Source organism: Anastrepha ludens, chromosome 3 (genome assembly GCF_028408465.1).
Source record: "Anastrepha ludens isolate Willacy chromosome 3, idAnaLude1.1, whole genome shotgun sequence".
NCBI classification, from domain to species: Eukaryota; Metazoa; Arthropoda; class Insecta; order Diptera; family Tephritidae; genus Anastrepha; species Anastrepha ludens.
The window spans coordinates 117,151,301-117,273,196 of record NC_071499.1 but is presented as its reverse complement, the minus strand read 5'-3'; the positions used below and the strand labels follow the sequence as shown (position 1 = coordinate 117,273,196).

Sequence of the window (121,896 nt, the reverse complement as noted above, 5' to 3'; positions counted from 1 at the left end):
AGCTGGTTCGATTCCTTAGTATACTAAATAATTATAATTAAGTAATTACGGGCGCACAATAGATCAATCTGGTCGCAGTGCATAAAGGCCTTAGCCTAACTCGTACAACCATTACCATTACCATTAGGTATCAGAATTTTGAAAAAAAGTCTTTAAATTATTCCACCTTCGATTTCCTTTCTCTCGACGAACAAATTTAACACTCTACAAGGCTCTCATCAAGCCCATCCTAACGTATGGCTCAGAAACTTGGACGAAGAAGATTTGGGCCTTTGCACGTTGGCGGCGGTGAATATCGTAGGCGATTGGAACAATGAGCTGTATGAGCTCTAGGACGACAAAGACATAGTGCAGCAAATAAAGATCCAGCAGCTACGGATACAAGCGCCGCGGTTCTGAAAATATTCCATGCGGTACCAGCTGGTGCTAGCAGAGGAAGAGGGAGGCCTACTCTACTTTAGAAAGACCGGATGTAGAAGGACTTGGTTTCACTTGATGTTTACAGCTGGCACCGGTTAGCACGAGAAAGAAACTCAGCTCAAATCGCTTAAGTGGCTATCGCGCCAATCAACAATGTGCAGTGCATCTAACGGTTTTCGAACTTTCTTATTCTATTTAATTGGTCTGGGATTCAATCTTGGTTTTTTTTCGAATACTTTAGTTAAAAGTCGGACATAGAGAGCCAAGATCTTTGATTATTATTTGCTACCAAAGTTTTCCACATTTTAATTAGAATAGAGCTGTATTTCCCTCTCCTTAAAGCCGATCCCAAAGAAAGTGTAATTCAATGACCCTATCGCATAGGGTATCTGGCTGAATTAGAGTAATGACCTGGTGGGAATGGGTTGATTGCGGCTTACTGGCATAGATTTGCGTCTTCATAAAATCCAACAAGGTCGCGTATACCCGGAAGGCCTGTAGTAGCAGGTTAGTTTTGAATAAGTCTTGACAAATAACCAAACCACGACAAGCAGCGGCAGAGGAGGAGGAAGCGGCATATATTCCAGCAGTAAATCTTTGTAATCTGAGTAAGTTGCTGCTGTTTCTCCAGCCTATTAAAAGCTGACGGGTCTCACAACGCGCTCTGTCTTTGGTGATTATGTAGGCTGGGTTAAGATAACTCCCCATTAGTTCCGGTTTGAAGTCTGGTTCTAAACACAGGCACCCATAAGGATCACTGTTAACTCTAGTATGGTCAACCTGTTTCACAGATAATCTTAGGACCTACCGAAATTTGAAGAAAGTGTGAAGACAGCGGTTGTGAGTTTGGGCCCATACAGAATGGACAAAACTGCAATGTTAATTTGAAAAAGCTCTGAAAAAGCTTTGGAAAATGTGGCAATCTCAGACCCACAACATCACAATCTAGTGCAGAGGACTTATTCCGGATCTGAGCACGGATGAGAAAACTCTCAGCTCGAAAGGCAGAGCAGGTACAAGTGAAAAGCGTTGATCAAAGCTTAATAAAATGCAGGCGCAACACACACGGAGGCACAGAGTCTGTGTACATTTCGCTGCACGCGGAAGATTCCAAAAAGGTAGACACATTAAGGTTGGATGGATTAGATGCCGCGTGTCGGAAGTAATCTCCCCTAAGAGATGCTTTAAATGCTGGCACGTCTCGAATGAAAAATAGAAGATAATAGAAACGAGAATAGAAAAACAAGTTGTTATAAAAAAATATGAAAAAATTAAAAAAAAAGATCTACAGTTACGTCAGCTCAACGCCTGAATCTGTCCAATTCACTGAGAGTCTCGTAGCGGTACCGCGATATGCACAGCCCTTGTGTTCTCTGAACCGCGCCTGTTTACGGTGAGTTACTGAGAGCTTAAAATTTCTCAAGTAGCAGCGCCACATTTCACCAAACTCCAATGGGCTCCATCGTGGTGAATAGCGGCATCATGTACACACAAAAATTAAATAGTAGACTCAAGTAAAAAAAGCGGTTACCGCACTTACATTTTATCCACCTACTTTATCATCCATTTTTGCTTTGCGTTACATTTCGAGCACCGAACCACTGGCCAACCCAATGGCAACCCAATAGATGGTAGCTAACAAACAAATACATATCCACACAATCCACTGCCACTGCTATTGCCTGCTTGGCACTCAGCAGCAATTGTGTGTTTTTGTTTGTTTGTTTTGTATTTTGTGGTAACTTCTCCGGCGCAACGGTTGTCATACACTTTGCATTTACTCAGAGTTTCAGTGCGGAATTGATGTTGGTGAGCGACGCGTGTGTTAATAATTTAGTGCGTCTGCTTTAACGGATTACAAATATACGCGTATCCATTCCTTCGGCAAAGTTTCTTTAGTACATATTTTGCGGAATCTGACAGTGAACGGAAGTCGGTCGAAATGCGTTATTGTGTGTGAGCGCGGATGCGGATGTGAAGAAAGAAGGTTGTATAGTAAGCAGTAGCAACAACAATATCAAAACAGCGGCACAACAAATAAAGTCGTAAAGTTAAAGGAAATGAAAGGAAGCTGCTGAGAAAACGACGGTACGGTACGTGTGCTATTTACTCGCCGCTATCTACATATGTTCGTTCGGTTGGCCGGTCGGTTCGCGTTTCCTCGAAATTTCTTTTGCTTTTTCGAATTTGCATAAATCATTGTTTTTGGCTAGCAAATTGAAATTGAATGCCGAAAAAGTGTTAAACATATGGGTAAGAAATATATTTGTAAATACATACATGCTCGTATGTAGGTGTAAAGATGTGTGTGAAGATGAAGTAAAGTAGCAAAAGCAAAGCTGTATAGAAAAAGGGCGAATTGTTGAAAGGAACCGAGCCGCAGTCGAGTAGCAGCAGCCCGGCTTCTTAGCTCAGCAAAAATAAAAAGGAAGCGATAAAGCAAAAAACAATACAGCATCACAGGACGCACAGGTATATTAATATGAAATAGTGCAATATCAATGCAACGATATTAATAAATGCTAGTGAAAATTAATCTTCGGCTTCAAATGACAAAAATAACAACACTCTTCAGTTGGATGTGCCTTTACGACAGCGGTGCACAGGTATCAGAACAACAGCAAAATTGCACATGCACATACATGTCCGCGCATGATTGGCAGGTGTAAAAATATTCTGCAACAGCTATTTGTTTATTTCATTCCACCGTCTCTCTCGATACACATCAAAATTTACTAGCTAAAAATGTATTTATGATAATAATAATGAAAAAGGTACGATGACTGCCGTGGTACCATTAAAAATGACAAACGGACATGTTTGCATGGAAGTTCGTGGTGTGTTTGCTATTGTTTTTTTAATCTAAGGTTGTAGTTTCTTAGTGATGGTGTGCTTAGCCGAACCGAAGTGAGCGACTGGTGTTTACTGGAGTTTAACCTGTGGGAATTGGCTTTTTGTGTGAGTGAGTGTATGTGCATAAATAACTGCAAATACCTTTTTCTTTCCTGTTCTACAAATGTTGGCTGCCCTTTTTTCTATCTACTTATAGGTGAATTTGTGTAAATAGTGTACAAAGAACATTAACGTTATCTGTAGTGTATGTGTATGTGCGGTTTGACAAGTGTTCGCGATGCCAGTTCGCAAAGTAACGAGTCCTTCTCATGCGGGTGGTTGATAAAATGCGTTGACAACAACAATAGCAAAATGTAGTAACAAAACATAGACAAGTGATGCAACAAATGCCTACAACAATAAGAAAAACAATAAATACAGTAAAATCAATAGTTATTGCTGATAATTATAAAACAGCATACGCAATGTGCGAGTGCGTGCGTAGTGTGTGTGTGTTTATTTGTGCGAAATTCGCCGACTGTATACAGCTGCTGCCGAACTGATAATGTGCGAAAAATTTTATTTGCTGGACTACGTGTTTAGATGCGAATGAAATGCAAATACAAGTATTTAAATGAACAAATCTGCATACAGCCTAAAATATATTAATTTTTATGAATGCATGAACATATGGAGGGGATGCATGCATGTGGCTGCAAGCAATATTTGAATAGAAAATTTTTAGTTTACAAATGCAAGCAAAGTCATGGTACTTATGCACATACATACATACAGACATACCACCAAAAGGAACATACTATATGTATGTGTATAAAAATACGATTTTGTTAATCAAATTTGCAACAAAAAAAAAATATCGCTGCTACCAAAACATGCGCTTACATACATACATACAGACATGTGTTTGCGTACGATGGTGCCTATTGGATTTTGATTTTATATACAGTGGTGAGAACTAATTATTCCTTCTATTCCTTCCTTTTACTATAACTCTTGCATTAAACGCGTTTTTTGCCACGTTTTTTGTTTTCATTTTTTTATTTATACAAAATAAAATGAAATAAACAAATTAAAAATAATTAAAGTAAATAAAATTAAATTAAAGAAATTGATATAAAGTGTTGTAAAATTAAGTGAAATGACAAGGAAATCAAATAAAATAAAATAAATTAAATGAAAAAAATTATTAATTAAAAAAAAATTAAGTAAGTTAATGAAATAAAATAAAAAAATGAAAACAAGTAATAAAAAAAATTAATAAAAATTTAAGTAAATTATATAAAATTAAATTAAATGAAAAAATAAAATAAAAAAAAGAAAGACATAAACCTAAATTAAAATAAAATAAAAATCAAACAAAATAAAATTAAGTGAAATGTAATGAAAAAAATTAAGAAAATTTAAATTTAATTTAAAGAAGTAAGTTAAATAAAATTAGTTTCATTAAAGTGAAATTAAAAAAAAACCAAATGAAGTAAACTTAAATTAATTTAAAATAACGTAAAATTTAAATAAAATAATAAAATGAGAAGAAGCAAAGTAAATAAAATAAAATTAAAGAAATTATGAAAAAAGATGTAACCTTCCGTTGGACACTAACAGAAATATGTTAAATTAACGTCCAAAATCGAAAAGTTAGTCTGACCAGACCCGGGTGCCCAACGGAAGGTTAAATAAAATAAACTTAAATTAATATAATTAATTAAATTAATCGAAAATAAAATAAAATTTAAAAATAAATAAATAAAAAATAATAAAAAAAAATTAAAATGAAAAACATATGTGTATAATAAAATGAAGAAAAAAAATTAAAAAAAAATTAGATAAGTTACATAAAATTAAATTCAGTGAAAGAAACTAAAAAATTAAGTAAAATGAACTTACCGCTGTAGACTCACACCACAAATAGGAGGAGGAGCTCGGCCAAACACCCAAAAAGGATGTACGCGCCAAATATATATATACAGTGCACTCGCGATAACTCGAACTAATTAAAACAGGCGCTGTTCGATTTATCGAATTTGTTCGACTTATCAATTGAGTGTGCTATGTTAAAAAAACAGTCATCGATATCGATTTTTCGATCGATTGTTGAAAATGGAAGCCAGTAGAAAATTTCTGTAGTATAGTTTCGTTATACGAATTACATTTTGGTCCATTGGCTGGATCAATGGTGTCACATTCGGCGGCATAAACATAGTTAAAATTAAACCATCCTCGGACTTTAATTCGATTTCGTTGGGATGTGATGGGGCATTATCAATTAGAAGAAGAGCCTTCTCAGGTAGTCCCCATCTTTCAAATTTTTTCTTACCTAAATATTAAAGTCATTTAACTTGGTTAAAAAAATTGTTTTAATGAATCTGGATTTTACCTGCGGCACGAACGAATTATGAAACCAGTTTTTGAAAATCGCCGAAGTCATCCAGGCTGATTTGGAATTTTTGTACTCCACCGGACAGTTAAAATTTTTGAAAACACGAGGATTTCTTGCTTTGTCAATAACGAGAAGTTTAAGCTTATGGTTGCCGGTAGCGTTAGTGCAAGCCATAAATTGCCTTAACTTTCTTTTTTATAAGACTTATGGTGGACTTGGCTACCCCATATTCCTTCGCTAGAGAAGTAACACTACGTCCACGTTTAATTTTGTTAAGGACTTCAGCCCTCTCTTTTAATGTTAAACACTTCAACCTTTTACGATCCATTACTCACGTGCACTGATATACTACAAATGACAAATTTAAAGCAATTTGGTCAATGCAAGATGTTGTTCCCAGAAAACTAACGGAATATTAACGTCGAAATATTCATATGGACAATACACTAGTATACATATAATTTATATACATATACTATTACATATGTATCTATGTACAAAATGTACATGTTTGAAAAGAATGTGTGTACAAATAAATTTGTTTTTTTGTTCGAGTTATAGCGCTTTTTTGTTGTTCGAGTTACAAAGAAGTCAATAGGGGAAAAAATGTGTTCGAGTTAGCACGTCGTTCGACTTAGCGGCTATTCGAGTTACCGCGAGTGCACTGTATATGTATATATAGTATAAAATAAAGTAAAATCAAAGAAAATTAAATCAAAAACCAAATGAAATGTTATGAAAAAATTAAAGCAAATTAAATAAAGTAAAAACAGTTACTAAAACAAAATAAATTTAAAGAAATTAAAAAAGAAACGAAAATAAAATATTTAATTTAATAAAAAAAAATTTTAAATTAAATTAATTTAACATAAAATAAAATCAAATAAAATGAAATGAAAAAAATTATATAAAATATTATGAAAAAAATTAAGTGAATAAAATAATTTTTATTGTAATAAATTATATTAAATGAAAGAAATTAAAAAATAAAATAAAATGCATCTAAATTGTTATAAAATAAAGTAGAAGAAAATTAACATAAATTAAATGAAAATATAATAAATTAAAATAAAAATTTCATTAAATGAAAACAACTAAATTAAATGTATGTAAAAAATTACGTCAATTAAAAAAATAAATTTTAAGAAATTAAAAGAAACGAAAATAATAAATTTAATTTACTATAAAAAAATGTATAATTAATTTAATTTTAAATGAATAGTGCAATATGAATGAATTATTATGAAAAAAATGAAGTGAATAAAAAAATTTTATTAAATTAAATTAAATGGATGAAATGAAAATATAAAATGAATTACATCTAAATTGATATAAAATAATGAAGAATCAAATTAACATAAATTAAATGAAAATATAATAAAATAAAATAAAAATTGTATGAAATAAAAACACCTAAATTAAATGTATGCAAAAAATTACGTAATTTAAAAAAAATTTAAGTAAATAAAAAAATATAAAATAAAGAATTTAAAAGGAATTACATAAAAAAATGAAAAAGAAATTAAAAAAAGTAAGATACAAATTTAAATTAATATAAAATTTTACAAAAATTATAATTTTTTATTAATTTATAATGCTGAAATTAAATGTAAATAAAAGAAATGAAAAGAAAAATTTAAATAAAAATAGAAGAAATGAATAAAATAAAGTAAAATTAAATAAAAATTAAATAAAGTATTAAGAAAAATATTGAGGACATTAAAAAATGTAACCAAATTAAAAAATTGAAAGAAAAAATGGAATAAAATTAAATATAACAAAAACAACAAATAATAATAATATAAATTAAATTGGAAAGGAATAAAATAAAACAAAAATAAATTATTGAAATTGTTCTATCTGATTTGATAAGGAAATTCAAATTTTACTGGTCGTTGCTATACGACAAACAATGGCAGTATACCATAGCTTTTCTGCTATGAAAATCTTCTCAAAAAACCATCAGCTGTTCTAAGCCCATCATCACTTAGGTAATAGGTGATATCATTTATAAATTCTAGCCAATAATTTGCCTTCGAACTACCTTTTGTTCTATTTAGAATAATCCGCCATCCTATAAAGTATGTACGCTATCAGTATACCAACATTTTCCCCATTTCGCGGAACAGTTCCTAAACTCGATTGCAGAAACGGTTTCAAATTCACGCAACGAATTAAGGTTGAGTGGATGTAAAGACCGAGCGCCACTTTTACCTACCTACGTTGAATGAATCTCTTCGATTAACTTAGTACTGGCTCTCAGGAGAGATTTTTTAAATTTATTAAATAGTTAAGGATACGTTAATTATGGAACTATGCATTACCTATGGATCGAGTTTTTGGCAAGTGGTTGCCAATAATTAAAACATTTTAAGACATCGTAAAAGTCAAGTGGAGTTTCACCACAATGCCTTCTCCGCAGCAACAGTTCTTTCACCCATTTCCTAACACTCCACGACTTGCACAAAATAGAAAGTGATGAGTTACTTTTATTTGCATTTCTATGTTCTTCAAGGATGATAGATTACATGGTTTGACCCATAACAATGCTGAAAAACAAAATTGTTAGGGAAACTTCGGCTGGCACGTCACAAAAGGTATTCGCCAGCCGAATTCTGCACGATCATTTCACACACATTCACACACTCGGCAAATCAATCATCGTTCAGATGGCAAAGAAGTGACATTGTGTTAATTTCTTTCGTATATCACTAACACATTCTTAGTTTTTTCGACAACAGACCGATTCATTAGTCCGATCTTGGTCATCCCATTACAAATATTTTCACCATGTACGAGTATGTTTTTGCTCTCTTTACTCATTGCTGTGAAAATATAAGAAAATATTTTGTTATTATTTTACATGAATTTGCATTTATGTGTGTGTATGGATTTGAAAATTGTGCGCCATTTTTGCCTCTTCGACAATTATTTGCATGATTGCTGCTATAATTTTATATTATATTTCTTCGTAAAATGGTAGTTAAAAAAACAATGCCATACCTACTTTACTTAAAATACTGCGTACTGACCCATAAGCATCTTAGGGTATTTTTATGTTTCCAACGAATTTAGCACTGGATATGTGAAATATGGTATGTGAAACATTTCAGATAAAATAAAGCTGTATTTTTTTTTGTTTTTGTTTTTATATGTTTTTTTTGTTAAGTGTATACCCGAGAGCAACAAACGAGAAGCTAAGTAAGTTGGCGATATGTTTATTTACATAGTATTATTATTTATGCATAAAAATATGTAAGTGCAAAAAATAAAAAAAAACATGAAAAATAAAATAAAATAAAAACAGCTGCACTTAGTCAGTTTGTGGTACGCGATAAATTTTTTGCTTGAATACACACTCACACACACGCATATTTTAATGGAATTGTAGGTAAATAGTAAACAACGACAGCTGGATGCTAGCTATAGCATTTTTCAATACTCCTAAGTACTTTGTTCAAAGGTACATTTTTTTATGAATAAGAAAAAATGTTTAATTTTTATTTTTTTTCGACCCTGTGTAATCAAACTACCTACTGGCGAAGAAGAAGGCTTGTTGCGGAAAGTAAACAGCAAATAGTTTGGAATGCAGAATGTGTAAATATGTATGTATGTACATATGTGTGTATGTATGTGCAATTAGTCTTCAGCTTTGAAAGCTGGCAATGGTTGCAATAAACTGGAAATTTATTCAAAATAAGTTTTGTGATAAACTCAAAGAGTTGCTATAAAAATATGTAAATCAATTATAAAACATGTTTAAAAGGCTATAAAAATGTGGAGAGCAGAGGCAGTACGTAAAACGGGAATGTGCAAGTGTGATTGCGACGTTTCTGAGAAATATTTTTTTTAAACGTTTCGCTAATAAAATTTTTTTATTTGCAAAAATTAAAATTGAAAACGCTGCTGTGGTAATATTATATCTAACAGTTGCTGTGTTGTTATTGTTGTTGCTTTTAATTAACACATTTGCTGAAAGCTAATAATTTTTGTGCTAATGAAATTTTTTTTTGCATTTTGCAGGTATTAAAAAAAAAAATTTTATTAAACAAATTGGTGAGCAGCAAGCAATAAAAAAGATTGACAGAAGAGTGAAATAGTTTTTCATCAATGAAAATGGATTATGAACAGTGGGCCCAGAGCTAATGTTTCCTTGCGTGTATGGAAAAATACGTAAACAAAAATAGTGAGCAGTCGAGCATTGAGAAGCAGATAAGCTTAAAAAAGTGTAAATAAAAAGCAATGAAAATACGCAAAAATAGTTGAACGAAGTTGAAAATTGTTTTGTTTTTGCGGAAGTGAGCAGGGTTTATTGGTATTTCAGCTAAAATTCTGCTCTTAAAAAAGCAAATATAATTAAAAGAGTGATTGATAAATGATAAGATAATAAAATATTAGTGACAATACCAGAATTTTTTAGCGAATTTAGATTTGTGCGTGGCAAAAAAATGAGGAAAAGAATGTTATAAAAAATAAATAAAATAAAAAAAAACTGAAAAATTAAAGCATAAAATATTTTAATAGTAAAATTTATAAAAATATGCTTTCTGAGTAATAACACAAATAAAAAAAAAATGAAAAGAAAATTATGAAAAACTGCAATAAAATCGTGCTCCAAATCTTCACTTAAAGCGCATAACATCCATTAAAAAAGTGCAATAATTGCTCTGTTAAAAATCAGCAGCAGTTTACATAACAAATCGTTACAGCATTCAACAATTTAAATACCCACTTGAGCAGTGCTCATAAAATCAATTAAATCTGTGCTTAAAATGCTTGAAGTGAAGTGATTGAACTCGGCTCTCTGGCGTCTATTTTTATAAACAAACAAATATCAATGAAAATTTGCGTAAAGTTTTGCTCAGCAAAAGCATCTCCTATTCACACATACGCACATTCATCATCATCATCAACAACGACGACGACGGCGGCTACATCATTTTTCCGCCAAAGAATTGGAAAATCCATAAAAGCGATACAAACGCACTCATCAGCGTAAAATCACCCAACAACTCATTACAAAATAGCCACCAACAAAATCCACCACTCAACTCTTGCATGGAGAAAAGAACAACAACGTGTAACCACTTTGTCGAAATCTGAAATCCAATAGAAAACAAACTCAATTCAAAAACCACCAAATACTCTCCACACAGCATCCTCAATTTTCAATTCTCAAACTTGCTGTACCCTTTGTAGCCCCTCAATCTACTTTGAAATGCAATACAATACCCTTAATATCGTAGCATCCACACGGCACTCACACTAAAATCTGCAAGTGAACGTTCGAAGTGAGCATTGAGAGTGATTACGCGCTTGTTTCATGAGTATTAGTATGTATCCTTGCCAATCCAATAAGCTTGCATAAGCCAGTTATATTCAATAGCAAGTGCGCAACGTAAATAAAGGCGTTAAGGGTTAGCGGTGAACGCGAAGGAGTACGAACAGGTGGCAAGGCAGGCAGGAAGAGCGTGTATAAGTGGTGTGTGGGGAAGCAAAGATTGAACAAGTGGATTGTGGACGGTGAGAGTGAGAGTGAGAGCAATAAAGAGGTAGAGAGCAAGTGGAGAGTGGCAGGACAAAAAGCAGAGAAGCTGTGAAAGCAATAACAACAAAAATAATAGCTACAAAATGGGACGTCGTTCTTTTAATCGCGTTTGCGCCATAAGTTATCCAAGTCGCGTCGAGGGTTGGTTGGATGTTTGTGGTGAGTAGAAGCAAATTTTTTTCATACTACCTAAAATAAAGTTTTATTTCTTAAAACACTTATGATTTTAGGCTAGATTTTAAGTGACTATGCTTTATAAATAGGCGCGAATATACTTAAAAGGCGCTTTAAAAAACTAAATAATGTTTAAGATTTTAAACTAAAAAGTAACTAGCAAGCTGAAGAGGAGGATGTAGGGGAAGAAGCTGGAGAGACTTTGGAGTCTGCCTTCATTGGAATCAGTGAGCCGCTTTTAACCACTACTTGTCTAGTATTAAGCTAAATGCAGTAACTGTGAACATCGTAGGTAGAACTGTCGCTGCACTACAATAAACGGCAAACATTCAAGTATTCTTAGAAACTTTGAGTTCATTCCTCTGTTGACTGATCAATGTACATCTTCGCTTGGTCCGAGCGCGATTTTCTCGACTCACATTCCATCAAGGGAAGAGTGGGCGAGGTATAGCATTTAGGGCCAAGGCCTGCTGGAGCTGTTCACGCATGACTCGAAGTTGAATGGGAGAGTTGGCGCAGCAGAATTCAGTGAGATGCGAACCATCAAACTCAAGTTCAGGCTACCGGACCACTGTAGTGTATTCCAAGAGGGTGTATGTAGGCGAAGAAGGTGGAGAGAGTCCAAAGGTCTGCGTTCATGGGAATCAGTGAGCCGCTTCGAACCACTCATCGTAGGTAAAGCAGTCGCTGTGCGTGTCGAAAACATTCAAGTATCCTCAGAAACCTGGTAACTGAGCAATGTACACTTTCGCTTAGTTCGCGCGAGATTTTCTCCACTCATATTCCATCAAGGGAAGAGTGGGTGAGGTATAGCATTTAGAGTCAAGGCCAGGTGAAGCAGTTCACGCATGGTTTGAAGTTGAATGGGCAAGCAGGAGTATTCAGCGAGTTACTCCCCACCAAACTCAAGTTCAGGCTATCAAACGAAGTTAGCCGCAATCAAAGAAGCTACAGATTAGCTGCTTACCCGTGTAATAACTTTCAGGGAACTTTGCAGAAAATAAAAATTAAGGCAATATAATAACCCAAGGTAGGTAGGTAGGTGAAATGGTTGAAGTGCACCTTGCACTCCTCAAGTAGCACTAAAGCGCCGTTTTGATACCATTATGAGGCCTCCAACAGGCATATATCTACAGCCAGCCAGAGCTGTTGATACAATGGAGAAGATTGATTGGATTTAGGTTGGCGCACTGCCCCAGGCTGTCGAAGAAAGGAGCTCCCAGTGACCTTAGTCGTCTAGCTGCCAAACCCGGATATTTACAGAGAAAGTGTTGTATAGTTTCTTTCTCTAAAAGGTCCACACAGCTTCTGCAATAGGGGTTAAATGGTAGCCCTAGCTTTTCCGCGTGTATGCCGATCGTCCAGTGACCGGTAAACACAGCTACGAATTTGGAAATTGAATGGCGAGGAGTCCAAAGATCTTTCTGAGTCCTTCCTATATCGTATTGGGGCCAAAGGGTTTTCGAAATAGCACATGAAGAAATTAAGCTCCATCTTTTCTGCACTTTCCTGATAAATAATTTGTGCAGTTCCCCTTTAACAACTGTCAAGAGTATGCCGATGACCGGGTAGGAGGTCTCTGAGGCCAATTCCGTTCCCTTCCTGGCAAGCTCATCAGCAATTTCATTTCCCTCTATGATCCTATGTCCTGGAACCCAGATCAGAGAAATCTGCACACCCAATAGATTTGATCTCTTCTTTACAGGAGTTTACTAATTTCGTTCTGCATCATGGCGTCGTCAGAGCCTTAATCGGGGCTTGACTATTGGAGAAAATGTTAATATCTCCCTCGCTCCCGCGTTTCCTAAGCATTTTGCATGCCTGCAAGATCGCAAGGACTTCTGCTTGAAAAACACTAGCAGTGTTCGGCAGTTTAAAGGAGATAAATAAATTGGCTGATTTAGAGATTTTCTCCTCGATCCAATCCTTCCTATTTGGAAAGACTGCTCTAGCACGATCCTCGCACTCTAGTTTGCGGATAGAAAGATCTGTTCGAAGTTCGGAGAAATACGGTGTTAACTGTCCGAAAATGCTACCATCTCCCTTGAGAGATTGTCTTCAGAGGCGAATCTTCTTTAACCTGATTGCTCTTTGAGCTGCGATGGAAATTACAGAAAAGTCGATGGGAAGTAAGTGCAAAAGGACATTCAGGGCAGCACTGTGGCAAGTTTTGCATGCTCCGGTGATGCCAATGCATGCAGTCCTTTGCACCCTCCCCAGTTTAGTGATATTATAGCCCTTCCAAAGAGCTTCCCACCAAACCCGGCATAATAACCCAAAAACAAGTCTAAAATAATTTTTCCTTTCAAGAAATCGTATCAATTGTACGCTCTAACCTCTATAACATTTCTTATAAACCGTGAGAAACACTTCACTAATAAATATACTTCAACTCGAATACCATTTAAAACTAAACACACAATCGGTAGAGCAAGAATACCATTATTGGAAATAATCAATAGCCTTCAAATCCCCCTCATATGGAAACGTTATTTGGATTGATCCCAATCTCAAACAAACATGAATTAAAATTCAGCCCTTGTGGCGCAGAAACGACACAACACTTGAATACGTAAAATATTTACAAATATTTCGTTCTTAATCTCAGCCCAAAAAGGGATGAAATCTGCAATACACGTTCACCGGGCACAAAAAGTCGACCTTCTGCGAAAAACCATATATGGGTGAATGTGGCCAGAAATGGTGGGATGCGGCGATAGCGTCATTTGCACTAAATTATATGTGTGTATATATATCAGAAATGTCAAAAGAAGCAGCAGCTGAATTGGTTTCAATACGTAATATTGCATTAATATCATACGTGCAAATGAAGTGCGCAGGAAAACAAAAACAAAAAAAAAAAACAAAAGCTTACATTTAAGAATTGGCAAACAGCAGTTAACAATGCTAGGACATACATGTACATATGTATGTATATGTAGCCTCTGTATGGGTGAGAAGTCCTTAAAAGGATTAAGTGAATAGCAGAGCTAGAAGCAAAAGTAATAGAAAGAAAAAAAATATGTGTAGAAGCTGGCTCTGTAGGCCATTTTTTGCACTCTTTTGGCGGATTCTAATGTACCTACATTTTTTGTGAGCTTGGAAGGTCCTTATATTGTTTTAAGCTACTTTGTAAAAAAATAAATACTTACATACAGACACGTAGCTACTGAAATCCAAACTAACTACAATTGCCAAACGGAATGGTAAGGAAAAAAATAATGATAAGGACACCGTTCAATTGGAATTTTAATTATTCTGATTTATTTTTTACTCAAACTAGTACTAAGTTCGACACTCAGAGGGAGGTTGATGTGGAGAAATATTCAGAAATGAGTCATACGTTCAATTGAGAATACATCAAGTAAGTTTAAAGTCCCTTTTAAGGACTTGCCGAAAAACAGGGTGAAAAATAAAACAAATAAAAGGAAAAAAAGCTGACTATTTCGAAGAATATATCCTCAGATCGAAATTCTTCTGTGTACTGAACACGTTTGAATGAGTAACATAAATCAAAATATAGAGATACAGTGAATTTGATGCTCTTCAAAGGATTTGCGGAAAGACAAAAATAAAAGTAATAAAAAGAAAAAAAACTGTTTTTTTTTCGAAAAGAAGTGGTTTGTGGAAGAACAAAGGAAAGTAAAATAAAAGAAATAAAAAGCTGACTATTTCGAAGTATATATCGTAAGAAGGTAATTTTTCAGTATACAAAAACGCTCATAAAAGTAACATAAATCAAAATATGTAGATAGAGTGAATTTGATGTTTTTAAAAGGATTTGTGGAAGAACAAAGGAAAGTAAAATAAAAGAAATAAAAACAAAAACAGCAGACTTTTTCAACCATAAGCCTCTTCGGATCGAATTTTTTCTGTGAACTGAAAGTCTTTAAAATCGTGCCATAGATTCAAGTGCAAATACAGCAGAGGTGATATGCATAGTTTAATTAAATTACAAATTCAATCGATTTAATAATTTTCAAAGGAAATGTGGAAAAACAAAAAAAATCTTACTATTTCCAATATATCTTTTGCTAGCAAATGCTGCTTTGGACTAAGTAGACAACTGAGTAGTAAAATCCTCTGTTGACGAACAAAACTAACACTTTGTAAGTGCCTTATCATGCCCGAGAAGCTTGGACGATGACAATGGAGGATTTTGGGAACTTTGCCCTTAAGCGACGGCTAATATCACAGACAATGGAACAATGAGCTGTATAAGCTTTACGGCGAATAAAAATCCAGCGGGTCCAGCTCTAGAAAGTGAGATAATTGATATTCTTCAGTGTACTAAAAATGTTCGAAAACGTGTCATAAATCCAAACACTAATACAGCAGATCCAATACTATACTCAGGATTAGCTGAACGATGAAGCGAGGCAAAATAAAAGAAATAAGCAGAAAAAAAGCTGACTATTTGGAGGAATACGAATCCAACTCTTTATATTCTACGATCAAAATTCTTCTAAGATTTTAGCCCATACAAAAATATTGGGAAGTCTAGGAAAACTAGTCGCCATGTTATGTCTATTAAGTTAAAATTCTGTCTCTGTCTGAAATGGTGCTGATGCCTTTGGGTACATTCCAATTGAAATTTTAGATGAGTAAGATTATTGAGGCATAAATTATCCTTGAAAGTTGTGGTTTCGATCTCAGCATGGCTAAACATATCGCACCCTAAATACAAAAGGGTCACAACTCAAAATACTAAGATTTTCAGGAGAGACGAAAAACGTTTTATGTAAAAATTATTGAAATATTTAAAGAAGATATTGTTCCATCATGAAAATATACAACATTGAAGAAGGTTCTACTATATTTTTTTCAATTTTATATTATGTTAGCGAAAATAAAACAAAATTTTGATTTATGACTCTTTCACTGAAATTTTTTCGATTAACTAGTGATATCTTAAGTTGTGCCTTTTTAACTGATAAAATGTTTTAATTTTATAAGTTTCCTAACCTAATTGAACTCACTTTTCACAACTAAAGAGGAACAATGCAAAATAATATACCACGAAATTTATCACTTTTTACAGTTATAAAGGCAGAACTCAAAATAAAACTCTTTATGTGTAATAAAAGTAATCAGCTGTTCTTGAGCCCATTAACGCAACTAAAAATAATTCTCTTTAGTTGATCGTGCAAAAGCAACACACTTGACATAAAAATATACATAACTGTATTTTTCCAGTTAAAGAAGATAGTTATGTGAACGAAATATTTGCAGCAGTTAGAAATGTGTACTCTGAATTAATTTATGCAAAAAACTCAATTTGGAAAATTTTGAGTTGTGACCCTTTTGTATTTAGGGTGCGATATGTGTCTGGAGAATTAAAATAAAAAAAAATAAATGAAAAATTAATAGCGGACGCCCGCAAGTACCGAGAAAAGTTCGAGTGTATTTTTGCACTGAAAAAGTTTATTTCAAAATTTTTAGGACTTTGTTCTTGTTCTTTTTGTTTAAGTAGTGATTCTCCAAGAATCCAATTAGCGCTACCGCACAATTTTTTTGTCACATCCTCGCTTTCACCAGGTAGGTGAAATGGTTGAAGTGTCGGTCTGGCATTCCTCATGTAGTTCTGAAGCGCCATTTTGATGCCATTATGAGACCGCCAAAAGGTAGATATCTAGAGCCAGCCAGAGCTGTTGATATAATGGAGGGGATTGATTGGATTAAGGTTGGCGCACTGCTCCAGAAGAAGCGCCCAGTGACCTTAGTCGTCTAGCTGCCAAACCCGGATATTCACAGAGAAAGTGCTCTACATTCTCCATGTCTGAAAGGTCTACACAGCTTCTGCAATGGGGGTTAAATGGTAACCCTAGCTTTTCCGCGTGTTGGAAATTGAATGGCGAGGAGTTCAAAGAACTTTCTGAGACCTTCGTATATCGCATTAGGGCTAAAGGGTTTTCGAAATAGCACATGAAGAAATGGAACTCTATCTTTTCTACGCTTTTCTGAGAAATAATTTGTGCAGTTCAACTCTATCAACTGTCAGGGGGATGCCGATGACCGGGTAGGAGGTCTTTGAGGCCAATTCAGTCCCCTTCCTGGCAAGATCATCAGCAATTTCATTTCCCTCTATGATCCTATGTCCTGGAACCCAGATCATAGAAATGTTACCTGCACACCCAAGAGACTTGATCGCGTTCTTACAGAAGTTTACTAATTTAGATCTGTACCATGGCGATGTCAGCGCCTTAATCGCGGCTTGACTATCGCTTTCACCAAGTTATACAAGTTTCCTTCCCAACTATATTCAGTCTTAGAGAAACCTTCTGAGGTTGCTTATGTCTGTATATGTCAGCTCTTCAAAAAGTGGTTTACCATTATTTAACATCCTCGCTTTCCATAGGGAAGGGAATTCTTTTCCCCGTACCCATTTTGACTACTTGCTCTCCTATGGGCAAGAAGATAGTTAGCACTGCCGCGAATCTGCAGGCGTCTCGTCGTTGTCGTCATATTCATCAATGTTGACGACTGCTTGTGTTGGAAGGTGGGCCATAACGTTGTGCTCTTGCCAAACGTTTAGCAGCCCAGTTCGTCTGCTCTTTCGTTTTCTTGAATATTTAATAGGTTCCGTCATTTTTAAAAAGATATTAAAGTGCTCCTTATTTTCCTTTTACTCGTATCAAAAGGCGTAGTCCTTCATATTTTGCTTCTCCCTTTGTTGTTTTTGAAAATCGTTCTTGGTGTTTCTAGTGCAGCTTAAATTTTAATTTGTTTGTAGTACCATTTCTTCAATGCTCCTGGTGTTCTTCACTCATACATAGGTGTTAATATCCACGTTACACATTCGCATATCAGATTTAAAAACGTACAAACTCCTAATCAAATTTTTAATTCAATTTGTATCTCAACACAACTTTCAAACAATACGCAACAAGAAATGTCTGTAGAGTCTTTTAGATATATAAAGCGTTTCTGGATTAGGCTCAGTATATCTTCCTCTTGAGGATCATGCTATTCATCAACACCCACTTCTCTTTCTCACAGATATTTTCTGCCCATAAACTTAAATTCATTCTTAGCTTTTTCTCGAAATTACGCCGTGTTCACTTGTTGTTGTGCAGACGCTATAAATCCAGTCTCTAGGCGTCTCCTCAATCAAATTAGTTTACTCGGAATGCTTATGGGGAAAAACATGAATGAATAAATTTATATATTATGTAGAAAATAGGCTTCAAATGAATGAATAACAGAAATTTTATGACAGAAAAAGCATACAAAATAGAGTTGCGCTGTGTGCTGACTGCAATGTTTGTTGCTCCTCTTTTATGCCGTTCACTTCTACCTTATTACTCATTCACTACTAGCAATTTTTTTGCAAATGCATATAGCGTCGATTTATGTAGATAAAAATATATTTAAATTCGCAACACGATTTTTAGTTTTGGTAAAGAGCGCAAACGACTTTTTCCACAAGGAATAAAATTTCGCGCGTTAATCTGGACGTACAAAAAACACCGTAACCGGCAACGAAATCAGTGAATATAACTTGCTAAAATACAAAGCGAAACAAAAAGAAATAAAAAGAAAAAATATCAGCTGAAAATAATTTATTCCAAAAAACAAAAAAAAGAAAAGAAAAAGTGGTAAACAGATTGCCTCTAGTTCGCCGCGAGCGCAAACTCTTCAAAAAAAGTCGGATAAATGAAACAAGCGAAAACCTGTCGTTTAAACTGGTTTTTTAAATTGTCTATAGATTTATAAATAAAGGTTGTTTGTTATTTAAAAAAGGTTAATTAGCGTATGAGTGCTTCTTGTATGGAATTTAATTGATGCGGTAGGACACAGGTTAACTTGGTTTTTTCTAAATTTCATTTCTTATTGTAAAATAACAAGAAAATAAACAAAATTTGTAGACTGAGGATATGTCTCATTGCTGTAGCACAAGCGCATTTAGAGTTCCTAGTTTTATGACACCTCCCATTTTTTTGTTTTTAATTTTTGGTAGCTAATATATAGCCGAACAAACCTGTTGCTTTTCCATGCACTCACTTAATCTTCTCATCCTTTTTCTTCCTTTTCCACTTACTATATTTTACCTACTTTCGCTGAGCCTTGTATGTATGCACCTCAACAAATTTAACGTTCAGCTCAAATGCTTTTTGTTATTGTGCCGCGTAAACCTAACCTTCTAAAACAAAGCCGTGTGTAATCAGCTGTGCTATCGTTTAAGAGGTACAGGTAGACGATGCATTGAGACAGAGAACACAAGCAGGAAGTCAAAAGACCCGCCAGCTATGACATTAGATATGTTAGTTATTAGTGTCAGGTTGACAAGATGGTTTTGAGTGTAAAGGCAGCACAAACCCTAAACAATTAATGACTAAGATAAAGGTCTACATATACATATGTATGAATAACAAGAGTAAGTGAGCGAAATAGTACAAGAGCGGCATGATGACGGGACAAGGCGGAAATGACGGTTATAATACAATATTAATGTTAGCCTGACAAATGGTAGGTCAATGATACAAGAATAAAAAAACATCAAATAAAAAAAGGAAATATACAATATTTGGAATGTCATAAGTCATATTAAATTGAAGTTCCAACCATGACAGATTACAAGACTGTAGCAACCGTGAGAGTATTAATGGCTGTGACGTAACAAGTAGCAAACAATTAATAAAGTTGATTAATATATGGTTAGCAATAAAAATGAAAAACAATACAAAACATTAAGGCAAATCCCTACTTATTATGTCTGCTCAACAGCTGATTTTGTCAAATTGACTGAGAGCGGATAGCGATTCGCGGTCTCCGGTGGCCACCTTCTGGGAATAATCTGAACTTTGCCGATGAAAAACCAGATAAGTGGCAGAGGTATGATCGCGTCTTTGCGAACTGGATAATAAGACGACGAAAAATAAGCTTTGCGAATGTGTTGCTCCTGCTGGAGAAACACACACCCCAAATTCAGTAAAAATGTGGAAGAAAAAGTGCTGAAATACAGCAGAAGCTTGCGACTTTTACGTAAATAGGTATTCATTTAACGTGAATGATCGCAGTATATCATGTTTAGATCAGTCCAGAGGTGCTAATAGGTTGGTTTATCCACATCCTGACGCTGTGCGATATATATTTTTTCAATTAAACAAAATTATGCTCAGAACTTGTTGCCTTTGGGGTTCCTTCTGGCCCTTTATGTGAAACACTTTTGAGGTATAGAGTCCTCTCATTCGCCTCTAACATTTCACGTATTTTAGAGCTTGATTAAAACATTGAACCTTTGCAAAAACTTCAAATCAGTGAAAAACTTGTACGATCTTTACCTCCCTCGTACTTTAAAATCATACTATTAAAAGAATGAGCTCCGCCAGGATCGGAAAGTGCTTCTCCGAGCCATTCGATACGAAGCGAGGTTTAAGATAAGACGATTCCCTTGCTTGCGATTTCTTTAATCTCCTACTGGAAAAAATTATTCGTGCTGCTGAGTTAAACCGCTTTGGAACTACACTACCGGTCAAAAGTTTGGGTTCAATTGAAAAATTGTAAAAAATTTTCAAATAATCATGATTTTCTTCGTCAAACATTTTTTAATATTGTTATTTTACAGAAAGTAATTGTGTTTAATACAAAATATGTTAACTTTTAAAGAAACCCGCAAGTATTTGTTCATATTTTCGATTCCTCGAAATATCCGCCTTTTGCTCGTATTACAGCATCGCATATTCTGGGCATCCTATCAATTAATTTACGCAAAGATTCTGCTGTTATTTGATTCCAGCAATTTTGCAGAAATGTCCAAAGTTGTTTTGTATTAGTAGGTTGCAATTTTCGTACTTCTCTGTCCAACTCGCCCCACAGCAACTCGATCGGGTTACAACCCGGCGACTGAGGAGGCCATTCCATATATTTGAGTTGTTTTTGATTTTCTTTGGCTGCAATGTAATCCTGGCAAAATTATGAAGTGTGCTTAGGATCGTTATCCTGCTGGAAAACGAATCCGCTGCCCACAAGTCTTTTCCCACACGGAAAAGCGTGCCGTTGAAGTATGTTGCGGTAGACTTTTTTGTCCATGATACCCTCAATTTGCACAATGTCTCCAACTTTGTCTCCAGCAAAACATCCCCAGACTAACACTAACCCTCCATCATGATTAAATGTGGGAATAACCCATTGGTTCATCATGCGTTCACCGACAAAACGACGAACATATTGGCGGCGTCGTTTGTTGAAAATTTCAAATTTGGACTCGTCCGTGAACAAGACTTTAGACCATTGTTCAGTTGTCCACTCATTATGTTTTTTAGCCCAATTAAGTCTCTTTACTTTATTTTGCTTTCGAAGTAAAAGTTTTTTGGCGGTGACGCACCCTTTTAGGCCGTAGTTTCATTAGTCGTCGCTATACCGTCGAAACAGATACTGGAGCCTCGCGCGAGGAATTGAGTTGTTCGCGAATTTCAGGGGCTGTTAGAAAACAACATATATGAAACTTTGACGTAGTTTTAGGCCTCCCAGAACGATGACGACTCTGATTGCACCCAGTATCGCTCTTTCTTTGTAACGTTCTCATGAAGTTCTCGTTCATTCTCGTTCATTTCTCGTACATTTCGAAGCAAATTTTTCGCGTTGAATAGCCTTCTCCACGTAGTGCTACAATGACTGCTCGTGTTTTTACACTAAACTCTGCTTTCCGACCCATTTTAAATAATAAAACAGGAAATATGTAGTTTTATTTAAATTTTAATAATTAGAAGATACTTTTTGTATAACGTCGACTTGTATGTAAGTTTTTGTGAAACAATTATTTTTTGGAATACAAAAAATTGTTTTACTTACCTGTTTGATAACAAAGATTACATCAACAATTAGAAATATAACTCTTGAAGCGAGTTTTGCAGCAATAAGATGTTACGCATAATAGGCATTAGACGCACTGACAGAATGCAGCAAGTCATAACACGTTTATGCTTGATTTACGCGCCTCCCACAGTCACTTTGTAAACAATAACAATCTCCTAAACTCAAACTAGTAGCAGAACGCACGTTTAAAAAACAAAACCACTAATAAGCCGACTTGATTGTGTAAAATTCCAAAATAATGTAAGTGAACCCAAACTTTTGACCGGTAGTGTATCTACTACAAAAGTGTAATGCTGTTGGCGTATGCTGACGATATTGATATTGTCGGCCTAAACAAACGCGCCGTATGTTCAGCGTACTCCAGTCTAGAGAAGGAAGCAGAAAAAAATGGTCTTGCTGTGAACGAGAGTAAAACAAAGTACGTGTTGTCAACATACAGGGAGTCTTCGTGTTTTGGACAACACGTTACTGTTGACAACCGCGAATTTGAAGTGGGGAAGGACTTTGTTTATCTAAGAACCAGTGATAAGATCCAGAACCATGTCAGCCCAGAGATTAAATGAAAGATGACACTTGCCAACAGGTGCCACTTTGGACTCATTAGGCAATTGAGAATAAGAGTCCTCTCTCGAAAAACGAAAACAACGCTGTTCAAAAGCCTAATCAACGATGACGACAATTGATGAGAGAGCATGGGAGCGTTCGAGTGAAAAATTCTCTGAAAAATCGTTAGTCCTCTTCTCGTGTAGGCGAGAATGAGTTCCGTATCCAATGGAACAGCGAGTTGTATGAACTATACCGAGATGTGGATATAGTGAAGCGTATTACAGAGCTTGGCCATGTCTTGAGGATGAACGAAAGTGTTTCGTCACGACAGTCCTTCGAGAGAGACTCCACTGGTAAACAACGAGCAAGAGATCAAGTGAGACATAACCCGGCGGCACTCGGTGTCACAAACTGGCGTCATCAAGCAGCGAACCGAGCTACATAGATATACGGTTGTAGTACCATATAAGTAAGCATTGAAAGAGTTGTTTAGAGAACAAAAATGGACTTCCTAAAGTAAAATCTCAAATTCTCATCCTGTCGAAGAAAAGAGTAAAATGCGGCGAAAATGTGTAGTCTGGTCTTCTTTTTAATATTTTAAATAGTATTTTTAAGTAGCCGCCGTAGCTGAGCGAGCTTGTGAGTAACTGGCCCGGGTTCGAAAATTACTGTGGGCCTGAAAAATCTAATGATAGAAAAAGGTTATTCTAAAACCGGGAGCTCTTCAACAGGTAATGACAAATCCTCGAGTGCATTTTTGACATGAAAAAGTTTCTCATCATAAAACCATCTGCCATTCGGAGGCGACATAAAAGCGTAAGTCCCTGTAACATTCAGACGCACACCACACATTGGCCAATTATTATTATTATTATCTTAAAATTTACTCCGTAGCTGAATAAGTTTGTATGTAACGAAATTTCGGTTGACCCGAGTTCGAAAAATACTGTGTGCCTGTAAAATCAAATGATAGAAAAAATATTATTCTAAAAGCGGAAGCCCTCTAGGAAGGAATCGCAAACCTCTGTGTGAATTTCTGTCATGAAAAGTCTTCTCATAAAACCATCTGCCGTTCGGAGTTGATTTAGAAACGTAGGCTCCGCATTTTGAGGTCTACATTACAAATTTCAGGAGGAGTTCCGCCAAAAATATCTAACGAAGGATGTATGCACCGATTATATGCTTATATGGGTTGCTTGTAGATTGATTTCGTGTAAGAATCTATCTAGAACCTCGCTATCGATTCCCTTCCTTTGCTGAATACTAATATCGTGATAATAATCTGCTGTTACCTTCACACCATCTGGAGTTATCAACGAATCTGATTATGCTAGTTATTGGTCACTTCGCGATGGTAATACTTTGCGATGAGACGCAGCACAATGTCTGTAGATCTTGGGCTGTAAGATCTCCACCATTGGCAACAAATTTAACAAAGTTCTTTCAAAAAGCGGTCACCTCTTGGTGGACAGGAGGAAACCTTCGAGTGTGTTTAAAATAAGCTGAAATAAGAAGCAGCTTTTGTGACTTCGATAAGATCCGCTGACGACAAATATAACAAAGTTAGCAATGTCTTCTAGGACTCAGTTATTCATTCGCTTGCTTTGTTAAATACTGTTTTCAGGATCTGCTGTTATTTTCACACGATCTGCAGTTCTCAACGAATCTGATTATGCTAGTCAGGGAACACTTCTCGGTAAGACTTCGCGATGAGACGAAACCCAGTGATCCACACCGCTGACGTCAAATATAACAAAGTTCCTTCGAAAAGCGGTCACCACTTGGCAGAGAATAGGATCCCTTTCAGTATATTTGAGTTAAGGTGAGATAAGAAGCAGCCCAGTGACTTGGGTAAGATCTCCACCACTGACGACAAATATAACAAAGTTGTTTCAAAAAGCGGTAGCTTTTTAGAGAGTGGGACACTTTTGAGTATATTTTTTTACGATAAATTTATAATATATAAATATAAATATATATAAATTTTACGATAAATCTACCGTTAGAAGAGAACTTAAAACTATGGTGCTTTCCATTTGTGGCAGGAGAGCATTTTTTCCTTTTAGGGATCTATGTACCAGTCTATTATGCGCAGTCAATAAATTAACACAGCACTACTCATTCCCGTAATATTCTCCATTCGAAGATACAGGAATTTACTTCTCCAGCTCTGGCAATTCTATCATGACCTCAACCCACAACACAAGTTCATTGATATTATGCAAACATAATAAATAATAAACGGTCAAGTGTTGGTTGCTCATAAATCTTTGGGTAAAACCTTCAATCAACAATTGACATAAAAGATGAAAAAACGCACTGTACACGCAGAAGGGCAGCAAAGCTAGATAGGAAACTAATCAAGTGGCGTATCTCTACGCTGGCTTAAACAAAAGTACTATGCCGTATGTATGAATGTACGCATGTAGGTGGGTTGGCTGGCACATTGTCATTGAAATCAGATAAGGCAATATTTACACCTAAAGCAATCAGAAAAATATACTTCTTACTTTGCTATAAATATAATATACGCAGGGACGTACCTACATACACAAATAAATGTGGATGAATAACCAACTTTGCCAATGCTAATAAACAAATAATTGTTTAAAAGTCATAAAAATCTGGTAGAACTACTCATGCACACATACACACACATACTCGCCAGCTATGCATATAGTCTTTCGCTCGAGAGATCTTATCAAAAGGGGGAAAAGTGAAAAAAAAAAAAATTGGAATAAGAAAAATTAGCACACTGCAACGGAGAAATGTTTAATACATTTATATTTTATGACTTTTAAACAATTATATGTTTATTTATTTTCATGTTGTTGCTTTATTTGCCAGCCCGTCCGCGCACTTTTGTTGATAATATTATTGTTGATTTTTGAGCCGCCGGCTCGTGTTTGCTTTGTTATTTCTGTCACATTGTTGCTCACGCATATTGTTGTTATTTTACGTAGGTACTGCTGCTTAGGCCGGGCTTCAAGCACCAAATTTGCTGCACTGCAGTTGGCTTCATTTCCTTTCAATTGAAGGCTGCCGAATGGCAGATGGTTCATATGGCACACTTTTTCATTGCAGAAATAATCTTTAAGATTTCTTATTGCTCTTTGGCGGGCGATCGTTGGGGAAGAAAAACGATTCTAACAATTTGGATTTACAAATTTAAAAATTAGGAATTGAACGCTCGATCTTCGTATGAATAACCGACCTGCTGCGCCCAATCACACATTTCTTCGTTTTATTGCATTTAATTTTTTGCACCCCGCAAATATTTGCTCAAGTTTTTATTAAATTCTTTACGCTCTTTAAATTTAAAAAATTTAATTTGTTCTTGTTTCGCATGGGAATGATGAAAAACGAGTTACGAAAGTACAAAAAAAAATTCGATTGTGTTCATGTGAACATTTGTGAGTGTGTAAGAGCACAGGGTGGTCATTGGAGCTTAACACAGTTGGAAAGACACTTTGTTTTCATTAGACATTTTAGCACGCGGAGTCAATATCCACTCCTGATATATGCAGAGTAGTAGTCATGGTGAAAAGATTTCAGAGGTGTGGCCAAGATCAGACCGCTGGTCGGCTCTTAGAAAAATTGAAAGAACCAGGTGATTGGCTGATGTAACAGGAGCCAGGACAGCGGTTTGTCTATATTTGTTGGTGATATACGGAAAAAATCAACGCAGCCCCCCTTTCATATTACTTTGTTGCCGTCTGAACAATGACTAATTGGGCCAGTGTATGAGAGAATTCTGCTCCCGACTCCCCGGTGACGTGGCAGCCGAATTTACTCGCTCAATTTCCTTCCTCATCATATCTAAAGGCAAACCTGGTAATACCCTATGAACAGAAAGTACCGGGAATGTTTAAATAAAACAAAACAGAATTAAATTTCAAGCAAATTTACTTTATCTCTTCAAGGTCCGTTCAATGATCCGTCTGAAGCAACAAGCGAAGGGATGGCCTTCAGCTCTTTTTCTTCGCATTCTCTTTGATCTCTTATATCGACTGAAATCTCCTTGCACGAAGTGGTTACTTCAACTTGGGAAACAAAAAAAGTCGCATGGGTCCGTATCAGGTGAATACGGTGCTTGGGCGATGGTATTTACTTGGTGTTTGGTCAAATAATCCAGCACATTTTGGGCTCTGTGCGATGGCGCGTTATCATCATGCAAAATCTAAGAATTGTTTGCCCACATTTTCGGGCGTTTGCGACGTACATCATCTCTCAAACGCTTCAAAACGGATAAATAATATTCTTTATTGACTGCCTGTCCTGATGGAAGGTACTCATGGTGTACTACGATTTGGCAATCGAAGAAAACATCCAACTTTTTGGTCATAGGGTATATCCTTCTTGATAGTGTAGCTAAAATGACAACCAATATCGTTGAGTCTTAGTCTGGCAAATAACCACATTGTAGATTTGCTAAAATTTTGAGCTTCACGGATTAAAATCCCGTCCGAATGCTCATGGTTATGGCATCGTTCCGTTGTTCAAACAATTAACTATGGAATTGTTCACGGACTTGTCGTCAGTGTATCCCTCTGCTGGAGATAAAAATTATTGCCTGCTTTGTGATATGTGAACTGGTTCCCATGTGTTCATTTCGCTAAGCTTCTCCTTCATTTTGAGGCGTGCGTCTTCATGCTGTCCTACAAATGGAGAGACACACAGTTTTCTGTCGCCTCTGAAAGCCAGATGGTTTCCATGAGAAGATTTTTCAAAGCAGAAATGCTCTTGGATCTTCCGAAAGGGTGGACATTACATGCTTGGGCCGATCAGAAGTAGAAAAAACTTTTCCCATCATTTGATATTTCATGCAGAGATCAAATCTCTTGGGTGTGCAGGTAACATTTCTCTGATCTGGGTTCCGGGACATAGAAACATAGAGGGAAATGAAATTGCTGATGAGTTTGTCAGGAAGACGTCAACTGATGGGGTCTCCTATTCAATCATCGGCATCCCCTTACTGTTGTTAAAGGTGAATTGCTCAACTTATTTATCAGGAAAGAGCAGTAAAGATGGAGCTCCATTCCTTCATGTGCTATTCCAAAAATTCTTTAGCCCCAATACAATATACGGAGGACTCAGAAAGTTCTTTAGACTCCTCCCCATTCAATTTCCAAACTCGTAGCTGTGTTTACCGGTCACTGGACGATCGGCAGACACGCGGAAAAGCTAGGGTTACCACTTACCCCCATTGCAGAAGCTGTGGGAAGCTTTCAGAGAAGGAGACTGTTGATCATTTTCTCTGTAAATGCCCGGGTTTGCCAGCTAGACGACGAAGGTCACTGGGCGCTCCTTTCTTCGACAGCCTGGAGCAGTGCGCCAACCTAAATCCAATCAATCTCCTCCATTATACCAACAGCTCTGGCTGGCTGTAGATATCTACCTGTTGGAGGTCTCATAATGGTATCAAAATGGCGCGTTAGTGCTACTTAAGGAGTACCAGACCGGCAATTCAACCATTTCACCGACCTACCTGATATTTCATGTAGGCATCGATACTGAAGCCAACCGGAAGATGGTGGTCACAAAAACAAAAAACTCTTTTACATTTTTTAAGTAAACCCTTCACTTCGCCACTGCTTCATATTCGCCGTAAAATCACCTGTTCTGTACTTTAAATGTGTTTTACTTGTTCAGTTTTTCAATACATGGCACTTCTACCAAACCCCTTTGAACACATGTGTGTGTGTGTGCGCTTTTATTTTATGCGCTTCCCGCTTTGTCATGACGAATGATGATGCGAACGCGTGTTCTTATTGTTGTTTTGCTCGATTATTTGCGAACTCTGGCAGACAATGTGGGAACAGTTCATCATCGCATTCGAGTTGCAGTGCAGTGCAAAAGAATAGAATTGATAAGGCAAGGCAAAAATAAAATAAATATTAGATGAAATAATAGTAAACAAGTGAAGTTGGAAAAATTGCATTTAATTACTTTTCGTATGCACTTCATAAATTATTTGCAGCTGTAACAAATGATCTCGTTCGTTTGGCTTTCACACAACTCGAAACCTTTGTAGTCCCTCTACCAGCGACTATTTGTTGCTCTAATTGTCAGTCTTCGGCGCAAATTATCTTCAATTAAATGTCATGCTGCCAACTGCGGGCATTGCGCTCATTTTTGTTCACACACACAACTCCGTCATTGTCTTTGCCTGCGTACAATTGATGACATTCGCCGCATTTGCTTTTGAAAAATAATGGTGGCCGTAAGAAAAGGGATACATTACAGGGTATGCATTAATGTGTTCTTACTTTCATGAATATGTACGAGTATGTAGGAATATTTGAGAAAATTTGCCGGAACTTTTTCCCTTATCGCTTGGGATAATCGACTGTCCATGCGATTTATTAGCTTGTCTATAAATATTAATCATAGGTATTTGATATTTAAATTTTGATGTTCTCGTTGTGCATTACAGCTTATTGTTTGGTGTTATTTTCTAGGTAAAAGCTAATTGGGGTATTGAAATGTTAATAGAATAATTTTCTAAGAATTTGATGTTAAGAGAAGAAGGTCGTTTGGAATTAGAGTTTTTGTTTTATGTTACGTGGCAAATGTACATACATATAAAATTCGTTGATCATACGACAAAACAATTTATTTTCTGGATATCGGATTAAACCAGTCTTCGAAATATTAAAAACCGGATAATTCAAAAATTTCTGAATCTCAACTTTGACTTCTTTTAATACCTGTAAAATATGAGTGGCTTTTGAAAAGTCCGTGCAAAAATAAAAACTACGAGAGGGGTTCAATAAGTACCCGTTTTAGAAATGAAGACACCAATATGATATATGAAGGACTCAGAAAGTCCTTTGGACTCCTCGCCATTCAATTTCCAAACTCGTAGCTGTGTTTACCGGGCACTGGACGATCGACACACACGCGGAAAAGCTAGGGTTACCATTTAACCCCCATTGCAGAAGCTGTGGGGACCTTTCAGAGAAGGAGACTGTAGAGCACTTTCTCTGTACATGTCCGGGTTGGGTAGCTAGACGACTAAGGTTACTGAGCACTCCTTTCTTCGACAGCCTGGAGCAATGCGCCAACCTAAATCCAATCAATCTCCCCCGTTATATCAACAGCTCTGGTTGGCTGTAGATATCTGCCTGGTGGAGGTCTCATAATGATATCAAAACGGCGCTTTAGTGCTACTTGAGGAGTGCCAGGTGCACTTCAACCGTTTCACCGACCTACCTAAGACACCACTTTTTCAAAGATACACTTCGCCCAACGCTCCGGCCTGTTTTCAACCCCTCCAAAAGGTAGGATTTGTCGAACTCTCCACAATACGCCTCTATCTCGGCGATGACTTCCTCATTTGAACTAAATATTTTTCCTAGATCGGGTGAATACGGAGGTGCGGCAGCAATTCATAACTCGATTCATGCAGTTTGGCAGCGCCATCTCCGGAAGAACGTACAGGTGCGTTATCGTGGTAAAACAGCATCTTGTTTTTCGCCAAATGCGGTCGTATAAGCTTCAATTTTTTGTGAAAGCAGTCCAATAACCCACTTTAGTATTGCCCAGCGATCGTTCTTGCTTTTCCTAAAAGATCCATGAGGATGACGCCGTTCGCATGCCAAAAAATCGTTGCCATGAACTTTCTGGCCGATGGGACTGTCTTCATCTTTTTTGGAGCAGACTCACCGGGAGAAATCTATTGTTTTGATTGTTTTTTAGTTTTTTGTTTGTGTTGATGAATCTAGGTTCCATCAGCGGTGACAAGGCGACGCAAAAATCCCTTCGTATCTCGCTTAAATTGCTCCAAATACTGCTTCGAAGTTAACAGCCGCATCCGCTTGGTGTCCACCCGTGAGCAATCGCGGCACCCAAGGGGCCGACAATTTTTTCATCGCCAACTTATCATGTAAAATATTAATTGTCGTTCCGGTCAGGTGGCCTCTGTTACCTCGCGCACTTTCGTTTGTCGATCAGCGAGAATAATGTCGTGGACTTTTTTAATGATTTCTGCGGTAAACACTTCTTCATCATAAACGGATGTCCGTGCATGTTTAGATTCGTTGAGCCAATATCTAACTGTGGTCATGGATGGCGAAGCGTTCCCGTAGACAGCATCCAACTTTGCTTTTATCTCCTCGCTTTTTTTTCCATCCAAAAACATAAAGCGAATTACCGAACGCTACTGCTCTTTTTCCATCTTAGCGAAAATCTCGAAACACGTCTCACTCGAATAGCTGTCAAATCCAAACTAATCTATCAATCAGTCTGAAATTTGTTTTGCTGTGGTTTGATAGATGACTGCACACGATGCTAATACCAATTTCCCTAAGGACCGCCCTCTGTCATCAAACACGGGTACTTATTGTACCGCCCACGTACTTAATTGATTGGGGTAAGCTTTTCATTTTTCTATGTAATATCATTTTGGGCTTATACACTTCGTCCAACGCTGTTCTAGTTTTCTGATCCTTTCTGAATAATATAATTTGTCCGTGTCTGAAAAGTACCTATTCGTTGCTGAAATTACATCTTCATTTGAATAAACACTTTTTCCCCGCCAGCCATTTTTATTTAATTTGGAGAACAAATAAATAGCAGTCCGCGGGAGGTGAAAGAAGTTGGAACCCTCTTTTCTTTAATTTTGCGACCACAATTGCTTAGGCGTGAGCTGATGCGTTGTCGTTATGGAAAAGGAAAATCACTCGATTTCCGATCTGACTGAAACTTGGTGTGTGTTCTTCCAAGAGAAGCGAGTTACTAAACATAAGCTCGTTATGCGCCAGCACTGACATCTCTCTGAATATACATGGACTTTTCAAACGATCCTCGTAAGTTAGCACTAAAGGTAGACGAGTGAAACATTTAAGTAAGAGAAAAAGGGGAACCGCTCCCTTATTTTTACTCCTTTAGTGCTTGGTTGGTTAAAGCGCTAGCGCTTCTGCACCATTTTGTTGGCACATCCTTTCTACCAACTTCTTTAACGGTTATTTAGAGCATGACTATATCCAGTCAGGAACCTTATTAGGCTATATCGTTTCAGGAACCTTATTAGGCTGTTGACGCCAGACAGTTGTTCGAGACTCTCGAAGGCCCATGTAATCGCCAGTCTGCGTTGGTTTAGGTGTGACAAAATAGTCAGAAAAGATTTTAGAAATACCAATGCAGCCTCTACCATAGTCGACCATGAATAGCATTAGGTTGGGTCCCGATTTGATGCCCTCTGTAAACATAAAGCTTCAACTGATAGAAAATATCAATGCCGAATATTTGAGTGTATTTCGCCATGGAAAAGTTTCTCAGGCGATCTGCCGTTCCGAGGCCGCATAACATTGTAGGTACTCATAAATCGTGCTGTCATTGGTTCTTATATTCTCCAAAATGGTTATGGAAACAACAATACAGTCGGTGGGTCAAGTTATCGAACCATTGTTAAATACTGGGAGTCACTTCAATAAATAACACTTAATAGCCTGGCGAGATATGGAGAAAGTATCCCTGTTGAACCACATTAAAGTCCGGGAATCAAGTTGTCGAACAATTCTCAATATACAGGAGGTCACTTAAATAAATAATATTTGGTAGTCTGAAGAGAGATGCAGGCGATGAACCGTTTGTTGATTCTCTTTAACAGAGAACTACTAACTAAAAACGTTGCTCGTTTCTTACATCTTGTTGGGAAATCTTATTTACTTAAATATTTAAAAGTCACACAGCGTGAAAGCTTAACAACGCCACTTCATTGTTTCACGCATTTTCTCAGATACAGCAGAGTAGCCGGGTATACTAAAAATATTATCAGTACTGTCTGTCATGCTTCTATTTTCAAGACTCTTTAACATTTTTACACATCTGCTGATGATTATAAAAGCAACTATTATTATTTTTTGCGGACATTTTTATGTCTATTCGCTTAACCAAATAGTAATTAATAAGTTGCTATCACTAGATGATAGCAAGAAAAATACTTTAGTATTGTGTTTAAAACATATTAATTTTCATATTATTCTTCAATAGATAACTATTGAACCGCTGAAGACGGCGTTGTGTTAAGTACATAACTATCGCGCAAAAAATCACAGTTATAAAATTATTAATTGTCATGCAGATAATTCACAACAATGACAATGAAAGCAATTATGACGTTACAAAATGGCAAATACAATCTTAAATCAATACTTCACCTTACAAGAAGATCCACTAATGCCGAACTGGCGTATTTGTGGTGAATTTAGTACCATGAGTAGTTCGCATTTCTCCTTTTTTCCATTAATGTATGTACATAAGCAAGTGGTGAATTTTATACAGCGTTATGCTAGGAAGAGTCAAATGTTCACAGCTGCATACCATTTTCGATAGATTGAAACTAGTACCAAATAGGACAGTTGAAAACTAGTACGCTTTGTAGCATCCGAGCTAATGCTAATTTTGACGATATTTGATATGTGAAACAAAATTGTATTTGGACTTTTGCTTTTAGCGTTGACGCAGATATCGATTGGGCAAGGGCATTGAGGCGCCATTCATTCAATACTTGGGTTATTAACTTGTTTAAGTGTGGATTTTCCCTGCAGTGTAAATACGAACCTTCGCATAAATGCATACAAATTTATGTGTGCACAAGACTTTGACCCTTTAGGCACTTGAGTGCAAATTTCTATGCGCGAAGAGTAGATTTTATGTAAAAATTTGCAGTGAACGCAGAAAATTGCAAAATAAATGTCTTCATCGCTTTTTAAGGTTAACAAAAAGTGAAAGTGTTCAAAAAAGTTTGCGTTGACAATGTGCGTAATAACACACCGGTGACAGTTAACGTCCACTGTTAGGCTATGCTAATATTTACAACGAAGATTTAGACTTGAGAGTGACAAAAATTTTTTTGTTTAACTGTTAAACTTGTATTTATTTTCTTAAGAAGAAAAACAAAAGCAATGCAATTTATTTTGCCTATCAATTAACAACTCATTGCGAATAATCAGCGCTTCGCATACTCGTTCATAGCCAAAACTGCTCATAGTGTACAAAAGAACCAATTTAAATAGTCTGGCAACTATGTATTAACTAGTAATTGCAATGCAGGTTATTCAATCTTTAAATTGCGGTGCGTTGCCTTTGAAGTGCACTATACAATATTGGCAAACACGTACTAGAGTGACATACGAACGTACAGTAGTGGCCAGTTAAAAGTTATCATCCACATTTTTTAAAGCTTGGGCAAAAATTCGAATAGGCGGCCGCCGTAGCCGAATGGGTTGGTGCGTGACTATCAATCGGAAGTGCATAGATACGAATCTCCGTGCATGAAACTCCAAAATGAATAAAAAGTTTTTCCTAATAACGTCGCAGGCAATGGCAAACCTTCGAGTATTTTTCTGCCACGAAAAAGCTCCTTTAAACATCATTTGCCGTTCGGAGTTGAATTAAAACTGTAGGTCCCTCCGCTCCCTCCGCTTTTTCTCTAAAATCAACTCTCTATATATCAATCCTCTCTATATTAGCGCAAAATTAATCATTTCCTTTTAAATAAATATTTTTACTAAAGTAAAAGAACAATTTTGAGTGATGGAAATCTTCATTTTGACCTTTACGCGCTTTATTGCTTCTCTATTTTTCTACTGCAACTGTCTATATAGTTCAGAAGCGTCAAAAATAATTGACATACGACGCCATTTGCAAAAATTACAAATCTTCCGATAAGGTAACTAATTTGCGCCACCTTCTATTATTAGTAGGCATGTTGTTGTTGAGCAACATAAACATTTTCCATACATATACGAGAAATGCTGCTGGAGTTACAGTCCTTGGTCGGATATAAATCCGGGTCGTTTCGGTAACGTAGAACCGATTGTCGTAGGAACGACATAGTAGACATAGTTCTAGTAGGTGAAGAGTGATACTTTTCTCTCCATACTCCGCTACTTGGAATTCATCTGGTTAAATTGCCGCCAGGAATCGAAATAAATCACAATAAATCTTCTAGTAGTACTGGAAAGAAACTAAACTCTAGTAAACTCTCCTAGTATTTAATAGGTCCTAAAAGTTTCAGCCCTCCATTTTGATGTCTCTCTCAAAGAAAATACACTAAAAGCTGTAATTTGATATTTTGTAAGATAATATATATGGAAGAGGCAGAAGATTTCAAAATGACATTCAGAACATAATTTATTGTGGTTCTAGTGCTGAGTGCTCTACTTATGCAAATCATGCTAAATCTTTAGACTAAGACATTGTACAACGCAATCATTCCAGCGCCACTCTAACATTTCGATGCCACTTTTCTAGAACGATTTTCTTTTGCCTCAGTTTGTATTTCTCAGTTTCAGCAATAACCACTTCATTCGAGGGAAATTTCGTACTACCCAGTAGTCACTGGAAGACAAATCTAATGAATACGGTGGATGTGGGGGCAGTTTGAAGTTCAATTCATGTGGTTTTTTTCATTGTATTGATTGACTTGTGACACGATGCGTTGTCTTCATGAAACAAAACAGTGACCAAACGCGGGACCCACTTTGAACAGAACTTTCTCATAGTCAAATGCTCTTGTAAAATAAAACCAACACGTTCTTTGATATCTTTATGATGTCAGCTAACTCACGCAACTTCACTTTTCGATCATTCAAAACGATTTTGTGGTTTTTTTTGATTTTTGCTGGTGTTACCGCTTCATTTGGACGTACATGTGCATGACGCGCTGTGCATCATCGGTGTCTCTACGACCACGTTTGAAGTCAGCAAACCACCGTTTTATTGTTGTTTGTGATGCAGCGGAGTCCCCATAACACTTTTCAAGCTCATTGTTTCGCTTGAACGGTATTTTTTCCCATCAAGAAGCAGTGCAAAATTAAAACACGAAATTCTTTTCGATCCATTTTTTGAAAATAACAAAAGTAGCGTCACTTTTACCACAATAACTCACGAACTAATAAATAGAATATCATAAAATCTTAACAGCTGTCATTTTAAGTTTAGTACTAACTGAGAAAAGAGGTGATTGCAATAAAAATAGTGTCATCTATTTGTGAGGCCCGGACTATTCAGCCCATGTGTTATAATAAGAATAACACCCAGAAATTTGGCTTTGTTTCTGAAGAGAGGCTCAATGCTAAATGAGGCTCAATTTAAAAAAAGAAACGTGAGCTTTGCTGCCTTTCAGCGTAGAAATTATTTGGGATTGGTCTGCATGTACCAGAATACCTCAAAAATTAGTTGAACGTCCTTAAGTTACACGATCTCGAAGGCCAGTGAATATAGGTGCCACGCGAGAGAATGAAGCCCTCGAACTTCTCAGGCAATAAATTTAATATTTCCCGCTTTGTATGGCAAGTGGCACCATTCTGTTTTAACCACAAGTTTGTGAGATCCATAACCATCTTAGGTCATAAAAGGATTGTTGTCATATTCCGATATCAGGCGTCCTTAAAAATCCTTTTATTTGTAGCAAATAGGATTACTTACCATTTATGGCCACCATCATCTGGCTATGAAATTTCATTGAGGAGGAGAAATAACACCTAACAAAATTTCTTATCTGTGGTCACTTTTATCTGACCTCAATTGTCGCTACGAGTAATCGTGTGTGTAGTTGTGTGCAGGCGAGTGAGCATTTACGAGTATACGAGTATGACAAACATGTCACCTGTAACTGTAAATGCCAGCTATTGGGCTTGGCGGCAAATTTTGCCAATCTTAACTAGTTTTTTTTTTAATTTTCAACCATTTTAAATTAAATTATGCCTTACTGGAGTAAAATATTTAATGAAGTGGAGGTATTTTTAGTGAAATCGTGGGAGTGGTTTTTTTCTCCATTTCATTTTGCATTTCTGTAATGAGAATTTTTCACAAAGTACTCTTAGAATTCCTGTGAAGCACTCAAAGCTTTTTTTATAGTTCGGCAGCTGAATGTCAATTAAATAAAGACGCTCTATTTTGATAAACCGAGTAATTAAAGAGGTAAAAATATAAAAAATAAATATAAAAAAGTAAAGCATAAAAAAGTGTTGTTATGCGCTGCGATGTACTGCCAAATATTATGCGGGAAAACAGCAGTTACACGCACGCATTCTAATGTCAACTGCTCATTAATGTCAGTCGAGTCTTCGTAAGCCCACGTACAAACCAACATACATAAGCACATGGGTACATATTGTACATATATTTATAATAATAAAATAAAAATATTAAAGCAAAAAAAAAAGTAAAAAGTAAGTAAAAATAACATAAAAAAGAAAATTAAAAGAAAAGAATGAACGCATAACAAAGTTGGTCGCACGAAAAAGCTAACCGCCGTACGATATTCAGCTGCTCTTCTTCTTGGCCTTAGAAGCTGGAAAGTAGTGCAACATGCCGACACTTCGACAATAGGTTAACACTTTTTGCTGCCGGTTTTTATTTTTTATTTTTTATGGTTTCTTTGCTTTTTTGTCCGTTTCGTTGAATTGTTTTCTTAGTGCAGCTGCTACTGCACTGTTGTTGCTTTGTTATTTTAGATTTTTTTTCATCGCGGCTTGGTGTTGCTGTTATTTGCCGCTTCATTACTATTATTATTTGTGCTATTATGGTGTCATGATTTTGTTGGTTTGGACTTGGCAGGGCTCGTATTAGCTACAACCTTCTAACGGTTGAAATGGGGCTTGCATGCATTCTTACACATTCTACTTACTTAACTTACCAACTTGCGTTACACAACTACAAATAAGCACATAGGTACATAAGTTCTTGCCTGCTTGAAGAAGTTGTGACCGAGTAAGCGTAGAAAGTACAAATACAAATACAAATATTTGAGGCGTACAATTTCAAGGGAAATGGGCATGAAAAAAGAATTCAGAAAAAACACACATATGCGCTTATTTATGCTATTATAAGTTCCACAAAGCTCTTTCTGATTAGAACATTTTAAGTGGATTAGGAAAATCTTGTGGGAAAAGCCCTACAAGTATTTGGAGAAAGTCGTGCTTATACCCGAAAGCGCTGGTTAGGGCCTATCATAGTCAATCAGACACACAAATGATAAGGGAGATCGAAATGTAGTAAAAGCTCCCATAGTTCGACACTCATATGTCCAGTGCTTTTCTCCGGCTATAGGTAGGATAGGAAGAGTACCACGGGAACACTATAAATTGCACTATAGTGCTGTTTTGATACCATAATGTAGACCACTTGAAAAATCTCACAACTTAAAGAAGAATAATATATTGTAGTATAGGAGAGAAACAGGATGAAGAACTGCCACAGGCTATCCCCGAAAGGCACACTGAGGAATCTCAAGCGCCTAACTGCCACACCCGGACATTTTCAAAGGAAGTGTTCAACATTCTCTTTCTCCGCCGCATCCCCACAGCTTCTGCAATGGGGGTTGTACGGAAGTCCAACCTCCTCCGATAAGTTTCTATCACCTAGTGACGGGTGACCCAGCTATGACTTTGGAAATTGAATGGCGAGGAATTCCCACCACTTTAAGCGTCCTGCTTCTGTCGCATTGAGGGTAAAGTGTTTTTGAGGTAACACTCAATAATACATAACTCCACATGTCTTGCGCTTTTTTAGGAAAAAAATTGTGCTGTTTCTCTTTAACAACGGTCGAGGGGACACCGATGTCTGAGATGGGGACAACTAAAACCGGTTTTGTCGACCCTTTTCTGACAAGCTCCCTCCCAACAGCAATCTCTAAGCATTTTGCATGCCTGCAGGATCGCAAAGAGCCTTGATTGCAAAACCCTACTAGTTTTCGGCAGTTTAAAAGATACTGAAATATTGGCTAATCTAGGGAAAAAAGATGTGCATGCACTACAAAGCTTTGTACGCAAAATTATGCACGTATTCTGGGCAAATACAATTCAAAACACTGCGATCTGTCAAGCCACAAAGCAAAAACCGTTTGAAATCACTAAACGTAAGTGGAACTGGTTTGCAAACTCTTAATGCAGATCAAACAACGACATCACCAGAAATGCAAATGAGTGGAACCCACAGGGCAGCCGCCGCAGAGGAGGGCCGTCAAACACATTGAGACGGATGATAGAGATGGAGAACACGAATAAAACATGGAACGAAATTAAATTACTGGCCCAAATTTGGGACCAGTGGAAACAATTTGTTGAGGCCCCATATTCGATAAAGGAGTAAAAGGATTAAATATATAGGGGAAACCCTCGAATCCATCTTGGATCCGTCAGTGAAAACAGAGATACCTAAGTCCGTGCAGACTCCGCCCTCCTTTGAATCCAGCCTGCTTGGACAATCCGGCTATAGACCCAGTACAATTTGGCTATAAGAGAAGTGTGCTTCTGGGGCAAGTACTTATATAGTAAATAAAGGTACCCTCTTTCCAAATAAATAATGAAATGTTGCTAGTTCTCGGAATTTAAGTGCTTCAATGCACGAGGAAATAAAGTGGATTCTTTCACATCCATGGGTATTACAATTTTGTCCAATACCCTCACTTATGACATGGAACTATGTAGATCTCGGTTGAAAGAGGTTGCTTTCTTTTCGCATTCGGTGCTCAATCCGAGCTGTTTGAAGATTTAAACTAATAAGCGACCATAAAGCAAATGCTTATTCTCTTCTATAACAAAGTCATTTGGACCTTGGCTGCGAATGGACCTTGTCTGAGATTATCGAGCAAAATTCTTATCAGGCTAGCGCATAAAATGATTAGTTGTTCGGTTATCGGATGGCTCGAAGTTGGACGGAAGAGTTGGTGGGGGAGTATTTTGCGAGGAGCTCACGGTCGCTCTCACATTTTTGCTACACCTGCGGATATTGCCGGTTTAAGTATCACTTACCTGGTAAAGTAGTTAATAGGAACGTAATTAGCCACTCTTGATTATCATCCTCTAATCCAAAGTCCTTTCTTACTTTTTCCACCTATCTGGTCTTTCGGTGAATCCTACAAAAAGTACCTTACTGCTTTCCACTAGGAAACGCAATATGGAAGGCCTATTACTACCCACATTGAAAGGGGTAACACTGCAACTGTCTTCTGAGGTTAAATATTTAAGAGTAATCCTAGATAGTAAGCTTACCTGCAAGAAACACGTCGAGCAGAAGGTCTCTCGAACACCAAAAGTCTTCTGGCAGTGTAAGAGAACTTTTGGCAAGACATGGGGTCTAAGACCGGCGATAGTACACAGGCTGTACATCACCCTGATTAGACCGATTATTACATACGCCTCTGTAGTATGGTGGAAAGCCACAATGGTTAATTCCAGAGTAAAACCCCTAAACAGGCTGCAGAGAAGTGTGTGCTTGGGTATCACAGGTGCCATGAGTACGACATCTGGTGATGACCTTAATGTCATTCTGAACTTGCAACCTCTAGATCTACAAATTGGAAAGGAAACAATGAAGGCGACGTACAGGCTCAACTTAAACGGAGTCTGGGGTAAATGAAGTAAGCACTGGCCACTGTCAGATATACCGCCAGTTGTCGGAGCGGTGCACACTGTTCTCGATGCCGGTGGACAATCGGGTGCCTGTCGTTAGCTTCGGTAGGAAGTATGATGTTTTGATCCCAGATAAAGATCAATGGATAAGTCCAGAGTACCTACTAACGGGATATCAGCACACTTTCTACACCGACGGATCTAAAACCAGTGGATCTGGATGGCATGTACTTAGACGAAGACACTAAGTACTCCTATGCCACACGGTATTTCTTACGGAAGTATATGCCATCTTGAATGTGGCCTACTGGCTAATTGAGAAAAAGTGGCGGAGCAAAAGTATTAGAATTTGTAGTGACATTCAAGCTGCACTGAAAGCCCTTGCTAACCCACGCTGCTCTTCGAAGTTAGTTGGTGAATGTAAGACAAAACTGAACAGTGTTGCAAAACACAACAAAGTTAGTCTTATTTGGGTGCCCGGACATTGTGGTATTACAGGGAACGAGTTAGCTGATAAATTGGCAAATGAAGGCTCTGCAAGTATGCCAGTAGGCCCTGAACCCTTTTTAGGTGTCAATTTCGCATCGATTCAACTATGGATTGACGACTTCACAGAGGTCGTGCAGAGTAGCCAAGTGCTTTGTGAAAGAACCAAACAGGAAAACAGCGACCTTTCTCCTAAAACTTAACAGAAAGAACCTGAGAGTACTGGTGGGTGTAATCACAGGGCACAACGCCTGTGGTCAGCATATGGCTGCTGTGGAGGTCGTAGACAGCCCGAGATGCCTTACCTGTCTTGAGATTGACGACACTGCAGATCATTTTCTCTGTAGCACTCCGGCGTTTTCCAAAATCAGACTTAGGATATTGGGTTGTGATATACTGAGTATGGATAAAGTTCATACTCTTCCTCTTCCGGGTCTCTTAAGATTCATTAATGTATCCGAGAAATTTGTGGAAGAGTCACCTCAAACTAATTTATCCGTCTTACAACCCACTTTTTATCATTCCCATCTCTATTCTTTCTACTGATATCTATCCGGGTGTAGTACAATGGTTTACTGACTGAGTGCTTGGGCTTGTCCAACCCCCCACAAATCTAATCTAATCCACATGTCGGGTTCTTTTCCTTCTACTTGGTCATGGTATTACAATGGACGCATTTTGATTATTTGCCCAAGTACGCCCCTCGCAAGGGAAACTATTTATCCTAACCTCACCTAGGTCATCGGCAAGTCGAAGCTCTTCAACTGAGTAACATATATTCGGCATGCACCACACGATAACAGGGATGACGTCAGGCTTATCTTACCAGCAGCAGGCATGGTGATAGTTTCATTTTGACAAAAACTCCTTTTCATTAAACGCACTGAGCGAGCAATACAAGGAAAGAGCTGTCAGTTGGATTCAGTGAAGCGCTTAATGTTAGAAAAATCTATGCCTTATTGGGTAACATAATAGCAGGGGACCCACGCAGTGAGGGAGAGAGTCTTACCACGAGAACAAAGTATTTCTAGTATAATAATTTACCCCAACAAAAGGAAAGATCCCACATCTACATTTAAACACAAGATACTGCAGATCTTCAGAAAGAGCTGCATACCTAATACTAATATCTACATTATCTACATCTTTTCAGTGGGAGCCCACAAAGAGATCTGCGTTATAGTCAGAAATGAGCTTAAGATTTCCACACTAGCTGACAGTAGCTTTGATAGCCGAACGAGGCAGTCCAATTAAATTTCAGAATTATTTAGTGGATTTCTGATTTGATTTAGGGGATGTCTGATTTACAAATAATATCGTTAATCATAATCATTTATCAGGATAGTTGAGGCATAACTTGACTTGGCGGAGTTTGATGATTGAATAGCTGTTTTAGGACCGCTTGTTGGCTACCGCCGCAGAGAATGAGTGCATGCACCCTCTTCGGAAGATTAAGGTATGCACTTAAAGAAAGAAGTGAAGTTTTACCTCGATTTTGACTAGTCTTTCTTCGGTACCATTGGTTACGAACGGTACCGATACATTAATGTTTTGACGAGTGTTTGTATTGGAGAAGAGATTATATATGGAAAATGCCGGGATATGTGTTACTATTAAGCACACTGTGCTAACTGTAAAGATTCTAGAAACTGAATGACAGTTTAGGTATTGAGCGCAATGTGAACTTGTCTAAGAAGATTTTCAACTATCCGCCGACCTATAAATTCTTTACTTTAAATTAAAATTATTCTCGTTTTATCACCACGTCTGGAAAGAGAGTCTGTGAAGCAAGCGAATCATCAGCACGAAACATGTCACAAAACTTCATTGACCCTCAGATATCTATAAAAAAGTAAAATTTTTTATGCTTACAACAAATTAGAATCCAAAGCTAATTCAACGATTTGTATGCCAAAAAAAATAGAGAAAAACACCATAAAAAAAACACACACACACATACAAACACCGATTGCGCGCATTTGGTGCGAAGACCGGAAATGCATAAACTGAGAAAAAATTTTCAGAACTTTCTGATAAAAATAAAGCAAAGAGAAAGACAATATGTATGTATGTACAAAAATGATGGCCTAAGCAGTGACTGCCACCGGCCGTAGCGCATAGCCTGCCTGTCATCCATAGCGTACTATTATTAGCTCCTGCTGTTTTGTGTCCACGGGACAAAACGGGCCAAGATCGCTTCAATCCAAGTAGTCTTCAAATCTATTCATTCAATAAATTCGAAGCAAAAGTGGCAATAAAATGCGGTGATTGCTCCACTCCAGTGGAGAAGTCTTACAAATACTTGTACGACCAAGCGACTATAGAAATAGGAAGCGCAGTAGAACGTAGAGAAACTCGCCGGTGGTATACGCTTGAATTGTTTTGATTTGTGTGCACTCCTACACTCATTACCAAGTCAAATAAGATGAGTTGAATGCTTTTGAAGTTTATGAAAGAAATTGTCATTGTTACCTGTACGTTGCAGGAGAGGTAAGTAGTTCTGTTCTTTCATCTTTAAGCTTCTTTCATTTTTACTGCCACGCTAAACGCTTCGCTTTGTTTTTGTACTTGCTTACCAACCATGCAACTGTGGTGCCTACTATAAATCCATAAATAAAATTGTCACAATATAGCGGACAAAATAAGTGTGTCAAACTTAGTGACGTCATGGTTGCGTTAAGCGCTTGTTTGTGCTCGCTTCGGTTTGCGTTCGACACGCAAATATGCAGAAGCACATAATTCTCTGGTGACTGCTATTCTATGCTATGGCTGCTTGTGTTGGTTCCCCCAACTAGCTGGAGGAATGTTTATTGTTTATGTGGATTATTTTTTCTTTTTATTTCTCTTATTCCTAAGTTCCAGTGAAGTTGTTATCCATCCGGTGGCGGCATGACAAAGCCTGAAAATAGAGAAAAAAATATGCTATATATTATTGAAATGTTCACTTAAGCTCAATGTGGTGATTGGAAAATTAGTTTTGATTTGTTACGGAAATGGTTGGGATGCAATTAGGAAGAATTCCTTAATAGTAGAGGGCGGAAGGCAAAGTGCGTTAAACACAATAGTTGTCGTTTGATGCTTAGAAAATTGGCTTGACATATATAAGTAGATACTTTTAAACATGATTTAGAATGGCTTTTGGGTTCAACAAGTTTTAGATTAACTTTTCCTGTAGTTGAGGTTACGCGACGAGTTTCTCAACATTGGTATTCTACCAGGTGCAGTAGCGTAACGGCTTCAAGCCATCGGCTTTATCAAGTGTGTCTGTGTACGAGAAATCAGCTGTGAGCCAGAAGATTGTAGCTTCGATTTCAAGTTCTGGAATATAAAACATAGGCAGTGACTTTCAACCAGCTTACACTCGGCAGACAATAGAAAACTGCGAACTTTATTTTTGCGTTCAAAAGCAGCTTGAAAATATGGGGAGGGTTCTCTCCATTGCGTTGCCACGACGGTTGAGAGTATGTGAGTGATCAGCCACGGCCCTACAGCTTAATGCTGTCTCCGAATGGGAGATAGATTTTAATAAGAAGCTTTTTCGATGGAGAAAAATGCTCGGAGGTTTGCCATTGTCTGCCAAAGGGCAATCGCTGTTAGAAAGAACTTTCTTCACCAACTCAAACGAAATTCTTTCGATGTACTATTTTTGATCTGATCTTTTCAACGCAGAGGAGGCATTCCTCTTCCTCCTCCGACGAACGAAACCGCTGTACCTTTATTCGCTACGCTATGTCTGTGTCGTCGTAAAGCTCTTACAGTTCATTGTTTCTTCGCCTGCGATACTCGCCGTCACCAACCTTTCCAAAGATTCGAAAATCTTCCACAGAATCCTTCTCTCAAATACTCCAAGGGACGCCTCATCAGATTTTTTACAACTAAGGAGCGTACAAATCGGTGAGTAACAAATAAAGAGTTCAACTGTTTCTTCGTTGTTCTCAAAATATGAAGTGCGTAAGGTTTTTAGTCGCATTGAGGCTGCTAAAACTAGCAAAAACAAAGAAAAACACACAGTTACACATTACATCAGTAGCGCCAACAGGAGGAAGCGGGCAATCGCAGTAATAGCGCAAACACACCACAAATTCAGCCAAGTCCTCAACCATCTGTGTGATCCTTCTGGCCGAAAAATGTGAAATACAGATGGCGCTCCAAGCAGTAAGAAGGCGTTGTTCCTAAGCAACGATAGGTGGGCATTCCCACTACTTAGGCCTGTTAGCGGCAGGCTAAGCACCTACCCTGTGAGAAATCAAAATAGATTAACAAAACCGACGTAAGTCTGAGTCTTGTCAAGGTTCTCTCCTCCCGAAAAGAGTAAACAAGGAAAAAAAGAAGATTTTTTGCACTTTTAATAATATTTGCTTCTTAGGATCTTTTTATAATAATTATGGTCACGAAGAAGATGCCTATTCCATATGTATTTACTTGTACTGTATTTCTCTCATTTTTTGAGAGGTTAGCACTGTAAATTTATTGGAAATCGAGTCTCTTCTTAAGTGCTCTTTCACGCTCTAAAAGGTAATACGTTTGTTCTTATAAATGGGAACATAAACTAGTGAGACATATTTTCATATTGCATTGATGCTCGAGCTTAGTTTTTTTTAAGAGCCGATGGTATTTATGCAATGCTTGCATTTCTGGGGCTTAAATCCCGGACTACGATATGACGAGCTCTATTAGTTCTCTTTTCTATGGCTCTTTACCTATTCAGTACTGTCTTGTACAAGACCTCTAATTCCGTCCCAATAACTCCTGCTACTCAGTGATTTCTTGTAAGCTACCTTTAATTCTACCTCAAAAACTCTTGCTGTACTGAGTTTTCTTAAAAAACGCCACAATTTCACCCCGAGAAATTCCTGATGCTACGCGTTGCCTTGGTAATTACCTCTAATCTCACCCCAATAGCAGGTTCTCCTCAGTGTTGGTTTGTAAGTGACCTCTAATTCCACCCAAGTCGTTCCCACTGTTCTGTGTTCGCTTGGAAACGAGCTCTAATTTCACCCAAATACCTCCTGCTACAAAGTGTTGATTTTGAAATCATCTCTAATTCCGCCTCAAGATGTCGTACTTCTTATTTTTGGCTTGAAAACGATCTCTAATTCCATTCCAAATGATCCCACTGCTCAGTGTTGGCTTGTCAACGAACTGTAATTTTACCTAAATATATCCTACCACTCAGTATTAACTTGAAATTGAACTTTAATTCTCCCCCGAGAAGTCGTACTGCTGAATGTTGGCTTGGGAAGACCTCTAATTTCACCCTGGTCGTTCTCACTGCTCGACGTTGGCCTCGAACCGACTTATAACGTCACCTCATGTAAATTTTGTAGCCTGACAAGTTGCTAGATTACGACGCTAAATAGTCTACTTTCGCACCATCTCGCGCCGATTATAGATACCCCTTTGCCAGATCATTAATAGCAAAACCTCCTTCCGGCACTGAAGAGGTTCTTTGCAATCCATCACTTTTTGTACAAAATGACTCGAATGTAATTGGCTGATATTTAAAACAGATGTAGGTTAGAGCCGCAAAGCCTTTTGGACTATGTGCTAGGTAGGTGAAATGGTTGAAGTGCCAGTTTGGCACTTCTCAAGTAGCACTAAATCGCCGTTTTGATACTATTATGAGACCTCCAACAAGCAAATACATATCTATAACCAGCCAGAGCTGTTGATATAATGGAGAAGATTGATGGGATTTAGGTTGGCGCAATACCTCAGGCTGTCGAAGAAAAGAGCACCGAGGATCTTAATCGTCTAGCTGCCAAGCCCGGACATTTACAGAGAAAATGCTCAACATTCTCCATGTCTGGAAGGTCTCCACAGCTTCGGCAATGGGGATAAATGATAACCCTAGCTTTTCCGCGTGTATGCCGATCGCCCAGTGACCGGTAAACAAAGCTACGAGTTTGAAAATTGAATGGCGAGGAGTCCAAAGGACTTTCTAAGTCCTTCGTATATCATATTGGGGCCAAAGAGTTTTCGAAATAGCACATGAAGAAATGGAGCTCCATCTTTTCTGCGCTTTCCTGAGAAATAATTTGTGCACTATGTGCTAATTTGGAGTAGAGCTTAGGCCTTCTTAATTAGGCCAACTAATTTGTTTAATTTTGATTTTTTATTTTTAGTTTCGCATAGCACGTAGTTTCGCTTCAAATTGCAAAGTTTCTGTTATCGAATTCAAGGTTACACCACGCCCAACACGATTTGCGATTATATTGTATTAGTGGTAGATTATTCAGACCAACGTAATTTTTTTTAACACTTTATCTTTACTACACATCGCTACATGTCAGTCCATCTTCTTTACTCTTACCGCATACAATTTTCAAAATAGCTCGTTACGCTATTAATTGCTTGCCCACTCCTTTAAAATAAAGCCATTCAAAATGCTCACATAACCTCAATTCCATTGTAAACATAACCCGATTTCTTGCGCTGTCACTTTCAATTTGTCAAAAGCACGACACTAAAACATAACCTAAGTCATAATATGAAAATAATTTTTAAGCAAAGCAAAGAAAGCAAAAGAAGAGAAAAAAACTGCCAGCCACGCCCAACAAAGTGACAACAAAACACTGAAAGTATACCGCACAAACGAACGGCAAATATAATATTAAATGCACGTGTAAAAACAAAAGCGCCCATAAAGTTAAACGTAAATCACAAACACATACCCGTACATACATATGCAAATAAGGCGGTGTTTCCACATAAAAGACACGCGACACATATGACTGTAATAACTTTGCTGTTGTTTTGTCGTGCCATTTAATTTGTGCCACCGCACTCCATTTCTTCTCTCTCTCTCTTTCACTCCATTTCACATTTAAAGCCACCACAGCCGCTTTTTGTCTTGACAAAATTTCAAAGTCGCGTGTATACTTAATTTTGCAGAATGCCAAATGTCAAAAACCATATGACTGCAATGAGTGCCACCACGGCGCTTATCAACAAATGTCCGGCCGAATGGTTTATGACCTTGACACGGTCATTCAAAGCAGTAGCCTATTGTTGTAGCTCAGCCTTCTATATTGATGACATACCATATTATGCTTTCTGCTTTTCCCAATGGCTTTATACCATTTTTCTTGTTTTTCAACAATTGCTTGGCTTTACAGGTAGCATTGAGCGCTTTGTGGCTAAACGAATTGGTAATTGTAATTTTGCATGCCAACTTTCGATAATAGTTTTAAATGGTTTCGCTGGTGTCATATTGCCCGGGGCAATGTTTTTTTCCTGTGCTACGCTCGAAGCTGTAGACTCACATCATTAACGTAGCGAAAATTTAGAAAAAATATTTAACATTTAAATTTAATGAATTTCGGAAAGAAAAGTAAATCTATGAAGAGTTTAAGAATTGGTAGAGCTTAAGAGGAAAAGTGTTGCTCAATACCCAAAAAAAGTGCGGATTACCCACACAGGGATATCTGAAAACTTAGCAACGGGTCAGAGAACGAACAGTGAAGAGAACAGTCGGTTCTACGTTACTGAAACGACCCGGACTTAAATCCGGCCAAGGGCTGTCACTTCAGCAATTGGTTGGTGAAAGTTGAGATTCTTCCAGAATACAACTAGCGCTTCCGCACCATTTTGTTGCCACATCCTCGTTACCAACTTGTTTAACGGTTATTTACAGCATGACTATATCCAGTATGTGCGGAACCTTAGTGGTTGTTGACGTCTAAGCCAGACAGTTGTTCGAGACTCTCGAACAGCGGTTGGCCCAGGGTTAACATTCTGTCCTTCCATTGGGCAGGGCATTCACAGAGGAAATAGGAGATTGTTTCCTTTTTCTCCTGTTGTTTACAACTGTGACAGCCAGTTTGGCTGCTTGTTCTCCGATAGACCAAAAGCCAGTTATGACTGCTGTTAGTCTCCAGGCGTCCCGTCATTTCATGTTTATTAATGTGGACAATTGCTTGAGGTTGTAGGTGGTTCATAACGTTCTGCTAATTTTGCTTTCGTCTGGTCTTTTCATCTACAATCCGCGATTCGGAGGTATTTTAGGGAAATTATATTCTTGACTGCATCTAATGGTGTGAATACCGATTCTGCAAGAGGGTTATTCGTGGCAGATTCCCCTCTTGCCAGTTCATCTGCTTTTTCATTACCTTCAATGTTCCGATGTCTCGGGACTCTGATTAAGGTAATTTTATGGTTTTCACTCAAGGAGGTAAGGCTATTCCTACTGTGTTCTACCACTTTAGAGGTTGTTGTAGCCGAACACAGTGCCTGGATTGCAGCTTGGCTATCCGAAAGAATAGCGATATTGCCCTTAAAAGAGAAATCTGCGATTAGTAGTCTACCGGCTTCCCCAATTGCCAGTACTTCCGCCTGGAAGACACTGCTGGTATTAGGGAGACGCACAGATTTCTCAATTTTAAGTCTGTGAGAATATATACCAGCTCCAACACCGCAGTCCATTTTACTGTCATCTGCATAGAGCGTAGTATCGAAGTTGTTTAGAGAGAATCCCTTATTCCATTCTTCCTTAGATGGAAAGAGAGAGGCAAAATTCCTATTAATTGTTGCCGTCGAGATGATGTAGTCAGTCCTCACAGGGATTGTTGAACATTATCTCTACCACTATCTAGCTCGAGAACCAGAAATCGAAGAAAATGTAGAAAGGAGCCCAATGATATTTAACGCAATTGCTAAAGCTCCAGGCTTAATGTCCGGCTTCCTTCGCAAGGCGTCGCACTCTAAAAGTGTATGCACGGAATAATCAGCGGCCATGTCACAAGGTGAAAAGAGTCATTCAAGTATATGCCACGTCTATGTAGATGACTTCTGAGGCGCAGAATGCTTAAACTATTTTTAGGGAGACTAGACAATTTCTTGGAATCTTTTTCTCTTGTAACTTCTCGGTATATGCTCTATTTGATCCGTTGCTTTGTTCCATAAATAAAGGGAGAGCGAAGTCATATCTCTCTGAAGTGGTATTACAAATTTCATATTAGTCTGAGTGTGCGATAGCCACCTAAAGTTCCTATACCGAGCCACTACCTTTAGTTCCTAACATAATTGAGAAAGGTATAAGGGATGTGTGTGAGAATGCCTACGAATGCTTTTATTCCATATTTACAGCTATGTAATATTGCTTTTGGACGTGCAGTAAAATCGCACACATGCAGTTTTGAAAAGCTGAAGTGTATTCTGGGATCTCTGCTATAATAAACATTGCTGTAAGGGACTACTTCGCCTCATTTAGCTCCTTGAAGGTTAGTACATCTATAGTATTTATCAGAAGCTGTGCACAACAGTAAATACTATATAGGGAGAATTTAAGACAAGACCTGGTGAGGAGAGGAAAGCATTCCTTACTTTACAAATCCTCACTAAAAACTGTTTCAGGAGGCTCGAGAAAGGAGGCGGGTGTATGTATGAAGAAGAAGAAGGCACGGAAATAAGTGGAGTAGACTTTTGGGAGTCCAAAACTTGTAGTCATACAAGTAAACTGCATTTGTCTTTTGGGATATCTGCTGATATCTGCAGTCGTCAAGCTTTAAGTTTCAAATTCGACGACTCATTACTGTGAAAAGTGTTCTAGATAAACGAACTCCCGAGTGTGGTGTGGAGCGCTGGATTTCAAGACAAATGATTTCAATAAAAAAGTGATGAAAGTCTTCGATGAAACCTCATTTTAGTGATGATCTCACAAAACAAAGGAGTAGGATTTTAGAGTTAATGCATGAAGAGATCCCAATAAACATACTTCTGCTCGATCGCCTTTGCCTGCGAAGATGCTAAGGAAAGGCTTTAGCGAGTATAGCAGGGATAACCCAAATCAATGTCAAACTTTTAGTGTAGGGGTTGAGAGAAATTTTTAATAAAAATAATAATTCAGTCCTGCTCCACTCGGGTGATAACTAAGCTCATTAAGTTTGGGATTGCCGGACATGTGCTGCAGATATTTCTAGGTTTGACGCATGACATTTCCTTAGTTTGTGACTTGATCGGCGACCATCAAAAAAAATGAAATAAAACAAGTTTTAAGCTCATATTAATCACTATCCACTAAACCAAGGAACTGTAGACGAGAATCGGATCAAAAATACGCTTTCTCCACTCTTTCTCCGCTAGGCCGGCCGATTTAATAGAAAGAGTCGATAACGACTTCATCAGGTTTCGCGAAAGATTTCCAGATGTTTGTAAAATTTCTTAATTGAGTTATGGAGTTCTGAAATTGTACATTTTTTGTAGATTTGATTATAAATTTGATTTTTGAGTGCTTAAGCCAACTGTAATCACTATTTTCTCCACCAGGGTACTGCGTGGAGTAAAAAGTAATATTTTCTGAAAAATTTGCACTCACTTTCCTGGAAAAGAGATTTCGCAATGCTGTTTGCCCATTTATTTATTATTGAAAAGTAAAAAAAAACCACACACCCAAAAGTCGCACACCACATATTGTGACCTATTAAAAGGTTAAAGAGAAATGAGAATAATGTCAATGTGGTTGCATGTCAAAGGATCATTAAAAGTCAACACTGGTTTTTCCAAAGGCATACAAATTATATGTACATATGTACTGCTCTGAGCTATGTGCTTACACATAAATACTTGTTTATAAATTTCTTGAAAGTGCCCCTAATAACCTTACAAATTCCACTACATACTCTTTTATATATAAAGGGTTTTCCAATAAGAGGTGTTATTTTGGTATTCAAAGAAAAATGCTATTTTTTAAAATAAATGATCGGATGTTAATTTCATTATAAAGAGGAAGGTATGCCGTTAATAGTGGAAAATAACATCAGGCAAATGACCACCACGACCATGCTTGCAGGACAATATGAAATTTTCCATAACTGAATTGCAAACTGGCTGCGCTATGCCCTCGATAGCCTCATGAATTCCATCTTTAAGGTATTGAATCGACCCTGGGCTGTTGGCGTAGACTTTCTCTTTCACGTGGTCCCAAAGAAAAAAGTCACAAGGTGTTAAATCACAAGATCTCGGTGGCCAATTGTGATCACCTCTTCGAGAGATAACACGGCCCGGAAACTTTTCCCGTAAAAGATCAATGGTTTCGTTGCTTGTGTGGCACGTAGCGCTGTCTTGTTGAAAATAAACGTTGTCCAGATCAATACCATCCAATTCCGGCCATAAAAAATCGTTAATCATCACTCGATAGCGATAGATAACACCTGTTATTGGAAAACCCTTTATATCCTTAGAGAGCTTCGTGCTTGGCGCCGAAAAGTATTTACTAGGTTAAATTGTACCTACCCCGAACTTATAAGAATTAATTAGCTGACACACGAATGCTAAACTAATGTGCAGGTGCATTAGAATAAGGTTGTATTTATGTATTGGAGATATATTTTGTGTTCATGTTTATACAGCTTTTTTGGCTCATTACCAACTATAACCACAGAATAAATTGTTTATTCTGTGTTACAACTGATTGATTTTGCGTTGGGACTCGGTAAATAAGAAAATTTCGCAAATAAGCCGGGTTGAACTATGGCGTTCAGCTAATTATTATTGGGAATCCAATTCACATACAATTTAAACTTCATTTCACGAACATAGGACCTCGATAAGCCTCTTCCATCGTACACTGTTCTGGGCTGTTGTTTTTGTGCCGTTCCATGTGATGTCGGCATCTGCTAGCTCCCGCGACATCAACCTTCGCCAAGTGATCTTTGGCCGACCGCGACCTCTGATTTCTTGCGGGTTCCAGTCCAGTGCCATTCTCTTGATGCTATCAAAGCGTGTGACCTATCCATCGCCACTTTCTCCATTTCTCATTCGTTGATCTCCACAGCGCGTCCCTGCTGATGGTGTTCGGCCAAAATATTCTACAAATGATGCGCTGGCATTTGTTGACGAAAGATTGTAGCCTCTATGTGATGGTGTTGGAGACTAACCTTGTTTCACTTTCCTAGAACATTACTGACTTCCCACATGAGCTGAACTCGCCCATACTGTATGCATTCGCCCGAACGCCGCTCTTGCTTTCTTTAGCCTATAGTTGACACTTCATCTGCTCCGCCGTCTGTCGTGAGAGTGCAGCCGAAGTAACGGAGAGGCAGACAAGGTCACATACATACTGAAAGTTATATGTGATATTTTTTTCCAAACCGGGCATAAGTTTCCTTCATTAACCAAATAAAATCGTTCGAACAGTCTAACTGCCAGCATCTTAAAAACTATGGAAAGATCATTGAGCCCGCATACCAAGTACAAACCGAGTTCCTTTTTACCTTTACCTTTTACTCAGTTTGATTGTATTAACCGGAAATCAACCAATTTGCCTTCATGTTATTTGGTTAGTTAAATCAAAGCTACTGGTCTAAGGATATTACATTTGCGCCTTCCTAGATAACGGGGCAGCTTTCGAATATTTGTATCTTCTATTCCAAGCCGTTGACCCTTAGAGATATATACCATTCCACTGTTGACCATTCCAGATTAAAGTAATGCTAAATGTGCGTGAATCATTTCCTTCCTGGGAAGCTTTTCCATAAGCGGTAAAACCATAAAATATTCATATCAAATGACCCCTTGAACATACCATTTGTGTGGTATTACGAACTCAAAGGCTACCCGAACGTCTTGGAAATCATTGTTACAGGAAAAAAAAATTCGAATGCACTGCCTCTGAAGTTCATTTGGCGACTTTACAATATGATTATGTGTTCGATTCTGACTCATGCTTTCTTAGTGCGGAAGCCAAAAACCTTGCAGACTATCACCATCCTTTGACTTAGTAAATTATAGAGACTACCGTGCATTTCGATTGCAGAATCGATGATGGAGTGACTGTGCTGCATTGGGGGACCGTGCTTGAAGTGACTGCGCTGCATTGGGAGCTCTCTGGTATATAAAGCTTTTTCTAGAATACGTTTGAAAGGGCCGGCTTAAGGTTGCTCGCAGGTTGCCTCACCGGTCGTAGTTCCACTGGATGGATCCATCCCCTGCGGCATACTGCCGACTATATGATAATGAGATATTCGGCCTAAGGAAAGTAACACTGTGCCTGTTAGGAATGTGGCTACCGAGGATCTCTTAGCCTTTATCAGGGAGTCCGAAGGTCTAAGAGAAAGGCAATAGAATAGTGGCTATTGTAGGCTCTTAAAGATATGTTACTATTTGTGAATAATTGTATAAAGACATATTTTTTAGAATAATTTCCGCGATTTCTCATGGATTTCGAGTATTTCTCTGAGCCCAACGACCTCAATAAGTTTTACTATATGCCCTATTTTATTGAGTTTTATTTCCTCCTCCGGTAAAATATGTTTACCTAGGCCTTTGTCCCGCTTATGAATCAGTGCTGGGCACAGTGCCAGCCCCTCTGCCTACAGAAGCTCCAAGTTCCTTTGGAGTATATTCTTAGTTTAGTAAGATGATGATTCAATCTACACCGCAAGAGGTTAACCCAAAATAAATTTCCTGAGGTTTCTAACATACTACCTTAATTGCCGATCATTGCCACACACTTTTCAATCGCTCCACAATGGACGAATTCGGGGACTCACGTAAAAATGAGCACTCTTATTCTTGGCGGCAAGTAAATACTACTCGACGTGTTTCTCGTAATGGGAAAACGGCTCTGCTCGCAACCTTTTTGAAGTGTCACATATATGAATTTATATTCAAAATATTCTAACCCAAGCTACTAAGTATGATTTATGCATATTTTTCTCTGTAAAAAATCAATTAGTTTTAGTCCAAAATGTCTCCACTTCAAGCTCGTTTATCTCCCGATTGTGCCAAAAAAGTATTTAATTGAAAATACACGCCTGCGAAGTCTCAAATCAATTCTGAACAATCAAGTCATAAATTAAAGCCAATTGAGCAATTGATTAGTAAAGGAAAAGCACACCAAATATGTTTGTACGTATGCGTATTCACAGATTAAATTTCTGCGAAAGCAAATTGTGATCAACAAATTGTCACAGAAAATAAAACGCACCAAAAGTAAACCGATGATGTATAGAAAGTAAATAAAACTAGGCGTTCAATTTACGGCTTTCTGTGCCGCTAATAAAACTCGATTGGGAGTGCACGTCTGTCGTTGGTCGAACTCGCTAGAAATGGGTGTTTGACGAAGAAAAAAAGAAGTGCAGGGAAATTACAAATTTTCACTTTGCACAAGCTAAAAAAAATCGCTTGTTTACCCTAGGACAAACATGGCGAGCAAAGTATCCAAAGACACTTGTGCAAAGATGGCAAACAGTTCATCAGCATATGCAGTGAGGCAATTTCTACAATGCAGTCAATACATTAGAAGCACACTAAAGATGCCATTAAAAGCGAGCCGAGAGAAAATGCAGCACAGCGCAACGAACAACTCTGAAAGTGAAGTTGTGCAACTTAACTCAAAATGGGTAGCATCAGCTCGAGACTTGAATGTGCGGGTAGTAGACAAACAGACTGGAGGCGTTATCAATATAAACAAACAGTTGACCGCAACGAATGATGACCAGCTTGGCAGCTTGACTGACGGGCTAGCTGGCTAGTTGGCTGGGACTAACGCATAAACGCGGAAGACCCACTAGTAGCAGATGAGCGATCATGAATGGCAGCCGTATTGAATTCATGAATGACTGATGGCATCAATGGTGATGATTACGATACGTTCGGATAGAATGACGCATGAGAGAGGTGCAAAGAAGCTCCGATCCGCATAGCAGTCAACGAATATTGACAGGCGCATCAGATGTTTGGCTACGGATTGATAATTTGTCGTCCCAGTGGGGAGAAACACTTACGGCTATGTATGAATTTTACTAAAGCCACAGTAGCAAGGCTAGCATGCTGAAATCAGTGAGCTTGCAAACAACAACAACAATAAAGAGAAATAAAAAGAAAAAAAACAATGGCGATATTTTTTCGTGTTATTTGTAAAGCAAAACACGTTCATGCCCGAAGGAAAAAAAAAACGAAATGAAAAGAAAAAAGGAGTGTAAAACGAAATAGAATGTGTCTTAGAAAATCGAAGCTATGCCAGATACTAACGTGTATTTTACGAGTAGTCATCAAGAAATTTACACCGTATATCAGTCAGCAGGTTGCGCCAGAAACTGGGTTGATGATCTGCTTGCCACTGTGCGTTGTTGTTTTGCTTTGCGTGGCTTCTATACGGAAAGTAGTAAAGCATCTTCAAGCGAGCGAAATATGTGAAAAATGAAGTCGTTCAGTGAATTCTGCACACAGCTATTGAGTCGATGGTGGCTTTTTGACGCAGCCATTCAACAACACTTTAAGGTGTTTATGATCCATAACTTAGCTGACTTGTGTTTCGTGTGCCATCTTTTCTTTCTAATTCCATGTATTAGCTCACGCTCGCCATCTTGCCATTGCTCACATATTTAATTTAGCCATTTTTTGACGGGTTTATAACTTTTAAGCGATTCTACCTTTTCGCACTGCTATGTAATTTGAGCTTTTCAAAACAAAAAAAAAATAAATAAAAAAAATGCTCAAAGCGTGGTGCCTGCTGTATCACATCGTACAGTGAACAAGTGAAACGGATGCTGCAGCATCCATAGTTGCGGTGAAAATTGTGAATGTTTTGCATTTTCGCTAAGCAAAAGTTCAGGTTTCCTACCTTTCTTTTTTGCAAATATAGATGCGTACACTTCTTTTTCCTTATTTTTTATTTTGCTAATCATTTCACTGACGTTGAATTGCAAATTTCACGCTTCGGCTACTTTGCGCTAATAGTGACATAAGTCAACAATTACAAAGTATAAAATACGCGTATTTTTTCCATTGAAAATAAAAATAAAAAAAAATGAAAAACAAAAAAAATGCATTACAGCCAATTAATTTCCTAATTTGGTTAAAATTAATGAGTGTACGCGTTGCTGACATTTTCTGCTATTAGCACTTTGCCGCGACAGAGTGCGTCTGTAAGGCATTGTAGATACATACATAACTACAAGTATAACCGGTGACGCGTAACAGCTGTTCAAAATAACTACACTGGGAGTTTGTATTCACCATTTGCTAATGTTTATTTGAAAGCGACCATATTGATAGAAAAAACAAAATTCAGTTGTAAATTCGTTTCGATTTTTGCGATATAATTAAAATAACTACCAGTAGAGTGATTGGAAATGAATTCAATGAACGAAAAATAACAAAAAATAAACAGTTGTATAACAATTAAACGGCTTTGCCAAAAACTCGTCATGCAATTAATTGTCAAATAAAAGAGAGACAAAAATGAAGCAGTAATTTGTCTGGTTTAGTTTTATTGATTGTGTGATGTAATGGAAAAGTTGTATTGGCGGTGACGCAATCCATCTTGGTGTGGACTTTAACTGGCAACAAGGTTAAAATAAAATATAAGTAGAAGATGTAGAAGAATCAAAAATTTTGATAATTCAAAAATTTTTGAATTTTCACTGAAGTTCTGTTAAAATGAAGTTTTCTAACATCCAAGAGGCGAAGCATATCCAAATAAGAAGTAAGTACTGCAAGCATTTATTCCCATTTAAAGCTGGATAATTGGCATACAATTGGAAAAATAAAAGAAATAAAAAGAAAAAATCTAACTAAAGTTGAAGGTAAGTGCTAAGGATTCTTGTATTCCATAAGACCTGTAAAATCGGAAACGAGTAGATCAAAATGATGAGGATAGACTGCCATCATCCGCATTCAAACAAGCAAAATAACTGAAAAAAAAAGAAAAATAATATTGGAAAATTATACTTGAAGATAAAAATTCAAACAAGCAAAATAACTGAAATAAAAAGAAAAGCAATATTGGAAAATTATACTTGAAGATAAAAATTGAAACAAGTAAAATAACTGAAATAAAAAGAAAAGCAATATTGGAAAATTATACTTGAAGATAAAAATTGAAACAAGTAAAATAACCGAAATAATAAGAAAAAAATATTGGAAATTTGTACTTGAAGGTATAAATTCAAACAAGCAGAATAAAAAAATATATATATATATTTTCCCATAGTTCCTAGCGGAAACATAGGGCCTCGTTAGCTTCTGTAATCCGTTATTTTAAGATGAGTAGGGAATTGGTCTTCTGGATCCGGGGCTGCCTGACGGCCTCCAGGCTGGTATGGCGTAGGGATTTCCCCTCATCTTGATATTGGATGATGAGCTCTTTGAAGATATATCCACCCACCTAAGCAATTACAATCAATTAAATAGTCAGTATATACATACATATCACGTGCAGCATTAAGGATGATAGCTGATTACATGCTTGGCCAACCGAAGCAAAACTGAGAGAGAGAGAGGCGAATAAAATGAAAATGGTTTGGCCATCCGAAAGAAAACTGTGAGAGTAACTTTGACTGTTATCCCATACGCAATTTCCAGAGAGAGGGAGAGGCAAATTAAATTGAAACAAAATGCGTAAGGTGAGGTTAGTTGAATATAATCAGTCTCCCTATTACCCGTTGTGCAGCTGGCAATGAAGTAGCATGGACAGTAAGATCAGGATTTAGTCTTCGGACTTTTGTCATTTCTGCGACCAATTTCAGGAGGTTCCATTTAGAGTTTAAATAAGGGAACTGGGTCTTGAAGAGGTACTGTGATGAGTAGAGGGCACAAAAGACGACGAGGTCGAAGTGCAAACTTTATAAAGAATCGAACCTAATCTAACATGGACAGTAGTTGCGTTGATTTTTCTTGTACATCACCAACACAATCTGAGTTTTAGTGATCTCTCTTGTAAACAAACCACTAAAGGTTTGATGTTAGTTCCATTCAAGAATGATAGAAATTAGATTGTCTATCATAGACTGCGTGTCACACATTGGTGCAGTTGCCTGAGAGAGATGTTGAAATGGGAACAAGAATGCAAGGAGAAGAAGAAAAACTGAAGCCTTAGAAAGATATCGCTAATCAACCAACTTGAGTTGAAGGTAAATAGAAAAAATGTTTCTATCTCACAAGCTGTGATCACTAAAAAAGGATGGATGCATGGTCTTACTGGAGGGAAAATAAACAGAAAAAAAAATCATTGAACAATTACAGTCGAAGGTAAGAATTGGAAATATTCTGGTAAATGATAAAGTGCACGGTTTGAAACGGCATCCAGAAACAGAGTTGAAACATAGAGATTAGAAACAAATTATGCTAAGACGCTATAAACTTAGATAACCTACAAATAAACGCCTTAACTTTTTATTCAACTGCAAAAGACTGCCATGCAAACAACTGGGAAAAAATAAGAATCAAAAAGAAAAAAATAGGGAATTGTATGGGATGGCTAACTTAGATGTAAATATCTGCTTTCCTCAGGCGATCTTAGCTTTACATGTAAAACGGTGAGTATTTGTAGATGTCTACTATATTTCTGGAGCGGTTTATGTCAGAGTCAGTCGACTAGTTTTATCGTTATCTAAACTGTAGCTGACGCAGTACTTCCCGAAATTATTATTTTTCGTTTTGAACTTTTCCAGATATGACATGGGGGACTACAATTTAACTCAAGAAATAAAGACACATGCAGAAATTTAGAAATCTCTTTTAAGTGCTCCTGTTCTTTCGTTTATAAGGTTCGCTGTGAATTGAAAGCATCAGGCGATGCAGAATCTTTTGCAAAACGCAAAAAACACTACGAACGTTCTGACTGTCCGATCTGCAGACTGTATTCGAAAACTGAAAGCGATCGTTGACAAGGACCATACAAAATATATGAGAAGCCTTGCGAGGGAGCTTAATGTTTCTAAGGGTCTTATCCGTCGAGTTGTCCACGAAGATCTCCAGTATAAGTTCTACGGAGATATGTCGGAGCAAATACAGCGAGTTATCCGATCAAAGCGTCTTCTAAGCAAAATGAAACAACCTGAACTGTATGATATGTTCTGATTTTTTTCACACGATGGCCATGTTTCAATCCTGTAGAGGTTTCTGTTGTCGTGCACACGAAGTTATAACCACTGTTATGGATTAAGGTTTTGTGAACTAAAAATGGATATGCAATGCCACCACACTTCTTTAGTCATTGATTTGGAGTGAATTCTGCTGCATCCATCGGGGTTCTAGAGACAGTAGTGAAATCCTGGATTATTGGTGTACGAGCTGGCATCCCGTACATCTTTCAGCAAGACTTTGCTCCTTTACACAAAGCGATGGCTACACAAGATTTGATGGCTGAAAATTTCCATGGCCACATAACACCGAACTTACGGTCGCCTAACTTCCCAGACCTTAACCTCTGAATTACTACGTTAGGGGCGTAGTTGAGCGTGAAATCAATAAGCATCTTCTTGACACCATTTCTTCTCTAAAGGCTGCAATTAATATCGTTATGGAAAATATGAAAAAAGGAGCATTTAATTCGGGGATGCAATCTCTCCGAACCCAGATCGAGGAAGTTATTGCAGCTAATGGAAATTTTATTGTGCGAAATACTAGTAGCTCTAAAAGAGATTGGAAAAACGTTGAAACAACAACAAGAACCCGAATTGAGTACTAGTTTTGAATGAAGTCCCTATTAGTTTATTATCTCCGAAATTCTCCAAGCAGTGGTACCAGAACACCCAAGTGAACCTCCGTACACTCTGCAGGCACCCCAGCCCATCTTAACCTTACCGAGCTCTGGTGATTCTCAGTTATTAGATTACACAGATATTAAAACGAATTTCATCAAGAGTGCATCATTTTTTGCGGTCCATTAGCGATTAATTTACTTTAAAAGTGAGTACAGTCATCACACATCCATTGCCATTGAACTTCCAGCGCTATTGAATCTAGAAAAAGTTAGCAGTTAATGAAAAAAAATGCCTCATTAATGCTGAACCGGCAGACATTGACCCCATTGAATGGCGCGTAATGTTGAGCATGCCGCTGAATAAAGTGGCATGTAGGCCTCATTTTTACAAATACTCGTACATACAAACAAATAATTGGCAAAAATTGGCTGTACAGTGTTGAGTGTAGGTGTTCTTTGCTTAGAACTCAAATTGAGCGCGCTTAAATCGCGTTCTAGATATGCTGTACACCATTAATTGAACTCGTTGAATTAGTGAATAACAAATTAAATGAAAATTGACAACAAGTAGCGCTGAGGAAAATTAATAAGTCATAGACGTGTTAAAAATAACATTCACACGAAATAAAAATCGCCTAATTTGGACTAAACTCGAGTAGGCTGAAGTTGTCAACGGGCCGGTCATTCGGACACCGCAGCTTAGTCAACTGTTGATGTTTTTATTTACGGAGAAAACGCGTCGTAGATGAAATTTCCATAAATAAATCTATAATTAAATACCTCTACACATATTTACATATAACCCATACCGCCTTTCGGCAGCTTATCGGCGACATTTCGTATGCATTTCATTTGGCATTTTTTCGGCCTTTTAGGTTAATGACATCAATTTGTTTAAGGCTGTACGTTGATAGTAAAAATATTTCAGCTTTTACTTACAACTTCCAAATTTTTATATGCACGTTTGTATTTAGTTTTGTGTAGCTGTCGGTCTCCCAGATACATTGCTTTATATGTAGGCAATGAAGTGTGCATGAAATTTCGCTTTTCTCCTAACCCAATCTTCACTGCTGCCTGCACTCGGTGTCTGCACGCCTTTCTTCTTTCTACTCTGCCTACACTGACCACTCTCGTTCTCACAGCATTCGCAATTGGGTTGGGCGCTTCGATTGCCCAAGCAAGCTTACATTCTCCGCTATCGACTTGCAGCCGCGGTTCATTTGCTTTACATGACACCTTTTGGAATACTTCGTTTTATTATTGTTTTTCTTTTCCTTTTTCTACTTTCGTTTGCATTGGAACAGCAGTGTTTTGCTGGCGTTGAACTTCAGTTGCCGAATTTGCAATGACTCAAGCCTTAAATTTTTTATTGTGATTCCCTCTCAGCTGCAGTGTTTTATTTGCCACTTAAGTATTGTTTTCGTATGTAGCTTTTTCGGTTCATTTTTATTGATTTTTTTCTTTTGTGAAAAGGTGTGTGTTTTAACCTAGATTTTTCGGCATGCTGCTATTTTTATCTTCCTACATTACCATACCAATATTTAGTGTTTATATTTTTTACTTCATCTTCTTTACTGGCCACTCTGTGGTGCCGTACTTGACACCGGTTATTTGTGTATACGAGGTGTGGCTATTAAACAACGAGATTGAGGCCGCTATGGTTTACCTCTAGCCTCTTCTTTCTCGTGCTAACCGGCGCCAGCGTAAAATAACTTTGGATGCGCCAGGAGATGTCGAAGGTATCTTACAAATGAGGAAAGAAGGCTCTTTGACTGGATTGTACTAAAGAAAGATGTAATAGGCAAGTAGCTGTTAAAACTTTTAAGCTATTTCGTTGTGTGTTAGTCCATTCCGAGAGTTGTGAGTGGCATTCTAACTTCTCGAACATGAAATATTAAAATTTAAGGAAAACTTGTTTCCGTTGAAAGATGAAACCATAGGTCTTCCGACAGGAGCCGAAAGTTGAATTGCACTACTAAGAACCTACTTTTCAGTGTGGGATCTTCGAACCGTATCCGAAAATTGAGCTGGGTTAATGAAGGTAGCAAGCCAAGGAGATCACTGTCTGGGTGAGTAGTCAATATTATAGCAGTGGGATGTGAAACCCGCCGAGGTGTTTGGTTGGATTGAGCGTATGTGCCTTTCTTCTGGTTGCTGTTGGTCGATATGTCTCAACCTTCTTCGCACCATAGCCTTACATTGAAGAAGAGGTGCATTGGAGTCTCCTACGATTAGTCACAGAAATGACAGGAGTAAGAGGATTATATCGATCATGTGCAGATGACTACGCAGTCGGCAGTGGCCTATGAGAAAGCCCGTGAGGACTCTCAGTTTATACTTGGGAACGGTTATGACTATTTTAAACCTCTTTTGGTTGTACCCTCGCAATAAAGATTCCATCTTACGTAGTTCCATGATTTGGTGCCAGCAAACCGGCCTTAGTATCAGCTCTTCACTTCTATTCTTCTCCTTGATGGTGTGTTGTCGCTTAACAAGGAAGTTCTCGGGTCCTATTGGTAGCGAGACCGCAGCCTCTCTCGCCAATGCGTCCGCTATTTCGTTCCCAGTTATACCCCTGAATCCTGGGATCGATGTGCGCCGGATACGATTGTACGTTCCTAGTAGATTCAGTTTCTCGCTATACTCAAGGACCATTGAGGATTTAATCTGAAAGCCTTGAGTGCCGCCTGACTGTCGCTCTGAATGAAATTCGCTCAGAATGGCAATTCGCTCATTCCGGAAATTTTTGTCTAAGTTTATCTCTGCACATAGACAGATGGCATATATCTCCGCTTGGAAGATGCTTAATGATAGTTATTGACCGGATTTAAATTGGGGTCAATTCGATAAGGGAACTTTAATTTTATGTTGAGACTTGAACAACTCTTTGTTCAAAGATTCTGTACCCACATCTAAATATTTAGTCTAGTATATCTTTTGAGCCTGCTTTTCTTCCTATCTTTTTATTTTTTAGTTAAATTTTTTTTACTTCATTTGTTTACTCTTTCTTCGCCTCCTTTTTTCTCTTTCTCTTTATTTTTTATTGCAATTTTCTTCTTTTTATTTCTTTTAATATCTCTATTCACTCATTTTATTGTTTATCTGTTTTCAAGTACCGAAAATTACAATAGCATAAAATTTACTTCACTCCTCTCTTAAGCTTGATTAAGTGAATATTCGCTTTGGCTTAACAAAATATATTTTTATGCATTTCATTAATGACGCTTAGGTGTTTAGGAAGGTCTGCAGGTGTGCGAGAAAGCTGTCTCTTTATTGAACCTCTAATTATATACTACATAAGAATAAAATTGTGAAAAAAATGTGGCCGCTGTGCCGCTTTCTTTCCGACACAATAAAAATTTAAAATTATTTTTAGTAAAATTTAGCACCTGGCATTTTTTCTTCTTGCTTCAAATGCAATTGTCCAATTTTAAAATTTACATTTTCACTTTACGCCAATTTAACACCTATCCAATAAAATTTCAATTCCGAAAGTCAATTAAAATGCCATACAAATGTAATTATCTACTGGCTGTTGGTGATTTCATCAAAGGCGGTGTTCAGTAGGTTGTGAAGAAAAAAATATCAGTATCCATAAAAAAAACGAAGCTTCATAGTCCATGAAATTTGCGCGCCACTTGTGTCACGCGCTTGCGCCGCACACCCACACCATGCAATCTAACTCGCCGCACTTCAACGCCCTTACTCTCACTGGCGCCAAAAGCACTACTCTCACTCGCCGTTGGTTGCCTGAAATAATTGTCAACAAACAGTGACAGCAATGATGGCAACAAAACGTTATGGCTGCCTTTCGTCAACGCTGTCAGCAGCATCATCGGCATTGACAGCATTGTCATCGTTTGTGAATGAGGCGGCGGGTATGGCAAGATGCAATGCACAAACAAAAACTTTATCGCATGACATTTTTTTCTTCTTTATTGCAGTCGAAATTTTTCCACTCAATGCTCTGCTAGCACTTGTAATTGTAACGAACATAATTCGTGCAATTTTTCGCTTTGACAAAAACAATTGCAATGTTGCAGCTGCAGCTGCAGTTGTTGCTGTCGCAGTCACCTTGAATTCATTGATGTTCGTTGATTCGTTCGTTTGCTAGAGCCGCTGTTGCTGTTGTGGCGCATTTTCCGCGTTGGCTATGTCGCAGGCAATTTAGAGTTTAGTCTGTTTCAACAAAAAAAGAAAAAAAAAATTAAAGAAAAAAAAAATTAAAGAAAAAAAAAATTAAAGAAAAAACGAATGGTTAAACATGCAATTTCATGTACTGAACAACTGCTATGAAATCTTGTATGTGCGAATAGAAAAAAGTGTCGCAGCAGTGTTGCCGCTGTTCGACAATTAATGCAGTTGTGTGGGCGTGAAATGTGCACTCGCTCTTACACGAACATGTGACCGTGAAAAGATGGTTTTTAACCACATGTGCATGCTCATGTATGTGTGTAAGTATGTTTGCTTGCGCGAAAATTGGCAACAAAATCGTATGCGGCCTTATGCGGCACATCAAATTGCCAGAACTAATGCTGAAGTTATGATTACTTGCCTTTAAATACATAATAATCGACTATAAAAGTAGTCGTTTTGCCTTTTACACTATGAAACAATTTAGGTTTCATTAAAAAAAAAATATTTTTTCAGCTGACTCATTTCAGTTTTTATGAGGAATAGTTGTTAATTTTGTTGTCTTTCAATTTAATATATAAATTAGTAATTACCATAACTGAACAAAATATGGCCAATTTTCATTTTTGCTCGCGAAATGTGAGTTAATTAAACGAAAAATGCTAAAATTGTGTTTCACTTGACTTGGAGCTGCGACTCATGAAGGAAAGGAAAAGGTTTGATTTCATACAAAGGAATGGCATGAGCTGGCAGTTAGATAGGGCCTTCTGAAAGATTGCCGGTTTTTGAACTCGATTTATTATAATATAAATATGTACATATAGCATCTGAACCGTGAAGTATTGAGTAGTAAAGTCCTCTCTCGACGAACACAGAAACAGAAGATTGGACGATGACAATATCCGATGAGGAGTCACTTGGAGTGTTTGAGAGAAAGATTCTGCGAAAGATTTTTGGACCTTTGCACGTTGGTGATGGCGAATATCGTAGACGATGGAACAATGAGCTGTATGAGCTTTACGACGACATAGACATAGTGCAGCCAATAAAGATCCAGCGGCTACGTTGGCTGGGTCATGTCGTTCGAATGGATACAAACGCTCCGTCTCTGGAAGTATTCGATGCGGTGCCAGCTAGTGGTAGCTGAGGAAGGGGATGACCTTCTTCAATTGATGTACCAAACTGGTACCGATTAGCACGGAGAATAAATTACCCGCACGATTTGTTAAACTCAGCTAAAATCGCGTAAGCGGTTAACGCGCCAATCAAGAAGAATATCTGACCCGTGATTCGTTCACGAACGTTTAAGTTATGTTAGAGGGACTGCCGCGTTACTCCGTTTCATATAGTGTGTGGAGGCCCACTGTGCTATAGCTCAGGGTTCTTCTCTTCCTTCAGTTTGGGGTGTGCGTCTTGGTGTTTTCCACAAATGGAGAGACTTACAGTTTTACTACGCCACTGAACAACAGATGGTTTTTTTGTGAGTGCGTTTTTCATGGCAGAAATACACTCGGAGGTTTTGTCATTGCCTGCCGAGGAGATATTATATTAGAAAAAACTTAGTTGGTGATTCATGCCCGGAGAGTCGAACACGTGATGGGGGTTAGTATCGTGCTGTACATATGTTTGGTACGTCGAGGTCAATCGTGAATAGGTAGGAGTTTAGCTTACTACAGTATACAGAACGTAATTGTGCAAAGGTTCCGCGGGTCTCTCGGGGTAGTTGAAGCTCTTCATCTGTTGTGGATGGTGGTTGGACTTCGGTTACGGCATTCGGGGGTCGGGACTTAAGGAAGGTGGTAAGTGTCTCCCGATGAATGTCGTTAAGTGTATGTCTAAACACTGTCCGGTCCAGTAGTTGTCGGTTAGTTTTGTCCTGAATCTAGTAGGAGTAGTTGAAGAGATGCCTCCTGGTGCTTTGGTTCAAGCAAGTGTTTACATGGGGGAAACCTACGGTAGCACCCGAGTAGAAGCTGTTTGCTGAGCAGTTTGTTGTGCTCCTTGACAGGAAGCATCTGTGCCTCATTATGTAGGCGTTGTAGCGAGGACATAGGAGGCATCCCGTGGCTGTCCTAATAACAGTGTTTTGGCATGTCTAGGGCTTTGTCCACTGCGTTTCACTAATTCATGAGTATGTCTACCCCTTTGCTGTTCAATGAAGTTTAGTCAAGGTTATTCGGCTTCTAGATGTAGTTGCATGCAAACGGAGTTTTCTCCGTCGATAGTCTTCGCAGTTGTCTTCGATATTTCCATGGAAGTTTGCTATGATTTTTTAAGGGGTTTCTTGAGACTTTTGATGGCATCCGCATAGGTTTGCCAAGATCATACTTGTTCAGTAGGTAGAACTAATCTTTCTAGAGGTATACCGCGACCGGCTTTTTATGTGTGCTCTAATCGGTTCAGCTCATATTTCTGCAACATTGAAGGCGAGATTGTCAAAGAATGAATGATATCACTAAAACTTCGTATTGTAAAATTTGTGTAGCTGACCTCCTTCACTAAGTTTTGCGATCGAGTTAAAGGAGAGTCACCGCTCTCGGCTACCATGACTGTTTTGACCTCCTCCGCCATGGTGATGCGGCAAGAAACTCATAACTAAATTATGAAAGTAAAAAGTTAGAAAAGTTATTTCCAATAAAAAATATAAAATCCAAAACTAACTGTGGTAACCAGAATTACTTCACCAATGTTGCTTCCAACGACGCAAGGTTTTTGATAAGTTTCAGCTTCTCAACTCTTACGCTAGGAAGTTTCCATACAGTCCTAATAAATGAATTTCCTTTTGAATTTTTGGTACTCGTAACTGAATATTCTGTAAAAGTTCTCTGCCGATATCTCAAATGAGATTCACTGCTAAAAGTTTATTCTCATCTACTTTTTTGCTAGTTGCTACATGGAGGAGGAGGAGTAGCTGCGTGTTGCGTAGAATTTTATGATTGCTGATTGCTTATCTTACTTATCAGCTTGTCTTCCAAGAATCAGGGAGATCCTTTAACGGGGATGAGCTACGCTAAAGTGTTTTGTGCACCGCGGAAATTGAGTGGTCCAGAGCACGCATAACACCTCGCAGCCAAATGAAGTCCAGTCTGCTGCAAGTAGTTGAAACCCCAACTGAGCTTCCGATATGTGGCGCAGAAATTCAATAAGCAGCAACTCGGCTAATTTTTGTAACTCTATTTGTATTTATAAAGGACATTTAGTCATACTCGAAATTTTAGGATCAATTTAAGCAAATTAATAGCCACACCCAATCACTGCCAATGAATGGTGGGTGAATGGGTTTGTCTATAAAGCTCGCCCGTGGAAGTGAGTCATTTCAAAGTTTACAAATTTTATATCAATGAAAGATGTTCTCCCCACTTTTCTTGCCGGAAATATACTCCAAATCGAAAGAAAATACACGAAAAAATAATGTCGACAAATCACTTTAATATTACTTCCCCAATATACCTTGCATAAATTTGCTCATCATAATCCGCCACAAATTGCTTGTCGCTCTTCCTGTCGTTCAACGTCTTAGCTAAAATGTACATAAATAAATATAACGACAATGTGTCATACATGAAATTTATGCAATTTTCAGCAACAATACAAAATTAATGAATTCAGCAGAAATAAAATAATAAAAAGCGCCTACAACGCATCTGAGAAAAAAGAAGACAACAACATAGCAGCAATCAAAGAGACAAGTCGTGGGCAGCCACGCTGTCAGACACTGTCAACTGCTCGCGTCACATTGTCAGCTGTTTGTCGTTCAATCCGCGTATATGGCGCATAACACTGCCATAGCATACTGCACGCATTGCAACTCTGGTTAGCTAGCGGGCTGGCTGAGTGATGGCTGCTCGCGCATCTGTGCGTGTTCAAAGTTCATTTCAAAGTCTTCAGCCCTTCCGTATTTTATGCGCTGCGAACTGAGGCTTAGAGATGGCTTTCGCTTAAGCTTTGGTGTTTCTTAGTGCCGCTGCTGGTGGGATTGCTTTCAATTCTTTTCAGTTTTCTTCCTATTTCTACCTTTTAGAGTACAGTTATACATCTGCAGCTGCATTTGCAGTTTCCTGTTACTATTTTCTTTCAAATCGACGCATGACTTATTGAATTAAATTAACATAATTGAATCGGAAATCAACTGCGTTGCATTCGTGGCTCCATTCAAGTCTGCCATTGCTGAAGTGATTTGGACTTAGTGAGATATTTTGCTGGCTGCGCTTGCTTTGAAAATTTTTAAAAGATCTCTGTATTATTTATTTGTATTATCTTGCACAAAAAAATTATTATTTATTTTAATGCATTGAGCACTTAAACGCCTTTTTTGGAACTCTTAAATTTATTACCCTCAGGCTGAATTTTAGCCGCTCATATCAATAAATTATGGATTACGTTACTACATAGATTTTAAACTGACTTGATTTTAACTTTTTACTAATACCATAATTTTTTTTTATTTTCAGGTAAGTGTCTTAATTTTAGAAACTTAAAATTCGGCAGAGCGACCAGTTCGTGGTTTGATGAGTTTTATTTTGAGAGGTACATATTTTGATTTTGTTGTATTTTTTACCAATTCAATATTACTAAAGTTCAAAGCCTACTGATCTTAGGTTCCTACTCTGTTCTTTATAGAACACGCACGTAAACCGCAAATCGGTGTGTGATGCAAAAGAGAAAATAAGTTTGGCAAAATTTCTTTTTCTCAAGAATGATAGATTACAAGATAACGCCTAACAATGAGAGTAATTCTGGCTGCGATGTAACAATAGATAAAGAAGAAAGGGAACGGAAGCGGTTCGCGAATGTCATTACTCTGAGCTAAAGGTGCAGGATGATATGACGTCATCGGCATTAACAACCTCGCTATTAGTTCTGCCTTTTCGAAACTAGATAAAGAAGCAAAGCGAATGGCTCTGGTTGTGAGCGAGGACAAAACGAAGTACCTCCTTGTCATCAAACATACAGTCGGCGCACTCGAGTATCTCACCCACGTCCTAAAGTCTTCTCTCGACGAACAAAACTAACACTATACAAAGCTCTCATCAGATGCTTGGACGGTGACAATACCTGATGAGGTGTCACGGGAAGTGTTTGAGAGAAAGATTCGGCGGAAAATTTTTGGACGTTGGCGACGGCGAATATCGCAGGCGATGGAAGAATGAGCTGTATGAGCTTTACGACGACAAAGACATTGCGCAGCGAATAAAGATCCAGGGTATTTCGTTGGTTTGGTCATGTCGTCTGAACTGATACAAATGCTCTGGCTCTCGAAATGTTCGAGGTGGCACCGCATGGTCGAAGCAGAGGAAGAGGAAGGCCTCTCCTGCGTTGGAAAGATCAGGTGGAGAAGTACTTTGTTTCACTTGGTGTTTGGCCAACTGGCACCGGTTTTCACGAGAAGAAAACGACTGGCGCGCTTTGTTAAACTCGGCCAAAATCTCGTTAGCGGTTATAGCGCCAATAAAGAAAAAGAAGAATGGTTCAGATAGTCCAGACTTAATTTATATAAATAAGTGGTCCATTTAGTTTAGATTTCAATTCTATAAATTGACTGAACTTAGTTTTTTTTTCAAATCTCAACTTACCAAAAAAACTTAAGAACCTGTAGATTTTAGTACCAAATAATGTTTTTGCAATCCAAATAAATTTATTCGATGTGACATCCTGATAGTGAACTATCAAACAACTAGAAAGGAAGATGTGAAATCGTTTTCAATTCTACCGAATTTAGTCTTAAACTAACTGAGCTTTAAAGGGCAGATCCTTTGGCAAATTCGTTTTGTTGAAACGGTATCAAGATTAAGCAATTCGGCCAGAAATTTTAATTGCGTTTTCCGAAGTTTGGCTATTCGCTTGCCTATTCTTTATCTCTGCAACTCCTGCAGCAAAAAACCGAGTTCCCATATGAACAATTGGGTAGTGTCTAGTTAGTATTGCTATTGGAGAGACCCTATCTCTCTTTACTCGTTGAGTGCTATTAAAAGTGAATTGTACTGCCTTCAAATATTTCCCTGTTACTCTCAAAGAACTTATGCCGAGTCTACATTTAGATATTCCTCTCACACATCGCTTCGTGCAATTCCATATAATAAATAAAGAGATATAAAAAGGTACAATAACCTCTGAGCTCCAGTACATCAACTGGTATTGCATTAAAAAAACAATGAGAAGACAAGGATATGTCCACGGCAATTGACTATTCTGCAACTGTGAAGGGTCAGAAGTGCTTACTGTTTGGCACTCAACGCATTAAGGTTGTAAAAACAGTCCTTGCACTAGATCTTCATGATTTATTGGTAGAACTGGAAGCATGAACATTTCTGTCAGTTATTTTTGACCTAAACTAGCTTGGGAAGTCAATGTTGAAGATGAAAAGCGTTTAACATACAATACTCGTACAAGAGGAAGTCTGGTAAATACTGGGCGCCACAACTACGACGTTCATTCCTCCAACAGAGATGACTTTGCAGAGATTATAAACTTATAATCTTCGTAGACGGGTAATGGAACACAATTTGGCATCTTCTCCCAGCAAGAAGTAACTTACAGACTTCCAAACCAAAACTTTGTTTTTAAAACCGAGATCTATGCAATTTATATGGCGACAAATCTAGTAAAAAAATAGACCCCGCTCCTTTGAAATTCGCCTAATTTCTAGACAGTGAAGCAGCGATCAATGCCCTTGGGTCGGTAATGACTCACTCGAAATGTGTTCAGGAATGTCGAGAGCTCTATATAATATGGAGGGGAGTGTCAATGTGTGCTGGGTCTAAGATGACTGCTTAAGTAAGAGTGCAAGGCTCAGAGAAACGAATCCAAGCTTGAAAGCCTCTCACGGAAAATTAACTCTGTTACAATGCTACTGGTCATATTCCTGCCATATTCCACGAGCCACGTAAATATTGGGTTGTTCGGAAAGTAATTTCGTTGATTCTCGACAGAGGATTTAATTGTATTTTTTGACTGCTAACTTCACATTTAAGTCGCATTGTCATTGTATGTTTTGACAGCTGATATAGGATGGCTTGTATGTGAATAATTTCAATTGATTTTACGCAGTAGCTTTTGGTCGGTGCCCTTTTAAATATGGCGAGCAATAAGCAGCATTTTTGTCATATTTTACTTTTTTACTATAGAAAAGCTAAAAATGCTGTTCAAGCCAGAACAAAATTAACCGATGTGTATGGCGAAGATGTGTTAACAGTACGCCAGTGCTAGAACTGGTTTGCAAAATTTCGATCCGGCAATTTTGATGTCGAAGATGCACCAGCTTCTGGAAGGCCAGTTGAAGCTGATAAAGACGCGATAAAGGCATTAGTTGATGCAAACCGGCGAATAACAATACGTGAGATCGGTGAGAGGTTAAATTTATCGAATTCAACTGTTTATGACCACCTGAAAGGCCTGGGTTTAACCTCGAAGCTCGATATATCCACAAAAAAACGAAACAACCATCCGAACAACCCAATATATCCGTCACAACTTTAGATATGAGAATGAGGAATGGGTAATTTAGGCACAGTCTTGCTGCGGAGGCTTATTAGATTCGTTGAAAGATCAGGCTGGCATAACTAGGCGTAGGAATAGGACTGCTGAAATCTTTCTTGGATAGAAAAAGTAGCCTGCCTAGTCTAACCCTAGAGAAGCGAGAAATAATTAGGGAACACGAATGTGATTACGAAGAAGAGTAGGTAGATAGGAGGACCAGGTAATAAATTAGGTATGAGAAAATGAATTTAAATCTAAGGAAAGCAATAAATTAGAGTTACCGGATGGGAAAAAATTAATTGTAAATGAGATTGTTAAAAAATTTCGATGAATATTTTTTTATAATATAGTAATAAATTAGAGTTGCCATATGGAGAAAAAGTGAATTGTAAAGTGACCGGTCATAAATTTAGGCTGATATTTTTTTATAGCTATACAAATAAGAGTAGGAAATAAATTAAGGATGAGAAAATTAAACTAAGTATAAATAAGACAATAAATTAGAGTTGCCTGATGGGAAAAAATTATTAAATGAGACGCGTAACATTTTAGAGTTGCCAAATGTGAAAAAAAATTGTAAATGAGATTCGAGTTGCCAGATGAGGGAAAGTGAATTGTAATTGAGTCCGGTAAAAAATTAAAACTGACATTTTTTTATAGCATTAAATTAGAGTTGCCAGATGTGAAAAAATTATTTGTAAGTGAGACTGGTAAAAAATTGGGACAAACATTTTTAAGAGCGAGTTTTACAATATTTTGAATACAAGTTTTCATTGAATAGAATCCCTGTTAATATAAGAAATACCTTTAGACTTACGTAAGATCAAATCAAAAAGAGCTGCCACATAGTCACAGCCAGATTGAGGTTAAGATTATAATTTTTTTAACATTCATTGCACTAAGCTTAGATTTTACGTCTTAAAGGTACGAATTTTTTCTACTCTCATATATGTAAATAAAATGTATGGTAAAGGTAATAGTTGTACGGGTTAGGCTAAGGCCTTTATGCACTGCGACCAGATTGATCCATTGTGCGCCCCTAATTACTTAATTATAATTATTAAGTATCCCAAGGAATCGAGCCATCTCCTTAGGAGGGGGAGAATTGTAGGTCTTCCTCATCTAGTAGGCTCGGATTCTGTATCTCCTGTGCCCTAATACCTCACAGTTGGTGATTAAGTGTACCATAGACTCCTCTTCATCACAGCAGAACCTGCATGATCTTGTACTACATAACCTGTAAGTGCTCCACAGAGTAATCTGAGGCTCTTTTTATCTAGAGTTAAAGCAAATTTTGCTCTGTTGGCATTGAAGTTCAAAAACTTTTTGGAGCGCTTAAAGTCGCTTGTACCGTCCCAGTGCTCCCTGATTTTAGTTTGGATCCATTTTTTGGTTTCCTGTTTAATATTATTTTTGTTAATGCCGAAAAATGGGGCTGGTCGAATAAATATTCCTTTTGCCCTTTTTTAGCATACAAATCTGCCTTCTCGTTTACTTCGTGTCCCTCATGTCCTGGTACCCAAATCAGTGAGACTTGATTATGAGTGACCAGTTTGCTTAGTGCATTGCTACAATCTATTAGAACTTTGACTTGAATGTGAAGCTATTCAATGCTTTGAGAACCGATTGGCTGTCCGAAAGTATTTTAATTTTTACTTTCTCGAACCTTCGTTTGGATATGATTTCCACTGCCTCCATTATGGCGGAGAGTTCCGCATGGAAAATTGTGGTATCTGTACTTAGTGTTAGGGATTTGTGAGCTCTAGGCCCCACTATTCCTGCTCCTACTCCTTGCAACCATCTGTGTACCATTTTGTGAGTCATCATTTATCCATGTTGGGTTAGTGTTCCACTCTTCCCTAGACGGAAAGATAGCTTTGCATCCCTTTATATATAAATTAAATGTAAAAAACAGAATACTAATGAGGCAAAGTGGCCAAACTTATTTGAGCACAAGTTCAAATTTTTCTATGATTCAGTTAAAAGAATTCCGATTGCTACCAAAATGTTTATTTTACATACCACAGTCGAATTTCGACCAAAGCACATTTTCCACTTCCTTCCACAAAAGTTTCCCAGCATTTTATAGCTAATAATTGACATCAATTTAGGTTTATTTGCTACCGCTGAATAAAACGTTACTTGAGAGCTAATGGTAAAACCGACAATCAATTAACGGTTACTTCATTTTTATAGCCAACAACAGTCGATTACCTGCCATGCACGCAACACTCCCATTCTTCACGTGTACATACAGAGATTTTAATGGCATCATTTGATAAATTTACAAATTTACTAATTTCCTTAACATCAATGCGGCAGACATTTTTGTTGTTGTATTTTTTTAACATTTGTTTGCTATTAAAATAAATTTAATGTTTAACCTGCGATTAGTAAGCTCCGGCTTCGACTGGATTTATTGTCACACATTTCCCTGTGGTCGATAATGCTGGGAATGTTTAAAATGCCAGTAGTTGTTGCAGCTGTTGTTGTTTGTTTGTTTTGTAGCAAACTTTTTTGGTTTTAACTTCAAGTAGACACTGGACAATTTTTTTGGCACTAACTAAAAGTTTTACGCGCTTCTTCTCAACTTTTCTCGTGAAAATTTTTCAACTACCGTTATTTCGAGGTGGAACAGATTTTGGAAGAAACTCGTGATTGCCTTGGAAGTTAAAAAAAATGCATATTAATTTATTGTAGCAAAAGAAATCGATTTTTGATAGGTGACGATAATCGACTTGGTAATTTCTATATTTCATTTGACAGTCACGAATCCGAAGTTTCTTAATAAAATAGGGGCGCGCCGAAATGTTTATCCCTCGTATAGCTGCAAAGCTAAAATGGGCGCTTAATAACAATTATTTGAGTCACGCTGACTGTTGCCTTGGACGTTTCCAAACTTTTACTCACAGTGAAAAACAAATATAAGTTTTTCTACAGTGTGAAGCATTTCATGCCGCTGATGATCATTCGTGCTTTGATGGTATATTAGTTGCAGTGTCCAGTAAGAGACTAAAAAAAAAACACTATTGGTCGGACCTTCAAAGAACAGAACGACATTTGGCGACGACCTCTAAATACTCGGAAATTGACGAGCACATAAAGCGACGCGTAAAATCAAGATGGAACGGCTAAGCCACCTGCAAAATTGTGAAAGTCAAGTGGTAGCGCTGCAACGAATAATCGCCTCTTGCTAACACTCTCGGCGAAAGAATTTAGGTACAGGTTGCAGAATTATCCCCGGTATTCTAGCGGGTCACATCTTGTACCTTGTTAAGTCTCCCATTGAAAGATGTCAGGGTGGGAGCAGCACATACAAGCCCTATCTTGGGAATCATCAGTAAGGGCAAGCATAGCAGTTGACCATCTCTAGATTTTAAAACAATTCTGAATTTCGCGAAAAAGATATGATAGTGATCCATCAAGAATCGGACTTCAAGTGGTGCCACTAACTTTAACTGGTGGCTATGTTAGGTTAGGATGCTAAGTTTCTTTTGAGATGCTATTTTTCTCATAAATACCAACCGTCATTTCAATAAAGACTCTAATTCTTCTTCTAACCGGTTAAATGTTTTGGCCGAGTTTAACAAAGCCCGCCAATCGTTACTTTCTCGAGCTAATCGGCGCCACTTGGACACATCAAGTGAAGCCTATTCCTTCTCCATCTGATATTTCCAATGCAGGATACTACTGACACTACTCCCTGCTAGTTAAGTGTAAAGGAATTCTTCTGTGGCAATCCCAGACCAAATCAAATTAGTTCCCGTCTGCAGAGATTCCGAGTAATGGAAACAAACGCCCCTGTCATATCCAACTTCCACTCCTCTCTGTGCAGTTAGGGCATAGAAATCTCTCTTCGGAATCCCAAATTAAACTAGCAGGGATAGATTTTTCGAAACGCCTTCATTGCGCATTAGGAGCCTCACAGAACAATATAAAGTAATCCATGCCAATATATAATCTACAAATTACTATCATTGCACATTCTGGAGTCCACATGCCACACATCTTCGGTCAGTTAATGTCTTCGGTCTATCCCCCTGCCGCTTCCAGGTGTTGTCTGGTCTCCGCGTCTGCGGCTCTCTTGTGGATTCCAGTCCAACGCAGGTTTTGTGGAGTCTTCCAGGGGTTTAGGCAATGTATAGCCGATCCACTTCCATTTGCGACGTCATACTTCGAGGAGGATGGCTATTTGTTTAGTACTAGCCCATAGGTCAGTGTTACTTATCGTTTTAGGCCAGAATATCCGCATGATTTTGCTAGTATAGGCTCCCCAAATTTTAAATCCCCACCGTTACCCATTGTCAGGCTCGACCAGAGCCTTTGCCAGACCTTTTTTATCTTTTCCTACACTGAAACTTGAAATAGTCTTTTTTGTGGAGATTACAGATATAGTTTTTGCTGCCATTTAGTCCTCATACATAGTCTTCCGACACTTGCCATTACAACGTTCACGACCGTCGAGGAAAGAGTGGGAACAGGCCGAGGTAAGAGAGGGCGAGTCCATTCATATATACACAGATGGCTCAAAGCTCGAAGGCAGAGTGGGCGGTGGTGTATATTCTGAACATCTGGGGATCTCCTTCAGTTTTCGCCTTTCCGACTACTATAGTGCCTTTCAGGCTGAACTGATGGCAATAATGAAAGCCGCGACATTGGTACAGTCTGAAGCGATACCTGGATATGATATCTACATTCTCACAAAGCAGTCGACAACCTCCAAGGTAGCCATGGAATGCTTCACATCTCTTAACAAGATGACTGAGTCATTTCACCTAAAGATAATATGGGTTCCTGGCCATCGCGCCATTGAGGGTAACTCCAGAGCCGATGAACTAGCGAAACTTGGCACCAAATAGACCGATAACTACGCAGACAATGATATAGGCATACCCTTGCAAACACGTAAGCTGCATATCTTTGAGGAAATTCTAAGAGCAGCGAGTGAAAGATGGCGCAATTAATCGCCCACATGCAGAATCAGCCGCCAATTGTGGACGACTCTCAATGCTAAACGCACTGAATCAGAATTTAGGTCGACAATCCTTTAGTGAATTGGAAGATCTTAGTTCTGTAGAAATCAAGGATCTTCTAAAATAGTTGAAAAGTACGCATTGGGTTTAGGAGAGATAAGAACAAGCTTCCCACGCCTGAGTGCATCCACCATTGGGGACAACCATATCAACCTAATCTAACCTAACCTAGTCCTCATAACTGACTTTTCTCCTTTTTTAGAGGAGATACTTATCAGTTGCTTTACCGGATCGTTTGTAAGGAGGTTCCACATCTCCGCAGTTTATTCAGCTTTGACTATCAAGTATTCGCTATCCCCCTTGGAATTCATCCTCAATCGCAGTGGCTACAGTTGACAGTGGGGATTAGATTAGATTAGATTAGATTTGTGGTGGGTTGGACAAGTCCAAGCACTCAGTCAGGAGACCAGTATACTACACCCAGACAGTTTTCAGTGGAAAGAATAGAGATAGGAATGATAAAAAGTGGGTGGTAAGACGGATAAATTAGTTTTAGGTGACTCTTCCACAAATTTCTTGGATACATTGATGAATCTTAAGAGATCCGGAAGAGGAAGAGTATGAACTTTATCCATACTCAGAATATCACAACCCAATATCCTAAGTCTGATTTTGGAAAACGCCGGACAGCTACAGAGAAAATGCTTTGCAGTGTCGTCATTCTCTAGACAGGTAAGGAATATCGGGTTGTCTACGACCTCCATGACAGCAGACCACAATTATTCTGACCACAGACGTTGTGCCCTGTGATTACACCCACCAGTACTCTCAGGTCCTTTCTGCTGAGTTTTCGGAGAAAGGTTTGAGAAAGGTTAAGTTTTCCTGTTTGGTTCTTTCACAAAGCACGAGTTCAACCCAGACCAACAACCTCTATGGGTAGACCTCATGAAGTCGTCAATCCATAGTTGAATCGATGCGGAATTGACACCTAGAAAGCATTCAGGGCCTAGTGGCTTACTTGCAGAGCCTTCATTGACCAATTTATCAGCTGAACGAGTGAGCTGCAATACCACAATGTCCAGGCACTCAAATAAGGCTAACTAAGTGCGGATACTAATCAAATACTGTATAGGTATCCTCTTATGGAGACCAGAGATCTGCTTAATGAAGCCCTTGTTCGTTTTCTGTTCAGATTTATTCCACTGAGTTCTTCCCTCTCAATCGTAGCTTCCATTGTAGTGGCTGGCCTTAGTTTGGCAGAGTACGTTGCTGACAGTTCGCCTTAAAGAAATTTGTGCTACCTTTGCACTCAGCTTTGCTCATATACTTTCACATGAACCCACCCCCCTTCGAAGCCTCAAACGTCGTGTGGCTATAGTGGGCTGGTCTTCACATGTTGGATCCCTTTAAGTTTAAGAGGTCTGCAGTAAATGCAATGCACTCTTCAGAAATGTGTTTTTGGCTGCAAATAGCAAATCCGTATATGCTTAATTATTTCATAGCTTAACGTAAATTTTTTCGAAGCCACACATAACGTGGTTGCTGCTAGCAACTGCCAGGTGTTAAATTCACCACTCAATTATTCGCTGTTAGCTGACAGGCTTATGTCACACATGTCTCTCCAAATAAAGGCTGCTTACACATTTTCACACTCAAATAATGTTGTTGTTTGCAAATGAAAGTAAATTTAAGGCCAACAAATTCAGTTATAAATTGACGAACATACCGAACATTTCACTTGTGATGCGGTAAAGCGGCACAAATTGTTGCATTTTTAGCGCGTTTATGTAAAAGTAGTTGCAAATATTAGTTGTTATCTATGTAAGTATTTGTTGTTTGTGGGTATTTGTTTTTCCTGCATGTTGAGTTGCCACTTTTTGCCACTTGGAGCCTCACTGGCCGACCTGTCGTTGCTTGCGATAAACCGGCTGGCTTATACTCGTAAGCTCCGCATGTACCTAATCAATTTATTTGAATTTATTTGCCGTTTTACGCAGCAAACGGCTGTTTTCTTGTTTTTGTTTTTTTGTTATTTTTTTTTGTTATTTTGTTGTTGTTGTCTTTTATTTTTGTTGCACGCCCCTACTTGTGTGTCGCTCTTTTTTGCCTTAGCTCAGTAAGCCGGTTAGTTTGGATATTTGCTTGTTGTCAGCTTAGTTTGAGCCGCCTTTCAATTACTGTTGGCTGCAGGAAAAAGTAAAATTTTCTATAGAAAGTTGTTTAACCGCTTTTCCTACTTTGGGATATATTTATTTTTAGGTAAAATTTTCGCCGCTTCATACAATTTTGGCCTATGTTTTGTGCATGTGGCTGTGTAGTGAATTTTGTTGGCGCCAAATGGTATTTTTCTACGCTGTCTCTACGCTGTCGTAAGTTGTTGCTATGAAACTTAAATACAAACAAATACACGCGGACATATGTTGGCTTTGCTGGCTGATAAATTACTAAAACAAAAAAAAAGTTTAATACTTGTCATTATTGCAAAATCAACTGAACATTCCCCAAAGTTTTTTCCGCTGAAAAGGATTAACACTCACCGCATCACTCAATAATTTGGGATATGCATTTGCATACATACATATATACAAACATATTAACTCCATTCTTCACCATTGCTTTGCTCGGTTACTTTTCCATTGAGATACCAGCCTCCGTATTTGCACTTTCCCTTTCACGCTGGCGCTTGTGCAAAAAAGTTGTGCAAAAACGGGCATAGCCGTTGTCACGCTGCGCATTAGCATTCATTCGAGCTGTCATCTGCATTTGACATATCATGCAAATGATTATAATAATGCGTTTTTTTTGGTTTCCTTAAAACAAAAGGTTTTTCTGTTTTTGCAGTCCTCGTGGGGTGCAGTAAACTTTCGGCTTTAGGAAAAAATATGCATGCATGGGTTTTTTGGTGATTAATTGTCAACGAACATTCCTCATTTATTGTGTTGACAGGGAAAACTTTGGAAAATAATAAATATAGATAATTGCGTTGCAGACATAAACGTTTTTTGTGGGATTATTAAAAAAATGCAATAAATGAAAATTTAACTTGAAAAATTTTATGTAAAAAAAATTGTATTTTTATTTATTCAAAGCGAGTTTGTCATTGAACTTTTTCAGCGGTATTTTTCCTACCAATACTGTGCATCTTAAGCTTACAATAATTTGATAAACAACACTGCACAACACAACCACCTAAAATATTAGCTTGGGGGGAAAAAGAGATCCATTATTTTCTCGGCAGATGGCTGTAGTGATCGATTTCACTTAAAGTATCGATCAAACAATTTAAAGTTTATGCTCGTTGTCAAGCTGACATTTTACACTAAAAAAATTCTTTTGCTGTTTTTTGTTTGCTCCATTCAGTTGTGTGTTACAGGGTGTTAACAATGGAAGTCTGCAAAGAGAAATTTTGGTACATTTTAGAGTTTTTCTTTGATAAAGGCGAAAATGCAAGCCAAGCCGCTGAAAATGTAAATGGTGTTTATGGTGCCGTTACTGTAATGGCTAATAACGTGCAATGTTGGTTTCATCGATTCCGTTCTGGACCTTTTGATGTTAAAGATGCACCTCGCACAGACAGGCCCGTCGTCGAAAATGTCGATAAAATCACAGAAATAATCGAAGTTGATCGACATATTAGTAGTCGTAACATCGCCCAGGGGTTAAAAATTACCCGTCAAACAGTTTTAATTGAGGTGCAGAATTGTTGCTTTCTGTAGAAGTTGTGGCTATACTATTCTACAACTGTTTATTGAGAAGTAGAATTGGTGTTTTCTATATAACGGGTGATTTTTTAGCTATTATCTTTTTAAACTGTTGGTTTAAACAGCTGAGACACGTTTCGTGTTTTGTTTCACTGTCAAACATCTTCAGTTTGGTCTATAATTTAACCATGAATCGTCTTACAAACGAACAACGCTTGCAAATCATTGAATTTTATTATAAAAATGCGTGTTCTGTTAAGAAAGTTTATCGCGCGCTTCTTCCATTTTATGGTCACTTTAATCGACCCACTGAAGCGGCTATTCGAGCTATTGTGACTAAATTTAGAACCAAATTTACATTATTGGATATCAAACCACCAACAGCTTACTTAGAGTGCGAACTGAAGAAAATATCGCAACTGGTTCGGCCAGTGTTAATGATGACCATCAATTATCGATTCGTCGCCGTTCGCAGCAATTGGGCCTCTGTTGCTCAACAACGTGGAACTGTTTGCGAAAGGATTTAGGTGTGAAGCCTTTCAAAACACAGCTGGTGCAAGAATTGAAGCCGAACGACCTACCGCAACGCAGAATTTTTGGTGAATGGGCTCTTGGAAAGTTGGCCGAAGATCCACTTTTTTATCGAAAAATTGTGTTGAGCGACGAAGCTCATTTTTGGATCAATGGTTACGTAAATAAGCAGAATTGTCGATTCAGAAGAATTGCAAGAGCTACCAATGTATCCAGAAAAGGTCACGATTTGGTGCGGTTTTTGGGCTGGAAGTATCATTGGACCGTACTTCTTCAAAGATGCTGCGATAAAGCATTTATATGTGAGATACCGGCCGAAGCATTGGAAAGAGTATGCCAAAATTGGGCTAAGCGGATGGACCATTTGAAGCGCAGTCGCGGTCAACATTTGCATGAAATAATCTTCAAACATTAAATTATATGGACTGTACTATCGATTTAAATAAACATTTCATGCATTTTTCTGAATTTTACGTGTGTTTTTTTTGAAAAACTTTCCTATAGCTCTTAAAAAACACCCTTTATAAGTAGTGGCGTACTATATAACGAGTATTTATTGAGAGGCAAACTCGTTGGTTTCTGTAGAAGTAGAGGCTCTTCTATATGTCGACTGTTAAACCAAACCAAAAATTTTACGCTAAAATAAATTTTACTTTTTTTTCAAGAAATGGAGCCCATAAAAGTAAAAATAAAATTTAAAAAAGTAAAAATATTTACAACAATAAAATAAAAATTCGTTGAATACTACTTACAACAACAAAACTAACTTACATATATTGAAAACAATTTTTTCAATACACACTAACGAAATTAAGCCTTATACAAAGTGGCGCAAAATTAATCACCCTATCGAAAAATTTATAATTTTTACAAATGGCGTTGTTAACAGCTGCAATATACGAACTTACAGGAAATGGAGCGCAGAAAGGTCAAAAAAAAAATAAAAAAAACAAATTGAAAAGTAAAAATATTTACAGCAACAAAACGCACTTACATATCGATGGTTTTCGAGAAAAGCGACACAACTCAAAATTAACTCAAATTCGGAGTTCTGCCGTTAAAAGAAAAAATCAACTACAGAGTTTATATATAATGTTTTTATCTTTATTTTGTATTTTTGAATTATGTCACTTTTCTCGAAAACCATCGATATATTGAAAACTATTTTTTCGCTACACAGTAACGAAATTAAGCCTTGTATAAAGGATGTAGACAGATGTAGCTCGTAAAAGCCCAAGTAAAGATTTCCATCACCCAAACTATTTTTTTTTATAATTAGTAAAAAAGTTAGCTAAAACAGAATTGGAGTATTAATTTTGCGCCACGTTGTACATTTACTCTTTTGACTTAAAAGATATGTGTATATTTGGAATGAATTTTTTCTTTAAGTGGAGGGAATAAATCTTGTCATTAAACATGGCCGCCGTAGCCGAATGGTTTGGTGCGTGACTAACTTTCGGGATTGCGTAGGTTCGAGTCTCCGTGCATGAAGATTAAATAATAGCGGTCGCCTTTCGGCATGCAATGGCAAACCTCCGAGTGCATTTCCGCCATGTCTCATAAAAACAATTTGACGTTCGAAGTCAGCTTGAAATTGTAGGTCCGTCCATTTGTGGAACGACATCAAAAAGCAGACCATAAATAGGCGGAGGAGCTCGGCCAAACACCTAATATTTAGAAGCGTATGCGCCGATAATTTATTTAGTTTTTAAATTCTCATTCAAGTAACTTGCACGGCTGTCTTTAAAGCTGCCCACTGACAATCCAAACTTTCAGTACATTTTCGCGAACTTTGGCACTTATCTCAGCGAGAGCAATTTCGCTTCATATTTCAATGCTTGCATCGTCTCTGTGGATGGTTAGCGTAACATTTATCCTCAGCAGCGCCCCACAAAAAATAGTCTATCGGAGTTAAATCGCAGTTTTAGGTAGTCAGTTGATTATTGGTTTTTTGAAAAGTTTTGAATGTTTTTTTTTAATATTTTGCAATATTTTTGAAGTGAAAAGCGCCACACTTTGTGAATATCTAGCTGTCAAAGCCAAAAAATAGATAGTTTAAATTCTAAACGCTAATTGGAGCACCCTGTTTAATCTTTATGTGTTTCAAATAGCACCTTTGGACCACCACCTTTTTATGTGCAGGTCAATAACAATAGCGCGATTTACCTTCACTCCCACACCAAACCAAGATCCACCTCAATTCTACTTCTATAAATTTTTTTTTATTTGAATGTAACTCATTTTCATATTTTTGACATTTTCAATGGAAAATTTTCGCTTCCCTTTTTCACTATTTAATTTATTAGCTTTTTTCAGTTGGTGTACAATACATTTTTCCACGCTATTTATCACTTGCGCTTGTGTGCTTGCCTCCTGGATAGGTTGCATGTGGGCGCCAAAGTATAAATAGAAACAACAACCATGAAGTCATAGAGCACACAAACATTCGAGTTGGTTGGTTGGTAGTCAAATGCATACGAATATCAAGTTGGTGTTGTTGCTTTCACTATACAAAAAAAAAAAATAACTACACTTACAATAGAAGCGGAGCAAGATAATTAGAAGAAGAAAAAAATATAGAGCGAAGCAAACACTGTTGCAATTCACTGTTGTTGTTGTTTAGCTTTATTGTGCATCGTTGTTGGTGTTTTTTAAATTTTTTGTATGAATTTTATGATTTTTGATAAATATACATATGCACGCAATTTTACGAAGAAAACTTTGTGGGTAAGAAATGGTTGATTGCGGTTGCCATAATGGCTAAACACAAATGTCAAACATGTGTCGGTTTTATGTCATTTCTTCGCGCTTTAACATTAAATTTATTGCACTCCTTCACAAGCACAAGTGACCCAATTAATTTTGAAATATACATTTATATGTATGTATGCATGTATGCGCATTTTTCTTAAGAGTGGTGGTTGGTAAACCGCCTAGGAAAATATTTTTGTAGGAAAACTACATAATAGTTGGGATCACTAGCAAATTTTAAATTAAGCCGCAAAGTGACAGAAGAGTCAAATCAATTAACTAAAAATATAAATGCAGTTCAATAAAGTTCAATAAGCAATAAAAATTTGTTGAAAAAGAGTAAATTTTCGGGTGGAACCACACTTTTTATACCCAATGCGTAAAGATATTGGTGTTGGTTCAGTATTGCCGACCATGCTTTAAAAAAATATAGGGGAACGAGGCAGTGCCAAGAGGCAATCGAGTGTTAGAAGCAGAAGAACTATATTATTATTACGGCCTGAAATCTGCTTTGCAGGGGTGCCAAATGCCATCAAAGAAGAACTTAGGATGTTCCGACGCCAGTTGATTCTATGTTACCGGAACGATTCGGATTTATACCCGGCTAATTATGCCCAAATACCATCATCAAAATCATCATCATCATCAGCTAGGCAATTACAGCTCAGTGTGAGCCAGTACTTCCTTTCGAATATTTCTCCATACGTCTCTGTTTATTGCATCGCTCCTTCTAAGATTTTTGCTCCGCAGGTCTTCTTGGATATCATCAATCCATCGACTCGATGGTCTTCCGTATTTTCTATTGCCCATTATATAAGAGTTGAAGGTCCTTTTTGGTAAGGCTTTTTGGCGAAACCAAAGTGGCTCTCAGGATAATTTTTTAATCACATTTTCGATAACCACGAATATAATCGATAATAAAAGTCGATGAAATGTATAAACTATTAAAAATATCGCAGAGTCTTGTTCGAACGTGTTCTTTATTTGAACAACCAGGAAGTGAAGAAAAAATGTGTATTTAATGAATTGACATAAATGACATTTAAGTCTAAGTAATATGGGTGATGCCAGATTTGTGATACATTATCCATTTCAACACTTTCCCTCAAATCTGACATCGCTTACAAATTTATTTTATAAATACTCAAGTGTGTTAAATTAGTAATTAAATTAAGTACATATTCCCGAAATATTAATCTTAAATCAGTTTCATTCCGAGATTTTGTATACAATGAATGTGCTTGGTTGCTGACAAACTTTTTGTCAAAACGTCCGCTGGCATCTCTTCAGTGCTAACATATTTTATAATAATGTCTTTTCTTTCAACAGCTTCACGGACAAAGTGATGACGTATATCGACGTGTTTGGTGCGGTTATGGAAAATCGGATTTTTGCTTAGCTTACCGGCGCCTTGGTTGTCATTGTAGATGATTACTGTTCTGTCTTCGCCGGTTATTTCTCTGACTAACCTCTTCAGGTGTATTGCTTCTTTGGTTGAATCAGAAAGCGCCATGTACTCAGCTTCGGTGCTTGACATAGCCACTGTACGCTGTTTTCTGGACTCCCAACTTATTGCTCCGTTCGCTAATTTAAATGTGAACCCGGTATATGATCTTCTGTCGTCAATATTTGACCCCCAATCGGCATCGGCGAATCCTTCTAAGGTGCTGTTTTTGGTTGAAGTGAAAGTCATTCCAAGATTCGGTGTACCTTTTAAATAGCGCAATACTCGCTTTGCTGCCACCCAGTGTGCACTTCCGTAGTTGGTGTTAAATTGACTCAATACGCTTACGATGTGTGCGATGTCTGGCCTTGTTGAAACAGCCAAGTACATTAGTGAGCCAACTAGATTCTGGAATGGCAATTTGCTTGCAGAATTACGTTCTTCTTCGGTTTTCGGAGACATTGCCTTAGACAGCTTTATGCTTGCGTTTGCAGGTGTGGCGACCGGTTTGCATTCTTCCATGTTAAATTTTTTCAGTAATTGGCTTACGTATTTCGATTGACACATTGTAATAGTTTTTGTGTTTATACATTGATTAAATTCAATCCCGAGGCAAAACTTTATCGGGCCTAAATCCTTCATTTCAAAAGTAGATGCCAGTTCATTTTTTATTTCTTCTAATTTTTGCTTGTTGTTCGACGCTACGATTATATCGTCAACATATATGGCAATAAGAGCAATAGTGCTTTTGCTTCTGTACATATATAAACACGGATCACATTTCGATGCTGTCATGTTCATATTTTGTAGCTTCTGATCTAGCTTTTGGTACCACAATCTACCCGACTGCTTTAAGCCATAGATTGCTTTTTTCAATAAACAGGCGTTGTCTTTCGTGTATTGAGATGCCTCAGCATTGCTCAATATCTCATGCAAATCGCTGGGCAAAGTCATGTATATTTCGTTTTCTACAGTTCCGTTTAAATATGCGCTTACAAAATCGAGCTGGTGAACCTCTAAACCCATTTCTGCTGAAAAAGCCATTAGCAGCCGTATGGAGTTTAGCCTAGCGACAGGTGCAAAAGTTTCATTATAATCAATTCCAGCCCTTTGAGTGAATCCTTTTGCTACCAGTCTAGCTTTTCTGGTGTCAACACTGCCATCTGATTTGTATTTAGTTCGAAAAGCCCACTTAGATTGGACAATCTTCTTTCCAACCGGTCGATCTACGATTTCCCAAGTATTATTTGACATAAGCGTTCGGTATTCTTTTAACATGGCTTTCTTCCATTCGGTTGCTTCAGGACTTGAGAGGGCTTCTTTACTGGTTTCTGGGTCGGTACTATGGGCTAATGCTGTACTGTGATGTTCATCTTCGAGAACCGCTTCCGGATCACTGGTAGAATTTTCGTCGCTTGATGACATTTCGAAAACTGGTGCCATATTGTATTCTAACCGTGGTCTACCGCGGGACTTAATCTTAATTTTCTTTCGGCGGCCTCTACCTCGTTTAAGAGCTCGTGGCGCTTGAACGCCCAAATCTCCAGTTGTTTGGGGTTGTTGTTGTTGGTTTTCGGGAAAATTTACCGGTGCCTTTTCTTTCGTTTGTTCTAACTGCGAATGTATTTCGATGTCTTTCGTTAAAAATTCTTCGTATGTGTCTATATTCTGTTGCGGGACAAACACGACGTCTCTACTTCGACGTATTTTTCTGGCTACGGGGTCCCAAAGGCGGTAACCCTTCGACGTGTCGCAATAACCTACAAATATGCATTTTATGGACTTCGAATTGAATTTACACTTACTTGCACTTTTGTCTAACATGTACGCTGTGCAGCCGAACTTTTGTAAATAGCTGACATGTGGAGTCCTTCCCATCCATATTTGGTAGGGAACTTCACCATTTAAACTTTGTGATGGATAGCGATTGCGTAAATAGTTTGCGGTATTGATAGCTTCTGCCCAATATGCTGGAGGAAGGCCCGATTGTATGAGCATGCATCTGGCCATTTCTACGATGGTTCGGTTTTTCCGTTCGGCCACTCCATTTTGCTGTGGAGTGTATTCGATAGTAAACTCTTGTCGTATACCTTCGGCTTTGAGGAAACTTCTCATAGCATTGCTTGTGTATTCAGTTCCATTGTCACTTCGCAGACATTTAATTTTCTTACCAGATTGATTTTCCATTAAACGTTTATATTCTTTGAATTTTTCTAAAACTTCGCTTTTATGTTTTAGAAAGTAAATTTCGCACCACCGACTCTTGTCATCAATGAATGTGAGAAAGTAACGTGAGCCAGCAAAAGATTGCGTTTTCATCGGCCCGCATACGTCACTGTGTACTAACTCTAAAACATCCATGGCTTCACGAGTCGACTTCTGGAATGGTTTCTGTGTCTGCTTTCCCTGAATACAAGTACTGCATGAAGTTAAGTTTGTTTTCGTATTTGCGTTTATTCCAATAACTTTTTTCTTGTCAATAACTGCCTTTAGATCTTTTTCGTTTAAATGGCCAAAAGCTTCGTGCCAATCTTGAAGTGATGTTGGTTTCATGTTGGCGATCGCTGTAAATTCAAAGGATTCTTCAACGTAATACAGATTCTCTTTTCGCTCCGCAACGAAGATTCTTGCGCCTGTCGAAGCATTTTTTACAATAGCTTTGTTTCCGGTAAATGTCACTTCAAGACCATGCTGAGTCATTTTTGGCACTGACAACAAATTTGTTCGGAGGTCCGGCACATACAATGTTTCGTTAAGTGTAACATTACAACCGGTATTCGATTTGATTTCCACTATTCCGCGCCCTTCTATTTTCGTAAAGCTCTCATTCGCTAACGCTAACGTTTTGCCGTTTAAGGTTTTAAACTGTCGAAATTTTTCACGCAATGCACACATGTGCGACGATGCCCCTGAATCTAGACACCATCTGCCACTCATATTTACGCTGCTTGCACCTAAAACGATTTCTTCAACTTTGCACGATGAATAGTTTTGTTCTTGCCTCTGTTGTGGCTTTCTGTACTTGAAATTTTTGGATTTACAATCTCTTGCTTTGTGGCCTATCTTTCCGCATGTGTGACAAGCGTATTTGAAAGATTGTTTCTGTTGATCTTCCCTTGCTGTGTTTGGTGGTCGACCTCCGCTTTTATTTAAGTTACGTCTATTCGCATACAATACGTCTTCGGGATCTGCTTCTTCATGTCGTTTCCGTGCTTCGAACTCCTCTAATAATTTCACTTTCAGCATTTCTAGTTTCGGTAGTTTTTCTTGCGTCTCAATTGCAATTCTGAACGTTTCGTATTCGTTAGGAATGCTATACAGTAGCAGGATGGTCAATAGTTCATCTATGACGACCATATCCATTTCTACAAGCTTATCAACAATGTCGAAAAATTTTCGCAAATGTTCGTGCATATCATCACCGGGTGTCATTTTGTGCAATATGAGCGATTTGAGCAACATTGCTTGACGTGCTGGTCCGCGGGATTGATATACCGAATGCAGTTTATCCCAAATATCCTTCGATGTACGACATTGTTTAATTTGCTGTAATTCGGTTGGAGAGATTGATAATACCAAATCTAACCTTGCTTTGGCATCGCTATCTATCCATTCGTTCACTGCTTCGGGTGGCGCTTCTGGTTTTATACAGCTGCCATTCACGTATTTCCACGTCCCATTTTTTATTAAAATGGCCTCAACCTGTATTTTCCAGGTATCAAAATTTTCTCTATTCAGACGTTCAATATTAATTGCCGAAAAACTCATTTTTCAGTTCGCACTTCACTTTTTTTTTTTCGTTTTTATGGATTTTTATTTTCTTCTGTTGTCAAGATCTTTTCTTTGTTTCGCAGGTTAAATGGGAACTATCCAGGCGCAGTGGAAGCGTGCTGGGCCCATAACCTATTAAAAATATCGCAGAGTCTTGTTCGAACGTGTTCTTTATTTGAACAACCAGGAAGTGAAGAAAAAATGTGTATTTAATGAATTGACATAAATGACATTTAAGTCTAAGTAATATGGGTGATGCCAGATTTGTGATACATTATCCATTTCAACATAAACTCTTATAAAGTCTTTTTGTATGGTATGGTAATAAAAAATCGATATAAAAAAATAAATAAAAAGATATCGATTTAAAACATCGATAACAGAAATAAACTATTAAAAAGTAGTTTTGTATGGTACAGTATGAGTAAAAAGAATCGATAACAAAATATCTATAAAAAGAGTTTTTACACAAATAAACTATGTATTTCAAAGTCAATTTGGATAGTACAGTGTGAGTAATAAGAATCGATAATAATCGAATCCATAAAAAAATCGATAACATAAATAAAGTATTACCAAGTCATTGTGTATGGCATAGTATGAGTAATAAAAAACCGATAACAACAAATCGTTAAAAAATCGATAACACAAATAAACTATTACAAAGTCATTTTGTACGGTACCGTACGAGTAATACAAAATCGATATAAATAAAATCGATAACATACATAAGCTATTACAGGGTCATTTTGTATTGACTGATATGAGTAATAGAAAATCTATATTAAAATATTTATAACAAAATATCGATAAAAAATGAGCTGTTATAAAGCCATTATGCATGGCATGAAATGAGTAATAAACAATCGATACAAAGTCATTTTGCCCGGTAAAATATGAGTAATAAAAATCTATAACAAAACATCGATAACATTCATAAACTATTACAAAGTAATTTTGTATTGAATGATATGAGTAATAAAAAATTGATATTAAAAAATGTATAACAAAATATCGATAAAAATTCGATAACATAAATAAACTAAAACAAAATCATTTTTTATTGTATGAAAATTATTATTATGTGAAAAAAATCTATATTAAAAAATCGGTAACAAACTGTCGGCAATACAAATCGGTTAAGTGCATAATCGATTGGAAAACCATTTTATATGGTATGGTGATAAAAAATCGATAAACAAATTTTAAAACGCTCGATATTAAAATATCGATGATAACATTCAATAACATGATAACAGAACTGATACGCAAAATTTGGGAAGCCGAACATCTACCGGAAGAATGGAACAATAGCCTTATAGTACCATTACATAAAAAAGGCGACAAAACAAATTGTAATAATTATCGAGGCATATCTCTCCTCAACACTGGTTATAAAGTCTTTACAAATATACTCAACAAAAGGTTGAGCGTATATGCTGAGGAAATTTTGGATGACTACCAGTGCGGTTTTCGCCAGGGTAGATCCACAACAGACCAATGTTTCACACTAATGCAAATTCTTGAGAAACACAGAGAGTTCGAACTAAATCTGCACTGTCTGTTCATTGATTTTAAGCAAGCTTTCGACAGCATCAATAGAAACTGTCTGAGCGACATAATGCTTAAACAAGGTATACCGGTAAAAATTATAAAACTAATTCAGATGACACTATCAAACACTAATGCCAAGGTTATGATAAATGGAGATGTTACCAACGAATTCAGCATTTCATCAGGTGTAAAACAAGGCGATTCACTATCAGCGACAATTTTTAATTTATTACTACATGAGGTAGTATGCAAACTGAAATGTGGCAATTCGATTTTTAATTGCAGCTCGCAAGTGTTAGCTTATGCCGATGACATTGTCGTGATTGCACAGAATGAACATGAGCTTAAGAAAATTTATATGCGATTGAAAAACACAGCTTTAGAAGTGGGTCTACGGGTAAACATAGATAAAACGAAATATATGCACTTCGCAAAGAAACCGAGTGAAGATGCACACATTGAAATAGATGGTGAATGCATACAGAAGGTCGACAAATTTAAATACTTAGGTTTTTTCATCAGCAGTAATTCTGACACTTCCGTGGCAATAAATGACCGAGTAAGTGCGGCAAATAAAGCATTCTTTGCTCACATAAAATTATTCAAGTCCCGATTGCTATCAAGAGATCAAAAGATAGCAATGTATAAAGCGCTTATAAGACCCATACTAACATACAGCAGTGAGGTATGGGTACTTAAAACAAAAGACATGGACCAAATACTAAGGTTTGAAAGAAAGATACTGCGAACAATATATGGTCCTTCCCGGCGAGATGACGGAACGTATCGGATAAGATACAATCATGAGCTAGACACATTGATACGTAATGGAAACGCAATACGCTTTATAAAAAGTCAACGAATCAGATGGCTGGGGCACATGTACCGAATGTCCAAATGGAGAGCTGCCAATATAGCGTTCCATAGACAACCAATTGGACGGAGATGTCGAGGGAGACCAAACAAACGCTGGGTAGATGAGGTCACAGCCGACCTGCAGAAAATGGGTATCACAAACTGGAAAGGAGTAGTAGAGAATCGATCGGAGTGGAGAACCGTAGTTGTGGAAGCAATGGTCTGCACAAGACTGTAATGCTAATGATGATGATGATAACATTTTGTGAAATGTTTAAACGCTTAAAAGGTAATTTTATGGTGTGTGTAATCAAAAATTGATAATAAAAAATCAATAACACGAGTTGATAATAAAAACGGTAAAATTTTGAATCGTTTTAAAAGCCGTTTTAGGGGTAAAGCATAAGAAATAAAAAATCGGCATGGAATTGGTAATAAAAAATTTATGAAATATGTAATCCATAAAAAAAAATTACAATACAAAACGCTCGATATTAAAAATCGATATTAAAATATCTATGATAATAATTATTGAAATATATAAGCGCTTAAAAGAAATTTTTTATAGCATGGATAATAAAAAATGGATAGTAAAAAGTCGATAACACGAATCGATAATAAAACGGTAAAATTTTAAATCGTTTTAGCGGTATAGCATAAGAAATAAAAATCGATAAAATGCATTATCGATTAAAATCGGTTTTATACGTCACGGAGTGGGTAATAAATAATCGTTGAAATATCTAATCGATTAAAAAGTAATTTTGTGTAGAATGGCTTAAAACACTAGGAATACTCGTACGCTTGCACTAAAACATAAACTCGTCGACACAACCAAGTGGTTCAGTAGTCATATTTTACATTCTTGCGATGAATGCTCTTAATGAGGTGTTTCAATAACAATTTATTGATTTTTTTTATAATACCAATAATATTTATCACTTAAATAGTTGTAGTACTTTGGAGGCGTTGTGTGGTCAACGAGTTTAAATTTATATGCATATTTATACAGTTGTCTGTTTCACTTCTTGTGACTGCTAGCGGCTGCAAATGGCGTGACTCTACTGCAGGCAGAAAAATTGATGTTGTGAATGCAATATTTACAATTAACAATAGTTGTTGAGGCTGCCATAATTGCAATTAACAATAGTCACTAAGTGAATGTTTGATTGATTGCCAACGGACGTTAAAAGGCGGGTAAACAAAAGAAAAGGAGAAGAGATATACAGGGTGGTGCAAATGCGCAAGGACAAAGTTTTGAAAGAAGTTTGAGGCAATGCATCTAACAGTTGTCCAAGAATAAGTGCTCAACGCTGGCAGAATAGGCATGCCTCGGAATGATTTCCACAGAAGTCGCCATGATATGGAAAAGAGGATACTATACAACACTTTCGCTATGTAGACACCTCCTTACAAAGTGCGAAGATCTTAATTCCATCAATATCATTAACTTGATGAAATTTATTTTAAGTACGAGTTTATCTTATGCAACGGATGTAATTGGCCAATGGCAACATAAGCTAGAAAGGTCAGAAAACTAAGGGGGTCGTGGTAGGGATGACCAAGGGATGGACCAAAGTAAAGCATCCCCGGAGGCTGCTATACTCACATTCGTTTAGGAAATTCGTAAGACTGACTCTCTTATGGTCTCAATATTGGACTCGTCCTCGACAATGCAGCAGCGGAGTAAGTAACGATTTTATGTTGATGACGAAAAATTTGAACAGAGTCCTGAAATAGCACCCCAGTATGGCCTGCAACTCGCGCCATTTGCTTATTATTTCCTTCATCTAGCACATTTCTGTACTTCTCAACCGGCTTATGAGATATTTTTATATAATGAGAGCACACTGAGGGCGTAATATTCTTCTCTAAGAGTCCGTGAGCCGTAAGGTTCAACATTTCTGGAACAAATGGTAGCTAACCGCACTTTAGGGAAACCAGTTACAAGCCAGCCATTTTTGCCTGGTAGCCTTCAAGATATGCGAAAACATACGGAAATGGAGGATGACTTTTGACCTAAAGCAGCCTACCAGCCAGTACCAAAGCATTCTCCGGCGGCCCATCTGAGCATTCAAACTTAAATACATAAATAAACTTTCAGTTGTGTGGCAATTCACTTAAATTCACCTGTCTCTTGCTTTTCTAGAGGTCACTCACTCAAATCTAAGTTTCTCTCGATTTCCTAGTGATAATTCACTCAAATATAACTCTGTCCCACTTTTCAAGTCTCAGCTTCCCTCATTAATTACTCCTAAAGCCAAAATCTGCCGGAAAAAATAATTTTTTCCTGATATTTAAACAAAAAAGAAGAAAAATTTATTTGGAACACCCTTTATTTGTAAACAATTATTATCATTAATTACTCCTAAATCCAGAATTTGTTGAAAATAATTTTTCGTTATATTTAAACAAAAAAAAAAGAAAAATATTTATTGGGAACTCCCTTTATTTCCAAGCAATAACTCTCATTAATTCCTCCTAAAGCGAAAATTTTTTGAAAAAATATAATTTTTGTCAGATTTAAACAAAAAAAGAAAACATTTATTTGGAACACCCTTTATTTGTAAGTAATTTCCTTCGTTCATTACTCTTAAAGCCAAGATCTGCTGGGAAAAATATTTTGTTCTCATATTTAAACAGAAAAAGCAAAATTTTATTTGGAACACCCTTTATTTGTAAATAATTTCCCTCGTTAATTACTCCAAAGCCAAAATTTCCTGAAAAACAATAACGTTTTCCTCATATTTAAGCACAAAAAGAAAATTTTTATTTGGAACACCCTTTTTTTGTGAGCAATTACGCATTACTTACTCCAAAGGGGCAAGATCTGCTGGGAAAAATATGTTTTTCCTCATATTTTAACAGAAAAAAATTAGTATTTGGAACACCCTTTATCTGTAAATATGTTTATGAAATAAAATATACAAAAAATTCAATTCGCTGGCCACACAACGGAAACTGGAACTGGTCGGCGAGGAAATGTAATGCAAGAGTGTTGTAAATGTAACAGCAACAACAAGAAAAGAAAAAAATGCTAAAAACAATAAAATATGACATATGCCACGAAAACAAACACTAATAAGGCAACATTAATTTTTTTTAAAAGTATATGCAATAATAAGCATTACGAACGGATCAGCCTCATAAAAAATACTTCAGCGCCACTGACTCCGTCGAGTCTTATTGACTTACAATAATTTTCTCATGAAATCATCATGACAACAAAAACAAAACGACAACAAAGCTCAGAGCAAGCCACTTACATATAGTACGTATGCATGCTTTTCTACTTCTGTAATAGTATTTTTTTGTTTTTTTGTATTTGCTGTTGTTACTTTTGATAAAATTGCGTTATTGCATGCGAGGCGAGGTTGACCCGACCTCTCGAATTGTCATTATATAAGCACGCAACATTTTATTACTCTGCATGGAAACTACATAAATAAATTTAATAGCAGCAACAACAATAAACAATTAGCGCAGAAATAACAACAATGTACAAACATATTTAGTGATAGAATTGGCAAATGTGAATGGTCGAGGCAGGAGGTTGATGGTGGGTTAAACTAGCTGTGATGGTGCTAATGCGTCGGAAATTGGGTTTATGGGGAATGAGGCAAATGCCAATGAAGAAAAATTCAAATCGGTCGATAAAGAAAAGTTGTGATAGGGAGCAACTAATGGAGAGAAATACAATAAGAAGCACAAAAAATCGATTACCATTAATAATTTTGTATTGCAGCTGAAGAAATCTAAAAAAAAAAATTTCGCAATACAGAAAATCGTCAAAGAATGGAAGCGAGTAAGCGAGAAGAAAGCATGTGGGCTAGTAGTAATAATTCACAAAAAGGAGGAGAAGAAATGGTCTTGCAATTGATGGACAGCCAGAGCTGGTGTGTGCGATGTGCTAATTGTAGCTGCAATTCAACACAGTTCGACTTATTTTGTAGGCTGTCCTATGGGTATACTCCAAAAGCAATCAAATGTTGTTGTTGTATGTGCTTCGGGTAAGCATTGCGTACATTAGTGCCAGAATCCGTCAACGTGGTCTTGTAAAATTGGGCTGCCAAAAAGAGCTACTGCACCACCAGCCGAAGTAGGCATTTGAATGAAGTTGAAGAATGAAGTTTTACTCTTTCTAATAAAATAAAAATGATTGGAAAATAGTCAACGGTGTAGGTAGGTGAAATGGTTGAAGTGCAAATGGTGTTTTGCATGGCATTTCTAAGAATAAACCACCCCTAAACTATCTCTTAGTAACTCGTGAATTTTCTGAAGAGACCAGAACTAATCTGAAAGTAGCTGTAATTTGTTTTTTTTTTAAGATGCTGATATGAGAAAATCCTAGTATCTGACAATGGCTATAACCACGCTTCATGTCGACTGGCCACTCGAGAAGGGTGGTTTCGGTGTACACAAGTACAGTCCGGTTCACTTGATTAGAGGTAAAAATTTTTATTTAGTAATCCAAGGTTTTCTGATAATTCAAGTGAAGGCTGTATTTTGCTCGAAAATAACACAGCGCTAAAACTTGTTCACAGCAGTAAATACTCTGCTTGAATAGCCGTAATACCCTGCTTGAATAGAGGAAATTTTATTGTACATTTTTTTCTACATTTATTATTTAAAGCTTAAGGCGCTCGCCTCATTTGAAATGGTGTTTCTTTAAAAGCGTGTAAAACGGAAACGAAAAAAGATTTTTTTATTTTTGTTTAGAGTATTTTATTTCTTGATCCATTGTTAAAAAATAAAAATTTTCTTTTGATCATACGAGGTGTGTTCAAAAAGTTGTCAGCATTAAAAAAATAGTCTTTCAAACAAAAGGTATGTCGGTGGCGACACGGATTCTGGGACTCACAGGTGTCGGAAATAAAAAAGACAAAAAGGTTCTTGGTCAGTATATAAACAAAAATATAATTTGACAAAATGGCGGACGTTCAAAGATGAAAAACCCCTTTTTTAACCCTTTTGTTTTACTTTAAAGGTCCGAACTAACATTTTTTTTCCGAATGATCGTAGTTCAAACAATAACGACATCAATTTTACGTCATTTAAATTTTATTTCATCAAAATCGGTTCAGTAGTACTGACTATATCAGTGTCCATTGTCTATGTGAAGATCATCTTGTGAAGGCTGACAACTTTTTGAACGAACCTCGTATGGTAAAAAAAGTTTTCATTTTTAACAATACATCAAAAAATAAAATACTTAAAACCAAAATAAAAATCTTTTTTCGTTTCGGTTTTACACACTTTTAAAGAAACATCCAAAAAACACTATTTTTGTTTGTTTCAAATTATTGCCCATTCTCATAAACCTTACGGGCCAGCCATCTCCTTAGATTTTCAAACAATGTTCAGATCTATACCTTCTAAAGTTTCCACGTTTTGGGAGGCCCTCTAAGTTTTGGCCACACTTGAATTGCGTACAGGTGATTATCCTGTTGAAAGATCCAATAAATGAGTGCAAATCTTTCACGAATCTCGGGGGATGATTCCAACAAAGTTTTAAAGCTATTTACCTTAATTACCTCGGGAAAAAATGATTCCAACAGAGGTTTGAAGCTGTTTACCATCATTCTGTAGACTACAATTTTGCATTCGTACGATATTGCTCCCCTTACCATAACACCACCTTCACGGCTGTGATTGTGACTCAAGTACTTTTAGTGTATTTGCATCCATCCGGCCCATCTGCATTGTACTTCTTTTCGTCACTTTTTACCATTCTCCAGGATCGTTATTTGTAGCAGAACTCCAAGTCATGTGGTCCCTTGCAAAATCGAGACGGCATTCTTTGCGAAATTTTTGTTGGAATTTTTTATGATTCAGATGTGGTGCTTTTATAGCAGCCATTCGAAAGGTGGACTTGCTGGCTGCAATATTTGCCCTTTCTTTAATTTTTGCTGTTGGAAGCGCGGAATTTGATGCATTCTTAAGGATTTTGCGGGGTTTCTTCGGTTCCAAAGCCATCGCCTTTGTAATTTTTACCATAGGAAGCATCTTGCTTTACGTATAGATTCACAACGTTTGCACTTCGACCAGTCTTATTGGCAATTTAGTGATTTCAAAGTCAATAAGTTGATTTGTCTGTATACTTCTCTGCTTTCCCAATCCATACAAGCTTTAGACTCGTTTTTGTCTTGGTTTTATGAAAAAAAAATTTAGGTATAGAGACCGACCCAACCTAATGCAAGCATACATATATTATATATAATAAAAACGACTGTGTTCGAAATGAAGCGAAATAAAGTGACTTATGGGAAATCCCATACTATTTTTTTTAATTCTAAAGTCAACTATAATATCCATATAGCCGTTTTAAGGCTAGTCGAAAGCATGTTTTTTTGTTCCAAAAAGTTTTTGGTGTGGTTAAAAAAAAAAAGAGGTTGTCTGTAAAGTCGGTTTACTGACGATAGTTTAACGTGATAACGTCATAAGAAAATACTGATTGAATGGTTGCATTTTCAAAAGAAAATTTTAATTTTATTTGTTTGATAGATATTTTGTATGGATATAGAGAATGAGTTAACATTAACATAACATAATATAATATACTTTAACATAACATAACATAACATAACATAACATAACATAACATAACATAACATAACATAACATAACATAACATAACATAACATAACATAACATAACATAACATAACATAACATAACATAACATAACATAACATAACATAACATAACATAACACAACATAACATAACATAACATAACATAACATAACATAACATAACATAACATAACATAACATAACATAATATAACATAACATAACATAACATAACATAACATAACATAACATAACATAACATAACATAACATAACATAACATTACATTACATTACATTACATAACATAACATAACAAATTACCCCGTATTAAAGCACTTATCAACAGCTTTCATTTGATACCCATATTGTACATACACAACCAAAGGTTAGCCGGGTCCACGTTTTGACCTATATCTCGAGACCCCAGTCACGGAGCGGCATGAAAAATACTCTGTACTAAAGCATTCACCAACAGCTTTCATTTGATACCCATATTGTACATACACGTCCGAAGGTTACCCGGGTCCACGTTTTGACCTATATCTTGAGACCCTATCTACCAATAGGTATTCAAACTATACGGAAATCATCTTCAATACCTACTTAACAATGTGTGTAAGTTTTGTTTAATTCGGTTCAAAGACACGGCGGGTCCACGTTTTGGCATATATTTCGAGACCCTAGTCATCAATAGGTATGAAAACTACCCCGTATTAAAGCACTTATCAACAGCTTTCATTTGATACCCATATTGTACATACACAACCAAAGGTTACCCGGGTCCACGTTTTGACCTATATCTCGAGACCCCAGTCACGGAGCGGCATAAAAAATACTCTGAACTAAAGCATTCACCAACAGCTTCAATTTGATATCCATATTGTACAAACACATTCTATGGTCCACGTTTTGGTCTCTATCTCGAGACCCTAGTCACGGAGCAGCATGAAAATTACCCCGTATTAAAGCACTTATCAACAGCTTTCATTTGATACCCATATTGTACATACACATCCGAAGGTTACCCGGGTCCACGTTTTGACCTATATCTCGAGCCCTATTTCCAAAATAAAATATAATCCATGTTACTCGTGATGTAGCTTTCGAATGGTGAAAGAATTTTTAAAATCGGTCCAGTAGTTTTTGAGCCTATTCATTACAACCAAACAAACAAAGCTTTCCTCTTTATAATATTAGTATAGATATGGTAAATATTACCATACATTTTTTCCTTCATATATAATAAAAAAATAATAATAATAACATTAAAACAACAGGTATTATTAACAAACTTGGTTTTATTTTAAATTCTTCAAGTGAATCAAATTAATAATAATCAATAAGAAGGCATATGCAAATACAAATACGTGAATTTATATATGTACATTTGCGCATATACATACATACATATATACGCTCACCTAAGTAGGAGAGAGCAAGATGTCGAGCGTTGCCGTTCGTTTGCTTTGTTTGCTTTGTCGTTCGTTCCGCCCTTTCGCTTGCAGTTCATTCAATGCAATGAGCAAGGTAATGGCAATGAGCAAGGTAACACTAATATGAGAAAGGTAACACTAATGAGCAAGGTAACACTAATATGAGAAAGGTAACACTAATGAGCAAGGTAACTACATATGAGCAAGGTAACGACACATTTTTTCGTGCGTGCAGCCTGTTAAATCGAATTATAAGACGTTATCACGTCAAAAAAAATATATGGGAACGGATCCAACCTAATGCATATGTCTTATAATTACAAACATAAGCAGTGAATGAAAGGGATTATCTTTAAAAAATACATGTCATGAATGGTGCCACACAAAAATACTAAAGATTGCCCGATTTATTTGAATTTTCGTTGTTTTATTTCAATTTAAAATCCGATACCTCTAAATTGATCACCCTTTAGAGATGCAAAAAAAGTTTTACGAATGGAAAATTCAATTTTCATATTCACCTGTTCCATACAAAAATTTACGCATATTTTAAAATACCGTTATCTCGAAAATTTTAGCCAATCTGACAAAATGGGGGACGCTATTGAATTTAGAAGACTGAAAATAAGAGAGCGTAACATATAAAACCTTTGCTGAAATTTTGAACTTGCATGAAAAGCGGTCTTCAAATGTCAAATCGGAAACAAAAAATGAATTTTGGCGGTGTTCTTTTTATCTATAATCATTTGATTTCAAATTAATTCTTGTTTTGTTTAAAATGCACCCCATAAAAGCGTCCAAAAACGAGTTGCTCCTTTTTACCTTTTTCTATGGAAACCGATCCGGTCTAATATGAAAGTATATAAGAAATATTTTCATGCAGCATGTAAAAGTGATTACAACAAAGAATTTCTATATAAATATTTTTGACACGTTTTATCTTTTTCATCAAATTTTTGTAGCCTGAGCGTGTGAAACAAAACAACAAAAACAAAAAAAAAAATATATCGCAGATTCATATTTTTACCTACATACATACATAGGCATTCTCGTGCATAAATAAAAATTTCATTTCAGTCGAACGATTGATGGTTAATCATAAAATTGTTACTGCCAACAGCCGCGCATGCGTAATGAATCAGCAATGAGGGCGGGCGGCAAAATTACCAACCTATTTTACTAAAGCACAGTAAGCACAAAATCCAATTGACGACTGGGTGAGCATAGCTTGCCGCTCAGCTGACCTGTGTGTGTGTGTGAGCGCACACTCTTTGTATTATAAATAGTAGGAGAAAGAGAGTTTGTTCCCCGTTTTAGGTTTGAAACAAAAACAAAGTGATGTTATAAAATTGCTGTTGTACTTTATAAGCTATTTGAAATGGGTAATACCAACAACACAAAGCGCAAGAGTTAAAGACAAAACAACAATGCGCCTGACTTATAAGCAACAAAGGAACAAAGAAACCAACAAAGTTTAAAAATAAGATTTTTATGCCCAACCAAATGCGGTCGCTGAAACAACAAAAAAATTGCAATTTTTTGCCGCTTAAAGGCGGCACTAAACGACAACAAAAGCCTTACACACAATTCTGCTAGCAACGCTGAGTGGACAGTAAACAAAAGGAGAAGTGCGCTTACCAACAATAACAAAACACAAATCATGATACTATTTGAATAGTGCACGCCTTGCCAACACCAACAATACAAATCTTATTATGTATTTGAATATTGCACGTTTCTACTATAAATATTCATAAAATATATAAATATGTATGCACGAGGGTGGCTCGATGTGTTAAGATTCCGGGAATTACAACAAATTTTAAACTTTTAAACATGTGAAAAAGCATATTTCGAAAGTACGCACGCTCATTTTTTTATTAATCTGCTGAAAAGTTTCATTGAGCATTTTCGTAAATAAGGGGTGAATAATTTAGATGTATCGGATTTTAAATTGAAATAAAACAACGAATATTCAAATTGATTGGGCAATTTTTTTTTTGTGCTGAATATTTCATGACATTTATTTTATAAAGATAATCGCTTTTAAATGTTGGCCGCAACTGCGGCGTAATTTGGTCAACCATAAACTCCAATTTTGAATGACTCGCGGGAGGACTTCGGTCGCTATCTCGTGAATATGGTAACTTTAGTAATGTTGCAAGGCGAAGCCGGAAGTCCAGAGTTGTGATATCACACGATATTTGTAGCCAATCCACTGGTACAAGACGAGCGATAAATTGCTCACCGAATTGACGACGCAGTAAATCCATTGTTTTCGGGCTGTATGGCGAGTAGCGCCGTCTTGACGTAGCCATTAAGCCAAAAAGGGGTGTATTCGCTGAACAAAATCGGGCCCCAATATGCGGATCTTCGGCGTGTTGTTTAAAAGCCCAAGGACTGAAATTATGACACATTGGGCGACTTAAAATCTTGGACTAGCTGTATTTTATACCCTTTGAAAACGAGATCTTTGCGTAAAATCTTATAAGTAGTGCCATAAGATAGGCCAAGTTGTTGAGATCGGCGTCAAATCGTTTATCCTGGGTCTTCGGAAAACACTCATTTCAGCTGCAATATTCTCTTAACTTCGAGTTGGTGCGTAGTATAATCGGTCGAGTATCATCCAATAATGTGAAATTAATGAGAGTTCGGTAGGTCGGTTGTGTACACTATAAGTTGGCTTGAGAGGGCGATAAACTCTGTTTACAGAGTGTCGAATTTCGTAATAAAATTGTTCGATTTGTAAACGTACTTAAGCCCTTGGAGATAACCACCACTGGTATACTCAATTTTGGTGCGTCATTACCAAAATGATAAATGGCTCATAAATCCACGCTCTGACATTGAACGATCGACGAGTGAACTTGAATGGGCTACAAGCTTATCACAGGGAGCAGTGATTTCAGTTTTGAAGGAAGTGCTTATGCTCGCAATGGATAAAAAACGCAATAGTTTGACAACCTTCAAAGAGCGATGTGTAAATCACGTTCAAATGAGTTTTTGCGCGCTTACGTAACTCCAGCCGGAACACGAATTCATTACAACACACCAGAGAGCAAGAAATAACCGAGAAATTGGACTTCTCAGGGTGAATCCAAGCCAAAGAAGTGACTCTACCAGTTTGTGAAAGTGTTTTACGGTGACATTCACATGGATCACGGCAAAAAAATAATCGGCGCATGCTATGCAGAGCTCTTGGATCAATTTGACGCCATTTAAAAGTATAAACGTCCAAATTTTGCGAGAAAAAAAGTGCAAAAGAAAAAAAGTTCTAATAGCGGTCGCCCATTGACTGGCACAGGCAAACCTCCGAGCGTATTCTGAAAGCTACTCATAAAGAACCATTTGTCGTTCCGAGTCGGCTTAAAACTGAAGGTTCCTCCATTTGTGGAACATCTTTAAGACGCACACCACGAATAGGCGGACGAACTCGGCCAAACACTTAACAGAAGTGTACACGCCAAACATTATTACGTTTTTTTATTGCTCCCTCATTTCGTGCCTCCAAAAAAAAATATGAAAAGAGATTTTCGTCGAATGAAGCAGTTATCGATTAAACAAACGCTTATTTTGAGAGCCTCAAGATCTCATATTTTCTGTGTGGGGAACAGACAAATTTGGAGAGCTGTTAGATAAACTGTATTGTTCCAGAGGGAGATTACCTTGAAAATTAAACCCCTTTTCTTGTCTCTCAGCGTTCCTTATATACATTTTCCAGCACTTATCCATGCACCCTCGTGTGTATGTAATGATGAATCAGTATATGGACGTGTAACTATTGTAGACACTCACAATAGAAACACATAAAAAAATATATACGCCTCCCGCGCATGTCTCGCCATCACCCGCCTTTTACTTCAACTTCAACGCTCTCATAAAATTGTTCCCAAGTCGTCGTACTCGGCACACTAACTTACGACGGTAGGTCACTTAGTGCGTCCATTGGACAATCAGACAAATACTCGTTGTTATTTGGCCAATAAGTCTATATGCCTATTAGCCGGTACATCAACTGTCATTTCACTACGAGTAGTCTCTACCCTGTCATAATAGCGCTTTCGTATGAGTCAGACAGCCTGTCAAGTAAGTGCCCTGTTCGGCTGTCACTCAGTTGGCGTTCATCATATTTGTTTTTGCGCTATTGACATTTGACGCGGGTGTGAACAATAGCCAACACATTTGTCAATATTTCTGCTTGTTTCGTGCGCGCCAATTGCCCGTAAATATTGTAAGCTTAACTTGTTAACATTGCCCATACTCCACAAGTCCATCAGCTTTGTCGTTTCGTCGTTATTTTGAGTGGAGTAATTTTTATATGGTTAATTGTTGAATTGTGTCATTGGTCAGAATTAGAACGTCACGTTCGTTACTTCGAGTTTTAGGTTTTCAAGATTGTGGTCAAGCGATTTACAGCAATTCGTTGATTTATTGCATTAGAAAAATTTGGCATTGGCGAACTTTAAAGTACAAAATAGAATCGAAAAGGGCTTTCTCCGGCAAAAGCCGGTTAAAATAATCGTAGTTGGACTAGAAAATATTTTTAGGTCGGGAATATTAATTTTAGCCGTTTCCCCGCTGTTGCTGTTGTAGCAGCCTACTAAATCCTGTAAGTGCTGTTTCGACAGGTTTGGTCCAGAGGGAGAGGAGTGTTAGGTGTGTAAGTTGGATGGGGGTATGTGAAAAGGATACTAACCATCGTGCGGTGTGCCTTCACAAGCTGGACATATGTTGAGTATGACGGGGCCGATTGGAAAGAGTTTAATCTGCTACCGTATCCAGAGTGCAATTGGGCGACAGTTACGCGGGTCTCGTGGGGTAGCTGAAGCACTTCATCTGCTGTGTGTGGTGATTGGACTCCGATGACAGCATTCATAGGTCGAGCGTTTAGGAAGGTGGTAAGTGTCTCCCGATGAATGTCGTTTAGTGTTTGTCCGTATTGTATTTCTTCCTCTTGCCAACCGGCCCCATATTTACGTGGTGTGAAATCCTTCGTCTCTTGGTTTTTCCAACGTAGAGGTGGTGTAGATGTACGACCAAGTGAGAAAGTGTTTATTCATATTCATTAATTTTCATTCATTCACATTCAATTGACTACCTCGTCGCAGGTAGAGAGATTCTCCGTTGGGTTTAAAGGCTGACTTTATTAAAGGTGTTAATTCCGAAGTCTAAGAACTTGCCGCTCATTAAGACATCCAATTAACTTAAGGACATTTCTTCATTGCAAAATTGCCCTATAAGTGTTTAGTCCAATGCCCCACTGGTATCTTATTCTTCATAAGCAGGGAGTTTCTTAAAATTGTGGATGAAAACGAGTGACTGCCTCATTCAGATCACTTCAAGAGGAGGCATTACAGAACTGGAAAAATTAGTCCACAAGGATGTGCTTATATTGCCAGATGCCTGGACTGACTGAACTCACTCTCCTCACTCTCCCTATAAGATAGGTTGGATAGACTGGAAAATCAAGGTAACCTTATAGGCTCATGCCATCTCAACCCAGCAGTAACTTTACCATACGGTGGTGTGCTACATTACGTTTCTAGATGAGTCATACTATCTATACGGGCATATATTTGCTGGCTGGGATCCAAATTATTTCTTTACAATAACAACTCAGCCGAATGAATTTCCTTAACATTAATAGGAAATTGCGTTGGCAAGATCAAATGGAGAAGGACTTGGCTTCACTTGGTGTTTAAACTGGCGCCGGTTAGCGCGAGAAAGAAACGACTTAAGCGGTTATCGTACAAATCAAAAAGAATATCTGGATCGAGATGAGTATTACGACTTAGCTGTTAAACTCGTTTCGTCTTTTGACTCGGAGGTCATCCACCTAACTAAACAGCAGATTATAGTTATGAAGGCAATAAGATTTTTACCTTCTTATAAGAACCAAACGCGGAGCTCCTCAGATTATATTGAATGAAATCGCTTAAAAGTGGGAAGGAGAGTTAGGAAACCTTTGTGTTAAAATGGGTTTCACCTCAGGAATAGAGCTCATCAGAGTTCATGATCCAAGTCTCATGGCTACGGACTTAGCCGGTACTGTCTAGAAGACCGTCATAACGAAATCGGCTTTGAAGTGTGATCTCGGACGATGGTATCACTTCTACGCAAGAAATAAAGAAAAGAAAGGAAAAGAAAAGAAAAGAAAAGAAAAGAAAAGAAAAGAAAAGAAAAGAAAAGAAAAGAAAAGAAAAGAAAAGAAAAGAAAAGAAAAGAAAAGAAAAGAAAAGAAAAGAAAAGAAAAGAAAAGAAAAGAAAAGAAAATAAAAGAAAAGAAAAGAAAAGAAAAGAAAAGAAAAGAAAAGAAAAGAAAAGAAAAGAAAAGAAAAGAAAAGAAAAGTAAAGAAAAGAAAAGAAAAGAAAAGAAAAGAAAAGAAAAGAAAAGAAAAGAAAAGAAAAGAAAAGAAAAGAAAAGAAAAGAAAAGAAAAGAAAAGAAAAGAAAAGAAAATAATTTCAATGAAACTTCTTCAGAAGCAAAACGAAGACGAGTTCCGTGCGCTGTCGCTCTGCGTACAGATAAATCCAACAAAGTATTTTGGAAATCAAGAACGGAGGTTTCCTGTATACGTAAATTACACAAAATAAATGGGGAAAGAGTGGCAAATAAACTCTACTGATTTCTGAAGAAAGCGGAACGATGAACAGGCAGTTGAACTCTCATGACTGTAGAATTCCGAAAGACAAAAATATTGAGATCAAAAGAAATAATGAAAAACAAGAATGTACCCTGGCAAACGCTTAGGATTGCGCTTCTTGGGTTGACTAAGATAATCCATAAAGTTTTGTCTCTTATGTGAATTTTGTATTTTTAGAGTTAAAGATGGAAGAAAACTTCCATATTGAAAACTTTCCCCAACAAAGTCTTCTATTATTCATTATTTTTGTTTTCTGAGGAATGACCTAAAGACGCAAAAAATGTTGTTCCCAGGGCTCAGCGTGGCTACCATCCAGCCTCCGTAATGGTTTGGTGGGAAGAGTCTTGTAAAGGCGTTACATCTCTGCATTTATGCAAAAAGGAGTTTAGACCGGGGAGAAAGTGTACCAGAGGATGTCGTAGAAGACGGGGTAAAGTAGTTGGAGAGTCCCAAACAATCTTTGGTTCCAGCAGCGAGAGGCTTGTTTGAGACAGGTTGAAGAAACAGTGTACAGGTTTTGTTAGTGGGGTGAGGAAACACCGGAATATATCTTGTGGAATTCGCAATATAAGCATCCTGAGGCTTATTTAGAGCTCTATTTAAGACCTACGAGTTTAAGTCCGCCACAAAAAGGGGGAGGAGGAGCTTGGCGTAACACTCAAAAAAGGTGTTAAGCGCCAATTCTGTATAGATGTAAGTCAAGAACTCTTGGCTCGGACCCATGGCTCGGTTTGGACACATGGTTGAATTACGCCCTGTTGGAGGCCGAAGAAGAAGACACCGCAGAAGGAGATGGCTCGAAGACGTGGAAGTTGACCTTGTAAAGCTAAACGTGCGGCGTTGGAAAGAGGTAGCCTTAGCAATGGTTCACCAAGGACTGTGATACTAAAAAGACGATGAAGTCATGGACTCGTATACCTTGGCAAATTGGGGAGCATGTCATCCTTCATGATGGTGGATTTTTTAAATAAACTGAGGTTGAAGTGATCCTCCGAAATTTCAGAAGACGACACTCTACTTTATTTGGCTGTTAGTCAAAGGTTTTGGGTAAACTTATTTTTAAGGGTCAGCACAAAAGATCTCTTTCGGCGTGCATTACCTAGTATGTAAAGTATGTAATTATAATAATCAATTTTCTTCACGAGCTTTCAATGCCACCATTAGTGCGCTCATTGTTTGTCCCTACACTCCGCGCATTGGTTTCAAAATAACCCTTCACCATTTTGTGCTTTGTGTTAGTAATTGAAATCTACGCCACATACTTCACATTCAGATAGTTATTTCTTAATTAAACCACAATTGAATGCAATTAAATGCTTAGTCTCAACTCTCAAGTAACTGAAACAAAGCTGCTTTGTTAATGCAGGACTGCCAATCGAGCGAAGCGGGTGTGTCAAGCAAACTGACTGACTACAACTACCCAAGGCACTGAAAACGAACACATTCACTGTGGGCAAATATGTAAAGAATTCGCGGCACAGGGGTTAAAGTTTAACTAAACTAACAACAAGAAGCAACGAGACCTCCGTTGACTGTTGGGCTGAGTTGCAAATAAAGCAGAGTTAAAAAGTTGAAAAGAAAAATTGAGTCATCGCGCCAAGTGGCTGTTGAGAGTGAGCGCCCACGCCCGCACCAATGCAAGAGACTACCACAATATTTACTCGTACATACATACATACATGCATTTGATCAAACAAACAAGCAGGCAAGCAAGCAAACAAACAAGATGAACACAAAATAGCTTCAGAACGCTTTTTTGTCCACTAACTGTGGAAAAAGGGTGATCCAACTCGCGTTTGAAAATTGAATTATGATTTCTCAGCTATTAAGTTTCGAGTTATGCCACAAAATTTATTTATAGGCAGCCAAATTATTCTTGACGGTGGAGCAAAAGCCGATATCGATGCGAGAAACCAAAAAAAAAACAAAACGGCTTTTGCAAGCGTTAACAAGATGTGGTTTTCCAAACAGCTGCCAACCCGTACCAAACTACGAATTTTTAATTCAAATGAAAAAATTAGAAAATCGGCTTACAGAATAGGCTACTTTAAAGCCAGCAATGGAAAACATTTGAAAAAAAAAATAATTGTATGGCTTGTTCATTTGGCAAGATTTACTCTTTCAAAAAAACAAAGAAAAACTAAAAAAAAAACTTTACGAAAAATATTCATGCCTCTTTTATTTATAGTTGCATTGAATTGGAAACAATAAATTGGCCGCCCTGTAGTTTTGGCGCACATCACGTTCACATACATACATACACACACATAAACATACATAAATACATATTACGTAGTCACAATAAATTTTAATTTATACCACCACTATTCATTCATTTATTCAGTCATTCAACAAGACAATCTTCAGCCAACTGCAGCGGCGGCAACTTCAACTCTTTCGCTGCTTGCTTGCCTGCAGCTCGTTCGCATCTGCTGCGGCTACTTCATTACATCAATTGCACAATTAACATGCCTAACCAGGCATTTACCGAGTTTGTGCTGCTTTTTTGTTGCAGTTCGCTTTTTTTGTTATACTTGTAGTTGTTGTGGTTCCTTATTGTATTGTTAGTGTGGCTCATAGTTTAAATGTATCATAATAAATACACTTCGCATGTTCGTTGGCCTGTTCTCGATCGCCTTCGGCTCAAACAAAAAAAGTGCAAACAAAAAAACAAATACACAAGAAAATTAAGAGCATACAATAACTTAACGGTACCGCTAACTTATAGTTGTTTTATTGACAATACATTCATATTAATCTCAATTTTTCTCGCATTTTAACACTCTCGATTCGTGGCACTCAATTGGGATTAATGCAATCACTTTCAACATTGTTTTTGTTTAGCGTAGAAGAGGAGCAAACCTCTTGTAGTTGGTAAATATCAAGAAAAGCTTTGTACATACTTGGGTTAGGTTAGATTGAAATGATCACTGGTAACTCTTAATTAGTGTTGAGAACATGGAAACCAACAATTCTGCTCCACAATAAACAGTTGTAGAATAGTACAGCCACTACTTCTACAGAAAGCAACAATACTCTTAGTAATTAAAGTTTAAAATTGAAATAAATAAAGTGAAATGTAATGCAACAAAATATGCGTAATACAAAAACTGATCAGTAGTGAAATTTCCATGAACTAAATAAATAAAATTGTTATGCAATGAAATCTAAATAAATGATTTTATTCAACTAGATTCCAATGCATAATATGCCTGCTCTTGCCTCAGCTACCAAAAATGGGTAAGCCGGTGAATGCTTTAAGGTCTCGAGCCGACCTGTCAAGATGTTCACTTATCCTTGCCAAAGTCTAAAATCGACTAGTTTAGGTTTGAATATAAATTCGTTCACACGATTTGGCTTGAAAAGTCCTTTTCTTATCTCAGGCACTAACAGTGCTGCGCTCATGGCCTTAGACAGCGCTCCAATCACTTCAAGGGTAGTTGAGTCCTGTAAATCCAGGCTGAACTATGTCAGTAGACTCAATATCCTGCTGCTAACATGGGTCCCGGGACACGTGGGTATGTCGGTAACGAGATCTCTGACTCTTTAGCCAGGATAGGCTCGGAGCCCACATTCTCTGGCCCGGAGCCCGTTCTGCCACTCCCTTTTGCAGCCAAAGTTAGCAAACGCGTTACTTGAACCCACCAGCGAGCTTGGCAGGCTGAGAGAGGCTGCAGATGTACAAAACTGATGTTACCTGTTATATCGGACCGACTGTCGCAGATCCTCATGTCAGTAAGCAGAAGGGACTGTACTCAGCTGGTTGGACTGCAGACGGGCCACTTTCTGTGAGCGAAGCACATGGAAAAGGTAGGCTTCTCAGACAGGGCGGACCACTTTGTGTGCGTCTGCCCGTCTAGAATCAGCCAAGGTCGGAGTTTCATATAAAATATTTTCAATCATCTCACCTTCACAACATAGTAGTTAGAATTACGTGTTAGTGGACCAGCCGAGATGGCAGGTGAATAATGTTATTATATTATTTACTAGCAACCCGCCCAGCTTCGCACGGGTATAAAATATATACCCTATGTCACTCACTGAAAAAATTATTAAAATCGATCCAGTAGTTTTGGCTTATTCATTATTGCCCGTGGCCCGCACGCGTTAAATTTGGAGTAAAACAATTCCCCTTTCTTTATAGCATGAAGATTTCCTGCTATCTTTGGGATATCTAAATTCATACCCTACATTTTTGCATATTAACTTTTTGCATTTTTACATATGTACATATTTATTTTATTTTTACAACAATTACTATATTACAGAATGTCTTTATATACAATGTTCGTAGACTTCTTGTCATTAGACAATACAAACATGTTTTCTCTAGAGGTTACTCTTGAAAGAGCGACATACAGTTGGCCATGTGAAAAACAGTCAACACTCAAATCTAAGCCTGCAACGTTGAAGGTTTGACCCTGAGATTTATTAATGGTCATTGCAAAAGATGTCTTTACCGGAAATTGTAAGCGTTTAAATTGGAATGGTAGATCCGATGGTATCAGAGGGATTCGGGGAATCAATACATCTTCTCCGGTACCACATCCTGTGAGTATTGTGCACTCTATTATGAAAGTTTTCAGTGATTTTACCATCAAACGCGTGCCATTGCAAAGTTTAGGTGGACTTAGGTTTCTTAATAAAATAACAGGACAACCTATTTTCAGCTCCATTTTGTGAGGAGGGAGTCCAGACGGTTTCAAAAAATTTAGAAATTCTGTAGGAAATTGAACAGCTTCTTCCAAATCGAGAACAGTATCGACCGAGTAGTATATTTTCGTCGGCGCATCAATCTTTGAAATAATCAAGTTATTTACTTTATCTACTTGTTCGTTAGTTGGTGACAGAATAGCTCTTTCTTTAAACCAAGATATTGTCTTATAACTTATGTTATCAATGTCTGGATAGACATTGTTGACTAACTCTTGGATGTTGTCTATCAAAACACAAAGGTTTTCTAGGTTAATCCTTCCCTCACTTTGTGTTAATTCTCCATTTCCAACTTTTAGCAGCATCTCTGGAAATAGCCTGTTCTCACGTGAAGATGACGAAATCCTCATATTAGTTTTAAGCTCTAATTTATTGACATACGACTAAAGGTGGGATATTTTTAGCGAAGCATTTATTTCGTCAGCACGTGTTGCTCGAGTCACAACTGGTAGGATTTGACGGAAATCTCCTGAGAACAGAATTGTACATCCACCCATAGGTGCATTTTTGTTGCGCAAATCGCGCATTGTCCTATCCAGTGCTTCCACAGACGTCTTGTTTGACATGGTAGCTTCGTCCCAGACTATTAATGAGCAGTCACGCATCAATTTTCCTGTATTGCTCTGTCTAGAAACACTACAGACGCTGTTATCATCATCGGTGGCGATTTTCAGCGGGTGCTTCATTGTAGAGTGTGTGGTTCGGCCTCTTTCCAAAAGACTCTTTCCAAAAGAGTAGCGGCAATGCCGGATGACGCAACAGCTAACGCAATTTTTCCGGTAGATCTCAATTACTAATTACTGTTGTAATATCTTGAAAAATATTGTTTTTAATTATATGCTGTAAAGAGCCATATACATAGATCTATATGAAAACAACAATGTATTTAAGGTATTTAATTGGATAAGGATTAATGTTGCTGAAATCGCTTCGAAAATAAGCTATTAGTTATCGTAAAAAGTAAATGACAAAAAATGTTATTGTATGGAATTGATAGCAAACTAAACGCGCTCCGAATCAATAAAAACTATTCAAAAACTGTATTTTAATTATGTGCGATTTACTAATATAGAACCTGAAAATAGCGTTTTATTTCGCTGTAAAATTGTATGTACATATAATTACATGGAATTCAGTACATACATAGATACATATGTACATATGTCCGAAATGAAATAATGCGAGCGATTCGTAAATACATACATACATACGTCACCATACGATGTAATTCAACATTAATGAGGTGTGGTGAGATTATCGCTTAACGCCTGTTGCTTCATTCGGTTGACAGCGAACAAACACACAAACAGCTTTTTTTGGAAAAAGAGCTGCTTTTGTTTAAACAATTTTGGTTAAATAACAAATATATATATTAAATTTTTTTTTTGATGCAGAACGAAAGTAAATATTTCAAAGTTAAACTCTAAGAAAGTTTCATTTTAATTGGTTGATTCGTTTATGATTTATGGCCGTGAAAACAAAAAAATTATGTTTTTTTGCCACATTTTGACCGATTGCCACGCCCCCTTTATATATTTCTTCACATTATATAGATATAAACCTTCCTCTTCAATCAATCTATCTTTAAAAAAAACCGCATCAAAATCCGTTGCGTAGTTTTAAAGATTTAAGCGTATAAGGGGACATAGGGACAGAAAAAGCGACTTTGTTTTATAATATGTAGTGATATTTATATTATAACCAGCTAAAGCCGAACATTCATACAAAATATTTTCAACCATCCCACATCCACACATAGCTGAAATTCCGTCTTAGTTGATCGGCCGAGATGGACAAAGGCAAATGATTAAATTGGCCCGGTTCACGGCATGCTACCGAGAAATGTATTCAAAGAGCTTTGCTTGTCAGAGGCTCTCCAATGTACGCCAGTACTTACTCTGCTCTCACCAACTCATATATTATCCTCCTAGATGTAAACCAGTTAAAACTACAAAATGGTTCTGATCTAAGCGGAACAGCAGATTAACACCTTGTTTTTGGAGCTTACCACCGACCTCGTTTTCTGCAAACCAGCAATGGACATGCACGCAATCCAATACTATGGTTTTCCTTGCCTCAACCTTATGAAGTTCTAATTGGTTGAAGCCGAGATAGCTGTTTGGTTAAGGTTCCAGTCTTACTCTGCTTCTGTTTCAATGAGTACTCTGCTACAGAGGAGTTTTTTCTTGGGCGCACAACGGCATACAAGTGACCTCTCTACTGCTGATCTTGGACTCTGGCGCTGACTGGCTCTCCTTTTCATAGTCGATGCTTATGGCGCCAGGAATCACTTACCCATCAGGAATCATCCATTACTTGAAAATGTTTTATTGGTTCCGGAAAGTAATTGCCGATTTTACATATAGACGGCGTTGATAATTGTTTTGAACAGCTTGTGACTATTTATTTTAATTTTTTCTTTTGACAGTTATTAGCTGTCACTTTTAGCTGACCTTAGAAAAAAAGAGCTCGTAATTTTGTTTATATTTGTTTGTTTAGCGTCAATTTTAATATGGAGCCCACAAAAGAGCATTTTCGTCATATTTTACTTTATTATTTCCATAAAGGAAAAAGCGTAGAGAAGGTTGCTAAAAAGTTGCCTGATTTGTATGGTGATAAAGCCTTAAAAGAAATACAGTGTCGAAATTGGTTTATCAAATTCCGTTCTGGAGATTTTTCTCTTATAAAAGAGCCGCGTTCAAGTCGGTCAAGTGATGTTGATGAAGACGTTATCAAGGCTTTAATCGAATTGAATCGTCATGTAACGTTGCACCAGATTGGAGAGAACTTAAATATATCAAAATCAACCATTCATGAGCATATGAAGAGTTTTGGTGGCAAAACAGCTTGATATTTGGGTACCATATGAATTGAAAAAAAATTCATTTAACAAACCGAATCAACGCTTGTGATATGCATCTTAAACGCAATGGAGTCGATCCGTTTTTGAAGCGGATTATCACTGGTGCGGAAAAATGGATTGTTTACAATAACGTCAAACGAAAACGATCATGGTCCAAGCGTGATGAAGCGCCACAAACCACTTCAAAGGCTGATATTCACCAAAAGAAGATATGCTGTTAGCTTGGTGGGACTGGAAGAGTGTAGTATATTTTGAGCTACTTCAGAGGAACCAAACGATTAATTCGGATGCCAACTGCCAACAATTGGACAAATTGAATACAGCCATCAACGAGAAGCGACCAGTATTGAACAATCGTAAAGGTGTCATATTTCATCAGGACAACGCTAGACCGCATACATCTTTGGTCACTCGCCAAAAACTGAGAGAGCTTGTCTGGGAACTTTTGATGCATCCACCATATAGCTCTGACCTTGCACCATCAGACTACCATTTGTTTCGGTCTTTGCAGAACTCATTAAATGGTAAAACTTTCGGCATTGACGAGGCTATAAAATCAGACTTGGTTCAGTTTTTTGCAAATAAAGGCCAGAAGTTCTATGAGCGCGGAATAATGAATTTGGCGGTAAGATGGCAAAAGGTTATCGAACAAAATGGAAAATATACTCGTATAATTGATTAAAGTTCATTCTAAGTTTTAATAAAAATGTATTTACTTTCTTTTAAAAAATCGGCAATTTCTTTCCGGACAACCCAATATACCTTTACCTTACCTTTGTTCGCCCGTGCATGGTTTATTTTTTTTTTTTTTCTATTTATGTCGCCTTAAGTTTGACCATTAAGCGACTTAGACAGTGTTTTGGTTTAAATTTTTTTCTGCACCTAAGTATTAAAAGTAATTCATCGTCATGTAATTGTGTCTCGCTGCATTCCACTTCATTCGCAACAATTTCATTTCTCAACAGTTCCCCTTCATTTCATTTTCTCTAAATATTCAACACATTTTTTCCCAAATGCCTTGTCTCAATTAACTCCCATTCACAGACTTTCCGATTTAATTCACTTAGCGGTCTGCCTTGCGGACTGCGCGCCCACGCAATAGTCACAGCCTTGCGCTCATAGTTTAGTCTTAGTGCCAACTGCTGCGATTTACCACAACCGCAATCAGCGTCGTCAAAACATTGCACACTTGACAGTATTCTATTTTTGCCGCGGGCAAGTTTCAAATGTCACAATGGAAGAAAAAATTATAATAATAAGAAGTAATAAAACAATAAAGAGTATTTGCAGCAACAACTATAAATCTCAGTTATCCGCAAAGAGACATGCATGCTGAGCAACTATGCGCGGTGTGCGAGGCATCGGTGGCTGATAACTCAATTCAGAGGTGTGAAAAGGTGTCTTGGAAGCCGCCGCTGTCATTCACAGCTGTTGTGCCACAATAACTGACATTTGCCAACTCGATATTACAGTGCAAGTGCATATGCATGCTTGTGTGTTGTATCTGTGTGTGATATTTGAAACTGAGCAGCATTGGGAAATTTAATGCAACGAATTGCGGAAATCAAGTGGAAATAGAATATACGAGAGTGCGGAAAAAATCAGCGGTAAAGAATTGGAGCATGCGATTTTTGCATACTAAGTAAGAAGACTAAGCAAAATGGAGACAAAAAATAGCTGAAATTGCATTTGCTGATGTGTTAAAGTAATTTTATTTTAACTAACGGCACTTCGACCTCTTGTCCTACATGCGCCGATTGCTGTTAGCTCTAAGTTAAACTCTTTTGAACTCAGTAAATGAATGCATAATAAATATAGGTTTTTTTTTGTCGCGACAGACTAGTAAGTACAGTAATCATACACAATTAAGTCCATTGTACTGCACTCGGATTCCCTTTTTAAGTTCCTTTAAATCTACTCGACCGCAGAAATCTGTGTGTTGATCTTGTGGTGTCAAGGAGCCAAAATGGTCGCTTCTTAACACATCAGTGCCAAAGACCTCAAATCTGATTCGAGCGAGTGCAGACGTACAGAAAGTGGTCCGCCGTCTCATCCGCCTTTCCACATGCTGGGCAAAGTGCACTGTATGAGATGCCCACCTTTTCCATGTGCATTGCCAATAGAAAGTGGCCCGTCATCAGTTCAACCAGCTGTCTGCAGTCCCTTCTACTTAGTGACAGAAAGAACTGCGACAGTCGGTCGGGCATGACAGGTACCATCTGTTTGTCCATCTGCAGCCTCTCTCAGCCTGCCAAGCTCGCTTGTGGGTTAAAGTAACCAGTTTGCTAATCGTGGCTTTGATGGCAGAGAAGTTGGTGTCAGAGCTCATCCTGGCTAAAGAGTCAAAGGGCTTGTTATCCGCCATACCCACGTGTCAGGGCACCATGCTAGCAGCAGGATATTAAGTCTACCGACATAGTTTAACCCGGATTTACAGGACTCGACTACCCTTAAAATGGTTGGGAAGCTGTCTAAAGCCATCAGCGCAGCTTGGCTGTCGCTGCTGACACATGTAGATCTGCCACTCCTTCTGTTTTCCACAACAAAGTTCATCGCTTGTTGAACAGCCTACACTTTCGCTTGAAACACAGATGCATGTATTCCCATGCTGATAAGAGGCTATGCATTCAAGAGTATACAAGAATTAACCTGCTTATCAGCATCAAAATATCAGCCAATAAGGATATATCATTGACAGTAAATGATAGAGTTTTAGCAGCAAATAAGACTTACTTTTCTAATTTGAAGCTGCAGAAGTCTAAATTATTTTCTCGCGACCAAAAGTTATGGATATACAAAACCTTGATCCGCCCCATGATTACCTATGATTGCGAACTGTGTACGCTAAAAATCACAGACATTAATCAGCTAATGGTATTCGAAAGAAAAATATGGCGAAAAATATATGGACTTGTAAGACTGCCAGACGGCTCCTATCGAAGTAAATGTAATCATGAGCTGGAACTATTAGCAAAAAACGAAACTGTGATAAGATTTATAAGATCTCAAAGGATAAGATGGCTCGGATATGTGTTTAGAATGCCCAAGGAGAGAACAACTCGAAACGCACTTGAATTACGCCCCGTTGGAGGCCAAATAAGAGGACACCCCGGAAAGAGACGGCTCAAAGACGTAGAAGTTGAACTTGAAAAGCTAAACGTGGGGCGTTGGAAGGAGGTAGCCTTAGATAAAGACAGATGGCGCAAGATTGTGACTGAAGCAATGCTTCACCGAGGACTGTGATGCTATGAAGAAGAAGAAGAAGAACAGAAGCTTTCTTCGTTGTTCAACCTGAACATCTGAAGTCATCTGGAACGATTTTCCTCGTTGGTTTGTATTGAAAAATTACGTTTTGATGCAAATTTCTGAGTTACACTCGGCCACCGAAATGAACTGAAGTTTTTGGTGACATCCCAAATATGAGAACGAATTCGTGCTGCTCTATTTGGTAGCTGTAATGGGCGTAGTTGTTGTTGTAACAGCATAAACACTCATCATTAATTTTTAAGAAATTCTGTTGCAGTGACAGCCCTTGGCTGGATGTAAGCTCAAGTCATTCCAAGCCCAAGCCATTCTAAGCCCAAGACGGCTGCGAAAGCGTTATAGTCGACGTGATAAGCTCCCGTGCTGTTTTCAACTAACCCCAGCTAACGCACTTCTTGGACAACGACGATGTCAGCTTTTATCCTTATGAGCCGGTTAGAGGAACCTCCCCGCTTTAGAAACCGCGCGTTGCAGTTGTTTGGCGTCTTGGTGCTCATAGTCCTCAAAATATTTGGTGAGTTTTTGCTTTGTTTTTCATCGGAATTCGTTTTCAAATTTCGCAGCACAACGAACTCCTGGAATGTCTTTTAAGAACACTTTTATAGAAAGAGGCTGTTGTTTCCTTGCCGACCGGCAGTTGTTCCTATCGGTGAACAGACGTAGCAGGTTCTGGTGAGCTCTTAAGCCGAATACATCTGACCTTCAATTTGTCAAATGGACAATCTCTTCCAAAATCATTTGCGAGCATTTTAAGATAAAAATGATTAACATAAAATTGCTCAAACATTGGATCTTGTAGCCATTTTTGAACAAAGTGGGTAAAAAAATGCCCACTCTGCGCCGGTATCCCTGATAACCTTTTCAAGAGCAATATTAAAGAGAAGTTGAGAGCTGAGAGGCGAACTATCGCGACAGGTCGGTCTGAACTGCTACAACGTACCTGACATTGCGCATAGTCGACCTCGTCAAACGCGTTAGTTTATCGGGAATGTCAAACTTGGCCATCGCTAAGAAAAGCTGGTTTCGAATTATTCTGTCGTAAGCAGCTTTGAATTTTATGTCGTATTCACGAGACTTTTCCATCTGCCTTAGTACGAAAATTTAGTCTTTTGTCTTTGCTTTGCCTGTTTATTTCCGCTTATTCACCATAGTGGAGTAATTTTTTGAAAATGCCATATGTTTTTTTTTGTTTTCAAAATTTTTATAGTAATACGAAATATTTTTTAAATTCGATAAATGCAGAATGATAGCAAACATTTCAAAGTTTTATAATGAAAAAATAGCACTCAAATCGGTTAAGTCACTTTTGATTTGTTGCAGTTGGAAATGGAACTTTATGATTTTTTGACAAATTTTGGCTTATAGGCATGCCTCTTTTGTAAGTTTGTGCAATTTATGTCACGAAAAACCTTCCAAGAGAGATTAGCTTCAAAATGAAAAAATTCTGTGCAAATCGGAGCACTCCGTGTACAGTTATTTGCTTACATGCGTACACATTTTGGGACTTTAATTTATAAGATTTATGTCTCTCAACTGCTTCTAAACCCAAAATGCGCCGCCATTTAGTGCTACATGAAATTGGCAATCGAATTATATCAGCAAATGTCAGTACCGATGAGCTTTAAAAAAAAACACACTCATTAATATGCAAACACCTTTTTTGCTGCTCCTGTTAACAATTTGTAGACTACCCACACAATAACACCTACTAACGCTTCATATGGGCGCAAATGTACCATTAGATGGATGGCAACATGTAAAGCAACTCTGTTGCAGGCAATTTGCATAAAATTGAGCCAGCGCAAGTATATTTGAGTGTGTGTGTGTATGTGTAGTTGTGCTTGCCCATAAAAATTTGTATAAAACTCATTAACGTTTATTTGTTTTTCTCACCTTGCACTTTGTACTCGAAATGAAAGAAAACGTAAACAAAAACTTGAAAGCGAAAACAAAACACTAAAAGAAAAAAAAAAATGAAGCGTGCGCTTAGGCGCTTACGCTTGTGAACTTGTACTTCATGCTTTTATCTGCATCCTACGCTGCTACTACAAGCTTGAATATTCTTCTTCTACGAAATATGTATATTAAAAATAAAATGAAATACCTCTTTCAGCTGACCTCAAGCCCAGCCTGTACTTGGTGAAGCAAATATTTGTATGTATTTTTGTACATTCAACATAACTAAGATAAGCTATCGCCTGCGGTTATTCACCGCTTACATGCTTCGCAAACATACTACGCATACATGCATATGTATATGTGTCCATATATGTAAATACCAGCTCGCTGTATTATTTTGCAATATGGATCATATCGCTTAATATCGATCCATTTCTTGTTGTTGCGGAAAAGCGCTCGCATTTCTGCATTTCAATGTCAGTGGAATGAGAGTTCAAGAAACTGCAAGTAGACAAGCCATGAGCGGCGATAATTGGAAGATGCTTGCTAATGACACGTTGACTTACATTCTTGGGCATGAATATTTATATATATTAACTTGCAATAAATAGTGATTTATTATTTGTTTACACGTAAATTAATTTGAACTTGAGGTACTTGCACTCACTATTTCCTTGATGGCCGTAACATCAGCAAGACAGTGTGGCAGCGTTACCTACTTGCCTTGGCGCAAGGACTGTCATCTACTCACCCTAGATGGAGCACTCATTTCCCTCCAAATCATATAATAATAATAATCAAACCCTCGACGTTTTGATGCAGTCTCCATATCTTCCCTACCCAAATTCAGTAACCGCTGCATTTAAGCGAGCCGCTGTATTCTATTCATTCGTCTAGCACAACCGCTGAAATCCTCGGCCAGCTTATGAAATAACTTATAGACATACCTCATGCTTGAAAACAACAACTAGGGACTCTTTTTGACAGTAGCAAGAGGCTTACCGTCACACAGATCCATTGAGCATTAATAAATAAAGCAGTGAACGAGTTCATATCGAAGCTTACACCTAATATCTATATCCATGGCGGGTCGATTTAAAAATCGCTCATTGCTCTGTTAAAATTGTTTTCTAGGGATCAAAATGAGAAACTTTGCCGAAGGAACCATACCTCTAAAACGAATTCTGATGTTCCCCAATTTGGGTCGAACGAAAAATCCCCCTTTGACCCATTTAGAGTGCTCCAATCGAGTCCAAATGTATGACTGACCCCCACTAACTTTGGACGGCCGATCCACTCATGCCAGTGGCACACCCCCTGGAACTCCCCTGGGGGGTTCCCCATACAATAATTTCAAAATATCACAATTTTTGGCCTTTACATGAGAAAAGAAACTAAAAAGTTCGAACCAAATTGGGGGACATCAGAATTCGTTTTAGAGGTATGGTTCCTTCGGCAAAGTTTCTTATTTTGATCCCTAGAATATGATTTTCACAGAGCAATGGGCGATTTTTTTGCCTCCCCACACAATACACTAAAAGTTCGACCCAAATTGGGGGACATCAGAATTCGTTTTAGAGGTATGGTTCCTTCGGCAAAGTTTCTTATTTTGCTCCCTAGAATATGATTTTCACAGAGCAATGGGCGATTTTTTTGCCTCCCCACAAATCGACCCGGCCTAATATCCATCAATAGCATTGATCCTTCTCTCCGAATGGTGAACATTCTGCATTATTAAATAGCTCTACCTCTTTTGAGGCACTCATGAATAGACTATGATTAACCATTCTCGTTTTATCTGTTTTTGTCTCTAACATTCTTGCCCATTTTTTCTGCATTGTCGCTAAACGATTTACTCTTTACCGAAAATATTGGAACTGCGATTCATAAGCCACCAACTTGCAGTCACGAAACCAAATAGCGTTTTAGCGGGTCATCTGTTCCTCTCTGAATCAGAGTAGAACTCTGCGAATATATAAACAGTAGTAACTAAAGCAAGTGTAAGTGAACGGCCAAAGGCGAGTAGTAAGTGCAGAAGCACCGCAGCTAAACAGACGATAACCGATCTAAAAAGAGGACCTTAAGTAAACAATACATTCCTAGTTCGGTTTAAACCTTGTACTCACTGGGATCAGACTACCGTTGCCACCACCTTACAAGTTCTATCTCTCTACTTAAACACATACAACCTCTTTTTACGCGGAGTGAAACCTCCAATTTGTGGAACGCGTCTAATAAACAGGAACCTACAGTTCAATGCCGTCTCCGAGCTGCAGATGGTTTAGAAGTTATCTCTTCCTTTCCGGCGACATAGACATAGCGCAGCGAATAAAGATCCAATGGCTTCCGCATGGATACAAGGGCTCCGGTTCTGAAAGTATTCTATGCGATATCAGCTGGTAGAACCTTTGGGCTTTGGAAAGGGCTGTATGAGCTTTACGGCGGCATAGACATGGTGCAGTGAATAAAGAGTCAGCGGCTCCGTTGGCTGGGTAATGTTAACAGAATGGATACAAACGCTCCGGCTCTGAAAGAAAGACCTGCTCTGCGTTGGGAAAATCAGATGGATAACCACTTGGCTTCACCTGATGGGTCCAACTGGTGCCAGTTAACACGAGAAAGAAATGACACAACCGTTGATTAAAAGTGTGGCCGTAGGGTTGGCATTGGCTCTTGACGCAAATCCCAACACTTGACTACTGTTTTAGGTGACCTTACTACTACAACGTTTTTAAGGCTGAAGTAGAGATGGAAGAAAGTTTTAAACTCGCCAAAATAGCCCGGCAGTGAGAATTTGGGCTGATTTCATAACTCTGACCAGTCGTGGGCTAACCGAAAGTCAGGTTCATGTTACCGAAATGTCTAGAATTTATAACCGCTAAAGATTGTGAATTTATCGGAAGATTGCAAGTATTTATGGAACATTTCACGCTGTTACAACAACAACGATTACGAAGTTTGCACTCTCTGGAAAATCAGTGGAATTCAAAGCCATCGGGTATCTAAGAACGTCTATTGGCTCAGAGGTTGAAGCAGGAAAGTTAGACTTTTCAGATAAAAGACTCGTCGAGGTAGATTTGGGAGGACATTCCTTCATTTGGCGGTCGCCGAAGTTGAATGGGTTGGTGCTTTACCACTATTCAGTAGAGCCCGTGTTTGACACCCGCTATGGGTACGAAGCATATAAATTGCTAAAGAAGGTTTTTTCCAATACCGGTTGCCCCTCGGTAAGAAATGCCGAACTTCCTAGTGTGTTTTTGCCATGAAAGAGCTCTTCATAAAAAATCATCTGCTATTCG

General features: G+C 37.7%; 1 long non-coding RNA gene across 1 annotated transcript; it reads left to right on the top strand.

Moving 5' to 3' along the window:
- Window positions 1–2,186: 2,186 nt before the first annotated feature.
- On the top strand, window positions 2,187–69,581 carry LOC128858873 (uncharacterized). The gene is made up of 3 exons (XR_008454066.1): window positions 2,187–2,892; window positions 9,674–11,357; window positions 68,603–69,581. It is a non-coding gene; the product is annotated as an uncharacterized LOC128858873 (long non-coding RNA).
- The last annotated feature ends 52,315 nt before the right edge of the window (window positions 69,582–121,896 follow it).